At 36.0% G+C, this 136,532-nt stretch overlaps 14 protein-coding genes and 1 pseudogene across 20 annotated transcripts; 3 read left to right on the top strand and 12 right to left on the bottom strand.

Annotated features, from left to right (window-relative positions):
• Window positions 1–15,951: 15,951 nt before the first annotated feature.
• LOC132167119 (putative pentatricopeptide repeat-containing protein At3g49142) lies at window positions 15,952–19,404 on the bottom strand. Its single transcript, XM_059578017.2, is given in 3 exon segments — window positions 15,952–16,360; window positions 16,749–19,179; window positions 19,181–19,404. Coding segments are annotated over 2 exon segments (2,118 nt in total). The 5' UTR covers window positions 19,295–19,404; the 3' UTR covers window positions 15,952–16,360; window positions 16,749–17,175.
• Window positions 19,405–19,920: 516 nt separating this feature from the next.
• LOC132167118 (LIM domain protein) lies at window positions 19,921–24,323 on the bottom strand. Its single transcript, XM_059578016.2, has 3 exons — window positions 21,714–24,323; window positions 21,403–21,594; window positions 19,921–20,792 (listed from the first exon to the last, which is right to left on the bottom strand). The coding sequence occupies exons 1-3, from the start codon at window positions 24,041–24,043 to the stop codon at window positions 20,219–20,221; spliced, it is 3,096 nt and encodes a 1,031-aa protein (XP_059433999.2). The 5' UTR covers window positions 24,044–24,323; the 3' UTR covers window positions 19,921–20,218.
• A 2,377-nt stretch (window positions 24,324–26,700) lies between these two features.
• On the top strand, window positions 26,701–29,932 carry LOC132167121 (tRNA dimethylallyltransferase). Its single transcript, XM_059578020.2, has 2 exons — window positions 26,701–27,252; window positions 29,668–29,932. The coding sequence occupies exons 1-2, from the start codon at window positions 26,840–26,842 to the stop codon at window positions 29,771–29,773; spliced, it is 519 nt and encodes a 172-aa protein (XP_059434003.1). The 5' UTR covers window positions 26,701–26,839; the 3' UTR covers window positions 29,774–29,932.
• Window positions 29,933–30,000: 68 nt separating this feature from the next.
• On the bottom strand, window positions 30,001–36,038 carry LOC132167117 (ABC transporter C family member 10). Its single transcript, XM_059578015.2, has 12 exons — window positions 35,957–36,038; window positions 34,401–35,809; window positions 33,904–34,224; window positions 33,710–33,796; window positions 33,003–33,590; window positions 32,750–32,914; window positions 32,180–32,474; window positions 31,885–32,099; window positions 31,500–31,805; window positions 31,279–31,342; window positions 30,973–31,212; window positions 30,001–30,471 (listed from the first exon to the last, which is right to left on the bottom strand). The coding sequence occupies exons 2-12, from the start codon at window positions 35,781–35,783 to the stop codon at window positions 30,359–30,361; spliced, it is 3,777 nt and encodes a 1,258-aa protein (XP_059433998.2). The 5' UTR covers window positions 35,784–35,809; window positions 35,957–36,038; the 3' UTR covers window positions 30,001–30,358.
• A 4,408-nt stretch (window positions 36,039–40,446) lies between these two features.
• On the bottom strand, window positions 40,447–46,142 carry LOC132167116 (ABC transporter C family member 10). Its single transcript, XM_059578014.2, has 12 exons — window positions 46,055–46,142; window positions 44,489–45,897; window positions 44,047–44,367; window positions 43,878–43,964; window positions 43,201–43,788; window positions 42,946–43,110; window positions 42,437–42,731; window positions 42,142–42,356; window positions 41,757–42,062; window positions 41,547–41,610; window positions 41,241–41,480; window positions 40,447–40,749 (listed from the first exon to the last, which is right to left on the bottom strand). Exons 2-12 carry the CDS (start codon window positions 45,869–45,871, stop codon window positions 40,637–40,639), a joined length of 3,777 nt encoding a protein of 1,258 aa, XP_059433997.2. The 5' UTR covers window positions 45,872–45,897; window positions 46,055–46,142; the 3' UTR covers window positions 40,447–40,636.
• Window positions 46,143–51,214: 5,072 nt separating this feature from the next.
• LOC148587817 (ABC transporter C family member 10 pseudogene) lies at window positions 51,215–52,558 on the bottom strand (annotated as a pseudogene).
• A 4,406-nt stretch (window positions 52,559–56,964) lies between these two features.
• Window positions 56,965–64,884, bottom strand: LOC148587816 (ABC transporter C family member 10-like). The gene is made up of 12 exons (XM_088513026.1): window positions 64,575–64,884; window positions 61,935–64,019; window positions 61,386–61,706; window positions 61,217–61,303; window positions 60,232–60,819; window positions 59,980–60,144; window positions 59,071–59,365; window positions 58,681–58,895; window positions 58,296–58,601; window positions 58,070–58,133; window positions 57,716–57,955; window positions 56,965–57,485 (listed from the first exon to the last, which is right to left on the bottom strand). Exons 2-12 carry the CDS (start codon window positions 63,990–63,992, stop codon window positions 57,373–57,375), a joined length of 4,452 nt encoding a protein of 1,483 aa, XP_088369152.1. The 5' UTR covers window positions 63,993–64,019; window positions 64,575–64,884; the 3' UTR covers window positions 56,965–57,372.
• Window positions 64,885–71,252: 6,368 nt separating this feature from the next.
• On the bottom strand, window positions 71,253–79,005 carry LOC132192203 (ABC transporter C family member 10-like). Its single transcript, XM_088513192.1, has 12 exons — window positions 78,721–79,005; window positions 76,073–78,163; window positions 75,524–75,844; window positions 75,355–75,441; window positions 74,357–74,944; window positions 74,105–74,269; window positions 73,182–73,476; window positions 72,788–73,002; window positions 72,402–72,707; window positions 72,180–72,243; window positions 71,826–72,065; window positions 71,253–71,584 (listed from the first exon to the last, which is right to left on the bottom strand). The coding sequence occupies exons 2-12, from the start codon at window positions 78,134–78,136 to the stop codon at window positions 71,472–71,474; spliced, it is 4,458 nt and encodes a 1,485-aa protein (XP_088369318.1). The 5' UTR covers window positions 78,137–78,163; window positions 78,721–79,005; the 3' UTR covers window positions 71,253–71,471.
• Window positions 79,006–86,253: 7,248 nt separating this feature from the next.
• LOC148587815 (uncharacterized) lies at window positions 86,254–86,805 on the bottom strand. Its single transcript, XM_088512846.1, has one exon. The coding sequence runs from the start codon at window positions 86,803–86,805 to the stop codon at window positions 86,254–86,256; it is 552 nt and encodes a 183-aa protein (XP_088368972.1).
• A 5,593-nt stretch (window positions 86,806–92,398) lies between these two features.
• LOC132166929 (Galactosyltransferase family protein) lies at window positions 92,399–98,029 on the top strand. Of its 4 annotated transcripts, none has more exons than XM_059577789.2 (11): window positions 92,399–92,879; window positions 93,030–93,093; window positions 93,597–93,646; window positions 93,794–93,987; window positions 95,300–95,363; window positions 95,470–95,542; window positions 96,004–96,127; window positions 96,651–96,738; window positions 96,848–96,898; window positions 97,647–97,698; window positions 97,785–97,806. In XM_059577789.2, exons 1-10 carry the CDS (start codon window positions 92,767–92,769, stop codon window positions 97,648–97,650), a joined length of 825 nt encoding a protein of 274 aa, XP_059433772.1. In that variant the 5' UTR covers window positions 92,399–92,766; the 3' UTR covers window positions 97,651–97,698; window positions 97,785–97,806. The 4 variants fall into 4 exon arrangements, with proteins under 4 accessions (XP_059433772.1, XP_059433770.1, XP_059433769.1 ...); XM_059577787.2 differs by having other exon boundaries at window positions 92,401–92,879; window positions 93,603–93,646; window positions 97,627–97,698; window positions 97,785–98,029; XM_059577786.2 differs by having other exon boundaries at window positions 92,401–92,879; window positions 97,627–97,698; window positions 97,785–98,029.
• Window positions 98,030–98,854: 825 nt separating this feature from the next.
• LOC132190536 (Ubiquitin-associated/translation elongation factor EF1B protein) lies at window positions 98,855–101,296 on the bottom strand. Its single transcript, XM_059605559.2, has 5 exons — window positions 100,988–101,296; window positions 100,846–100,898; window positions 100,096–100,266; window positions 99,696–99,797; window positions 98,855–99,191 (listed from the first exon to the last, which is right to left on the bottom strand). Exons 1-5 carry the CDS (start codon window positions 101,223–101,225, stop codon window positions 99,057–99,059), a joined length of 699 nt encoding a protein of 232 aa, XP_059461542.2. The 5' UTR covers window positions 101,226–101,296; the 3' UTR covers window positions 98,855–99,056.
• Window positions 101,297–102,238: 942 nt separating this feature from the next.
• Window positions 102,239–107,193, bottom strand: LOC132168002 (hAT transposon superfamily). 2 transcript variants are annotated; one of them, XM_059579059.2, is made up of 4 exons: window positions 107,025–107,193; window positions 105,571–105,609; window positions 103,618–105,249; window positions 102,239–102,727 (listed from the first exon to the last, which is right to left on the bottom strand). In XM_059579059.2, coding segments are annotated over exons 2-4 (2,040 nt in total). In that variant the 5' UTR covers window positions 105,572–105,609; window positions 107,025–107,193; the 3' UTR covers window positions 102,239–102,320. The 2 variants fall into 2 exon arrangements, with proteins under 2 accessions (XP_059435042.1, XP_088368983.1); XM_088512857.1 differs by lacking the exons at window positions 105,571–105,609; window positions 107,025–107,193 and having other exon boundaries at window positions 103,618–105,262.
• A 5,803-nt stretch (window positions 107,194–112,996) lies between these two features.
• LOC132167716 (Leucine-rich repeat protein kinase family protein) lies at window positions 112,997–116,417 on the top strand. 3 transcript variants are annotated; one of them, XM_059578729.2, is made up of 3 exons: window positions 112,997–113,409; window positions 113,757–115,064; window positions 115,458–116,417. In XM_059578729.2, the coding sequence occupies exons 2-3, from the start codon at window positions 113,840–113,842 to the stop codon at window positions 116,144–116,146; spliced, it is 1,914 nt and encodes a 637-aa protein (XP_059434712.2). In that variant the 5' UTR covers window positions 112,997–113,409; window positions 113,757–113,839; the 3' UTR covers window positions 116,147–116,417. The 3 variants fall into 3 exon arrangements, with proteins under 3 accessions (XP_059434712.2, XP_059434714.2, XP_059434713.2); XM_059578731.2 differs by lacking the exon at window positions 112,997–113,409 and adding an exon at window positions 113,531–113,576; XM_059578730.2 differs by lacking the exon at window positions 112,997–113,409 and having other exon boundaries at window positions 113,660–115,064.
• Window positions 116,418–117,106: 689 nt separating this feature from the next.
• LOC132184759 (myosin heavy chain-like protein) lies at window positions 117,107–121,029 on the bottom strand. Its single transcript, XM_059598504.2, has 4 exons — window positions 120,686–121,029; window positions 118,723–119,041; window positions 117,573–117,631; window positions 117,107–117,436 (listed from the first exon to the last, which is right to left on the bottom strand). The coding sequence occupies exons 1-4, from the start codon at window positions 120,927–120,929 to the stop codon at window positions 117,405–117,407; spliced, it is 654 nt and encodes a 217-aa protein (XP_059454487.2). The 5' UTR covers window positions 120,930–121,029; the 3' UTR covers window positions 117,107–117,404.
• Window positions 121,030–122,483: 1,454 nt separating this feature from the next.
• On the bottom strand, window positions 122,484–130,157 carry LOC132162286 (pre-mRNA-splicing factor ATP-dependent RNA helicase DEAH10). The gene is made up of 13 exons (XM_059572541.2): window positions 129,898–130,157; window positions 129,729–129,775; window positions 129,555–129,635; window positions 129,250–129,466; window positions 128,375–128,780; window positions 127,595–127,798; window positions 126,857–127,017; window positions 126,178–126,363; window positions 125,007–125,238; window positions 124,301–124,500; window positions 124,005–124,139; window positions 123,568–123,773; window positions 122,484–123,136 (listed from the first exon to the last, which is right to left on the bottom strand). The coding sequence occupies exons 1-12, from the start codon at window positions 130,002–130,004 to the stop codon at window positions 123,590–123,592; spliced, it is 2,160 nt and encodes a 719-aa protein (XP_059428524.2). The 5' UTR covers window positions 130,005–130,157; the 3' UTR covers window positions 122,484–123,136; window positions 123,568–123,589.
• Window positions 130,158–136,532: the final 6,375 nt, after the last annotated feature.

Below are 136,532 nucleotides of genomic sequence, written 5' to 3'. Positions count from 1 at the left end.
ACCCAGTTTAGAATGCCTTGAACTCCTTTATTCGAGACTTCCCAACCAACGCCGGAAGTCCCAGGTAGGTATCATATCTTTGGGTCGCCGGAATAGCAGCAATTGCGAGAACAGCTTCCTTGTCTGCAACCGTCATATTTCGGCTAAAGAAAATTGCAGTTTTGGTAGCATTCAACTTTTGGCTGGAAGCTCGTTCATAGAGCTTCAAGACACTAGTCAAACGATGCCAGTGTGCAACATCAGCTCTGCAAAACAATAAACTATCATCAGCGAAAAAAAGGTGATTCAAGCGAGGGCCCGTCTTAGAGGTAGGAACACCCCTCAACGGTCCTTCACGATCCCCTTGAGACAGCAGGCCACTAAGTGCTTCCGCACAGAGGATAAAAAGGTATGGCGAGATGGGATCTCCTTGACGTATACCCCGTGTGGGAATAATTGGTCCCACAGGGGTTCCATTAACCAACACTGAAAAATGATCCGTACAAACGCACATCATGATAAGATTAATCCATCTATTTGCAAACCCCATTCTCCTCATAACTGCCTCCAAAAAAGACCATTCCACCCGGTCGTAAGCTTTGCTCATATCCAACTTGACAGCCATGAAACCTTTCTTCCCATACATCCTAGATTGCATGGTATGAAGAGTTTCGTAAACTGCCAAAATATTGTCTGTAATAAGACGCCCTGGAATAAAGGCGCTTTGGTATGGTGAAATGATAGCAGGCAACACTTCTTTTAGCCTGTTTGCCAACACCTTAGAAATCAACTTATAAAGGACATTACACAGGCTAATAAGACGATAATCCGATACAGACAGAGGGTTATTGGATTTAGGTATCAGTGCTATATACGTAGAATTTAATTCTTTATTCATCACTCCAGAATTTAGAGAAAAAAAGTACAGCATTGCAAACCTCTGGTCCAAGCAAATTCCAATTTTTTTGGAAAAAACAAGCATTAAAACCATTCGGTCCCGGGGCCTTCATAGGGGCCATTTGATGGAGAGCAGTGCTGACCTCCTCTTCCGTAAATGGTCGCAGCAGCCTCATATTCATATCGTCCGTGATTCGTCGGTCGATGGCCCTTAAACATTCCTCCATGCAATCCGGTCTTCCTTGATCTAATATTCTTGAATGCTTTCACCAGTACTCGCTCTAGATCTACTTGAATCATTTCTTGCTTACCTCTAGTACTGTTTCTCATCGTAAATATATATGTGATAATGGGTACATTTTTAAGATAGTTTTTGAGTTCTTTAGTACTCAAGTTACAAGTACACCAACCAATCCACCTAAACAAGACATTAACAAAAAGTACAGCAAAATATTGGAAGTGGTGAAATGCCAATCTTGAAAAAAAGACTTCATATGTGGGTGGTTACTAGCTAGCTAGAACAGATGAAAATCAAATAAATCATGTTTTCTTCATGTTGGAGAAGTATACAGATCTATTTTTTAACTGATGATCATGATCAACTCTTGTAAGGCTCGGAATTTGTAGTTGAGAAATTATTAAAGGAATGGTGATTTTAAATATAATGCTGAAACAATAGAAATAAAAGGGAATTTTACTAATAATCTCCTTTGTGCTGGATGTCTCTAAGCCCATAATTTGTTCACTAAATAAGATAACATATGCATTAAAAGTTGTCACATTTTCTTCACGAATTGACAAATTAAGTTTTGAAACTACACGTACGTACATATAATGCACGTCCATTTTAAAAATATTATTAAACCTATTTTATTATTATTATTACTTTTGGCTGCAAATTAATGGTGGAATATTTTGTATATATCCACAATGTGATCTAGTCCATTCATGACTATATACCTTGCTGCCAAGTTAAGACACTTGGGAGTAACCAATCCTAAGCTTAACTTTATGCCCTCTTACTTTTATGCTTTCCAATATTTAATCCAATCTATGTCCAAAGGGCAGGGTTCCATCTTACTAATTTTGCAAAAGACGCTTACTTAGATTAGCTAGAATATGTTCCATACATTGAACTTAATCAATTTCCTTGCAATCTTGACATCGATTTGGTCAGCTGGCAAGATTACAAAATATATGCATCTTTGCCAAGATCTTACTAGCGATTATAGATCTATTTATATAATTTAGTACTATATATATATATATATATATATATATATATATATATATATATAAAGGTGTAACAATTTCATCATGTTAATGTTTCATTAACCATACGTATATACGCGTAACAGGGTGCATCTTAAGTACTATTTGACTAAGAGATTCAATGAGCTATATATATAGCATCCTATGGTTCACGTGTTATGGCGAGGGAAGAGTCAATAATCCTCCACCATGCTCGTACGGAGGTTTATTTTTTTTATTTTTTTGTTTTTTTTTTAGGGAAAGTCAATCTGATTTCATTAATAATGGTCAAGAGCATAAAAGCTCTTACAATCACAGAACATACAGCTCTGCATGATCATAGCCAAAGCTAAAAGCTTACATGTTAAAAAATCGAAAACATAATAGATCTTACAATGAAAAACCAATCTATGATATCAAACATTCGCTATCCCAGCCCGATCTTCAGATTATAGAATAGATCTACTAACGCATACTCCTTCCGGGAGCACAGGAAGCCATTTTCCAGGTATGAGCAAAATACTCACCCAAACCATTCCTCTCTTGACCCGAAAGCCAGAAGCATTATTCACGTCATCAGCCCAACGGCTAGGACCATAAAATAAAAACAACAATAACAACAAACAAACAACAATTAGCTGATGAAAACGATCAGATCTAAGTTTGAAGAGACTAGATCTGAATCTAAAGCAACCCGCCAGGAACAGAAACCAGTGGAGCCTACAGAAAAGACGCCTAGCACTGCTACCATGAAAGAGGGGGGGGAAGATCTAGATCTAGATCATCCATCCTCTTGAAGTTCTTCTTAGTGTTGTTTAGATGAAAAGAGAGAGAGAAATTCTAGATGCTTCATTTTGTTTTTAGAGAGAGAGGTCGCATGTACGGAGGTATTAAAAATTGAATATAAACAATAAAAGGGATTGCGATTAAGCTGGTGGTAGTGGGATTCCTAAATACTTACTGACCATGATTAATATTATTGTCCCATATCATATGCCTAGTATAATGCTCTTTCCTTATGATTAGTCCTTTGTAATATTGAGGGGTGTACAGTTAAATGACTATGACAATTAGCAATTAATACGTTATTAGTCGTCCTTCTATATATAGGGGGTATGCTTCAGCTCTCTAAACATGGGGATCGGAAGAAAGTTCAAACAAGTGATTTCCTGGGAAGTAGACATGGCGTGGTATTGGTTTGGCTCATCTTCTAATATTGTTACATCAAAAGCTCTAAGACGAGTCGAACCAATATCACTCTTGTATGCTTCTTTGCTTTTATGTATGTATAGCTTTTCTTTCCTGGATTGAAGCCATCATCGATCAACAGCTAGCTAGCTATGCTTGATTCAAGATTCTTTTCTTGTAAAATGCAAGTAATTAATCTCTACCCTATTTTTTTTTCATCTTGTTCTTATATAATTATTGTGGTTGATTTAAACTTTGCCAATGCTTGATTTTAGTAAATGTAGAGCACTGTGCACAAAATGATCAATAGCGGAATTTTGAAACCTTCTATAATCAATCTTGTAGCTAGTGTATCCACGAGAGAAAGTAAATTAAATGGCTTTCTTTAGGCCCTTTTTTATGACAAGTATTTTCACTCAAAAGTTAGAGTTCAAGAAGGGTACCATATTAAAGTGTATATATATATATGAAATTACATTCATATTATTACTAATCCCTCAAAAGTTGGTTTCATAGTGATGTGTTAACTTCCCATGAAATTTATTATTTTGAGAAATTTTGGTACATATATATAGCATTTCTCTAATTCTAATGCAAAAGAATCGACAGATGTTGAGTTGTAAGATACTGAATTAATGCCTCTTTAATTAATATCTTAACTTTTGTTAGGAGTGTCAGAATCTTGTATGAGACCCCAATCTAAAGCTTTTTTTGGCATGATCATCCAACTATGCTAAGTGAGCTTCATTTTTGAGCTCAAAATTCACTATTTTTCTCTTCAAATTAGCGTTTTAAGTTATTTTTGTCATTCAGGAAATATTTCAGTTTACGTTTTAATAGGGACTTTATTACTGGATTTTTCCTTTTTTTTTTTTTTTTTTTTTTTGCATAATCTTTATTTTGATTCTCATTTTGATTTTATTTAATAATTAGAGTTTTTCTGTTTTTGGACAAAATTGGTTTTCCTCATCTAGATTTATTCATGCCTGTCTTGTGGGCTTAGTTCAGTACGTCAAATTTGAATAAGATTTTAGTATTAATTTTAGAGTTATTCTTAATTAATTTGTTCCTTTGGCAGCTAAGTTTTTTTTTTTTTTTTTCTTGCAATCCTATTCAAAACCTTTCTCTTCCTAAATTACCTTACAACCTTCTATCCACAATTTTCTGTTTACTTAATTTCCCACGTTGTTAGAACAATCCTAGTCCATTTGATGTCAAATTTTTGCTTAACTTCCAGAATGATCAGAGAGCACGCTACTTAGCTATATCAGCACTAGTACTCGATCTCCTTATCAATTTCATTTTTCTCCAAAACAAAAGTAGCTCCCAACACATCCTAGCTAGTTTGTTGCAATCGATCACTTTCTTCATCTAATTTACCAAACTGGATAGATCATTGTTGTCGAACATATATTCTTTTATTTTAAGTTAGTTCATGATTTGTGAAGCTAATTTTAGATTATGTTTGATTCCTACACGTACACTTACAATCCTGTTCCGACAGATCCATGCCGAATTTTTTGTGATTTCTACTTTTCACTTGACTGATCTTGTCTATTATATAACCCCATTGAAGATGTGTTCCCTAGCACGTACTTAACCTGTTTTGTACAGCAAGCTAGCCAAACAAGAAAACTGTGCTTAATTATAAGCACAAGCTTTGAAACCATATCAGCTTCCACCAAGGCACCAAAGCACAGTTGGAAGTGTACCCCTTATGGCATTCCATGTGGAAAATATCAGAATGAATTTTCAAAAGGAGATTCTGAGGTTATACATAGTGTTCTTGTGCCAAGCTGGGAATATCTGCTAACTTGCTCTGACTTTGAACAAGATCTTCTGACCTAGCTAGCTGGTGCCATCTCCATGTACCCTGATCAGGACTAACACTGGATACTTTGGCTTGAATGGAGCAATTTCTGCATCATAGACAACCCTATGCCCATAATGAAGATAAAGAGGACCATAATCATGCCAAAAATGGAATTGAATCAGAAGTTAGAGCTGAAACTGACGGTCAAATTTTCTACTTTTCATGCTCAGTCGACCCATTTCTCGGTCATGTTTAACCACCATATGGATAGGGAAAGAAGAGGAGGTAAAAGAATTACACACAAAAGTAGCGGCACGACTTATCGCTTCCATCCTTTGATGTACTTGACCATCCTATTAAAATGGCCATATCTAGTAATTTCGATATTGATTAATGAAGACAATCTTGGTGATGTTGGAAAGTTTGTTCAAAAGGGATACAATCATATCTCATGAATATTTTTCAATTCAAATAATGTTTACTAGGTTAATTAAACTACCCATCAATAGAAAAGTGAAAAATTTGTTTCAGATAACTCGGTCGACCAAACTGATCATGAGGACCGAGTTGTGACACGGACGGTAATTTTGTAATTCGTTTCTTTTAGAGTTGTAATCCTATTTCTATTTAAGCTTAACAAGGATGGCTTAATTAGCAGCCAGTTTTATGTTTATTCTCAGATTTTCAATAAGAAACACTCTACAAGTGATTTTTCTTTTTCTTCTTCTTCGTTTTTTTTTCCCTGCAATTTCTTGAATTTTATTAATCTTATAGAAGAGATATATGAGTTGCGTGCTTGTTAATTCAGCAACCCACTATGCTACGTACGCTGCATCACATACCTTCTGGCTCTTCTGTACAAGTTAAAAGTTAAAACCAGTTGTATCATACGAATTAATGAATAATTATTTGATATTCAAGCCAGCCTCAACACTCAATGGTGGAGAAATGTTACAAATTCCCCAATTCTAATCTCGAGTCTGTTTCAGAGAGATTATACTTACAGTTCACCAAGAACTTTTTTTTTTTCAAATATATTTTCTGGGCATTAAGAATAATTTGTGGGTGATCACAAAATCAATCACAAATCATCTCAGGGTATGCAAGAGATTAAATGTCCACCAAAAGTGCAAGTCATAGATCCAAAGACGTCTTTCCCCTATATGCAAATATATTGTTTGATTTATTATTATGAGGTTCTAATATGAAAAATCCCCATTGAACCCAAAAAAACACTTAGAGGAGAGTAAAAAGGTATTTTCAACAATTATACCAATTTAAAAATTAAAGCAACCACACAAAAAATCACCAAATATAATAAAAGTAATAAATCAATCAACCCAATAATTTGCTCTACTAAAGTTCTTTTTAATAGAGATTAATACATAACACGTGAAATATTTAATTGAAATGAAGGTAAATTGACAGAGACATGGTTTGAATTTATAACATCTGCTTTGATACAATGTTAATTAATCATCATTTATCATAAAAGCTTAAGGTGATAGGAAAAAATGAATTTAATCAAGACTTTAATACTCTCGCTCACGTGTGTATTCAAACTCTCTTTTTATAGGTTATACATAACGCGTAGCATATTTTAATTAAATGAGGGTGATGAATTAACGAAATCAGAGTTCAAACTCGGGACCTCTAGTCTAATTAATACCATAAAGAAAAACATAAAAATGTTTAATGAAGACTATGTGTAGGAATTACATATCGGATAATTTGAATTCTGAGCTCAACAATGAAGACTATATATATATACGTACGTCATGTCATGAGTATAAATGTTAGAATTTTTTTTTTTTTTTACCAAAAAAACGAAAAAATAAAATAAAATGTAGAAGTTATATAATATTTTATATATGTAAGTTGACGTGGTTGTTGAGTTATTATACCCGCCAATACATATTGATTCCGCTCCACCACCACTATATATATTAACAACCAGTCCTTACTTAAATTTATTCTTCCCTCTTTATGCTTCTTTAATCTAAATTAAAATGCACAAAAACTTCACTAATCATGTTTGCAAGTAATTAGAATATGATCTGTACATTGAATTGTCTGCATATTTGCGAAGAACTTGCTAGAAATTAAGCGAAAGATCTCAACTTAGATTTGGTCAATCAGTAAGATTTGAAAATATATGCATCTTTACGAAGATCTACTGGCATTTTATAAAGATCTTCTATATAATCTAATGTTTGAATAAATCGAAGATATTTCAAATCCATATAAATTATAAAATGATGTAATTATTACGAGAACTTTAGGCTTGATGATTCATTAATCATAGAAGGTGCGCCTGTTTGACTTCAGAAGTGAATAACCATATATTTCTGACGTGCATTTTTACGACATTCGTGATGCGACATGCTTTTGATACCATGACGAAAGAATTAATCCCCCATTATGCTAATTTTTTTATAAAAAATATTGAGAGGGACTGCTATAGTGGGATTCCCAACTGTTGGCCATGATAAATCTCCCATAAAAATGCTTTATTAGTAGATGCTGTTCCCTTATAATTATTAGTCCTTTTAAATGAGAATTGCCATGAACAGTTAAACGACCATGACACAAAACCGTTATTTGTCCTATTTATAAGGGGTAGGCTCGAACTCTTTCAGCATGGGGATCGAGAAATTAAACTCACATAATTAGTAATTTCCAGAGAAGTAGACATGGCGTGATGTTGGTCCGGCTCATCTTCTAGCTACCATGGGAGCTTAGAGACGAGATGAGCCGGGACCAATATCACTCTTGTATGCTTCTTTGCATGCATAGATTTTCCTTATTTTCTCCTTTCTCTTTATTTTGAATCTATAGAAGCCTCATCAGCACATATCCTCAAAGCCTCTCTCGTAAATTTCTCTCCATATACTACTTTATATATGTTATATATATATAGTCATTTTGCTTTTATGTGGTTTTTTAAATGGTTTCAAAGAAATGTAGACTGAAAGATGATATAGCAAGAAAATTAACCTACTATCATCATTTTGAAGGAAGAAAAGAAGCAGAAATAATGTTTAGCGTTAGGCTTTTATTTTTTCAAAGTTATTTTTTTCCTCAAATTAAAAACGGCTAGCCTTCTATCAAAATTAACCTACTATCAGCTTACGCTGAGCATAATTAATGCTTAACATTCACAATTAACTAGCTAATTCATTTGTAAATCATACTACAAAATATGTTGGAAATCAACCCTAGCTCCCAGCTATAAAATTCAGACATTTGGGTCACTTTTATACAGTAATTAAGCTCTGTTGTTTTCCCCTAGCCAACATATATATTTATTCTGTCATTTTCCCCCTGCATTTTGTAAGCGATAATGATCATTTGCAACTAAATAGGATGGCAAGAATATGAAGATAACCACACGTAATAAATCAAGAACATCAGAAATAGATAAGAAACTAATTAAACAAAAGGTTAAAGTTTAAGTTATTCATTTGTCATACCAATTTATATGCCTTATTCAATTTCAGAGAGATCTTCGAGGCCTACAACAGTGGTTGTTAGCATCATGTAGCTGATAGAATCTCATCTTTTCTGATTCTCACATAACTGCTATATAGTTTTTCTGAGTGCCCATGCAGGGTGCGTAAAGGGTTGCAAGCTTCCATATATAGTGGATGGTCGAGCGCTTTGTTTATTCTGTACATAGTGCAATATTGAGGCTTGTTTATTGTCCCTCCATGGCTTGCATGTTTATTGACTGAAGAAGAAGAAAGATGCAAAAGCAGTAACAGGAGTTCTTTTGTATAAATCAAAAACCAAATATATATTATGGATAATTTGTGAGCCTCCAATTAATAACATGCCATAAATTATATTGCTCTCACAGTGCATGTGGAATAATATTTATTTATATATTTTTATGAATAAGAAAGATTATATAGAACAGAAAAAGAAAAAAACAAACAAACAAACAAACGCCAAATGTCAGAGAGAATTGTCCTTCATCCTGCTAGCCACACCATGCCAAAAATCACTCCAATAAGAATGAGACCAAGGTAATTTACATTTGTCAACCAGAGAACGCCAAATTCCTTTAGAGAAAATAAAAGAGAATATAATGAGAAAATAATCCAAGATTTCATTGCCACTTTTAGAAAAGGGGCAGGTAAGACTAAGCTAGAAAACGCAAACAGTTAAGTTTCTAGTTTAGTGTTAAAGCACATGGTTTGGGTTGTAATATTTTAGGGTTTGGAACTTTGGTTTAGGTTTAAGTCGGTATAAAATAGGGTTCAAGAAATTAAGCTGAAATTGAATATTTGAAGACTTCGTTCGAATGAGATGATGCAATCCCTTGAAATCCTAGAGCTTGTTTGAATGAAATAGTTGCAGAGTGCTTTAATCCTAAACTGACTTGACTTCAAAACTTTTGTTTTCTTCCCACGTATATAAGCATGATAACTTACGATTTTCAAAAGACCCTTAGGTTATATTATATTGTTCTTGGAGAGTTCTCTAAACACTCTATTGAACTCAAAAGTTTTAATTCCTCACCTTGATTATCATCATTCAAACCACATAAAAACTTTTAGTTACCAAAATTCTGCCCCAAATTGGGAACATGAATAGTCTACATAGAGTAGATAATTTATAAAATGAGCTAATTAATGAGTGTTAGTCTCACATTGGTTCCTTACTTTATGAGATTGAGCTTTATAAATGATTTCAAGAAATCTTCAAATTTACTAGTTTTTTTTTTTTTTTTTTTTGAATAATAGCGCACATATGCTTAGCGTTTTTCTAGGCTCGTTACAGCAAAGATTTGTTTGTGAAGTTAATTGTTGTAAAAAAAGTCCAAAAATTCTTGAGCGACTTCGATGAAAGGTGCATGAAATAGTTGTTACGAATTGAGTATTGGGTTACGTACAAAGGTTTTGTAAGTTGACTGTTTGTAAGATAAATCTTATATGATAGATGTCATTGGGATAGGGTGCCCTACCTATATTATTGTCTTACATACTTTTGAAGTGTGCCTTCTTCATAAGGTTTTAATTTTGTCACCAAATCATCGTGTTGATTTTATTTAATGCTTTGTTTGAGTATATATGGCCGTGATTTTAACGGCAGTGTTTGGCTTAATAATTGTGTTGTTTGGTAACCTAAATTGTTATAACTACTTAATTAGGGCCTAAAGCGATCGAAGCCAATCTATCAAGGTTGGAAATTGCTTTTTGGACCATGCATATTTATGCTATAGTAGGCTAGTAGCATACAGCATTAGTTCTAGTAATTTGGACACCATTCATATCAATTCTTATGAGGACTTTTTATGTTACTTGTTATATAGAAGATAAATGTAGGGAAACCAAATTGCAATTATCCAAGGCAAACAAATTAACTTCATGCAATTCAATTCTCGTCGGCTGGTGAATAAAGAATAAGTTCGATCAGAGAGAAAAGAAAGAACAACTAGTGGTACTGATTAATTAAGCATCAGAGAGGGAGAGAGAGCCAATCAGCCAAAGCATCTGTCTTAAACAAAGGGGAAAAAAAGATTATTTGATTGCTTTAATGCTTTTGTGATTTCCCAACAAATTTTTTTTTTTTTTTTTTTTTTTGTGATTTCCCCCATCCACAGCGACAGCGTCTCGTGGGGTACTCCATGGGCTGTCCCCTGCAACCCACCCAATCCACCTTTCAGGAGAAACCCCACCCCGCAACGTACATCCGCCGCCCACGATAGAAGTAATTTAAATTAATTAATCCAAATTAAGCATACTACATCAGCTAGCTAACACGAAGCTCTAACCACTAAGCTTTGCGTAAGTGGATAAAACCGCCCTCCATGAGAGAGAGACAGAGATGCGATTGAAAAGGCTTTGATAAATAGTTCTTGAGAAGTAGCCTTGGCCTTATTAGTCTGGCACATGGGAGAAGACCTGGACCTTACGACAAAGATATTTGCAAATTGACTGTTGGAGTTGAAAGGGAGAGAGAGATGACACTGGCCCTGGCTAATTAATTGGATCAAATTAATTAAGCAGTAAATTAACATGGTATTTCTCTTCTTAAATAAATAATTCTTAAAAGCTAGCCACACTTCAATTGAAGATTAATTAATGGCATTGCTCGTAATTAATTATAATGGAACAGAAATTAAGCTTATAGTATAGTACTGTCAATCGATATCTCAAATAGTATATATATAGCATTACTCTTTCTCTTATATTCCCAATCATATAGCTTCAGAGGTGGACACTCTCCTCAACTAGATGGATTTTTCCTCTATATTTGTTTTTTAATATTTTTATTTCTTTTTCCTCTCTCTCTCTCTCTCTTTCTCTCAAGATCATATTTAATCCAAGTTGGGCTTGACAAAATATTAATCCAATGAAAAATCAGTGAGTTATGTGACATTAAAAAGAATAACACTAGGTGTACTATAATTACTTGAATCTAAACTATATATATATATAATGTATCAAAATCCAAAAAGGTGCCTTTGATAGTAATTGATTTGTTACTCGCGTGTCATAAGATCATTTTGTAATTTAATTTATAGTAACAGTTTTTTATAAAAGCATCCTTATCATGTAAATTAAGGCGTGGATTATAAGTCAACTTTCTATATAGAAACTTACAATGATACCGTGACCTAAAAGCAGACATGGAGTGGGAGCTTTGACCTCAGCTCCCAAATATGGGTCCGTGGCTCTGAAATTATATATAAAAATAAATAATAAAAAAGGATAGGATATTGAATTTAAATTGCAACAAATATGGACTCAGGAAAAAAAAAAGAAGAAGAAGAAGATTAATGCTAAATACAACCCTTTCTATGATGATCAGATGTTAATTTATAAATGTTTATTCATGTGAAGAAACAACAAGCTTTATTACACTTTATTTTCCAAAATTTTAAATTGGCCTGCGTGCATGGCATGTTTAATTATCACATAATCTTGCAATCCCTTAAAATGACTAATTTTATTCTCAACGATCTGTGTTTTCTCTTTAACTATGCTTTCCAAATATGTCTAATCCAAATTAAAATTAATGCCTTAAATGGGAGGACCTTTAGCTTTTCTAGCTAAGCAAATCTCCAAATATATTGGCTTTTCAAAGTATTTGGAATATGTACGTCAATGGGGGAGCTTTAGTTACGTTTTCAAGCAATTAATTAGAATATATTCAACGATAGGATGGCCATCAAGTTATAATACTTTAAGGCTGCTATAAACAATTTTAGAGATTCTATTGGACGATTTACTGAAGAAAAAAAAAATATTTTTCTTTTGGCTATAATTGAATCCTAATTAACATCTATGGTGGGTTGAAACTTGAAACCCACACCTTTTTAGAAGATAAAGTATCACTATAGTCTATGAATTCAATAATTACTATATATCACAAATAAAGAAATAATAATACTATCGAATAGATTTAAAATAGCCCCCTCCCCCAGTATATGGGACAAGAGAGAAATTTCAGAATCATTTCCCACCCCAGATAGTATTAATCATCCATATAGCTGGTGCATCGTCATGTTTGCCTTGAAGATTCAATAACTACTATATATATATATATATATATATATAAGTACTATATCACGTGCATTTCTGAGAAATTTGGTGATGTTGGCATACTATTAATTCATACTAGTTAGTTTTCGTGTAATGACAAGAAAATAATTATTCCTCCTGCATTATGCAGCTTTTTACAAAAAGGTTTGATAGTGGGATATATGCCTAAATCTTGATCGTGATAAATCTCCCACCATTAATTAACAACAGGCCGGATCGGTCCAGAAAAACCCTTTTCAGCCTATATATGTAGGAAGGAAGCTCCATCATTCCCAGCATAGGGAGGTGAGACATCAGAAAAGCTCTAAGAAGACAATATTCCTCATGGGGAAGTAGACAAGGCGTGATATTGGTACGGCTCATCTTCTGCCTTCACACCAAAAGCTTTGAGACGAGCCGAACCAATATCACTCTTGTATGCTTCTTTCCAAATTGCATATATAGTTTCATAGCCTTTTGAATGCGTGTGGAATAGAAGCCATGCATGGTCAGAGGTAGTATGATATCAGAAAAGCCTTCTTTCTTTAGACTCTTGTTTCCAGAAAAAACATGCTGTCGTAGGTGTAACGCTTGACTAATGTTTCTTCATATTTCATGCTTTAATTTACTAGTTATGGCATACTTTGATTAATCATTTTAACTGCATTACCAACTCTCCTATCCAATCCATTTATATACCCATCAAAACGATGATCGGTTGTTTTGTGATGATCCTAATTTGTATATTGCAGTCATTTTAGAATCAAAATATGTCAGTTGTTGTGAGCTTATTTTGCACTCCTATAAGGTAAAGGTTTCCTTTTGAGATATAAACAATATTAGACATCTTATCTTTTGCTTTGGCACAATTTCCAACTTCCATCACTAAATCCATTTCGGATCCCTTGTATGAGACACAACCATCGATCTCTTGTCCTGAAAGAACTTGTGCTTCCAAGAAAAATAAAGCAGAAACCAAGAGTAATCAATCCTATGATTCTTAAAAATAAAATTTTGTTCTGAAAACAAAAACATTAACCAACAACCTAAAATACAAAACGATATTTTTCATATTTATGTCATTGTCAGAACATCCCGAGTCCTGACCAAAAACAAAAACACAACCCTAAATTAAAACACATTATCAAACATATATATAGAAATATAAGAGGGAGTTTATGAGATCCAATTCTGATCATGTGTAGGAGTCATTATTGGTCAACACCCAACAAGTGATTAAAGGGGATAAAAGTCATGTTGGTTTAGCCTTATTTTGATTATGATTATGATATATATATATATAGTGATGTCTACCTTGATTCAGGTATAAATTTGAAGGCATTCTGTCACTGCTTACGCTAAGCTTGCTTTGGTGTTTATCACAAGGCACCATGTGTAGATTAAAGTTCTCCTTTGTCTCCTACCTTACACCTAAACATTATGGTATTTGTCGTTTAAATATCCTTAAAAAAAATCCTGTAAATCAATTGTTTCTTTAGATTTTTTTGCTGACAGATTCCTTCGCATACTACATTAATTAGTTAAGGCACCCATGTGTGATTTGTCGATTAAAGTTCTCATTTGTCTCCTAGCTTACACCTAAACATAAATGGTATTTGTCGTTTAGATATCTTAAAAAAAAAAAAAAAAAATTCCTTTTAACTTGAGCCGGCCCTAGGTATAGTAGGAGAAAACCTAGAGAGAAAAAACACCTTTCCCTTCCCTCCTACTCCCCTCCCCCATCTCCTTTTTTTTTTTTTTTTTTTTTTTTTTTTTTTTCAGTTTATGTTTTTGGTTTTTCCAACCAGTTGCTCCGGCTATTCCTTTACTTATGCTGCACTGCCTCAGTCCCCCCTCAACCATGTCGTGTCGCTCTTCGCCTCCCCGGAATCTGTTAGGCTTTAAATCTAATTTTTCAAATCTAGATGTAGTTTCCTCAATTGGTTTCGCTTAACCACGCGATGACCCACTGTGCTCCCCGACTCCTCAGCGCAAAATAGCTCCATCTCACCCACCACGTGCCGGCCAGTGCGCTACAACTCCCTCACCCCGACTGTTGTAGCTATCTGCTGGCTTTTTTTATTATGTTGTTGTTTTTTTTTTTGTTTTTTTTAATAAGGGTTTAACTTCTTTTTAAATCTACTTTCATAAATGATCTTTGGGGTGAAAGTTTTTATCTTTGCCTTTGGTCGATGATGATTAGTTTCTGTGAAGGTTTTACTCCCATATCTGAAAAAATAAAAGTAAGAAATATGGATTACCTATGTATTAGATTGAGTCTGCATGTAGCACATATGTTCTATAATTGAAGTTTGGACATGGGTTAACGAATATTGAATTCATAGATAAGACTTATTGTAAGTTTTTTATGTTTATTTCTATAATGTTGTAACCTCATATGATTAGCTATAATTTATCACATGTAAAAACTTTATCTTTTTTTCAAAAAATGGATATGAAAGATTCCCCTAAAAAAATTTCCAATAAATCATCTCTATATATATAGATTTTTTTGCGGACAGATTCGTTCACATACTACTTTAGTTAAGGCTGGCATTGACAGCCAGAATGGTTTTGTTGGTAGCCTGAATTATTTGCCGTTTCTGTAAACGATCCGACACTCCAGAGCATTAGGCGAAGTTCAAATCCCGACACACACAGCAAAAGGTTCGTTGCTTCGTCAAATGGAGTATAACTGGCAAAAAAAAAAAAAATCTGTAAACAATCCGACACTCCAGAGCACAGGTGAAGTTCAAATCCCAAGACACACATCAAAAGGTTCGTTGCTTCGTTGGCCAAATCACCCTTTTTAACCACATGAGGTGGTTTAACCATCCTAACGTACAGCCACTTAATTAGCAACTTCTTTTGATTTTTTTTTTTGTTAATTAGCCATCACGATTTGAACTATTTACTTAAAGAATGATTTAAATAAAATGTACTGCAGCGGTGCAATACCCACCAAATCTCAATCCTCTTGCATCATCACATACGAAACATATTAACTCTCTAGCTCGAATGATGATGGAATGATGCTACAAGTTTCTTTTGTGTCCCTCTAAAAATAATATAGCTTTTAAAATTATTATTGAGCTTGTGATCGATCATTATTGGATTTTGATCAAATGATATTTTTAAGAGCCACATCATTTTTGGAGGGCCACAAAAGTGACGTGAGAAGGACTTCTAAAATTACTCATAATGACCTCTACAATTACCCCAGAGCCAATGCACCGGATCCCATTAGAATTCTTGCAATTCAACATGTATGGATGAAAGTAGTGTTTAGGATGGAATCAGCAAGCAAAATAGTTGGAAATCTAGGATGCAGAATTATAATCATTTTCTTGGCTACAAAAATAATAAAGATCTGAATTCAAATGCTCTTTTCTCACATTTTATCATCCATCATTATTTAACTGTAAAATCCTTAGGACCTTAGGAGAAATGCTTCTTTGTATTCTGGCATCTATCTTGCATACATGTTCGTTGAGTTGACATGCTCTATCTACCCTTAATTAAATTTGATAGTCAAGGTCAGGTGCAAGAGATGGGGTTTCCATAAGGCAGTCAACTGGACTGAATTTCAACGAAGAAGAGAAAAGCCAGCAGTTTTCTACGCAACCAGCAGAAGAATCTTCGGCCGCATGTATTCTCTAGTCTTCATGAGCTCCAGTTTTCCATGATACACATCTCTTGACTGAAGAAAAGAAAGAGCAAAAGATTGATAAGTAAGAAGTGTAGAATTCCAAAATGGATAGAATAATATTCATCGTTCAGAAAGTTGGCCTGCTTCACACTTTGGTGGACAATTTGTGGCAAACAAAACCATGAAAGACAATATTATGGTGCAAACACTCGCATGGTTTACGCAGTAGCTTTTGATTTACAAAGTAGAATTTGAACCATCAACCATGCTTGATATGCTCTGAAACTTTAGATGGATATCAATGAGAGGATTTGTGAGAATCAAATAGGAAAATTTGCTTATAATGATAGAAAACATCAACTAAACAAACTCAAGTAATAGAAAATTTGTACCAATGGAGAACAGAGTATCAGATCTGTAAAACCCGGAAAAAGCTTACATGTTACCATAACTCTGATTTCTGACCAATTTTTGGTATTTGACTTGGAGTTGTACCCAATTGCAGTCATGCACGTCTCACGCAAAGTTTATGAATTCTACTTCTGCCATCGTCAGAAACTGCCCCTGAGAAATTAGAATCACTCAGACCGCAATATACAGATTCACTTGATCATATATCCAGATAGGAAATAAAAATATGGGAAATATGGATGCCAGGACTTAGACAGTGCAGGTTTCTGGCAGTAGATCATTACATGGGTGAGGATTGGTGATCATGTAAAGGTCAAGAATAACAGCTGCAGCCAGCCAAAATCATCCACGATCTCATGATCTAAAGACTTTTCAGTTTCAGAATCACTGTTATCGACAAAAGGCCTAAAGAAGCTCCAAGCAACAGTGCAAGTGACAAGTACTCCAATGAAGGTTCACCAATAATCACCACATGAGCAAATACCATTCTTGAAATGGTGAAAACGATTAGTATCCCTGACAATTATCTCACGTTCAACTATCTTGGAGATGAGCTTGGCTGCAATATGGCAATCCCCACAAACACGGAGATTCTTGGTAATTCTAATTTGCATCCCAGGCTCGGTGTTCAGTATGGCAAAGACAATAGCCAACTTCTCACTATGAACTGCCAGATGACACTCCTTATCCTCCTCCTCCACATCATGTAGAGCAGAATCAGTCTCGGGAACATAACCTAATTCTTTCATCTTCCCCACTAATACATCTAACTCTTCATATATCTCCTCGGACTGGGGATGTGATTGGTCACCAGCAAGAAAGGTGTGAATCTGATGATTGAGCTCAACGTTGCTGATGCCAGGCATTTTCTTAATTCCTCTACTCTTCATTATTGATCGGATAGTTGTTACGTCTTGCCATCTACCAGCCTTCGCATATATATTGGATAACAAGACATAATAACCCGACTGCTCAGGATTCAGTTCAAAAAGGTGATCAGCAGCTAAAAGCCCAACATTCATGTTTGAGTACACCCGACAGGCACTCAGGAGAGCCCCCCAAACTCTCTCGTTAGGCGCCACTGGCATCTGCTTAATGAAATGGTAGGCCTCATCTACTTGTCCAGAACGTCCTAACAGATCTACCATGCAAGCAAAGTGTTCAATCCTTGGAATTATCCTATACTCCTCAGTCATCAATTTAAAGTAATATCGACCCTCCTCCAACAGTCCTGCATGGCTGCAAGCCGAGATAACTGAAACAAAGGCAATAGAATCCGGACACAGACCTGAGTCTTGCATTTTTGCAAAAAGTGCCACAGCATCACGACCCTGCCCATTAAGACCATATGCAGAGATCACTGAGGTCCATGATACAACATCCCGGAACTTCATTCTGTCAAATACTTCTCTTGCATCTCGTAAGCTTCCACACTTAGCATACATGTCAACCAAGGCATTCTCCAATAACAAATTTGGTCGAAGTTTCTTCCTCTCAACATATTCATGCATCTGTCTACCTAGAGACAGAGCTGAAAGATCCCCACAAGCAGGAAGAACACTAGCAATCGTGACTGCATCGGGTTCTATCCCACATTCTTCCATCTGTAAATATAAATTGACCGCTTCACCAGGCATTGAATTATTAACATACACTGCCACCATCACATTCCATGAAACCACACTCTTTTTTGCCAACTTCATGAACATGTCCTTAACATATGAAACATTATTAGATGTTGTGTTAGTTACAGCTGGCAAAAGGCTAGCCATTGTACCAGCATCTGGTTTTAGCCTCAACACCTCCATTTCTTTACAAACCTCTAATGCCTCGTCAAACCGTGCATTTTGTGAGTACCCAGCAACCATAGAATTCCAGGAAACCACATCTCTGCTTGGCATCTCATCAAGAACTCGCCGAGCCTCCACTAAACAACCACATTTCCCATACATTGCAACAAGACCATTGCCGATAAACAAATTCAAAGCCAACCCGACTTTTACAACAGCACCATGAATTTGCAAGCCAACCCTCAAATCATCCAACCCAGAACATGCTTTCAACACACAAGGGTATGTATAATTATCAGGCTCAAATCCATGGTTAGCCATGGTTTTGTAAACAAGAAGAGCATTGCAGTACAAATGGTTGTTTACATAACTTCTTATCATGACATTAAAGAAAACAACGTTCTTGTCAGGAATTTCATCAAATACTTGGCGTGTGAGACTGGGTTCCCCGTAAGCCGCGTAAGCCCTCATGAGTTTGATGCCAAGCGAAGGGTTTGAGCGGAGACGTTGATCAACAATGATCCTGGAATGGAGTTTCTTCAGGGTTTTGATATCTGGGCATTGGTCCAATATGTTACCGCACAACTCCTCCGTGAGAGCTGTGCTTTTCTGGGTTGACGAGACTAGGTTTTGCAGTTGTCTGGCAATTGAAAAATGGCGGGAAAAAGGATTGATGGACTTCATGAATGGTTGGGTATTTTGAGAAAATGAGGTTCGTGGACAGGGAAGCTGGTTTTACAGATTTGGATTCACATGTATGATAAATGGCGTATCCAAGGTCCATCGTCCTCAATGGATGTTATTATCCTCTAGGCCGTCCTCCTAAGCCTACTACTATCAGTCCCAACAGTTCAATGGGTTGGACTTCTCATCAAATGATGGATGCACCAGTCGCCAGACTCTGAATGTCAACATTGTCAAATGGTATTAACCTAAAAATTAGGGTTCGGATGCTTAACAAAACACTTTTCAACCAAAAAAACAAAAAGCGCCATATAAAATTTTTGATAAATGAAGTTTTTAAACAAAATAAGAATAAAAAAATAGAGGTTATAAGATTGAGTAATGCTAAGAACCATATTTTTATCTTCTTAAATTCTCGTAAAGTTGATGTGACTTTTAAAATATCAAAAGATCAAAATTCAAGTATGATTCATCTAAAATTTAATAATGATTTTAAAAGTCACACCAACTTTAAGAAAATTTTAAAAGAATAAAAAGCGGGTACCTCACATTACTCTATAGGAGTATAGCTTTTAACCCATTTCACCACAAAAAAAATTATTGTTAATGGGACTATAGTGTTTAATTTGTTAAACGACTTGCTTAGGTTCGTCAAATCTCACAAAGTAAAATAAATAAATAAATAAAATAAGTGTTATACTACTACATACACGTACAAAAAAGGAATGGAACAGTATTCATTTTTTGTGTTATTTTTAGTATACAAGGGTTTGAAATACATGGAACTGAGCAAATGAAAAATTAGCTCGGTGATACAGCATATCGATGTTAAAGTAACTAGAAAAGAACATGTGAAATTAATTTACAATCAACGGCAAAATACAACTCTGTTGATCTCAACCACTTTACCACTTTTGGTTGCAATTTCAAGTGGGCTTGCCGAGTTAAATCTGCAAATACTTGGTAGCTAGCTGCTATTAAGTCTTTTAGTATTTTCACACAATTTCTGTGTGAAAACCACACATCAGTCATCCTGAAACAAAGCCTTAGATACAGAACCGCCTGATTGACTTCCAGAGTCTTGGTAGTCTTCATCATCAATGCTGCTCACTCGTGAGCATGAACGTTTGATCCCTGTCATAGGAGTCTCACATACCATGTCATAGCTTACCCTTCGGCGTTGCTTCCTTTTTGACAGCTTCCGGAGAGGATCCGACTTTTGTTTCATCAACTTTGGCTGCTTTGGGGCCCAAACTTTCTGCAAATCAGGCATCCAACTGGTGAAAGATGCAAATCTCCGAGCCCTCTCTCTCCTCTTCTGAGCCTCCATTACTTTGTGAGCATGCTCCTCTTGTTTAATCCCCTGGGGGCTTCCATTCTCATTTTGCAGCAGCTGAAGGGACTCTGCCTCAGTTGACACCGGTTCATTCGTTCCATAATTTTCACCAATCTCATCTCTATCTGATTTTTCTCTCCAGGATTGATTGCTATCCTCGCTGTTGAATGAAGGATTAGCAGATTTATCCTCGTCAGCAAAGAGCAACAAATCCATTTTTGTGTAGATCCTATGAACAACGTCTCCCAGGGTGAGACAGTACCTGAAATTTTGGCATTCAAATAGTACTTTATCCCTCTGCTTTTACTTTCATCTTCAAGTAATAATCAAATGTTTGCACTTGTAATTTTAAATAGAAACAATTCATGATAGTAAAGGTAAAAGTCAATAACTAGTATCTACGCTCCATCCATTTCAAAGATCATATTAATAATATAAAAAGCTTGTTATGAAAAATATAAGTGTATGCTATATTCAATAAAACAAGAAATACATGATAGTATAAGTGGGCCTATAATCTGCAAAGCAGCACCCTGTAATAACAATACAAGCCAGACTCACTCTATTTGGAATTCGTAAACCATTTCTTCTTTTCTATTTCTTCCTTTTGGTCAATCTTTTTTTAGAAAAAAAAAAAAAAAAAAAGTGGGACAGATGGTATTAGAACATGTTCCTAGAAAGAACAATAATATCCTACACAAAGGTGGAAGAGCAGGCACCAGAAATATGCATTTGGTATAGCTCCAAACAATAAATTGGCATTGCTTGTTCTAGGCTCCACAAAGAACCTATGTTTTTCTATAAAGCACTATACTATAGAATGTCAAAATCATTCTGAAACAGTTGATTTATCGATTTGTAGACACATGTACCTCCTTTTTATAGTCTTTCCTACATAATTTTCAAGGCTCCAATCACCAAAAAAGCCTCCCTCCAGATGGCACTGAATGGTATCTAAAAGCAAGCAAATTTGTTTCACAAACTTTTGTTTCAGAGACTCTCCAATACTTGCTCCAACCTCTGATCGCAGTATCTCCATCCGAAACAATATCTGCATTTCATATCTTGAACTTATTAAGGAAAAAAATGTTAAAACAATAGGAGCCAGATTGTTCACCTTAATAGATCAATAATGTGGTGATGCAGAATCAGCGAAAAAAAAAAAAGAAAAAAAAAAGGATACTCTCTAACTATATCCTTTGAAGCAAATCCAGTACATCCTGGATCAGATGCCTGAAAGGCTGGAACATTATTTTTGTGCTTTGCAACCAACTCCTTGGGCTCCCTGAGTAAAAGTTTTGTTAGTTCAGGAACTATGCTACCCCAAGCATCATCAGATTTTACCTCAAGAGTTTGGCTCTCTGAAGGGGATTCGGTTTCACACTTTTGATATAACCAATATATGGATGAGTTCACAAGCCGCTCTGCCAAATCCCCCAAGTCTACTCCTTCAGATTCAAGCCCTTGTTGGATCTTATTGGAAAGATTACTGAAAAAAGCTTCAGAAGTTTCTGACTGAAAGTCAAGAGCAGCTTCATCCTGTATCCTAGTCAAAAACTTTTCTCCAGCTGAGGCAGATGAAGAGACTGGCTGTTCACTTCCTTGATGAAATTTAGTCAACCTATCTTCCATTTCTTTTTGGATATCCTGACATGGCTTGGACGTTTCCTGTAAAATTAGACTACAACAAGAAGATTTCTTAATCTGCTTCATCCAACATTTTAGAAATTTCAACTTCTTTGAGTTATAACATTCCCTGGCAAAGTAAACATCTCCCAAGTCTTGCACAGAGTGTTCAAATGCAGTCTTGCAGAAGGCACTCCATGTGAGGCCTTGAAGCATATTTAATTTCTTCTTATTCTTTTTCCTGTTACCATCTCCTAGTGTTACAAACTTATTGGATGGTGAAGGCCCAGCCAGAGAATCTATGAACCCATTGGAGCAATTCAAATCTACATTGGCTTTGCAAATCTCATTGTCCATCTTCGTACCAAATTGAGCCATATTTGCTCCACCAAAATCGCTTGGCATGTTTGGACGGTAAACTCCATCTTCTATAATACATAGGAGAGCTGAAGAAACTGTAAAAGGCTTGAGAATTCCCATATGTGAATCACCATTGCCATTCGAAACAGAAATCAATGCCCAGTAGCCTTCCCTATAAAGAAAACTCAAGAGAATCTGCCAAATGGGTCTAGATTTTCTCCGCACAGCCTCACACAATTCCATGGCTAGCATGTCAAGAACCCTATCTGCAAAAAAATCACCAGAACTTTCTTTCTGGTCTTTCTTAGAGTCTCCCAAAGATTCACACACGAGAATTGGATCACCTAAATGACCCACAAATTTTCCACACTCACTGTACCTCTGAACAGCCTTAATATGCAGCTTTACTGCCCCATCACCAAAGAGTCCCAAAAACAAGTTCTTCTGTTCACGACCACTTGCTTGTGAATTCATGAGATCTGGAGGATACAGAAAATTATCACATCTATTTCTCGATGACATCTTCAAATCGACCATTTCAAGATCACAGCACTTGCATTCCAACGTCTTTGCACTTACATCTAATATCTCAAGACTCAACTGAGCGTGAAGTTTCCTACAACTATCATTAAAATTGAAAAAATTGGATGAAATTGCAATCTTTGGATAAATCAACCCAAAGGGAACAAGAGCAGAACCAAGAACAATCGAATCGGTCGAGCAAAACCCCCAACCCAAACTCCTAATCCCACTCACAAAAAAGGACCCTGATTTCAATCCAGAACCATCAACCTCACCCTTACAACCATCACCTTCCAATTCATACCTAACATCCACCCAACTAAACCCAATATCCCTGTTAACAAACGCAACGTTCACGTTCTCAAAACAACCATGAAACTTTTCACAAAACAAACCCACATCTTTCAAACACGCGTCCTCAATTCCCACATTCAAGAACTCGGACAAACCCTTGATAGACCTACAAACCGGCGAAAATAAAACAACCAAATTCGACCCAACAACCACAGAACCATTCTCATTACAATTCAAAAGCGTACCCGTTATGGACTCGTCGACCACCGGGTCCCACGCGTAGTCGTGCACGAGCTGGCGCATCGACGCGGCAAGGCACGAAGCCTGGGGCGGCGACAATGGCAAAGGGTCGAAAACCTGGTGGGCATGAAAAAAATCGAGCATCTTGGACAGAGAAAGGAGGGTCGTAGAACAGTCATTGAAGGAGAGCGAGAGGGAAGAGCTGGGAACAAAAGAGTGTAGTTTGGAGGAGGAGAGGAGGGGTGAGAGAGAGGAGAGGAAGGGTTTGAAGGCGAAGAGGGAGGTAGAGAGAGGAGGGAAAGAGAGGAGGGTCTTGGCGGAGGCTATGAGGGAGATGAGAAATGGGGTTGGGTCTGAGAGGTGGAGGAGTGGGTTTAGGTCTATGAGGAGGACTATGCGCTGGGTTTTGGAGTAGTCTGTGATCAGATCGTTTCGATTGGGATTCGGATCTGGGTCTGGGTCCGGTGCCATTGAAGAGAAACAGAGAGAGACTGTGTGGTTAACTTGCGCCGGCGGGAGACAGTGCGGTAACACGCGCCGGGAGAGAAGAACCAAGAGAGTTTGGGAGGCAGTCTGGAGCTGAAATAGGTGGATTTGCAGAGGCTGTAAAGTGCTAACGTGCGCCGTGAGAAATAGTGGGAGGAGAAGATGGGAGAGAAAGCAAAACGGTGACGTTTCTGGAGCTGAGAAGCAAATTGGATGAGAGACACAGATCTTTAGGCGGGAAAGTAAAGTTGGCGGAAACCGACAACATTTTTTTCATTTTGATTTTTAAGACTTGAGTGAAGCTTTTCCATCCTAATTACCTTTCTTATATAATCATTAAGTTACTGGTTGAAATTGTATTTGAGAAATAAGATTTTTAAGTTAAAAATAACTTTTGAGTAAAAGTTTCATTTTAAAATTTTTGCTAAAAATATATTTTGATCATTTTTAAGTTTTTTGGACTCTTAAAAATGCTTTTAATTTTTTTACCAAACAAATACAACTTTTTTCAAACAAACTTTTCTAATATTAAAAACACTTTTAAACGTCTCAAATACAATCTCAACCAAATCCTAAAACCCCGTAAGTTAGATATTAGCAAATCGGTCACCTTTCTTCATGTCATCTTCCCATTTTTTTTTATTCTTTTTCTTTTTTTTCAGTACAAATAAAAAAGGTCAAAGTCCGACTCCCACAAAACAAACCTATGTCTATAAAAAAATTCTGATAAAATACTTTTTTGTGTGTAATAATTAAAATTCTGTTTTTTTTCTTAATAAATAGGGTTAAATATTTTATTAGTACTTAAGTTTGCTCTTTTTTTTTTTTTTCTCACCTAAGGTTCAAATCCGGTCATAAACGGCATAAGAAGATTTTCCCACCCGAAGTTCTTTTTTTTCCTTTTCTTCTTTTTTTTTTTCTTTTTTGGTTTTATTTTTTTTAATTATTTTTAATTTTTAAGACACGTGGCACTTCTATGTGATAACACATATAAGTTAACTACCATTTATGATAAGATTTAAACTCCAAGTACAAACAAATAAAAATGTGCAAATCCAGATACTAATAAATATTTAACTGAGTACTGTTAGGAATTGTACTAATAAAAATGTGCAAATCCTCTGAGTACATAAGTAACTCAGAGGATTTTTATCATCTTAAAATCCTCCTAAAACTAATATAGTTTTTAAATCACCATTAAATTTTAAATGAATCATATTTGAATTTTGATCCAATGATAATTTTGAAAGCCACATCAACTTTAAGAGGATAAAAATATGGTATCTAACATTACTCTATTTAACACTAATAAATAATAATCAGTTATTTTTGCCCTTTTTGCAATTGGGCTACACCCCAAACCCTACCCATTAAATTATTGCTCGCTTGAACTTAGGATGTGAGGCTCCCTTGCTTTCTATAGAGAGGACATGCCCATTACATCAGCTGGTTATATAATTCAACCATTGAATCAATTAACAAAAGAATATAATGATTCATTGGTTGATTATGAAATAGCAATCCCACTTAGCTCCTTATTAAGAATGGTAATTCGTGTTCTTATGTAAGGTTTGAACCATGTTGAGATAGGAATATAAAATAATGGTCAATCTTAATCCGACTTATTTTATTAAACATATTAAACCCTTCAATCTTAATTCTCTAATTTTGTGTTGAGTTCCTATCAAATTTGTAAGTCATGTAAAAAATTATCAGCCCTAAATGTCGCATGTCAAGTTTGAATAATACTAAAACATGATTATAAAACTATATAGATCAACTATAATCTAACTAATTTAATTAAATAAATCAGACCTCTTAACTCTAATTTACTAATTTTATATTGAGTTAATAAATCGTGTTAAAAATTGACACACAACTCCTTAAGTTAGTTATCTCAAGCATCTCTCCCCCCCCCCCCCCCCCCAAAAAAAAAAAAAAAAGACTTTTCCCGGCCGACATGTTATCCAAGAGTCTTTAGATTGTTTGAAAATCTGTAAGTTTTCCTTCATTTTAGTTTTCTCCATAAACAAACACAGACAAATGAAATGACAAAAATTATGAAAAATTTCACTTACTCTCTCTAAATTGTCACCAATTTTACAATGTCTTCTATAAAGTTTAAAACCTTTCAATTTAGTATATTGAACTCTTAATGTTTTTTCAATGTCCTCCATCTGTTAGGATTTTTCATTAAATTCAAACAAAATTTTCAAATACCCCCATTATATATATATATATATATATATAGCAAAGATTGACGCATGCATGGATATTTTTGTAAATACTGTTAAATTCTGACTAACGCCTAAATATTTACAATATTTTCTTTTCTTTTTTAAAACAAATCAGGATATTTTTAAAAATGTTAACAGAATGATAAGATTACAAACAATTGAAAGATAAATATACTAAATTGAGAGAAATTAAATTTTAAGGAGGACAGGACAATTTTCTCCAAATTTTTTTTTTATCAGGCTCCTCTTTTCGTAAGTGTAAATCGGGGGTCCCACCCAACTCCTTAGTCATCACCGTTGAATATCTGCGAACACACTAGTTGAGGTCTGAATGGTCACAGCCCAAAATCTCCCCCAAACTCAAAGAGTGAAGTAGATAATGAAATTCAGCGCAGTTCACTTGAAAGTTCAAAACTTCCCATTTCAGATTTCTGGCTGCTCTCCCTGTCAATAAAATTTCCACACTTTCTCACTTCCCCAACTCACATAAAAAAATACGAAACAGAAAAATAAAAAAATAATAATAATAAATCAGAAAATAAATATGTCCACCATATCTGCCTCCAGATTCTTCAGCATTAGCACCAGCGAACTACTCTATTCTACTGCGACACATCAGAATCGCTCCAAAGTGTCCACCTTTTACCCTACCCTTTTCCCGAAACTCCCTCCCCGGCCCCACCTCCTCACCCAATCTTCAAGAAAGACATTGACTTTGGTTTCCTCAAAGTCATCTGAGGAGGCAGAGGAGCTCTCTTCAGTAGGCCCAGAGGACGAGTGGCTGAAGAAGCTTCCGGACAAGAAGAAGCCCCTTTACTCTCACAGCCTGCCCTGTATTGAGGCCTGGTTGAGGAGCTTGGGGTTTTACCAGAGCAAAGATGACCGGGCCGTTTGGCTTGTGGAGAAGCCGGAGTGGCACGCCCAGCTCTCGCTAGATGTCACTGACCTCTATATAAGGTTGGTTATTCGTTTTGTTGCATTGATTTTGTGATTCCTAACATGGGTTTTCTCTGCTTTTGTTGGATAGTGTTGGGTTGTGCATTTATGTGTTTCTATGCGTGCTTGCCTATGTTATGTACTGTCTATGTATCTGAAATTTATCAGTTTATATATGATTTTGGCAATGTGGGGTTCTGTAATTTTGGTTGGTTGATTGATTTCATGTGGTGTGGGTTTCAAGGTTTAAGAAAGAAAGTTGGGTTTTCTGAAGGATGCTAATTAGATATTAAAATGAGTTTGTAACTGGAGTAAAGATTAAGCTATTTAGTTTTTTAAATCCTCTTAATATTGCGTTATTGCTACTAAGGCATGCATGTATCGTTTAGGAATAATGATACATACTCATCTTTTTTCCCACTTCAATATCACTAGGCTCATGTGGCAATGCTCATCGGCCTTTGAATTAGTCTTTATTAAAAAAAGAAAAAATCTAAGGGTTATGGGCGCCGCCACATCAGCTCAATGGTGTTGGAGTGGGATGAGAGATGAGTGTTTAGAATTACTCATTGTTTACAAGACCAAAGGAACCCCTAATTCGTATGTGATGATTGAGATTTGCTCTGGCTTTCGTTTTTTTTAACTGCTCTTGAAATGATATGAATATTATCTAATTTTTCTTTTTCCAAATCTAAGTGCACTGAAGTTGGAAGCTTTTCGGACACAGGCATGGTCTATTTATTCCGTTTTATAATTTGATGATGACTAGTTCTAGAGTTTGAAATGGTTTATAGGAAGGAGGTACCTGGAGATTTGGAGTGAATCGGCTGATATCCTATCATTTGTTAATTAGCAGGTATAGGTTTATCTCTAATTGAAGCATTGAATATTAGGATTTTCTTTGTGTGTTGGGTGGGAGTGAAAGGGAGGGCACAGAACCATAAGAACCACAGAATTTATTTAGTTAAACGAGGTTGCGATGTGCTGTTTCTCTAGTCATGTAACTCCTATGTGTAGCACGTCAAATTTTGAGATGACCAAAATCACCAACAAGCTGCCTCTAGTTCTAGCCACTTAACCATTTTATGTGTATTGATTTTAAAACCAAGTCAACCAAGTTAGATTAGACAACGACGATGTCTATGTAAGATAGGAAAGACCACTCGATCTCTTGCAATAAAATTGTACTTGCCATTAGATTTGTTGTCTGTTGAAAACTAAGTTAAGACAAGGGACAATGTCTGGGTGTAGCTAATTAATTATACTAGGCACAATGTAAGATTGGAAAAAATTGTATTAATGTTTAAATGGCATTGGAGTTTGGTTGAAACCTCTTGCAGAACTGCACTCGTTACTAAGTGCAATTATCATTCAAAATTCTGTTGGCTTAGTGGCATGGAAGTATCCACTTGACCCTGTAAGTATTTACTCTGTCCAGCTACTAGGCATCATGCTGTTTGATGCCTACTGTGGCTTGGCCTATGCCATGTGGCTTATTAGATTCAATGCATGACTACCAACTTTGAATCTTTTCTAGCTAAATATTTAGTTTGGATATGATGGGAAGCATCATATGCTTGCTTGGTTGCAGATACTTTTTTATATTTTCTGAAGTAATATAGCTAGTAGAGCTGTCCTGTTATTGCTACTGCTAGACAATCTTACTTTGGCTGCATAAAGATGATTAGTCCCATGTCTATAAAAATAAGATTGTTGACAGTCATCCGGTAATTTTGCCCTCCAATCCTCTTCTAATGGGCCTGTGAATTAGCTAATAAAGTCATGGCTTCATTTGATGGTTTGTCCTTAAATGCAGTGGAAATGTAGGAATTACAAGTCATCGCTAATTATATTTACTTTTGGGATGGATAACAACTAAAGTGATCTTCTGAGAACTGTTGCCGGCAAAATACCTGTCAAGGAAATGGGAACAATTTTGGTGGTAGTACTGCCCACTTTTGACAAAGGTTCTGGGGAGAGACAAGTGGGAATGTAATGAGAATGAGGAGCGCAGAAAGTTTGTTTTCTTATTTCATTTAAATTTAAGAGAAAAGGGGGTTGACTGAAATCTAAGATCTCACTTGCATTGCATTTATGGTTGGCTGGCAGATATTGTCCAGAAATCTCAGCATGCATCAGTTCTTGGATTGGGTTGAGCCTGCCCTCTCACTCTGTGTATGTGTGTGTGTTTTGGGGAGGGGGGAGGTCGGGGTTCTGGTTTGGACCCTTTTTGGTTCAGTAACATGCATCAGTTCTTCAACCCTATTGTCAAGCCCTAGTATATATATTGAGAGGCTAAAAAATGTGTAACCGTATCATGCTCTTCCACTATCTAAGGATTATGAGAGAAAAATAGGAGTAAACTTGGAAAAGTAATTTACTTTTTGATTTGATTATTATCACTGTTCTGGACCTTGAGAATTGCATTTGATGCAGATATCTAAAGAGTGGACCTGGGAATCTTGAAAAGGATGTTGAGAGGAGATTTAGTTATGCATTGAGCAGAGAGGATATTGAGAATGCCGTGCTTGGAGGACCTTAACTTCAATATTGATTAATCTTGCCATCATATTGTTTATCTGCTTAATTTATTGAGTAAGTTCCCTCTGAGAGTTGATAGTTCTCAATTTTCTATTTTCTCATCGCTGGATGTCACATGAAACTGCTGAATTATTTAATAAAATTACTGTTTAATTGGGAACATGGCCATTATCGGTCTCTGAGACTTGGCTAGAAGGTGGATGCCACCACAATGCATCAACACCTATCGTCTTTGTGGCTCCTCCAAAATTTATGGACGTCCCTGCAGTGGGAAAACCCATAAACTCCACAAAGATGCGTTGAATGCACCTGTTCAAATCAAAATGGTGGAGAATCCTGTTCATAACAGTGGAGCTCTTTTATGTTTCTAATAGATATAGTTAATTATAACTGTTGCCTTCTTTAGAAAGAGGGAGCATGGCATTTCAATACAACTAGATACATTACACAACCTAAAACATGGCCTGTCAATGCTTTTCTTTTTCTTTAGAGCCCCACTGAAGTTTTTTTCCCCCTGCTTCCCACTAAAAACTTTTTTTTCTTCCCATTTTTTTTAAAAAGTCTGCATAAGAAGTTATTGTTAGGTTCAATGGGGTTCTGTAGACTCAGAACGGGACCAGTATTCCTTCACAAGCTGCCCAAACAGCGAATCTTCTCTCTTCATCAAGTTCATAGGTGTATCATACTCCATTACTTTTCCTGAAACAGAAATGAAATCGTTTCCTTCAAAATTCAAACAAAAATATTTTAATATAAAGTCATTTGCTAAAAAATCTATTTCACTTTCCATAATTCTGTTTGGATTTTAATTTGTTTGAATGTACATTAAGCTCAGATATTTCATAGTGTTGATTGACCTCTAGAGTTTAAGTAATTCAGTGGACTTATAAAAAAAAAAAAAAAGTAATTCAGTGGTAGATTACAATTCCCTTTGAGGAACAAGTGTTGATCATCTAGAAGGATTGCCTTTGCATTTTGATTATAAATGTTGTGAGGTCAACTATAGCAAAGGATTAGGTAGAAAAATAGAGGTGTCGGTTCTGTAGTTGTGGATGAAAGAATTTCAGATAGGAGACTACCTAACATCACTACTAAAGGAAGTTATCCTTTAGTAATGGAAGTTTTCCTTAGACAATGGTTCAAGGAACATGCTCAAATATAGGGAGTTAGATGAAAGGTTAAATTAATTTATTAACTCACCATCTCTAATAGCAAGAACCATGGTGCAATCCATCACGGTTGGTATCCTGTGCGCTACTATGATTACAGTACAATCTGCAAATTCAGTCCGAATAGTTTTCTGCAGAATCATATCAGTTGCATTATCAATGGATGCAGTTGCTTCATCGAGCACCAATATCCGACTTCTCCTCAAAAGCACACGCCCTAGACAGAAAAGTTGCCGCTGCCCTACGCTCCAATTCGATCCATCTTCCACAACTGAATAACATGTTCATAGTTATTAAAGATAATTTTAAACTCAGCAAATACTGCAAATTACCTTACCTAAGGCTTCTAGGCCCTTTCCTTTATCTTGAAGAGCCTCTTGCAGCTGACACTTTTCAATAACCTTCAAACGGAAACTAATATCAATTCATGCATATTTGCAACCATGCAACCATGCAGAATTAGATAAGAAAAAACAAATTCTACTTCATTGTACGTGTTTTGTTATAGTGGAAGATCCAATTGGTACTTTCAGATAAGGAAAAGATTCTAAGTCATACCTCCCAGATTTCTTGGTCAGAATATTGAGACAAGGGATCCAAATTGTATCTCACAGTACCATTAAAAAGAGTAGGATCTTGAGGAATTATTCCGAGACGTGACCTAAGATCATGAAGTCCAATTTGAGAGATGTCAATGCCATCAACTATAATCTTCCCTGCAGCTGGCTCCACCAGACGAAAAAGAGCACTTATGAGGGTAGTCTTCCCACTGCCAGTTCGGCCAACAATACCAATCTTGTGCCCTCCTTCAAAAGTGCAATTTATCCCGCAAAGAACGAGAGGTGCATTGGGCCTATATCTGACCTGTTCTCATATCAACTTTCTCAGTATGCTAAACTTTTGTTTTTATAGTTTTACCATTAAAGCAATCAATAATACCCACCTGCAAATCTTGTATCTCCACTTTACCCACAGCCGGCCAATACGTTGTTGGGCGGCTCCCTTCTATTACTTGAGGGGCTTCACTGGGAATATGCATGTATTGATATAGCCTTTCTACAGAAATGATGTCATTTGCTATACTGCAATGCTTTTGAATTGCACGGACAAGGTTATTGCTTAAGGAAAGACCATAAGAAAGTGACATCCCCATGAGTCCTGTCAGTAGTTCGATGTCAGTGTAAACTACTAAATGACTACAGTGGTCATGGTTCCAAGAACAACATTCCAATACTCACCAAAGCTAAAAGTTCGGGGAGGAAGCAAAACCATGCAAAGTGCTGCAGAGGCAAGAACAACTGCACTTATCATTTCTATCCATTGGGTCAACCACTCATTTGCTGAAAAGTTGTGAAAAGAAGGACTAGCATTGGTGTCAGTGAGGTCAAGATTTTTTGCAAAGAACTTGTCTTCCTTCTCAAAAGCCCTTATTGTCATGGCTCCCGCTAAAGACTCAGCTAGATGACTTGCTACTAAGGACTTGGTTGTGCCATTTATCCTCATCAGTTCTTTTGCAGAGGCGAAGTAGTATCTCTGGCGAGAGATAAATGTCAGTTTCCAAGAAGTTCACAAGTTCTACATTATTACTCTTGATTTTAGCAATATGACTTTGCTGATTTGACTTAAAAGAGTTTAAACTGGTACTGATGGAAAGCAATTCCAAAGTCCAAATTTTGTCCATCATATGAGTATCATGCAGCCAAGGATGATGGTTACAAATTGCCTACAATGTTGTTGATTTATATGGCATAAAAAAGAGAAGTGCTACCAGAGAATGTTATTCAAGGAAGGACCTCTTGCTGTATTACCTGCAAGCTAATTGCGAGATAAATCATTGGTACACAGACAAATAAGACCTGCCAGGTGACAACGGCTAGTACTACAAGAGCAGAACAAACATTTATGGTAGATGAAACTGAAAACATAAGGCTGAGCGGGACATCGAGATCCATGATACTCAGATCAGAAGATATCTGCACATAGTGACAGAAAGCACATAAAAACATTAGTTTTAGGCATTATACGATAGGGACATTAACATTTCATGTTTGCCGCGCTTACCCTGCTAAGTATCCTTCCCAAAGGTGTGGAGTCGTAGAAAGACATGGGTGCGTGGAAAAGGGAGTCTAATAGCTTTGAAAACAAAGATTTTGAAGATCTAAGACCCATAGCAAGTGTACAAAGACATCTGAATATTAAAAACAGTACTGAGGCCAGTCCAATCAGCAAATAGACCAAGACCAATCGCGATGTGCTAACATGGGCCTTATCAACTTTACGAGCCATCCAACTGTTCTGTAATATCAGACCAATCGCAAATAGAAGGTGAGAGATACTGGCCATGGTGAAGTACAAGAACCCTTTGCTCTGATTCAGATATTGCATGTAAGGCTTGAAGCCCGTGTCTCCTATTTCTCTCTCTTCTTGCTGAATCAATTGATCACTTTTACATGCTTTGAGTTTCTTCTCTACGTATGCCTTTCTAATCTCTCTGGATGATGTTCCATGTCTATGGGCAGAACTAACGGCTGCAAGCCTTTCAGAGCCGGCCGTCTCTTTGTGTGCGTTAACAAGGTCCTGAAATTCCTTGCTTGAGGCCAATAACCGATGGTAAGGACCTTCCTGTAGGATTTCCCCATCTGACATGAACTGTGGATAAAATAAAACTCACATCCATTCATTATGATGAACTCATAAAAGTAATATCAACAATAAATTACAAAAAAAAACCAAAAAACAAAAAAACAAAAAAAACAGAGTATACTAACCAAAACAGAATCGAAAGCAGGCAGGAAATCAACTTGATGGGTCACGAGTAAGACTGTCTTCCCAGAAAGCGCTCCCAAAACATATTCCTGTTAACGGTTTTAGTAAGCTTACGCTTGGAAGTCAGTAATTGAACTTCAAATAAACAGTAAACAAATACTGAAGACATGGAAGGTGTTGGGAAAAATGCGATTACATTGAATAAGCTCATAGCAGTATGTGCATCCAAAGCACTGAATGGATCATCTAAGAGAAATATATCAGCATTTTGATAGAGAGCCCGAGCAAGTTGAACGCGTTGCTTCTGACCACCACTCAAGTTGATTCCTCTCTCTCCTATTTCAGTGAGATCACCAAAAGGAAGCAACTCAAGGTCCTTCACCAACGAACACCTCTCCAATGTTTCTCTGTATCTTTCACTATCCATGACAGACCCAAATAAAATATTCTCCTGTATTGTCCCATTCTGAATCCATGCTGTTTGAGAAACATAGGAAATCTTCCCACATACTTTAATCTGTATATTCAATAAATGGAACCATTCTACTTAGTTAGAATACTTAACCTTTTCCAATGTAAGATGGGGATAGGAAGTGTTGGAATACATGGGATAAGAGACAATTCTCACAATGTTGGGATGTATTTTGTAACTAGAAAAAGAAGTGAAAGAGCAGTAGCAAGTTAGCAACTTACAGTTCCCTGAATCTTTGGAACTTCTCCAAGAATTGCTGCTAGAAGGGTTGATTTGCCTGAGCCAACTTCTCCACATATGGCCACCTTTTCTCCAGGTCTAACCTCCAAATTTATGTTTCTCAGAGTGGGCTCTGATGAATTCTCTTCCCAGGAGAATTTTGCCGACTTGATAAAAATGGAGTGATTCACACTCTCCATGTTGCAATCGTGCTGGACATGTGCACTCTGCAGCTCTGGTGCCTCAAGGAATTGTAAAATGCGTGCAAATGCAATCTTTGCTTGAACGAACACCCCCAATACATCAGGAATATGTGAAATTGAATCCTGAACGAGGCGAAAAGTTGCTACAAAGGTGAAAACATTATTTGCATGTAGAGGAACTCTGAGGAAATAACACGCTCCAAAAGTAGCAGAAGAGACCAAAACAGGAGTTGACCAAAAGAGAATACTGTGATATGCTCTCTCTGACTGCACTGCAGATAGCCTTTTGTGTTCTAACTTCCTTAAATTTTCTATAACATTCTTGAAATGAGTTTCCCAAGCATACAGTTTTAAAACCTTCATGTTGACCAGAGCCTCAGAACTTGCCTTCAGTCTCTCATCTTGCGCCACCATTAGCTTAGACTGAAACTTATGCTGTATCTTTCCAATTGGAATATTGCAAAGCACGGTGAGAATTATCACTACCAGTGCTGCAATTGTTGCTAGCCCCACTGCATGGACAAGAATTGCTAAAGCAAGACATAGCTGGAGGCCTGTCGTCCAACTCTCATGGAACCAAAATGGAAGTTCTCCAATTCTATAAGCATCTACAGTTACATAGTTCATTATCTCACCAGCTGAGTGCTTCAACCTAGCTGAATTGGTTAATCTCAGTTGCTTTTTATAAATGGCTGCAATTAGCAATGATCTCACTTTCAGGCCAATAAGCCTGCTTCGGAAGAACCATTGCCTCTGTGATATGGATTCTATGCTCTTTATAAATAAAAATGATATTGCCAGCAAGTGTCCTTCGTACTTGAAACTTTTTTTCCCCTCACCAACCAATATGAAGGAGTTCAGAAGTAAGGGGCCGGCAGACGCTGTAAGAATCTTTAACAAAGCAAAACACCCAGTTAAGATGATTTCTTTCCAATGGCACAAGATTATTGCCTTCAAAATTGATGGTTTTGCTCTTTTTTGCTTATTCAATTGTTCCAAGAACAGCATATAACAATTTTCTGCTCGATCTGCCTCGCGCAACTTGGGCATATCTTCATCCTCAAGAGTTTTCTTCCTGCCTTTTTTCATCAACGGATTTAACCACCAAAACGACATTCTGCTGAGGAATCTAGCTTTGGCAAATGGAGTAACAAGTCCAACAGAATCTCTTTCAACCTTCATCTTTCAGTTCTCTTGCTCTTCAAACTCTGTAATGCATACAAGAACGGAATTGTGTATATATATTAGAAACTTGTCAACCAAATATTTACTCTACACAAAATATATACTGTGAACAAGAAGTCTCAAGTGATTAGATGCATGCAAAAAATTTATGTTTATGACTGTGGACATACCTCAATAGGCCTAAGAACAGCTTTGGCGCAAAAGTTCCAAGTGAGAGAACCCAATTCAGCTTCAAATTCTACTGCTTCTAAATTTAAGCATTATACCATCTTTCTTCAACCTTGTTTTCTATCATAATTTAAAGGAGCTGAACTCAACCGTCTCACTAATAATGGTAATGTTGACAATGACACTGATAATGAATCGTGCACGGGACTAAGTTTTGATTTGTGTTAAAATGGAAGGCCACTAAATGAAAACAACTTTTAGCAAAATAAATGGTGTGAGAAGTCTCACTTACTAGTTTGTTGAAGAAAAAGGTCCTGGAGGACCACCAACATTAATAACGATGTTGAGAATCTTGAGATAATGTAGGCCGTAATGGAAACGTATCGTGGCCTGTTTTGGTGTTTGTTTGAGGAGCCTTAAAAGTGCATTTAACACTCAAAAAATCTGTTTGAAAAAAAAAAAAAAAAAAAAAAAACCTGTTTGATAAGAAAAATTAAAAGCGCTTTTAAGGGTCCAAAAAGCCCAAAAAATGGCTAAAATGCACTTTTAACAAAAGTTTAAAAATGAAACTTTTGCCAAAAAGTATTTTTTGACTTAAAAGCTCTATTTTTTAAACACAATCTCAAACATGCTTTTAGCCTCATAGACTCAAGTAATCAATTATCAGGATATTCTCTGTTATGGATATTCTCAAATAACAGAAAAAGCGATTTAAAATCAAATCACAGTAATTTGAAGTGCGATTTTAATGAATTGTGATTTAAAAATGCAGGCAAGGGAGTGCTGACCACAATGATTCAGGTTTTATCTATTGGGGATTCTCTACCCGACCTATCAAGTTGAGTTTTTGAGTTGATTTTAAGTCGGAATTCCACTATAAAATATCTTGTTCTTTGATGAAACAAAGGATAGTGGCCCGGTGGCATCAGATTTCCCAACATAAAAATATTTAACTCTTGAATAGATTTAAAGGTTGGTGATGTTGCATTGATGAATAGATTCTTAACTAGGTAGTTTCATAATCATTGAGCAATAAGCATTGAGATCAAAATAGACATGAACGATATAAAAATGGAATTACTGTTTGGGAAGGTGGAGAATTACAGAACGGAATGCTAGAACTTTGAAGTGGGATGCTGTCATGGCTCACGTCACCTTCTTTCTATCTCAATTCAGACATGAGAATCATGAGATCGAGTAGATACCACATATAATGTTCTGCAAGTACTTTTGTTTTTGAGAAATGAAGTGCCTCTGTCGTATATATCTTCTATTAGATGTTGGTGTTTTTTTTTTTTTTTTTTTTGTGTAAATTATTAGATGCCACTAGAGGGGAGAGGGGGATTCGAATTAATGACTTCCGCTTCATTAGGCGTGGTTTCAGCTGATTGAACTACCTCTCGGGGACAATATTCTAATCTAATCTAATATCTAATATCCAATCTACTATCATATATAATTGGGGAGTTTTAAACAGGAGGGCGACAAATGGCATACTTAAATAATTGTGACATGTGTCCCTTAAGTTAAAAACAATCAAAAATTACGTTTAATGCACCATGTTTCACACTTTCACTCGAACACTGCTTCCCCTTCCATTAAACATGGTAAAATTACCGTCTTTAATTACAGTTTAAAACATCACATACTACAAAAAACGAAAATAAAATTATCTTCGTCAACAAGGTTCTCTTATCTTTCTTTTTCTTTTTGTTCTTCTTGAGAAAAGAAAAAAAAAAAGGTTCAATTTAATTTGTACAATTTTTTCCTATCCAAACTTTTTCAGTTTGTTTTGATTTCAATATTTTTTTCAAATTAAAAAAAAAAAAATGTACAAACACATACTAACAAGAAAATCATATTTGCAATTGCAATTCATTTAACTAAAAATATTTACACAAACTATTTGAAAACAATATCCCTGAAAGTATAGTAATATTTGTCTTGATTTTTATTTATTCAAATTATCCTAATTTATCATGTTTGTAAATATAGAATTAATACTGAAACTATTGCTTTTTATTTCTGTAGGAAATAATTTACAATACGTCTTTCTTCTTCTTCTTGAATTTTTATTTAATACCTTTATTTTGTTTTATAGCATTAATTGCTTAATGTTGTTAGTGTACGTTTTTCTCAATAAATTCCCTTGCTATATAAATATTACAATTAATAAATTGAATTGTTATATAATTATATTCTTTAGTTGAAATATGATTCAAAACAATGTCACTTAAACTATTGTTATATTTATCTTAACTTTTTTTCAAAAAAAAAAAAAATTCCTATCTATCATGTTTGTAATGGCTAGAAATTGTCTTATTCATAGTGGTGCTTATCCGGACCCACAAGTTTGTCATAAAGCCATTTTTTGGCTCTATTCAAAAGGCATGGGCTGATTCTCAAAGCACTCCTCTCCAGTGGTCCCCTCCTCCTCATGGGTCGTTTAAAGTGAATTTTGACGTTGCTGTTCGTCCTAACTTCAATGTGGCTTCTGCAGTTTTGAGTAGTCATAATGGTTGGATTTTGGCTGCCCACACCCAGTAATTACCTCCCTCTAAAGCTTTTTTTGGTGAGGCCTCTGCCACCTTGCTTGTTGTCCCCTTTATTGTTGTGAAAGGCGACTTCCTCCTTATTATCTTGGCCATCAACCAATGTCACATCTTCTTGGATTGGCCTTGTGCTCTTGTGATTGTCGACTGTCGCAAGCAGCTCTCATTTTTCAATTCTTGGACCACTTCAAAGGTCTCTAGATGTGCCAACACCCGGGCACACTCGATTGTAAAATAGGTCGCTTCCCACTTAGAGTTTAGAAGCATTCTCGATAGCTCTCATTTCCTTTCGGCTTTAAGAATTAGGAGTGGCTAAGACCCTCTCTTGTAATTTGTTTTTGTGTTTTTTTGTTTGTCTTCTTTTCCTTTTCCCGAAGTTGAATAAAATAAATAAATAAAAAAAGGAAGTGATTTAATTTCTTTTATTTCTTTTCATTATCGTTCTTACTTTTTATTGAATTAGTATCCTCTCAATTTCATTTAAACCAGAAAATATTTTCAGTTAGTTATAGATGATGGGTATTTTTGTCATCTCAAAGAGTAAAAGACAAAAATACTCATCCATTATAACTAACTAAATATTATCCGGTTCATTTGAATTGCATATGAGCTAGTTCCATTCGAATTATTATTTAGTTCCTTTAATTTTTTTCTAGCATTAATTTCTAACAATTAATGCAATTTTAGGCAGACTCATCAATTTAAACGGATCATATGGTAATGGCCTGGTATTACAATTATCCTTGCCGTTCTTACTTGCATTCACCGGCCAGTTCCCTATCTGTGCGATTTGCTCGTTGATCGACGGAGACAAGGACTAGATATCCTTTGCTTTATCTATCCCACTCTAAAAGTAAAAGATATGGACCTGATCGAGATGATGACAATGGTGCCAATGACCCTGCAAGTGGTGTTGCATAACATCAGCTGTTTCCTTCAATCTTCATCCATCAATGTTCTGCATGTGGGTTTATGGGGAAGAGGGAAGAACTTGTAGATTCCTTCCAAGGCTCATCTGCTCGGTCGAAAAGATGGAGTCTATAGGAGTAACCATGCACCACCAAAAGCAGTGGCTTTCTTCCATTATCATTCTCTTTTTTCCTTTTTCTTTTTGATCGTTTGTGTCGATGATTGTAAGCTTTTGTCGATGATTGTAACTTGTAAGCTTTTGATTATAGAAAACCTTTTCAGCATTCTTTTTCTGAAGATAGAAACAGACCTCTTAGGTCTCATCCACAAAAAGATGATAGGAACTCAATGGTTTCAACTTTCTATGGATTCAAAATTAAAAAATAAAATAAAATAAATTGAGAGTTTGGAGGAGATCAAATCACTTTGGAAGGATCAATGCTATGGGCCTAATATTAGTATTGTATTTTATAGGCGTTTAATAGGTGCTTAGTTGTCATCCACTATGTTATTTACTTATCTTTTTTCTTCTTATGTATATCTTTTGATGTACCTTGTTCCGGTGGGTAATGCTAGAATGACTTTAGTATTTTTTTTTATTTTTTAAATATGATGTGACTCTTAAAATTATTGATAGATCCAAATTTAATGATTATTTCAATTCAATACTAATGCTAAATTAAGTAAGAGAGTTATTGCAGTTTATCTTGAATTTCAAAACTAACTTAGGAAAAGGATAGATAAATGCCACCATAATGGTTCAACATATATGCATAGCTGGCTCTTCAAACGTTTTTCACGAGTCATCATGGTTGAATAAACCTATCTGCATCAGGTTGATGGTGAATGCAGTTCATAGAAGTGGAGCAGCTGTTTTGAGTTTCTCATGGTTCATTGCATTCTCAATATGAACCACTCATATCAAGATTGGAGACATCTAAAAATCAAAATGGTCGAGAATGTTTTGTTCATAATAGTGGGGTTCTTCTAAGTTTCTAGTAGATATAGTTAATTATAACTGTTGCCTTCTATAGAAAGAAGGAGCATAGCATTTCAGTACAACTAGATACATTAATTACACAACCTAGAACGTGGCCTCTCAATGCTTTTCTTTTTCTTTAGAGCTCCACTGAAGTTTTTTCCCCTGCTTTCCCACTTAAAACCTTTGTTTTTTTCTTCCCGTTTTGTTAAAAAAGTTAGCATAAGAAATTATTGTTAGCTTCAATGGGGTTTTGTAGACTCAGAACGGGACCAGTATTCCTTCACAAGCTGCCCGAACAGCGAATCTTCTCTCTTCATCAAGTTCCTAGGTGCATCATACTCCATTACTTTTCCTGAAACAGAAATGAAATCATTTCCTTCAAGATTCGGAGAAAAATATTTTAATATAAAGTTATTTGCTTAAAACATCTGTTTTCACTTTCCATAATTCTGTTTGGCTTTTAATTTGTTTGAATGTACATTAAGCTCAGATATTCATAGTGCTGTTTAACCACTAGAGTTGAAGAAATTCAGTGGTAGATTACAATTCCCTTTGAGGAATAAGTGTTCATTCTCTAGCAGGATTGCCTTTGCATTTTGATTATAAATATTGTGATGTCAACTCTAGCAAAGGATTACATAGAAAAGTCAAAGTCTCGGTTCTGAAATTGTCGATGAAGATTTTCAGATGAGACTACCTAACATTGAAGTTATCCTTAGACAGACAAGGGCTACCAAGCATAACTTAGTTATGGAAGTTATCCTTAGACAAAGGTTCAAGGCACGTGCACAAAGATATGGAGTGTTAATTAGATGAGAGGTAAAAGTAATTGATGTGACTCACCATCGCTAATGGCGAGAACCATGTTGCAATCCATCACGGTTGGTATCCTGTGTGCCACTATGATTACAGTACAATCTGCAAATTCAGTCCGAATAGTTTTCTGCAGAATCATATCAGTTGCATTATCAATTGATGCAGTTGCTTCATCGAGCACCAATATCCGACTTTTCCTCAGAAGTACTCGCCCTAAACAGAAAAGTTGTCGCTGCCCCACGCTCCAATTTGATCCATCTTCCACAACTGAATAACAGGTTCATAGTTATTAAAGATAATTTTAAACTCAGCAAATACTGCAAATTACCTTACCTAAGGCTTCTAGGCCCTTTCCTTTATCTTGAAGAGTCTCTTGCAGCTGACACTTTTCAATAACCTTCAAACGGAAACTAATATCAATTCGTGCATATTTGCAACCATGCAGAATTAGATAAGAAAGAAAAAATTTTACTTCTTCGTACATGTTTTGTTATAGTGGAAGGTCCAATGGGTACTTTCAGTGGAAAAGATTCTAAGTATTACCTCCCAGATTTCTTGGTCAGAATATTGAGACAAGGGATCCAAATTGTATCGCACATTCCCATTAAAAAGAGTAGGATCTTGAGGAATTATTCCGAGACGTGACCTAAGATCATGAAGTCCAATTTGAGAGATGTCAATGCCATCAACTATAATCTTCCCTGCAGCTGGCTCCACCAGACGAAAAAGAGCACTTATGAGGGTAGTTTTCCCACTGCCAGTTCGGCCAACAATACCAATCTTGTGCCCTCCTTCAAAAGTGCAATTTATCCCGCAAAGAACGAGAGGTGCATTGGGCCTATATCTGACCTGTTCTCAGATCAACTTTCTCAGTATGCTAAACTTTTGTTTTTATAGTTTTACCATTAAAGCAATCAATAATACCCACCTGCAAATCTTGTATCTCCACTTTACCCACAGCCGGCCAATATGTCATTGGGCGGCTCCCTTCTATTACTTGAGGGGCTTCACTGGGAATATGCATGTATTGATATAGCCTTTCTACAGAAATGATGTCATTTGCTATACTGCAATGCATTTGAATTGCACGGACAAGGTTATTGCTTAAGGAAAGACCATAAGAAAGTGACATCCCCATAAGTCCTGTCAGTAGTTCGATGTCAGTGTAAACTACTAAATGACTGCAATGGTCATAGTTCCAAGAACAACATTCCAATACTCACCAAAGCTAAAAGTTCGGGGAGGAAGCAAAACCATGCAAAGTGCTGCAGAGGCAAGAACAACTGCACTTATCATTTCTATCCATTGGGTCAACCACTCATTTGCTGAAAAGTTGTGGAAAGAAGGACTAGCATTGGTGTCAATGAGGTCAAGATTTTTTGCAAAGAACTTGTCTTCCTTCTCAAAAGCCCTTATTGTCATGGCTCCCGCTAAAGACTCAGCTAGATGACTTGCTACTAAGGACTTGGTTGTGCCATTTATCCTCATTAGTTCTTTTGCAGAGGCGAAGTAGTATCTCTAGAGAAAGATAAATGTCAGTTTCCAAAAAGTTCACAAGTTGTACATTATTATTCTTGATTTTAGCAATATGACTTTGCTGATTTGACTTAAAGAGTTTAAACTGATACTGATGCAAAGCAATTCTAAAAACAATGTTGTTTATTATTATGGCATATGAAAGAGAAGTGCTACCAGGGAATGTTATTCAAGAAAGGGCCTCTTGCTGTATTACCTCCAAGCTAATTGCGAGATAAATCATTGGAACACAGACAAACAAGACCTGCCAAGTGACAACGGCTAGTACTACAAGAGCAGAACAAACATTTATGGTAGATGCAACTGAAAAGGTAAGGCTGAGCGGGACATCAAGATCCATGATACTCAGATCAGAAGATATCTGCACATATAGTGACAGAAAGCACATAGAAACATTAGTTTTAGGCAATAAACAATATGGACATTAACATTTCATGTTTGCCACGCTTACCCTACTAAGTATCCTTCCCAAAGGTGTGGAGTCGTAGAAAGACATTGGTGCGTGGAAAAGGGAGTCTAATAGCTTTAAAAACAAAGACTTTGAAGATTTAAGACCCATAGCAAGTGTACAAAGACATCTGAATATGAAAAACAGTATTGAGGCCAATCCAATCAGCAAATAGACCAAGACCAATCGTGATGTGCTAACATGGGGATTATCAACTTTAGCAGCCATCCAACTGTTCTGTAATATCAGACCAATCGCAAATATAAGGTGAGAGATACTGGCCATGGTGAAGTACAAGAACCCTTTGCTCTGATTCAGATATTGCATGTAAGGTTTGAAGCCCATGTCTCCTATTTCTCTCTCTTCTTGCTTAATCAATTGATCACTTTTACCTGCTTTGAGTTCCTTCTCTACATATGTCTTCCTAATCTCTCTGGATGTTGTTCCATGTCTTTGGGCAGAACTAACGGCTGCAAGCCTTTCAGAGCCGGCCGTTTCTTTGTGTGCGTTAACAAGGTTCTGAAATTCCTTGCTTGAGGCCAATAACCGATGGTAAGGGCCTTCTTGTTGGATTTCCCCATCTGACATGAACTGTGGAGAAAATAAAACTCATAAAAGTAATATCAACAAGAAATTACATAAAAAATTTATAAAAAAAAAAAAAAACAGAGTATACTAACCAAAACAGAATCGAAAGCAGGCAGGAAATCAACTTGATGGGTCACGAGTAAGACTGTCTTCCCAGAAAGCGCTCCCAAAACATATTCCTGTCATGGAAGTCAGTAATTGAACTCCACATAAACAGTAAACATACTGACGACATGGAAGGTGTTGGGAAAATGGGATTACATTGAATAAGGTCATAGCAGTATGTGCATCCAAAGCACTGAATGGATCATCTAAGAGAAATATATCAGCATTTTGATAGAGAGCACGAGCAAGTTGAACGCGTTGCTTCTGACCACCACTCAAGTTGATTCCTCTCTCCCCTATTTCAGTGAGATCACCAAAAGGAAGCAACTCAATGTCCTTAACCAACGAACACCTCTCCAATGTTTCTCTGTATCTTTCACTATCCATGCCAGACCCAAATAAAATATTCTCCTGAATTGTCCCGTTCTGAATCCAGGCTGTTTGAGAAACATAGGAAATCTTCCCACATACTTTAATCTGTATATTCAATAAATGGAAGTGTTGGAATACATGGGATAAGAGACAATTCTCACAATGTTGGGATGTATTTTGTAACTAGAAAAATAAGTAAAAGAGCAGTAGCAAGTTAGCAACTTACAGTTCCCTGAATCTTTGGAACTTCTCCAAGAATTGCTGCTAGAAGGGTTGATTTGCCTGAGCCAACTTCTCCACATATGGCCACCTTTTCTCCAGGTCTAACCTCCAAATTTATGTTTCTCAGAGTGGGCTCTGATGAATTCTCTTCCCAGGAGAATTTTGCCGACTTGATAAAAATGGAGTGATTCACACTCTCCATGTTGCAATCGTGCTGGACATGTGCACTCTGCAGCTCTGGTGCTTCAAGGAATTGTAAAATACGTGCAAAAGCAATCTTTGCTTGAATGAACACCCCCAATACATCAGGAATATGTGAAATTGAATCCTGAACGAGGCGAAAAGTTGCTACAAAGGTGAACACATTATTTGCATGCAGAGGAACTCTGAGGAAATAACATGCTCCAAAAGTAGCAGAAGAGACCAAAACAGGAGTTGACCAAAAGAGGATGCAGTGATATGCTCTCTCTGACTGCACTGCAGATAACCTTTTGTGTTCTACGTTCCTTAAATTTTCTATAACATTCTTGAAATGGGTTTCCCAAGCATACAGTTTTAAAACCTTCATGTTGACCAGAGCCTCAGAACTTGCCTTCAGTCTCTCATCTTGCGCCACCATTAGCTTAGACTGAAACTTATGCTGTATCTTTCCAATTGGAATATTGCAAAGCACGGTGAGAATTATCACTACCAGTGCTGCAATTGTTGCTAGCCCCACTGCATGGACAAGAATTGCTAATGCAAGACATAGCTGGAGGCCTGTCGTCCAACTCTCATGGAACCAAAATGGAAGTTCTCCAATTCTATAAGCATCTACAGTTACATAGTTCATTATCTCACCAGCTGAGTGCTTCAACCTAGCAGAATTGGTTAATCTCAGTTGCTTTTTATAAATGGCTGCAATTAGCAATGATCTCACTTTCAGGCCAATAAGCCTGCTTCGAAAGAACCACTGCCTTTGTGATATGGATTCTATGCTCTTTAGAACTAAAAATGATATTGCCAGCAAGTGTCCTTCGTACTCGAAACTTTTTTTCCCCTCACCAACCAATATGAAGGAGTTCAGAAGTAAGGGGCCGGCAGACGCTGTAAGAATCTTTAACAAAGCAAAACACCCAGTTAAGATGATTTCTTTCCAATGGCACAAGATTATTGCCTTTAGAATTGATGGTTTTGGTCTTTTCTGCCTATTCAATTGTTCCAAGAACAGCATATAACAATTTTCTGCTCGATCTGCCTCGCGCAACTTGGGTATATCTTCATCCTCAAAAGTTTTCTTCCTGCCTTTTTTCATCAGCGGATTTAACCACCAAAACGACATTCTACTGAGGAATCCAGCTTTGGCAAATGGAGTAACAAGGCCAACAGAATCTCTTTCAACCTTCATCTTTCAGTTCTCTTGCTCTTCAAACTCTGTATTGCATACAAGAACGGAATTGTATATATATATATATATATATTAGAAACTTGTCAACCAAATATTTACTCTACACAAAATATATGCTGTGAACAAGAAGTCTCAAGTGATTCGATGCATGCAAAAAATTTAAGTTTATGACTGTAGACATACCTCAATAGGCCTAAGAGCAGCTTTAGTGCAAAAGTTCCAAGTGAGAGAACCCAATTCAGCATCAAATTCTACTGCTTCTAAATTTAAGCATTATACCATCTTTCTTCAACCTTGTTTTCTATCATAATTTAAAGGAGCTGAACTCAACCGTCTCACTAATAATGGTAATGTTGACAATGACACTGATAATGAATCGTGCACGGGATTAAGTTTTGATTTGTGTTAAAATGGAAGGTCACTAAATGAAAACAGCGTTTAATTAGCAAAATAATTGGTGTGAGAAGTCTCACTTAGTAGTTTGTTGAAGAAAAAGGTCCTGGAGGAGTGAGGACAAACAACATTAATAAAGTCTTATGACATGTTTGAGCGTCTGTTTGAGGGGTTCAAAAATACATTTAACACTCAAAAAATTCGTTTAAAAAAAAAAAGAGTACCCGTTTGGTAAGAAAAATTGAAAGACTTTTAAGGGTCAAAAAATTGTCAAAACGCACTTTTGACTGAACCTTAAAAATAAAGTTTTTGCAAAAAAAAACATTTATTGACTTAAAAGCTCTATTTTTCAAACACAATTTCAAACATGCTCTTCGTCTCATAGACTCAAATAATGAATTATCACGATATTCTCAAATAAAAGAAAAAGCGATTTAAAATCAAATCGCCGTAATTTAAAGTGCATTTTTAATGAATTGTGATTTAAACATGCGGGTAAGGGAGTGCAATTTTAAAAATACATAATTTTAAAGACTAAACTGTGATTTACCAAATGCTTAACTAGGCTTTTATATCTCAAACAAATCATAAAAGAAAGATGAAACATACCTACATAATTGTTTTTGGTGTGCGGACCACGATGATTCAGGTTTTATCTGTTGGGGCTTTTCTATACGACCTATCAAGTTGAGTTTTGGATTTTGCATGCTTTAACCTGACAGAGTTGATTTTAAGTCGGAATTCCACTATAAAATATCTTGTTCTTTCATAAAACGAAGGATAGTGGCTCGGTGGCATCAGATTTCCCAACATAAAAATATTTAACTCTTGAATAGATTAAAAGGTTGGTGGTGTTGCATTGATGAGTAGACTCTCAACTAGGTAGTTTCATAATCATTGAGCAATGGGCATTGTGATCAAAATAGATATTAATGATGTAAAAAGGGAATTACTGTTTGGGACGATGGAGAATTACAGAACGGAATGTTAGAACTTTGAATTGGGATGCTGTCATCAGTCATCGCTAAACGTCACCTTCCTTCTACCTCAATTCAGACATGAAAGTAGATACTATATATAATGTTCTGCAAGTACTCTTGTTTTTGAGAAATGAAGTGCCTCTGTCGTATATATCTTCTATTAGATGTCGTTTTATTTTTTTTATTTTTTATTTTTGTAAATTATTAGGTGTCGTTTTTGGTTACCTGCATTCAACAGTCTTGAACACATATATGATGTCTTCACTATGCATGTAGCGTATCGTATCTAATCTAATCTAATATCTAATCTACTATATATATATATATATATATATATATATATAGTAGATTACAATAAATTTCCTTGCTATATAAATATTACAACTAATAAATTGAATTGTTATATAATTATATTATTTAGTTGAAATATGATTTAAAACAATGCCACTTAAACTATTGTTATATTTATCTTAACTTTTTTTCAAAAAAATAAAAAGGTGATAAATGCAAAATTGGTCCCTGGTTGGCCTAATTTACAAATTACTTTCTGTGGTTTAAAAAATAATTTATAGGTTCTTAGGATAGGCTAAAATAACATTTTATTCCCTAGACTCATTTTCCTTTAAATAACTTAACAGAAACCGTTTTATTGCAACCTCACACCTAATAAAAATAAGATGCGTGTTCTTTTTTTATTTATGCTTTTAAAAAATGACAAATAAACTTTTTCACGTCATTTTGAGGCTCCAGCACACACTTAACGTCAAATTAAATAAACATAATCCCTCTATATCCCCTTGTGTCGCCGCCGTCGTCTTCATCTTCCCCACTGATTATTGTGTCCGTCTCCAAGTGAGCTGTTGGGTTTCGTAGCATCATGGGTTCTCTTTTTGATTGCATTTGAACAGCACCACCCTCACTCTTCATGTAAACAGCATCCACTATGATCTAATGTCAAAATTTCTCAAGTTGCTCGGAATCATCGAGCTCTTATAACATTTAAAATCCTGCATTTTAAATGCACTACTCCGAAAATGAAGATGCCCGAAAATCTCAGAATAACTCACAAATCGAAGATACCCAAAATCTTAAAAGCGAAAGTAAAAAAGCTCCAAAGCAAGGTGGCTTACCATCATGACGTTTCTAGCGATTCTCTGGCGGTGATTTCAGTCGTGTTACAAAACCCAACAGTTCACCTGGAGATGGATGCAAGAATTGATGGGGAAGATGAAGACGACGGCATGGACAATGAATCCGTGAGGAAGATGAAGACGACAACGACGGCACATGGGGATATAAAGGGAATAGGTTTATTTAATTTGACGTGGAGTGTGTGCTGAAGCTTCAAAATGACGTGAAACAACTTATTTGTCATTTTTTAAAAGCATAAATAAAAAAGAACACGTATCTTATTTTTATTGGATGTGAGGTGGCAATGAAACGATTTCTTTTAAATCATTTAACAGAAAAATGAGTTCAGAGAGTAAAATGTTATTTTGGCCTACTCTAGGGACCTACAAATTATTTTTTTAATCCACAATGAGTGATTTGTAAATTAGGCCAACCACAAGGACCAATTTTACATTATCCCAAAAAAAAAGAAAAAAAAAATCCTACCTATTATGTTTGTAATTAAATGCAAATGATTTCTTTTATTTCTTTTCATTATCCTTCTTAAAATTGAATTAGGATGCTTTCCATTTTATTTGAACTGGAGAATATTCAGCTAGTTATAGAATAGGAGTATTTTTGTACCCTCAAAGAGTGAAAAGACAAAAATACACATCTAATATAATTAACTGAATATTATCCGGTTCATTTGAATTAGAGAATATCCTGTTCCATTTGAATTATTATTTAGTTCCTTTAATTTTTTTCTAGCATTAATTTCTAACATTTAATGCAATTTTAGGCAGACTCATCAATTTAATATCCTAATGGAATAGGATCCTCTCTAGTCCACAATGGACTGAAAAATATTTAGTTTATGGCTGAATTTTTTTTTAGAAAAACAATATTTCAGATTAAAAAAATATAAAAAATAAATTAATAAAAAAAATAAGAGGTGGCTGGCCACCCCATCTTGGCCATAGGTGGTGGCCGAACCACCCCATTTTAGCTGAGGGTGGCTCTCAAGCCACCCCAATGGCCGGCCAGGGGTGGTCGAACCACCCCATGGCCCTATGGGGTGGTCGGCCACCCCCATTGCCACCCTTTATTTTTTTCTATATATATTTTTTAATATAAAATAATATTTTATTATTATTTTTTTGTTAGTGAGATAGGTGTCTCATTTGTGACTCTAAGATTTCTAAGAAGAAATCTTAACTATGAACTGAATATTCTCCGGTCCATTTTAGACCAAAGAGGGTCCGGTTCCGGTAAGGCCCTGGTATTACAATTATCCTTGCCGTTCTTACTTGCATTCCCCTGCCAGTTCCCTATCTGGTGCGATTTGCTCGTTGATCGACGGAGACAAGGACTAGATATCCTTTGCTTTATCTATCCCACTCTAAAAGTAAAAGATATGGACCTGATCGAGATGATGACAATGGTGCCAATGACCCTGCAAGTGGTGTTGCATAACATCAGCTGTTTCCTTCAATCTTCATCCATCAATGTTCTGCATGTGGGTTTATGGGGGAGGAGGAAGAACTTGTAGATTCCTTCCAAGGCTCATCTGCTCGGTCAAAGACTCAAAAAGATGGAGTCTATAGGAGTAACCATGCACCACCAAAAGCAGTGGCTTTCTTCCATTATCTTTCTCTTTTTTCCTTTTTCTTTTTGATCGTTTGTGTCGATCGATGATTGTAAGCTTTTGTCGATGATTGTAACTTGTAAGCTTTTGATTATGTAAAACCTCTCAGTATTCTTTTTCTGAAGATAGAAACAGACCTCTTAGGTCTCATCCACAAAAAGATGATAGGAACTCAATGGTTTCTACTTTCTTGGATTCAAAATTAAAAAATAAAATAAAATAAATTGAGAGTTTGGAGGAGATCAACATCAAATTGATCACTTTGGAAGGATCAATGCTATGGGCCTACTATTAGTATTGTATTTTATAGGTGTTTAATAGGTGCTTATCTCAATTCAATACTGATGCTAAATTAAGTAAGAGAGTAATTGCCGTTTATCTTGAATTTCAAAACTAACTTAGGAAAAGGACAGATAAATGCCACCATAATGGTTCAACATATATGCATAGCTGGCTCTTCAAACTTTTTTCATGAGTCATCATGGGTGAATAAACCTATCTACATCAGGTTGATGGTGAATGATGTTCATAGAAGTGGAGCAGCTGTTTTGAGTTTCTCGTGGTTCATTGCATTCTCAATATGAACCACTCATATCAATATTGGAGATATCTAAAAATCAAAATGGTAGAGAATGTTTTGTTCATAATAGTGGAGTTCTTCTAAGTTTCTAATAGATATAGTTAATTATAACTGTTGCCTTCTATAGAAAGAAGGAGCATAGCATTTCAGTACAACTAGATACATTAATTACACAACCTAGAACATGGCCTCTCAATGCTTTTCTTTTTCTTTAGAGCTCCACTGAAGTTTTTTCCCCTGCTTTCCCACTTAAAACCTTTGTTTTTTTATTCCCGTTTTGTTAAAAAAGTTAGCATAAGAAATTATTGTTAGCTTCAATAGGGTTCTGTAGACTAAGAACGGGACCAGTATTCCTTCACAAGCTGCCCAAACAGCGAATCTTCTCTCTTCATCAAGTTCCTAGGTGCATCATACTCCATTACTTTTCCTGAAACAGAAATGAAATCATTTCCTTCAAGATTCGGACAAAAATATTTTAATATAAAGTTATTTGCTTAAAACATCTGTTTTCACTTTCCATAATTCTGTTTGGCTTTTAATTTGTTTGAATGTTCATAGTGCTGATTAACCTCTAGAGTTGAAGAAATCCAGTGGTAGATTACAATTCCCTTTGAGGAATGAGTGTTCATTCTCTAGAAGGATTGCCTTTGCATTTTGATTATAAATGCAAATTTAGCCACCTTTTCTCCAGGTCTAACTTCCAAATTTATGTTTCTCAGAGTGGGCTCTGATGAATTCTCTTCCCAGGAGAATTTTGCCGACTTAATAAAAATGGAGTGATTCACACTTTCCATGTTGCAATTGGTTTGGACATCAGCACTCTGCAGCTCTGGTGCCTCAAGGAATTGTAAAATACGTGCAAATGCAATCTTCGCTTGAATGAACACCGCCAATACATCAGGAATAGATGCAATTGGATCCTGAACGAGGCGAAAAGTTGCTACAAAGCTGAAAACGTTATTTGCATGTAGAGGAACTCTGAGGAAATAACATGCTCCAAAAGTAGCAGAAGAGACCAAAACAGGAGTTGACCAATGGAGAATGCTGTGATATGCTTTCTCTGACTGCACTGCAGATAACCATTTGTGCTCAATCTTCCTTAAATTTTCTATAACATTCTTGAAATGGGTTTCCCAAGCATACAGCTTTAAAACCTTCATGTTGACTATGGCCTCAGAACTAGCCTTCAGTCTCTCATCTTGCACCACCATTAGCTTAGACTGAAACTTATGCTGTATCTTTCCAATTGGAATATTGCAAAGCACGGTGAGAATTATCACTACCAGCGCAATTGATGCTAGCCCCACTGCATGGACAAGAATTGCTAATGCAATACATAGTTGAAGGGATGTCGTCCAAATCTGATGGAACCAAAATGGAAATTCTCCAATTCGATAAGCATCTACAGTGACATGGTTCATTATCTCACCACCTGAGTGCTTCAACCTAGTAGAATTGGATAATCTCAGTTGCTTTTTATAAATGGCTGCAATTAGCAATGATCTCACTTTCAGGCCAAGAAGCCTGCTTCGAAAGAACCACTGCCTTTGTGAGATGGATTCTATGCTCTTGAGAAAGAAAAATGATATTGCCAACAAATGTCCTTCGTACTTGAAACTGTTTTTCCCCTCACTAACCAATATGAAGGAGTTCAAAAGTAGGGGCCCAGCAGACATTGTAAGAACCTTTAACAAAGCAAAGCACCCAGTTAAGATGATTTCTTTCCAATGGCACAAGATTATCGCCTTTAGAATTGATGGTTTTGCTCTTTTCTGCTTATTCAATTGTTCCAAGAACAGCATATAACAATTTTCTGCTTGATCTGCCTCGTGCAACTTGGGTAGATCTTCATCCTCAAGAGTTTTCTTCCTGCCTTTTTTCATCAACGGATTTAACCCCCAAAACGACATTCTACTGAGGAATCCAACTTTGGCAAATGGAGTAACATGGCCAACAGAATCACTTTCAACCTTCATCTTTCAGTTCTCTTGCTCTTCAAACTCTGTATTGCATACAAGAACGGAATTTTATGTATATTAGAAACTTGTCAACCAAATATTTATTCCACCCAACTGACAACCTGTAAAGTTTTCTGACAAGAAGGGGGAATTTTCATTGACAGTAAACAGTAATATGTTCACCACTATTTAGTTGTTAAGAATATTACTTGTTATTTACTTCTTTAGGTATTATTAGTCTACTAGGTTTACCTTTTCTTATTCTACTAGGTTTACTTTTCCTTAACCTATTAAGTTACTTGCCTCTTTATAAATAGAGGTCTCTGTATTCATTATTATTAAATAAGACTCAATACAATGTAGTCCATTGTGTGCTTTCGCTCTCTCTCTCTTCTCTCTCTTTCTTCCGCTTCTAATATATTATCAAATATATTTAACATGGTATCAGAGCCACCTTTCTGTGACCTCCAATAAAAGTCTTTAACGTTTTCCGGCGCATCCATCCCTCTGTCTCTCACGGTTCTCTATCTTCTCCTTGAAGTTTTCAGCAAATCACTATACCGCTTGAAAGCCCGGAAGCCAACCGTCACAGACCCGCCTCACTCAGTCCCATCGGAGCCCTCACGCGCCGCCCAAAGGTTCGGCCATTCCGCCACTACCGTTCTGCCACCGGCCGCCACGGTGGTCCGATTGCTTCTCTCAGGCCACCGATCGATAGATCTGCTCCTCGTGACTCCAGAACTACAACCAAAATCCAAATCCAGTATTCCACACGCTCTCACGCGCCACTTATATATTTGCGCGTGAGATCCACGCGCCTCCAACGGCCACGTCAGCCCTAAGTGCAATGTCAGCAGAGACATGTTAGCCTTGAGTGCCACGTCATCAGCCACTGCAATGTCAACACATCAGCCACGTCAGCACCTTGAAAGGGTTGACTTTTCTATCGTTGACCATTGACTTTGACTTTGACCACTGAAAAAGTTGACCAGGTATTTTCTACTCAATTTTTTGTCCTGATTTCAAATTTGTGGTCTATTTTTGCTTTTGGCATCTCTATATGGCAGAAAACAAGATTATTCTCCAAATTTAGGCGTTTGTTTTATGTGGTTTAACTTGGTTCATGCTTGTTCAATTCGGTTCCATAGCCTTTTCTTTGGCGCAGTTCAATCCGGTTCATTCTTCTTGCGGTAGTCACTCTCAGGTCAGACCAATCTTTCCTTAGGTCCATGGGTTTTCGGGCCAAAGAAGCCCCTTTCAATCGGCCCACTTATGCTTTGTCAAATGCCGCCATCACCGGTCACTGCAGCCTCTCCTAGGCCATTGATCCATTACTAGTGAGAATTTTTTTTTGTCAAACCTTTTAACGGTCCAAGGGTTTCAGGCATGATTAGCCTCTTCAACCGGCCATTTTTCTCCTTACTTAGCTCAGCCGACCAAGCAAGACGGTCTACTAGTTAGATGGGTCAGACTTTAGTTCAGCCGATAAGGCGAGACAGTCCAAGGGTTTCAGGCATGATTAGCCTCTTCAACCGACCCTGCTTATCTCAGCCGACCAGGCGAGACGATCTACTAGTTAGATGGGTCAGACTTTCGTTCAGCCGACAAGGCGAGACAGTCCAAGGGTTACGGGCCAAACAAGCCCCTTTTAACCGGCCTTGCTTTTCTCAACCGACTAGGCAAGCTTCTTCATTACTAGTATATGGTTTTCAAGTCCAATTACAACCAAGTGAACCAAGCTCCAGCTTAAATGCATTGCTCAAATTCAGGCAGAATCCACCGGTCTCTAACAACTTTTATTACGTTACTTCGGCAATTGTTTCGGCACAAGCAGCTTTTTCGGCGAATTCCTTTTTCTTTCCATTTTCGTTTATCCAAACTCAAGTTTACACATTGAGTTTGAGGGGGGATGTTAAGAATATTACTTGTTATTTACTTATTTAGGTATTATTAGTCTACTAGGTTTACCTTTTCTTATTCTACTAGGTTTACTTTTCCTTAACCTATTAGGTTACTTGCCTCTCTATAAATAGAGGTCTCTGTATTCATTATTATTAAATAAGACTCAATACAATGTAGTTCATTGTGTGCTTTCGCTCTCTCTCTCTTCTCTCTCTTTCTTCCGCTTCTAATATATTATCAAATATATTTAACAATAGTGATGTGGTTCGTGATTTACAAGGCAAAGCAATGAGACAAGCAAAACAATTCTTATTGTGGGTTTGTCAATTAAGAAGATTTGCTAGTCAAGTATTTCCCATAGGTGAGCTCCTCTGTTGAATGTTTCCTTGATGAGACAAATTCCATTTAGTATGATGGTTGAATAGGACAAATCTTTCCTCGAGTGAATATTCTAAATTATCTCTCATTTCCATTCCTGCGTGATTCACAGCAAGGCTCCTTCCCTTCTTTGTTTGTCCAACAGCTAGCTGCAAGGTTATTGACCGCTGGAAGATGATCTTCATTTAGCAACGGCACTATTCACGTTAACACAAGCAACCCCTACCCCCCCTCCCCTATTAGGTTCGTGAAGTTACCTTCTTAAGAGGTTACATTAATGTACTGCCCGTATGGAGTGACTTGCACAATCTACTTACAGCTAATAGTATACTGGTCCCAGCTAAAAAGAAGAAGAAGAAGAAAAAGAAAATGCAATTGCATATAAATTAAGGATGATGCCAAATACAGAGTCAGAGCTGCTAAACAAAATTGACAGACTCAAATGAGAACTGAACATGCACTCTTCTAGTTTTGTATAGTAATCTGTCAGACGTTTCTGTTGAAACGCCTACAGTGAAGCTCTAAAGACTAAAGCATATCTTCTTGCTTTTGAACGAGAAATCCCAAGTGATTCCATGCATGCAAAAAAAATTTAAAGTTTATAATGAATATGGACATACCTCAATAGGCCTAAGAACAGGTTCTTTCTCCTTCACTTAGCCAGTAGATTATACAAAAAGCTTTGGTGCATTAAGTTCAACTGCTTCTAAATTTCTATCAAATATATATAGAAGATGTGATGGTAATGATGAATGAATCGTACATGGGATTAAGTTCTGATTTGTGTTCCACATGGACCACTAATTGAAAAGCAACGTTTTGAAGAGTGTAAATGTTTGTGATGTGAGCATCATGATGATACAGGTTTGTGTAACTGTGTATATGTTGGGGCTTCTCTAACTTGACACTCCCAGTGAGTTGATTTTAACTAGGAGTTCCACTATAAAATATTATGTTCTTTCTTGAAACAAAGGTTAGTGCCTCGGTGGTGTCAGATTTACCTCTAGAAAAGATTTTATTCTTGAAATGATTTAAGGGTTGGTGGTGTTGCTATTTAAAAATAAAAAAAATAAAAAAAAAACAAAGGCACCAATGGTTGAAAAATAAAAATGGAAATAACGTTTGGGAAGGTGGAGAATTACAGATCAACGGAATGTTATGGCTCACGTCACCTTCCTTCTACCTCAATTCATGCCTGAGAAGAGTAGTACTTGTGTTTTGAGAAATGAAGAACCTTTGTCGTATATATTGATGTCATTTTTGGTTACCTGCATATTCAACAATCTTGAGTACATATATGCTGCCTTCACCATGCATATATTATATATATACAAAGTTTATGCAGGGGCGGAACTACCCCTAGCTTTGGGGCCTTTTAAAATTTTTTAAAATTTTTATGAGATGAACCCTCTTAAATTAAATTTTATTTTCAAAATTTTTACTTTTTTAATTTTTTATCTTTTTTTTTACGAGCAAGGACGGTTCAACCACTAGGCCAATTAGACGGTCGCTTAAGCCCCTAATATAATAAGGCGTTACATAACATTAAACATGATGTTATATTATGGCATACCGAATAAAAATCTTTAAACGGTGACCATAATGCGCAAAGGGGAAAAGGCTTTCACTGTAATTGATCGATGAGCATTGGCACCCAATTTCGCATTTGTAATCTAAAGAACCTCCCTTGCCATGGAGGGAATACGATCTACTTCTTTGATCCCAAATCCACGATCCCTTTCCTTTGCAAATAACCACATGTTGGCGGCTGCCTTTCCTGGGCGTCCGCCAAATTCCTTTTGCTATAGACTATAGTGCTCATGGATAATTTCTTTGTTTCCAGATATTATACAGTGCTGCACTTGGAACATAGTTTGCATAAGATTGCTTTTAATCGTCTGCCTTACAACTCTCTTACAGCCCACCTTAATCCTTATAACATCCTCCCAATCAGTAATAAATCGCCTTATTTTAAAGCTTATGAATCTGGATAAAACAATATCAACCATTCAGTTCTATTGTTATTACTCGATGTGGGGTTCCATCACATGTAAAACTCCAACAATCACAATCCACTTACCTGTTTTTTTTTTTTTTTCATCAACATTGTGGTTGCCCCCAATGCATACAAAGTAAAATGAAGCTGATGCTAAATTCAGTAGTGGAGTTATTGCTGTTTTATCTTGAATTTCAACACAAACTTAGGAAAAGGACAAATGCCACCATAATGGTTCAACATAATTACATAGCTGGCTAGCTCTTCAAACTTTCTGCATGAATCATGGGTGAATAAACCTATCTACAGCAAGTTGGTAGTGGATGCAGCTCATAGAATTGAAGCTTTTTTGAGTTTCTCATATGGCGGGGTGAGACTTGAATATAGCTAGATACATTACACAAGCTAGGATGTGGCATTGCAGCCTCTTCTCCTCAATATCTACCCCCAGTGATACTGCACTATCACATCCTACTTCTTACATGAACTATTTTTTTGTTATTTGTTGTTGCTACCAGGCCTGAGAAAAAAGGCTCGATAAAAATTATTTTCAGATTCAAAGTGATTCTGCAGACTGAAGATGAGACCAATATTCCTTGACAAGCTGCCCAAACAGTGATCCTTCTCTCTTCATTAACTTCATTGGCTCATCATACTCCACTAGTTTTCCTGAAATTGAATGGAAAGACTAACATTAGAAAAATAATATTTAACTTGAAAATTATTTGGTTCACAAATCTCCATCAGCTTTTCCATTCTTATATATGCCCTTTTGCTTACTTAAAAGGACATTAACTTCAGCTCTTTCCATGTAAGATACAGTTGACAAACACCATCAAGAAAAAATTATTCAAATCTGTTCATCACTGTTGAGGGTTAAAGTAATTAATGCAACTCACCATCACTAATAGCAAGAACCATTCCGCAATCCATCACTGTTGGTATCCTGTGGGCCACCGTAATCACAGTACAATCAGCAAATTCTGTCCGAATTGTTTTCTGCAGAATCATATCTGTTGCATTATCAATTGATGCAGTTGCTTCATCAAGCACTAATATCCGACTTCTCCTCAAAAGCGCACGCCCCAAACAGAACAACTGTCGTTGTCCCTGGCTCCAATTTGATCCATCTTCCACAACTGAAAAACAAGTTGTTATTATTATTTTTTATTTTGTAAGACAGGTTGTTTGTTGCCATTGGTGATCAGAACCAAAGTAGGTGCTGCCAACATACTAAAATAGCAAAGCCTCACCTAAGGAGTCTAAGCCCTGTTCTTTCTCCTTGACAACCTCTTGAAGCTGACACTTCTCAAGAACCTTCAAAGTGGAAACTACCACTTATTAAATATTTGCAAGCCATGAAATAAATAAACAAACAAAACAAAATAATTTTTGTATAGAAGAAAGTTCAACCAAAACAGACCTAACGACTACTACCAGTACTGAGCAACCACAGATGGGGAAAAAATGGAGAATTACCTCCCATATTTCCTTGTCAGAATGTTGAGACAAGGGATCTAAATTGAATCTCACAGTACCAGCAAAGAGAGTGGGATCTTGAGGTATTATTCCAAAACGAGACCGCAGATCATGAAGTCCAATCATGCAAATGTCAATGCCATCTACTACAATCCTCCCTCCTACTGGCTCCACTAGACGAAAAAGAGCACCTATGAGAGTAGACTTCCCACTGCCGGTTCTGCCAACAATACCTATTTTTTGCCCTCCTTCAAATGTGCAACTGATCCCACGAAGAACGAGGGGTGCATCGGGTCTATATCTGATCTGTTTTTACATTACTACTCTCAGACTCTGAGCATAATAACCTTCTTTAATTAAGGATTAAAAGCAAAAGAATATTTACCTGCAAATCAAGTATCTCCACTTTACCCAAAGATGGCCAATTGGTTGGAGGCCGGTTCCCTTCTATTACTTCAGGGGCCTCACTAGGTATATGCATATATTGATCTAGCCTTTCTACAGAAATAATGTAATTTGCTAGAGTGCACTGGTTTTGAATTGAAAAGACAAGGGACATGTTTAGTGAAAGACCATAAGAAAGTGCCATTCCAATAAATCCTGCAATGAAAGAAGTAATTTTCATTAAAAAAAAAAAAAAAAAAATCTTAATACAGATATTTTATGGCTTGGTATAAGTCTGTGTATTTCCAAAACCATATCATGTAAATTGAAGCATTCACAAAAGAACTGTAAATTAATAGAAGATAGCAACTAGAGGAAAACTATTACTCACCAGAGCCAAAAGTTCCAGGAGGAAGCAAAACCATGCACAGTGCTGCAGAGGCAAGAACAGTTGCACTAAGTATTTCCAATCTTTGGATCAACCACTCATTTGCTGAAAAACTATGGAAAAAAGGACTAGCATTTGTGTCAACTAGAACAAGATTTTTTGCAAAAAACCGCTCTTCCTCTTCAAATGCTCTTATAGTCATGGCTCCTGCTACAGACTCAGCTAGATGATTTGCTACCAAGGACTTGGTTGTGCCATTGATTCGCATCAACTCTTTTGCAGTTGAAAAATAATATCCCTGTAGATAAGGAATGCCATTATCATTAAATTCACTATCATACAAAAGAGAATTAAAATAAATATTTCTCCACCAAAAAAAGACGCTTCTGTTTCAGTAGCAGGAGAAGAAAGCTATGACTAGGATACAATTGACATTATCAGATGAACATTATCCTCTTGCCCGTTTGCTTGTTGAAATAGGGGTACGTTTAGCTATTGAATTGGTTTTCTGAGTGATGCATATATCTATTCATCCATTGCACAAAAAAGAGAGGCCAATACAAACAGGCTAGAACAAAAGAAAGGATTTTTCAGTAACATAAAAAATGGTTAAAAAGATCGAAATATTACATAACAAAGAATATCTACATATTATTCCATATAATCCTAAATCACAGATATTTCAATGCCCAGCACCCCCACAAAACACACGAAATTCAACAATTTTCCCCAGTCTTCCTCATTCTAATTGGAATCCTGAGTTTCTCATATTACTTTGATCTTTTGATTTCAACTTTGAACTGTTCCTAATTCAAAGCAACTGAAAACATTCAACTTAAGCTTGCATTGAGTCAAATGCAGGGAAATTTCTCCAGTGAGCATTCCAAATGAATGACATGTGTATGGTGTTACCTGCAAGCGAATTGCCAGATAAACCATTGGTATGGAGACAAAAAGGACTTGCCAGGTAACAACAGCCAGTACTCCAAGATTGGAATAAGCATTAGTGGTAGCCCCAACAGCGAAGATAAAGCTGAAAGGGACATCAAGATCGACGATACTCAGATCAGATGAGACCTGTACAAGAACAAAACAGTACAATGCCATGTTAGTTTCAGTATTCCCTGTCAATCTCTGAACACATTTTCTGTTTGAGATGCATACCCGACTAAGTATTCTTCCAAGAGGTGTGGAGTCATAAAAAGACATGGGTGCACGAAAAAGGGAGTTCAGTAGCTGTGAAAATAAAGATTTTGATGATTGAAGACCCAAAGCAACTGAAGCAAGTGATCGACAGAGCAAAACTAGTGTTGCGGAAAATGCAATCAGTAAGTAAACCACGATCAACCGCAATGTGCTAACATTGGGATTTTCTACATTAGCAGCCATCCAGGAGTTCTGTGATATTTGACTAGCCACGAATATAAGGTGACTGAGACTGGCTATTGAAAAGTACAAGAACCCCTTGTTCTGATTTAGATATTTTAGATAAGGTTTAAACCCCATGTCCCCTATTTCTCTCTCTTCTTGCTTAATCAATTGGTCACCTTTAGATCCTTTTTTATGCTTCTCTACATAAGTCTTCCTGATATCTCTAGCAGATGTTCCACGTCCCTGGACAGCAGTAGCATCCGCAGGCCTATCAGAACCAGCAGTCTTTTTATGTGCATTGACAAGGTCCTGAAATTCTATGCTTGAAGCCAGTAAGTGATGATAAGGAGCTGCTTGTAGGATTTCCCCATCTGTCATCAACTGTCAACAGTATAAAACTTAGAATGATTGTATTGAGTTGACAGGTTTTGATCTGCAAACATTGATAAAGAAAAAGAAAGAAAAAAGTGAAATCCAATAAGCTACCCACGCTCAGTGCTCAAGTTTTCTCATTGGTGCAAACTTAATGACATAAATAACTAAAGAGTTCAACCCAATTGTAGTGTATGGATTGCTACACTCCAGAAAGTTAATCTAACATTGGGAAAATGAATTGCCCACATGCTACGTTGGATGTGTTTGGGCAGAAAGATGTGACCAGAAGACTACTACCCCCCATCCAATTCATAAGCTTGAAGTCATAGAATTATCAGAAAGAATGCAAAGGAAATAAATGAAGATTGTTAAGGAAAGTTCCCAAACCAAAAAGTATACTGACCAAAATAGAATGAAACGCAGGCAGGAAATCAACTTGATGGGTCACAAGTAAAACTGTCTTCCCTGAAAGTGCTTCCATGATGTATTCCTGCCAAGGTGTAAGTTAGCTTTAATTAAAGCTAGTTATTGAACAGAGAAGACATTGTGTGGTGTTAGAAAAATGTGATTACACTGAATAAGCTTGTAGCAGTATGTGCATCAACAGCACTGAATGGATCATCCAAGAGATATATATCAGCATCCTGATAAAGAGCACGAGCAAGTTGAATTCGCTGCTTTTGCCCGCCACTCAGATTAACTCCTCTCTCCCCTATCTCAGTGAGATCACCATATGGAAGCAACTCAAGGTCCTTCACCAGTGAACACCTCTCAAGTGTTTCTCTATACTTTTGACTGTCCATATTAGACCCAAACAAAATGTTCTCCTGTATTGTCCCCGTCTGGATCCACGCTGACTGAGAAACATAGGCAATCTTCCCATAAACTTGAATCTGCAAATTCAAAAAATGTAACCAGATTAATCATGGATGGTAGTCGTTGACATTTTGTAATGCATGACAGGATTGCATCCAAAAACATATGTATGCTAAATTGCATATAGTGTTTAACTCTAATAGAATAGTAGCAATGCAGGGAAACTAGGATAAGAGACAACTCTGCAAAGGTTGAAATATATCCAGTAACCATAAAAAGGAAGGGAAATAGCAGTAGGAACTTACAGTTCCCTGAATATTTGGAACTTCACCCAGAATTGCTGCTAGAAGGGTTGATTTTCCTGAGCCAACTTCTCCACATATAGCCACCTTTTCTCCAGGTCTAACCTCTAGATTTATGTTTCGAAGTGTGGGCTTTGATGAATTCTCTTCCCAAGAGAAATTGGCAGACTGGATAGAAATCGCAACATTTACACTCTCCACCTTGGTCTTCCTTCGGACATTGGCACTCTGCAGCTCCGGCGCCTCCAGAAATTTTAAGATACGTTCAAGTGCAACTTTTGCTTGAATAACCACCCCAATAACATCAGGGATCGATCTGACAGGATCCTGAACTAGGCGTAACGTTGCTACGAAAGTGAAAACGTTATTTGCATGTAGAGGAATTTTGAGGAAATAACATGCTCCAAAGGTTGCAGCAGAGACCAAAACAGGGGATGTCCAAAAGAGAAAGCCATTATATGCTTTTCGCGACTGCACTGCTGATAACCATTTGTACTCCACCTTCCTTAAATTTTCAATTACAGTCTTGAAATGGTTTTCCCATGCATATAATTTCAACACCTTCATGTTGATTAAAGCCTCAGAACTAGCCCTCAGTCTCTCATCCTGTGCAACCATAAGCTTACTTTGAAACTTATGCTGTAACTTGGCAAGTGGAGCATTGCAAAGCACCGTGAGGACTACCACCACCAGTGCTGCAAATGTTGCTAGCCCCACTGCACGATATAGAATTACTAATGCAATACAGAGCTGGAGACTTGTAGTCCAAGTTTGGTGGAACCAAAATGGGAACTCGCCAATCCTATAAGCATCCACAGTAACATAGTTCATTATCTCCCCTCCTGAATGCGTCAACTTTGCAGCATTGGATAATCTCAGTTGTTTCTTGTAAATGGCAGCTGTGAGCAAAGACCTCACTTTCAAACCAATAAGTCTGCTTCGGAAGTACCACTGCCTTTGTGACACGGATTCTATGCTCTTTGAAATGAAAAGTGTTATGGCAAGTACATATCCTTCATATTTGAAACTTTCTTTTCCCTCAGCAACCAAAATGAATGCATTTAAAAGTAGAGGGCCAGCGGACAGAGTGAGTATCTTCAGCAAAGCAAAGAATCCAGACATAAGGATCTCTTTCCAATGGCAAACAATTATTGTCCTCAGGATTGATGGTTGGGAAGACGGCTCTGCTTGTTTCTGTTTGTTCAGTTGCTCCAAGAACAACAAATAGCAACTTTCTGCCCGATCTGCCTCACGCAACTTGGGTATATCTTCATCCTCAAGAGTTCTCTCCCTTCCCCTTTTCATCAATGGATTCAACCACCAAAATGAAATTCTACTGAAGAATCCAGCTTTGGCGAACGGAGTGACAGGACCAACAGAATCACTTTTACTGACGTCATTGGCTTCACCATTTAAAGGTGTATAAAGGCTACTTTCATCCACGCCCTCATCACTTGCTTGGTATTTATACCCTTTAAAAGTACAGAACATCAACAGTATAGCTCCTGGAAAAGACAGCATATCTAATGCTACCTTAATTGATACTTCTTTGCTTAAAATGGCACTGAACAGAGATAAAGCACAGACAATTCCAGCAAACAAAAAGGAAATAATGGTCAGTAGCCGCAATGGTGACCTTGGAAGCTTATTTCCCTTAAGGCTCACGGTTAAACTGATCAACAACCATGTAAACCCCTGAACCAATACCAGTAACCACCAATTAAGAGGTAAAGCAGTCTTGGTTTTCCTCAACTTCTCCTCTAAATTCCAAATGCCCAAGCACAAGTACACAAATCCAAGACAGCCATTGACAATTGCAGAAACTATATGCAAATTTGAAAAGCCTAGCAATCGAGCTCGAATGTGAATTGTTTTCGATGAGGACTTCCGAATCATATTGAATATGAGCACCGCCAAAAGCAAGATATCGAAGCAAATGATTAATATGTGATTAATACATGACGAGGGATGACTCAAAAACTCAAAAGTAGAGCTACACGGCTTTCCATCAGTGTCTGCACAACCAGACTCCCCACAGAATATTGTCCACAAGTCCTCCATAATCCTTGTCTCTTTGCTCTTCAACCCCTGAATTGCAAACAAGAACATAATTATACACATGCCAAGAACCTTTTTGTATCAATTCTTTAAAGCAGCCAACCAACAGCATACAGGAAGCAAACTACAACGAATTTTTGGGGGGAAAAAACAAAGGAAAAGAAGAAAACAATAACGTGCAGCACCATGAAGCTAATGATAAGAGGAAGCGCCCCCATCAAAGAAATTGCAAGTTCATGGCCAAGATAACATACCGAGCCTCCTTATTACAATGAGAACCAAAATTCTGATAGTTTAAAAGGGTAGCAGACTATGCAGTTAAACTCCAATGCAGCTGTCTGCTTGTGAAAATGAGTTGCATAGTGATAACATGTATCGAAGGTAATTTATTCTCAGAATTTCGTGATCTTGAAGTGCACACCCCAATTGGCATAACAACATAGAGCCACAATTAAGTTCGAGTGCATAAAAAAGCAGAAAAATTATCTTCCCCAGATATAAAAATGAAAAATCAGAGAAGTTTAAGGAATCAAAGCTATTAGCAGAGTTGAAATATGATTAATGCTTGTGAAAGAGAGAACACACCTTAATTGGACTAAGAACAAGAGCTTTTTTTCTCTCCTAGCCAGTAATTCAAACAGAGCTTCGGTGCAAATACTCCTACAAAAGAACCCAATTCAACATTGTCATAGCAAGTTGTGATGCTCAAAGATCAACCAAAACCAGACCTTTTTAATCATTCAAACTCTCCACGAGGGAGAGAATGGAAAACGAGTACACACAGTCGAACATTAAAAAACAAACAAACAAAATTCCCACGTCAGACCCAATGAGAGCCACATGGGCGTTAAAAAAATAATCCATCGAACAATGATTTAAAAAAGACCGATCAAGGAGAAGCATTCAAATTGAATTAAACAACTGAACCATCGTACTTATCCCACTCGCTGCCAAAAAAAGAAAAAAAAAAAAGAAAACTGAACCATCATATGATAGGACACACTTTAAGAAAATCATTTTATTGAAAAAGAAATTAAACCAGCCAAGGATCACACGCAAACCGAAGTCACCGCCGGCCGGTACCTTAACTTCTATCCCTTCACGGCTTCACACACCCAAATGAGTCAAATGTGGGAATTTTATATATATATACCGTGCTTCAATCATGTAATCAATTTAAGAGGTTTGGAACTACCTGTGTGAGAGAGAGAAACGAATGACTGATGATGATAGAAGAATGGGGTCACCGTCGGTTGGAGTCCTATGTCGTCATGGCTCACGTCTCTCGTTACATGGAAATACGTGGATCATCGTCGCCTCTCTTTCTCTGTCGTCAAGCTAATTTTTAGGAATTTTGTTTGATCAGTATTTTGGTCAATATAATTTACTTATTTTCTCTAGTTGATTGATATCTCTTGTGAATCATTACGGTGGATTTCATGTGCGTTTTTACTTTTTAATTATCCGCTGAGAGCGACCGTCTCACACTCAATAGCCACACGTCCATATATCCCCATGCCATGCATATATATATGCCCAATTAATTCTTATTATATAAACAAAATTAATAATTAAATCACGACTTCTGAATAAAAATACAGTAACTAGCCTTACTAATTAATTTACGCGTGAAACGCTAGTCATCTTGCGGGTAGCCAAATACAAATCAGCACAAGTAGTCACGATCTTTTCGTTCTTTTCTATTTTCTCAACTATGATTGTTTAAGCATGTGAGACATGGACATCTATGGTTGGTAAACCTCAATTTAATTATCATAAATGTGCTAATTTCACACTAATCCACCTACCAAATTAACTATTGCTTTATAATGCAATCGCACATTGGAAAAATGTCACAAGGTTTAGAATAGTATAAAATTTACAGGAGAAATAAGGCTGTACGTGAGTGTTATTTTTTTTCTTTGTTTTTTATTTTAAATATATTTTATTTTTTCAAAGCGGAATACCTCCTCGGCTCTTTGGGAGTATATATATTACATTTGGTGAGTTACAATACTCCTATATAACTGTTTATTAATTTTTGCAACCAAATTTCAATGTAAATGCTCTAAAGCCGCTACAAACCAGCCACATGGTGCATTTTCTAGAGCGATCACGTCAATTGAATCACTTGAGGACCAAAATTGTAATTTTATTTTTGATGAATAATTTTGTTCCTTAAAAATAACTAATCGGTTCTTCTCTATTTTAAAATAGAGTTAATTCGTTTGCAATTAGTAAAGGGTCAACCGTCACCCAATGGGCCATCTGACTCGATCTTAGTTTGACTGTTCCTGATAGGGTGAGTCTTAAGCTTACTAAAATTACCCTTTCCACATGTGCAAGATCAGCCACAAATAATGCACATCCACTCAAGGAAACAAACAAGCAAATCAGTGCACGTAAATGGGTAATCCTACAGCCAAAAAAATGATCCTCCGACCACGATTGCTGTGTCTTTGACCGGTTGGAACCCGTATCTCTCAAGGGCAACAGCGTACGTGGACTATTCCCATTACCATCACCACTTGCATCATCTTAAAAAACTTCCATAATTGCCGACCCCTTGTCCGTGTGGTTATATTATAATTAATATTGTGACCACCAGTGAAAGTGACAAGCAATGATATATGAATATAATATGATTAGAGTTTTTTTAGAATCGTCTCAAATATGATGTGGTATTTAAAATTATTAACAAATTAAAATTTAATAATGATCATCGATCTTAAATTCAATCATAATTTTAAATATTACATCACATTTATAATGACTTTAAAAAGACTACAATCCTACTGATATCATTACTCGAAGTTACATTCTCAACATTTTAAAAAAAATAAATTAAAGAGATCCCAATTATGTAAGAAAGTTAGGCGATCAAAACTTTAATTAATACTTAAAACAAGAAAAGAACTTTAATTAATTTGTGTCGTAATGGGCTAAATTAGTAAATTGACTAACTTTTGTGGTCACAATTTTATCACGTGGAAACTATGTAATATTGAAATCATTTTGTACGGTCCATAATGAATTCTCTACATCGAAGGCGCTGCAAGAATCAGCAAGACCATGCATGCATTTTCCCATTCCTTGCTGGCAATTTTTACATCGTCACCCCGGGCCCATAACTTTAAATTTTTTTTTAATTGCAGTCAATTCTAGAAAAAATACATTGTTATATTAGCAAGAACAAAAGGTTAATGATATTTTATACAATCCTAGAAGTCGTCTCCCGGCCCTTCTTTTCAAGAAATAGTTTTGAGAGGAGGAGGGAGCATATCCCTTTTCCCTTCTGCTCCTCGCCCCTACCCTCTTCCTCCTCCCCCCCCCCTTTTTTTAAATGTTTGTAGGTGTCTTTCGATCAGATTAGTAATTTTGGCATCTTCGCTATGCGTTCATTCACCTTCTACAATATTGTGTCGTTTATCTCTTTCTCAATTGTTGCTGCTTGTTGGTTATTTGTTTGTATTTTTTATTTTGAATAAAATATTTCTTTTCTCTTGATCTGCCCTCATGAGTGAAGATGAATAATTAGGTGTGAGAGGTTATTTCTCACGGCCTGGATAGTTCGGTGTAAGGGTTATCTCTCACGACTAGTTTTAATAAATTTTGTTATAAAATTTAGCTACCCATATCTTAGATCTAGTCTGTTCGAAACAGATCTGTCATTTGACTGCATGTATCTCTACATGAGTTAGCAGAAGATTGAAGTCATAGGTAGCACTTGATTGTAATAATTTTTGTTTGTATCTATAACTTTATAACCTCATAGGCTATGATTTTATAGGGTTTTATATTTTGTGTTGTAAGAGCTTTTTGCTCTGTAATGTAATGTTCGTCATTTGATTAAATTTTCAGATTTTCGTTAAAATAAAATAAAACAACAACAACAACAAAAGGTTAATGAGTGCCCTTACAAAATTGACTAAATTAATCCCCCGCCATGCACACAAAACATAAGATAAGACGTATTACTCAGCAAAATAAGAATCGAATAATTACATAGATTTGGAGTGTGAGACACTGTTGTTTTCCCCATTTAATTGGAATACATCCCATCCGAACATATACTAAAATAATTAAAGATGGATTTGGCTTTAAGTGCGGTAAAATAAACTGTAGCAGTTTAAATTTAATTTTAAGTTTTTTACGGGAAAAAAAAAGTACGTGATAATAAATTTAAACCATTAAAAAATGACAGCATACGAATTGTAGTTAAATACTAGAGATTTGCACAGTTTAGATGCATGAACTAGCAGCTACCAAGGTATAGTTTATGCCTTTATGGAGTATATATGTGAGAAGTTTAATTATTCCCATACCACAGGAAAACTTCTCAAACCCTTCATTTACTAACATATTATACGGCAATCGGCATCATTCATCAGAAAAGCAGAGAGACCAAACCCAGAAATTAATGGTGGTTCAACGGTAGGATAGACGATTACAAGAACGAAGACAATTATGGTTTGGTTTAATGAGTGCAGCTGCTTTTTTCGGTACATGATCCTGGCTTTACCAAAATTATTTATTATGATAGCATATATCTCTTTAGTTTAAACTTTATATAAGCCCATGTGTTGTCTCTGGCCAACGTTCCGGGTACGGGGGATCAATCATTACTGGTCTGATCAGTTCCCAGGAAAAAGTTTGTGTTCTTTGTTTTTTTTCTCTTTCTTTCTTTTTCATATGCCTTTGTTTAACGTGATTAAAAATAATAATTAAATCAAAAATATGTTCAATGTAATAAAAAGAATTTATGTAGTTTTAAAAATGGTTTACGAAATTTAAAAACAAAATTTATTTTTTGAGTTTGAATTTTTTTTCTATCAAACCACCAAACTGCGGAGTTCGTAGCTGGACACTGAAAATTTTTTTTAATAACAAACATTTTACGTCAAAACTACCATAGCCTTAACTTCGTTGGAGTGTTTCGTATAATTTCATTGCCTAATGGACCATTTGACTCTACTTTTTCAGAGTTTCTTTTGTTGTTATTTTTATTATTGTAATCGGAAAGGTTAATATGATTTTACTCTTTTGTAGGAAGGAAAAAGAAGCCTTTAATAATCTTCTTTTGACAGTTGCTAATTAATTATAATTTTATAAGACAGTCTGGCTTTCCACATGCAGTACTGCAAGATCAGCCAGAAGCTCCATGAAATAAAGGCTCCACTCACCGACCGTGATAACGATTGAAGCAAACAAACAAAAATTGTTCACTTTAAATAGTTAAATGGGTACTCAGGCCCCCTGGGGTAAAGCCGAAAAGCGATCCCCCGACGGGCCCGACCGATATCACGCAGTTTTGGAGGGTTGGAAGCCATAGCTCTCAAGGACAGACAACAACGTTCGTGGGTCACCATCCATCGAATGCCATCACCACTTGCGTCATCATGAAAAAACTTGCCTAGATGCTCAAAGTCCAGCTGTGTGAACTAGAACGATCAGCAAAGTGCAAGTAACAACAAAAGCATCAAAACGTTGGGAAAATAGACCAGACAAACTTTAATTATTTTGTTTTGAAGCGGTTGGCCAAATTGACTTTATGTGGTCTTCATTTTTTCACGTGTAAACCAATAACGACGTATATTTAAAACATTTTGGACGGTCTATAATGAATCCTAAGCCCATGCAGCATTTTCCCATTCTCTCCTCGAAGATATATAGTGGCCGCCCTTGGCTCCTGCCCACCCTCAACAAAGGGAGCATGGCTAGCGGCCGGCCACCCGGACACATTACTCTGCCAAATAGTAAATAAGCATTGAATATTAATAATTACATATTGCAGGGTTCTGAAAAATATCTCAGATCTTTATTATCCAGATCATCCACCTCCCACCTGTTGGAACGATTTGGGTTGTGCGTGATCACTTTATAGGCCAATCTTTGGGTCCCCAACACGTGAAGCAATTTACTTTTGGGTTAAAAAAAAAGTAATAATAATAATAATTGTTGATATATATAATTATATATTATATAACATTATTCAATATGCATTAGAGTATACTAGAAGCTACACTGTTATCTCATCGATATCCTATTCTATTGATGGAGTAGTGTCGATCAACACTTTAATTTGTGTTTAACAAGAACTTATTTGCATTGCCACATTCAAAAATTAAAATGATAATAAGATAAAAGTATAATTCTTAGCATTATTTTATGTGTGAACGCAAGTGTGATGGCCACAGGCCACTCACTGAGCTTATTATATAGCACAACATTTTTCATAGCTAGTCCAAAAGGATGGGCTTTGGGCTTTGGGCAAAATTGGCTTTATTGCTTAAGAAGCTACAATACGGCCCGGAGGATCATGGCCCGGCTCAGTTTGGACCCATCCAACTTAAACTGAATTTATTTATTTATTAATAACCCAAAATGTTGCTCGCCTGCGCCAAATGGATTATGTGGCTAAATGCTCTCTGTTAAGCCTAATGGGCTAGAGTCTACTGGGACAGAGACTTTTTTTGGGTGAGCAAACGTTTGGATTTGGTTAAAGTGGCATAGCAGGCTAGCCGTTGCAATTTGTAGGACGGGGACATTGGGGATGCAAATAGAACTTTAAACCCATAAGGTGTCACCCATTGCGGATGCAAATAGAACCTTAAACCCACAAGTTTTCACACTAAATCCATGGGGGTGGCCCCTTGGTGCCCAAGGGGGTGGCCAAATGCTCCAAATTTTTATTTTTTTTCCTTTCTTTCTTTTTTTTTTTTGAAAAAAATATATTTTTTTAGTTTTTTTTTTAAATAAAAAAATAAAAAATTTAATTAGATGGCCACATCATCACTGATGACATGACCACTTATGCCATGTGTCAAATTTTAATTGGTCCACGTGTCAATGACGTGAACTCCGTTAAGTCAACTAACGGTCAATGAGTGGAAAAACCAATTTGATCTGTTATTAAAACTATAGGTACGTTCTGTAATAAAAATCAAATCTTAGGGAAAATAAATAAATAAAGAAAGAAGTGAAACCTTAAGGTGGTTTTAGTATTTAACCCTTTTTTTCTTTTTTTTTTGTCAACATTGTGGTTGCCCCAATGCATACAAAGTAAAATGAAGCTGATGCTAAATTCAGTAAGGGAGTTATTGCTGTTTTATCTTGAATTTCAACACAAACTTAGGAAAAGGACAAATGCCACCACAATGGTTCAACATAATTGCATAGCTGGCTAGCTCTTCAAACTTTCTGCATGAATCATGGGTGAATAAACCTATCTACAGCAAATTGGTAGTGGATGCAGCTCATAGAATTGAAGCTTTTTTGAATTTCACATATGGAGGGGTGAGACTTGAATATAGCTAGATACATTACACAAGCTAGGATGTGGCATTGCAGCCTCTTCTCCTCAATATCTACCCCCAGTGATGCTGCACTATCACATCCTACTTCTTACATGAACTATTTTTTTGTTATTTGTTGTTGCTACCAGGCCTGAGAAAAAAGGCTCGATAAAAACTATTTTCAGATTCAAAGTGATTCTGCAGACTGAAGATGAGACCAGTATTCCTTGACAAGCTGCCCAAACAGTGATCCTTCTCTCTTCATTAACTTCATTGGCTCATCATACTCCACTAGTTTTCCTGAAATTGAATGGAAAGACTAACATTAGAAAAATAATATTTAACTTGAAAATTAATTGGTTCACAAATCTCCATCAGCTTTTCCATTCTTATATATGCCCTTTTGCTTACTTGAAAGGACATTAACTTCAGCTCTTTCCATGCAAGATATATTATACATACAGTTGACAAACACCATCAAGAAAAAATTATTCAAATCTGTTCATCACTGTTGAGGGTTAAAGTAATTAATGCAACTCACCATCACTAATAGCAAGAACCATTCCGCAATCCATCACTGTTGGTATCCTGTGGGCCACCGTAATCACAGTACAATCAGCAAATTCTGTCCGAATTGTTTTCTGCAGAATCATATCTGTTGCATTATCAATTGATGCAGTTGCTTCATCAAGCACTAATATCCGACTTCTCCTCAAAAGCGCACGCCCCAAACAAAACAATTGCCGTTGCCCCTGGCTCCAATTTGATCCATCTTCCACAACTGAAAAACAAGTTGTTATTATTATTTTTTATTTTGTAAGACAGGTTGTTTGTAGTCATTGGTGATCAGAACCAAAGTAGGTGCTGCCAACATACTAAAATAGCAAAGCCTCACCTAAGGAGTCTAAGCCCTGTTCTTTCTCCTTGACAACCTCTTGAAGCTGACACTTCTCAAGAACCTTCAAAGTGGAAACTATCACTTATTAAATATTTGCAACCCATGAAATAAACAAAGAAAACAAAAAAAAATTCGTATAGAAGAAAGTTCAACCAAAATACACATAATGACTACTACCGGTATTGAGCAACCACAGATGGGGGGAAAATGGAGAATTACCTCCCATATTTCCTCGTCAGAATGTTTAGACAAGGGATCTAAATTGAATCTCACAGTACCAGCAAAGAGAGTGGGATCTTGAGGTATTATTCCAAAACGTGACCGCAGATCATGAAGTCCAATCATGCAAATGTCAACGCCATCTACTACAATCTTCCCTCCTACTGGCTCCACTAGACGGAAAAGAGCACCTATGAGAGTAGTCTTCCCACTGCCGGTTCTGCCAACAATACCTATTTTTTGCCCTCCTTCAAATGTGCAACTGATCCCACGAAGAACGAGAGGTGCATCGGGTCTATATCTGATCTGTTTTTACATTACAACTCTCAGACTCTGAGCATAATAACCTTCTTTAATTTAAGGATTAAAAGCAAAAGAATATTTACCTGCAAATCAAGTATCTCCACTTTTCCCAAAGATGGCCAATTGGTTGGAGGCCGGTTCCCTTCTATTACTTCAGGGGCCTCACTAGGTATATGCATATATTGATCTAACCTTTCTACAGAAATAATGTAATTTGCTAGAGTGCACTGGTTTTGAATTGAAATGACAAGGGACATGTTTAGTGAAAGACCATAAGAAAGTGCCATTCCAATAAATCCTGCAACGAAAGAAGTAATTTTCATTAAAAAATAAAAAATAAAAAATCTTAATACAGATATTTTATGGCTTGGTATGAGTCTTACGTGTATTTCCAAAACCATATCATGTAAATTGAAGCATTCAAAAAAGAACTGTAAATTAATAGAAGATAGCAACTAAAGGAAAACTATTACTCACCAGAGCCAAAAGTTCCGGGAGGAAGCAAAACCATGCAAAGTGCTGCGTTGGCAAGAACAGTTGCACTAAGTATTTCCAATCTTTGGATCAACCACTCATTTGCTGAAAAAATATGGAAAAAAGGACTAGCATTTGTGTCAACGAGAACAAGATTTTTTGCAAAAAACGCCTCTTCCTCTTCAAAGGCTCTTATAGTCATGGCTCCTGCTACAGACTCAGCTAGATGATTTGCTACCAAGGACTTGGTTGTGCCATTGATTCGCATCAACTCTTTTGCAGTTGAAAAATAATATCCCTGTAAATAAGGAATGCCATTATCATTAAATTCACTATCATACAAAAGAGAATTAAAATAAATATTTCCCCACCAAAAAAAGACGCTTGTGTTTTAGTAGCAGGAGAAGAAAGCTATGACTAGGATACAATTGACATTATCATATGAACATAATCCTCTTGCCCGATTCTTTCTTGAAATAGGGGTAAGTTCAGCTATTGAATTGGTTTTCTGAGTGATGCATATATCTATTCATCCATTGCACAAAAAAGAGAAAGGCCAATACAAACAGGCTAGAAGAAAATAAAGGATTTTTCAGTAACATAAAAAATGGTTATAAAGATCGAAATATTACATAACTCAGAATGATCTACATATTATTCCATCTAATCCTAAATCACAGATATTTCAATGCCCAGCACCCCCACAAAACACACAAACACACGAAATTCAACAATTTGCCCCTAGAGTCTTCCTCATTTTAATTGGAATCCTGAGTTTCTCATATTACTTTGATCTTTTGATTTCAACTTTGAACTGTTCCTAATTCAAAGCAACTGAAAACATTCAACTTAAGCTTGCATTGTGTCAAATGCAGGGAAATTTCTCCAGTGAGCATTCCAAATGAATGACAAGTGTATGGTGTTACCTGTAAGCGAATTGCCAGATAAACCATTGGTATGGAGACAAAAAGGACTTGCCAGGTAACAACAGCCAGTACTCCAAGATTGGAATAAGCATTAGTGGTAGCCACAACAGCAACGATAAAGCTGAAAGGGACATCAAGATCGACGGTACTCAGATCAGATGAGACCTGTACAAGAACAAAACAGTACAATGCCATGTTAGTTTCAGTATTCCCTGTCAATCTCTGAACACATTTTCTGTTTGAGATGCATACCCGACTAAGTATTCTTCCGAGAGGTGTGGAGTCATAAAAAGACATGGGTGCACGAAAAAGGGAGTTCAGTAGCTGTGAAAATAAAGATTTTGATGATTGAAGACCCAAAGCAACTGAAGCAAGTGATCGACAGAGCAAAACTAGTGTTGCGGAAAATGCAATCAGTAAGTAAACCACAATCAACCGCAATGTGCTAACATTGGGATTTTCAACATTAGCAGCCATCCAGGAGTTCTGTGATATTTGACTAGCCACGAATATAAGGTGACTGAGACTGGCTATTGAAAAGTACAAGAACCCCTTGTTCTGATTTAGATATTTTAGATAAGGTTTAAACCCCATGTCCCCTATTTCTCTCTCTTCTTGCTTAATCAATTGGTCACCTTTAGATCCTTTTTTATGCTTCTCTACATAAGTCTTCCTGATATCTCTAGCAGATGTTCCACGTCCCTGGGCAGCAGTAGCATCCGCAGGCCTATCAGAACCAGCAGTCTTTTTATGTGCATTGACAAGGTCCTGAAATTCTATGCTTGAAGCCAGTAAGTGATGATAAGGAGCTGCTCGTAGGATTTCCCCATCTGACATCAACTGTCAACAGTATTCAACAAACTTAGAATGATTGTATTGAGTTGACAGGTTTTGATTTGCAAACATTGATAAAGAAAAAGAAAGAAAAAAGTGAAATCCAATAAGCTACCCACGCTCAGTGCTCAAGTTTTCTCATTGGTGCAAACTTAAATGACATAAATAACTAAAGAGTTGGAGTCAACCCAATTGTAGTGTATGGATTGCTACACTCCAGAAAGTTAATCTCACATTGGGAAAATGAATTGCCCACATGCTAGGTTGGATGTGTTTGGGCAGAAAGATGTGGTGACCAGAAGACTACTATCCCCCATCCAATTCAAAAGTTTGAAGTCATAGAATTATCAGAAAGAATGCAAAGGAAATAAATGAAGATTGTTAAGGTAAGTTCCCAAACGAAAAAGTATACTGACCAAAATAGAATGAAACGCAGGCAGGAAATCAACTTGATGGGTCACAAGTAAGACTGTCTTCCCTGAAAGTGCTTCCATGATGTATTCCTGCCAAGGTGCAAGTTAGCTTTCACTAAAGCTAGTTATTGAACAGAGAAGACATTGCGTGGTGTTAGAAAAATGTGATTACATTGAATAAGCTTGTAGCAGTATGTGCATCAACAGCACTGAATGGATCATCCAAGAGATATATATCAGCATCCTGATAAAGAGCACGAGCAAGTTGAATTCGCTGCTTTTGCCCGCCACTCAGATTAACTCCTCTCTCCCCTATCTCAGTGAGATCACCATATGGAAGCAACTCAAGGTCCTTCACCAGTGAACACCTCTCAAGTGTTTCTCTATACTTTTGACTGTCCATATTAGACCCAAACAAAATGTTCTCCTGTATTGTCCCCGTCTGGATCCACGCTGATTGAGAAACATAGGCAATCTTCCCATAAACTTGAATCTGCAAATTCAAAAAATGTAACCAGATTAATCATGGATGGTAGTCGTTGACATTTTGTAATGCATGACAGGATTGCATCCAAAAACATATGTATGCTAAATTGCATATAGTGTTTAACTCTAATAGAATAGTAGCAATGCAGGGAAACTAGGATAAGAGACAACTCTGCAAAGGTTGAAATATATCCAGTAACCATAAAAAGGAAGGGTAATAGCAGTAGGAACTTACAGTTCCCTGAATATTTGGAACTTCACCCAGAATTGCTGCTAGAAGGGTTGATTTTCCTGAGCCAACTTCTCCACATATGGCCACCTTTTCTCCAGGTCTAACGTCTAGATTTATGTTTCGAAGTGTGGGCTTTGATGAATTCTCTTCCCAAGAGAAATTGGCATACTCGATAGAAATCGAAACATTTACACTCTCACTCTCCACGTTGGTCTTCCTTCGGACATTGGCACTCTGCAGCTCCGGCGCCTCAAGAAATTTTAAGATACGTTCAAGTGCAACTTTTGCTTGAATAACCACCCCAATAACATCAGGGATCGATCTGACAGGATCCTGAACTAGGCGTAACGTTGCTACGAAAGTGAAAACGTTATTTGCATGTAGAGGAATTTTGAGGAAATAACATGCTCCAAAGGTTGCAGCAGAGACCAAAACAGGGGATGTCCAAAAGAGAAAGCCATCATATGCTTTTCGCGACTGCACTGCTGATAACCATTTGTACTCCACCTTCCTTAAATTTTCAATCACAGTCTTGGAATGGTTTTCCCATGCATATAATTTCAACACCTTCATGTTGATTAAAGCCTCAGAACTAGCCCTCAGTCTCTCATCCTGTGCAACCATAAGCTTACTTTGAAACTTATGCTGTAACTTGGCAAGTGGAGCATTGCAAAGCACCGTGAGGACTAGCACCACCAGTGCTGCAAATGTTGCTAACCCCACTGCACGATATAGAATTACTAATACAATACAGAGCTGGAGACTTGTAGTCCAAGTTTGGTGGAACCAAAATGGTAACTCGCCAATCCTATAAGCATCCACAGTAACATAGTTCATTATCTCCCCTCCTGAATGCGTCAACTTTGCAGCATTGGATAATCTCAGTTGTTTCTTGTAAATGGCAGCTGTGAGCAAAGACCTCACTTTCAAACCAATAAGTCTGCTTCGGAAGTACCACTGCCTTTGTGACACGGATTCTATGCTCTTCGAAACGAAAAGTGTTATGGCCAGTACATATCCTTCATATTTGAAACTTTCTTTTCCCTCAGCAACCAAAATGAATGCATTTAAAAGTAGAGGGCCAGCGGACAGAGTGAGTGTCTTCAGCAAAGCAAAGAATCCAGACATAAGGATCTCTTTCCAGTGGCAAGCAATTATTGTCCTCAGGATTGATGGTTGGGAAGACGGCTCTGCTTGTTTCTGTTTGTTCAATTGCTCCAAGAATAGCAAATAGCAACTTTCTGCCCGATCTGCCTCGCGCAACTTGGGTATATCTTCATCCTCAAGAGTTCTCTCCCTTCGCCTTCTCATCAATGGATTCAACCACCAAAATGAAATTCTACTGAAGAATCCAGCTTTGGCGAACGGAGTGACAGGACCAACGGAATCACTTTTACTGACGTCATTGGCTTCCCCATTTAAAGGTGTATAAAGGCTACTTTCATCAACGCCCTCATCACTTGCTTGGTATTTATACCCTTTAAAAGTACAGAACATCAACAGTATAGCTCCTGGAAAAGACAGCACATCTAATGCTACCTTAATTGATACTTTTTTGCTTAAAATGGCACTGAACAGAGATAAAGCACAGACAATTCCAGCAAACAAAAAGGAAATAATGGTCAGTAGCCGCAATGGTGACCTTGGAAGTTTATTTCCCTTAAGGCTCACGGTTAAACTGATCAACAACCATGTAAACCCCTGAACCAATACCAGTAACCACCAATTACGAGGTAAAGCAGTCTTGGTTTTCCTCAACTTCTCCTCTAAATTCCAAATGCCCAAGCACAAGTACACAAATCCAAGACAGCCATTGACAATTGCAGAAACTATATGCGAATTTGAAAAGCCTAGAAATCGAGCTCGAATGTGAACTGTTTTCGATGAGGACTTCCAAATCATATTGAATATGAGCACCACCAAAAGCAAGATATCGAAGCAAATGATTAATATGTGATTAATACATGACGAGGGATGACTCAAAAACTCAAAATTAGAGCTACACGGCTTTCCATCAGTGTCTGCACAACCAGACTCCCCACAGAATATAGTCCACAAGTCCTCCATAATCCTTGTCTCTTTGCTCTTCAACCCCTGAATTGCAAACAAGAATATAATTTATACACATGCCAAGAACCTTTTTGTATCAATTCTTTAAAGCAGCCAACCAACAGTATACAGGAAACAAACTACAACGAATTTTTGGGGGGAAAAAACAAAGGAAAAGAAGAAAACACTAACGTGCAGCACCATGAAGCTAATGATAAGAGGAAGTGCCCCCATCAAAGAAATTGCAAGTGCAAGGCCAAGATAACATACCGAGCCTCCTTATTACAATGAGAACCTAAATTCTAATAAGTTTAAAAGAGTAGCAGACTATGCAGTTAAACTCCAATGCAGCTGTCTGCTTGTGAAAATGAGTTGCATAGTGGTAACATGTATCGAAGGCAATTTATTCTCAGAATTTCGTGATCTTGAAGGACACACCCCAATTGGCATAACAACATGCAGCCAAAATTAAGTTCGAGCGCATAAAAAAGCTGAAAAATCATCTTCCCCAGATATAAAAATGAAAAATCAGAGAAGTTTAAGGAATCAAAGCTATTAGCAGAGTTGAAATATGATTAATGCTTGTGAAAGAGAGAACACACCTTAATTGGACTAAGAACAAGAGCTTTTTTTCTCTCTTAGCCAGTAATTCAAACATAGCTTCGGTGCAAATACTCCTACAAAAGAACCCAATTCAACATTGTCATAGCAAGTTGTGATGCTCAAAGATCAACCAAAACCAGACCTTTTTAATCATTCAAACTCTCCACGAGGGAGAGAATGGAAGGCAATTACACACAGTAGAACATTAAAAAAACAAACAAAATTCCCACGTCAGACCCAATGAGAGACACATGGGCGTTCAAAAAATAATGCATCGAAAAATGATTTAAAAAAGACCAATCAAGGTGAAGCATTCATGAATTAAACAACTGAACCATCGTACTTATCCCACTCGCCGCCCAAAAAATAAAAGAAACTGAGCCATCATATGATAGGACTGTTGTAAAATCAAACGAAATGACAAGGGAGGATAAAAAGGTTGCAATATATAAAATTAGTTTTTCAGAAATTATGTATGATTCTTCTTTATTATTGTGTATATTACATACAACTCAATACTCCATTTTATAGGTATAGAATCATAATGGGAGGTTAAGGAATATAAAAAGGGAAATATGAAACAATAGGGTACATCAATGTATTATATGGATGTTATAGGAATTCTAAAAGATGATATGAATGTGTAGATTTTCAAAAGATGGAACTAAATGGTCATCCACCAAATGCATGAATACATTCATAACACCTTTCCTTTGATGACCATACACTAAGAATATGTCTCGTTAAAACCTTGCCAAGGAAAACCCAGTGAAAAAAAACCTATGGCGAAGGAAAAAAAAAGTATAATATTCTTGTGTACCTTTGTATGCTTTAGGATTGTCTTATTAAAACCTTGCAAAGGAAAACCCAATAGGAAAAACCTTAGCGATGGAAAAAGAGTACAATCAGCATAATCATTTTACAACCCCTCATTAGTATGAAGAGCTTAAATTGTTTATGATGAAAGATCCTTGAATTGGCGTATTCCAATGTTATTCATCAACTTCTTAAATATTGCAGTTGGTAATGTTTTGGTAAATAAATCTGACGAATTGTCACTTGATCTTATCTGTTTAACATCAATATCACCACTCTTTTGGAGCTCATGTGTATAAAAGAATTTCGGTGAAATGTGTTTAGTTTTATCACCTTTGATATATCCTCCTCTGATCTGTGTGATACAAGCAGCATTATCTTCATATAATATTGTCGGGCTATCTTTGATTGTGAATAAACCGCACTTTTCTCGAATGTGTTGAATTACTGATCTTAGCCATATGCATTCCCGACTTGCTTCATGAATTGCAATAATCTCTGAGTGATTTGAAGAAGTAGCAACAAGTGTTTGCTTGACAGATCTCCATGAAATAGCAGTACTCCCACATGCAAATAGATATCCTGTTGAGGTCTTGCAATATGAACATATACAGCACAACCAAAAATACGAAAATGAAAAATATTTGGTAGTTGACCAAATGCAAGTTGCAAAAGGGAATATTTTTGGTAAGCTGTTGGTCTGATTCGAACTAATGATACAGCATGTAATATTGCATGTCCCCAAGCAGAAACATGTAATTTTGTTTCCATAAGCAAAGGTCGAGCAATTAATTGAAGTCGTTTAATAAACAATTCAGCTAAACCATTTTGAGTATGAGTATGAGCAACAGGATGTTCAATATTAATTTCAATTGACATGCAATAGTCATAAAATGCTTGAGATGTAAATTCACCAGCTTTATCCATCCGAATAGATTGAATTAGATAATCAGGAAATTGTGCTCGTAATCTAATTATTTGAGCAATAAGTCTAACAAATACAACATTACGAGTAGAAAGCAAGCAAACATGTGACCACCTAGATGATGCATCTATTAAAACCATAAAATATCTAAATGGCCCACATGGAGGGTGAATCGGCCAACATATATCCCATTGAATTCATTGTAAAAATGATGGAGATTCAACAATTACCTTAGAAGGGAATGGTTTGATAACAAGTTTACCTTGAGAGCATGCAGCACAAAGATAATAACTTAGTAAAAGAATCTTCTGGTTCTTTAAGGGATGCCCATGAGAGTTTTCAATTATTTGACGCATCATAATTGTTCCCAGATATCCAAGACGATCATGCCAAAGTATAAACATATTTGGATTAGAGCACTTCTGGTGCATCACAACATGTGATTCAATTGTTCTTATTATTGTATAATACAACCCGGAAAAGAAAGCAGGCAGTTTTTTTCAATATGAGCTTTTGGCCCGCAATTGTTGAAGTAATATAAAGATATTCATCACTGCCTTCATTAGTGGTTTCAACATGATAACCATTTAGACGAATATCTTTAAAACTGATTAAATTTCTTATAGATTTAGAATAATACAAAGTATCATCAATACAAAATTTTGTTCTTTTTGGCAATATGATATTCGCTCTTTCAGAGCCTTTGATTAGGTTTAATAAACCTGATATTGTATTGACACTAGCTTTGTTTAATATCAAGTATTGAAAATATTTCTTATCTCTAACAAGTGTGTATATTATACAACTGTCTGCTAGACACAAATACCAATCATCTTGGAATTAATTATTCCATCAATATGACCCATGCATCCATATATAAACAAAATATATATTAAATTTCATTAATAAAAAAGAAAATAACAAACTACAATTAAATTTGACAATGTAAACATATTGTGATTAAAACACAATGAAAACATATTAGTTGTTGTAGACATATTCATTATCAATCAAAAGATCAGTTTTTGTGTTAGAGTTTACAAAGAAATCAAAAACATCAAGATAAATGTTACCCTTTCCATTTAGAGTATCAAGAAAAATTGGAGAATCTTCAAGATTTCTGTGATTAGCAAAATTCATTTCAATCCCATTTTCTTTTATGGAGGATTGATATAGGTCTACCAGATGTTTAGGTGTACGACATGTACATGACCAATGTCTTTTAATATCACACATGTAACATTTATCTTCATAATTCTTTGTAGGTTTATTCTGTAAACCTTTGTTTTCTTTTTGTTTCGCTTCAATGTGGTTCCACTTCTGGTGGTATGGAGCATTTCTTTTGTAAGAATTATGAGTACGTTCCCCTTGACCTCCATATATACTTTTTTTTTCTACCACATCTACGTCCACAACCATGGTTTTCTTTATTACCATGAAATGAGGTTTCATTTGCTTTAAGAAATGGTGTAGAACCCGTTGGACGAGATTGATGATTTTTCATTAATAGCTCGTTATTTTGCTCAGCCACTAGAAAATAAGATATCAGTTCATAATATCTTGTGAAATTATGCTCACGATATTGTTGTTGCAGGAGCACATTCGAGGCACGAAATGTGGTATATGTTTTTTCTAACATATTCATATCAGTGACTTTTACTCTACATAATTTTAATTGTGAGCTGATTTTAAAGAGTTCAGAGTTATAGTCACTGACACTCTTGAAATCTTGCAACCTCAGGTACATCTAATCATAACGAGCTTTTGGGAGGATAACTGTCTTCTGGTGTTCGTATCTCTCCCTTAAATTATTCCACAAGGTTTAGGGATCCTTTACCGAAAGATACTCAACTTTTATATGCTTCAGACATATAAAATTATAAGACATCATATTCATAGCATTAGTATGATAACATTCTAGTTCATATAAATCTCACATGAATCATAATATGCAAATGTTATAATATGACTTTTAAAACACTAAAAATTTCTAAGCATATATTAAAATGTTAATTAACAAAATAGATAATAAGATTATTATATGTTAAAGAAACTTATAATGAATTGAGAATACCTCACAGATAGCTTTTGATGTTGAAAATCAAAAGAACACAACAATTGACTAGAGCTTCATGCTAATAATGTGTTGTAAAATCAAAGAAAATAACAAGACAAAACAAAAAGATTGAAATATGTAAACCTAGTTCTTTAGAAACTATGTATGATTCTTCTCTATTATTGTGTATATTACATATAATTCAATACTTCATTTTATAGGCATGAAATCATAATGGGAGGTTAAAGAATATGAAAAGGGGAATATAAAACAAGATGGTACATCAATATATTACATAAATGTTATAAAAAATTTAAAAGATGACATGAATGTCTAAAATTTTAAAAGATAGAACTAAATGGTAATCCACCAAATTCATGAATATATTCATGGCACATTTATTAAGAAAATCATTTTATTGAAAAAGAACTTAAACCAGCCAAGCATCACACGCAAACCGAAGTCACCGCCGGCCGGTACCGTAACGTCTATGCCTTCACGGCTTCACACACCCAAATGAGTCAAATGTGGGAATTTTATATATATATATATATACGTACCATACTTCAATCATGTAATCAATTTAAGAGGTTTGGAACTACCTTTGTGAGAGAGAGAAACGAATGACTGATGATGATAGAAGAATGGGGTCGGTTGGAGTCCTATGTCGTCATGGCTCACGTCTCTCTTTACATGGAAATACGTGGATCGTCGTCGCCTCTCTTTCTCTTTCGTCAAGCTAATTTTTAGGAAGGAATTTTGTTTGGTCAATATAATTTTACTTATTTTCTCTAGTTGATTGATATCTCTTGTGAATCATTACGGTGGATTTCATGTGCGTTTTTACTTTTTAATTATTCGCTGAGAGCGACCGTCTCACACTGAATAGCCACTCGTCCATATATCCCCATGCCATGCATATATATATATATATATATATATATATATATATATATATGCCCAATTAATTCTTATTATTTAAAAAAAAAATTAATAATTAAATCACGACTTCTGAATAAAAATACAGTAACTAGCCTTACTAATTAATTTACGCGTGAAACGCTAGTCATCTTGTGGGTAGCCAAATATAAATCGGCACAAGTAGTCACGATCTTTTCGTTCTTTTTTATTTTCTCAACTATGATTGTTTAAGCATGTGAGACATGGACATCTATGGTTGATAAACCTCAATTTAATTATCATAAATGTGCTAATTTCACACTAATCCACCTACCAAATTAACTATTGCTTTATAATGCAATCGCACATTGGAAAAATGTCACAAGGTTTAGAATGGTATAAAATTTACAGGAGAAATAAGGCTGTACGTGAGTGTTATTTTTTTTTTCTTTGTTTTTTATTTTAAATATTTTTTTTTTCAAAGCACTTATAACTATATATATGAATACCTCTTCGGCTCTTCGGGAGTATATATATTACATTTGGTGAGTTACAATACTCCTATATAATTGTTTATTAATTTTTGTAATCAAATTTCAATGTAAATGCTCTAAAGCCGCTACAAACCAACTATATCGGGTATTTTCTAGAGTGATCACGCCAATTACTAAGGAATGGGACTCCTTTCAGGTGTCACTTGAGGACCAAAATTGTAATTTCATTTTTTATGAACAATTTTACTTCTCAATAGTAATCAACCGATTCCTCTCCATTTCAAAATAGAGAGAATTCGTTTGCAATTAGTAGAGAGTCAGCGTCACCCAATGGGCCATCTAACCCGATCTTAGTTTGACTGTTCCTGGTAAGATGAGTCTTAAGCTTACTAAATTTACCCTTTCCACATGTTGTGCAAGATCAGCCACAAATAATGCACATCCACTCAAGGAAACAAACGAGCAAACGAAACATCCGTAAATGGGTAATCCTACAACCAAAAAATTGATCCTCCGACCACGATTGCTGTGTCTTTAACCAGTTGAAACCCGTATCTCTCAAGGACAACAGTGTGGGCCACTCCCACTACCATCACCACTTGCATCATCTTAAAAAACTTCAAATAATTGCCGGCCCCGTGTCCGTGTGCTTATATTATAATATTGTGACCACCTGTGAAAGTTACAAGCAATCATATATATGAAAGTTACAAGTAATGATATATGAATATAAGTAGATTGGAGTTTTTTTTCGAATCATCTCGATGTGGCATTTAAAATTATTAATAAATCAAAATTTAATAATGATCATCGATTTTAAATTCAATTGTGATTTTAAATGTCATATCACATTTAAAATGATTCTAAGAGGACTCAAATCCTATTTATATCATTATTAGAAAGTTACATTCTCAAGATTTTTTAATAAAAAATTAAAGAGATCCCAATTATATAAGAAAGTTAGGCGATCATAACTTTAATTAATACTTAAACAAAGAAAAGAACTTTAATTCATTTGTGTCGTAATGGACAAGCGGTTGGCTAAATTAGTAAATTGACTAACTTTTATGGTCACAATTTTATCACGTGGAAACTATCTAATATTGAAATCATTTTGTATGGTCCATAATGAATTCATACATGCATTTTCCTGTTCCTTGCTGGCAATTTTTACATCGTCACCCCCGGGCCCATAACTTTAATTTATTTATTTTTTTAATTGCAGAAGAATACATTGTTATATTAGCAAGAACAAAAGGTTAATGATATTTTACCTAACCTTAGAAGTTGTCTTTCGGCCCTTTTCTTCAAAAAATAGTCTTGAAAAGAGGAGAGCAGATCCTTTTTCCCTTATACTCCCCATTCCTACCCTCCCCCTCTCATCTTTTGGTTTTATTTATTTATTTTCTTTATGTTGGTAAGTATTGTCCGACCAGATCAAAAATTTCAGCTTCTTCGCTATGCATCTATTCACCTTCCACCGTATTGTGTCATTCATCTTTTCCCCGACTGCTACTTCTTGTTGATTGTTTGCTTGTGTCTTTTGTTTTGAATAAGATTTTTCTTCTCTCTTAATCAGCCATCGTGAGCGAAAATGAATAATTAAAAATTAAGTGTGAGAAGTTATTTCTCACAGCTTGAATAGTTCGGTGTGACGGTTATCTCTCACAACTAGTTTAAATAAATTTTGTTAGGAAATTTGGCTACCCATATCTTAGATCTAATATACTTTAAATAGATCTGCTCTTTAACTATATTTCTACATGAGTTAGCAGAAGATTGAAGTCATAGATAGCACTTGATTGTAATAATTTTTTTTTGTATTTATGACTTTGTAATCTCATAGGCTATGATTTTGTAAGGTTTTATGCTTTGTGCTATAAGGACTTTTTGCTATACTCTATAATGCTCGTGATTTGATTAAATTTTCAGATTTTCGTTAAAAAAAATAAAAAAGGGTTAATGAGTGCCTTTACAAAATTGACTAAATTAATCCCCCTGGCACACAAAACATAAGATAAGACGTATTACTCAGCCAAATAAGAATTGAATAATTACATAGATTTGGATTGTGAGACACTGTTGTTTTCCCCATTTAATTGGAATACATCCCATCCGAACATATACTAAAACAATTAAAGATGGATTTGTCTTTAAGTGCGATAAAATAAACTGTAGCAGTTTAAATATAATTTTAACCTTTTTACGAGAAAAAGAAAAAGTGAAAATAAATTTAAACCATTAAAAAATTACAGCATACGAATTGTAGTTTTTTTTTTTTTTGAATCAAAAAGGAATTCAATTTATTCTCAATAGTGGAAAAATCAAGAGCTGTTAAGCTCTATACATCAAGAGCACATTGCTCTAGTGTAACAACATCCAAAATGGAGTTTGGTGTATCTTCCAGCCAAATACTCTCACACACCTCCCTTGTTGCGGCCTTAGCTAACCCATGAGCAGTCTCATTTGCCGCTCTTTTTACATGTCGAATTTTCCACGATCTGAAGGTCTTCCGTACTTCCAAAATATCACCAACAATCTGTCCGTATTTGCACCATGTAGGTCCCGTGTTGGTGACGGCATCAACCACTTGCTTGGAATCCCCTTCTAAAATGACATCGAAGAATCCACTGTCTCTACTAAATTCCATTGCTGCTAAGGCCCCCATTGCTTCGCCCACAACTGGTTCCTGAATAGAGGTCAAAGTTTTGCTCAATACTGCCAGAACCCGTCCTCTATCGTCTCTTATTATTACTCCAATTCCCATTCGATTTTGTTTTGAGTCTATTGCAATGTCCCAGTTGGTCTTCACTTTGCCAATCGGGGGTGCCTTCCATTTCTCCTCCACCATTGGACCCACGATGTTAGCACTCCTCCGCCCAGTGTCTTGCATCGATTGGAATAGCTTAAGACTCTCGGTCGCCTTGTTAACAACCGTTTTTGAAGTTTAATTATTCCCATACCACAAGAAAACTTCTCAAGCCCTCTGTTTACTAACATATTATGCGACAATCGGCATCACTCATCAGAAAAGCAGAGAGACCAAACCCAGAAAATGGTGGTTCAACGGTAGGATAGACGATGACAAGAACGAAGACAATTATGGTTTGGTTTAACGAGTGCAGCTGCTTTTTTGGGTACATGATCATGGCGTTACCAAAATTATTTATTATGATTGCATATATCTCTTTAGTTTAAACTTTATATAAGCCCATGTGTTGTCTCTGGAGGGGTTGTTAAGTGAGTGAAGCGTCTCGCGAGCAAGTTTGGGCTCAGCTCATATAAGCTCAGTTCATGCTCGACTCGAATATTAAATGAAGCGTTTCGTGAACACGAATCCTGGCTCGAATATTCATGAAGTTACCTCGACTTGACTCGACTAAGCTCGTGAGCAGCTCGTATAAGGCTCGAATTGGTAGTTATTCATATAATTCCTCATATTAATATTATATATATATATTTTTCTAATAGCATAATTTTATTATAAAATGATGCATATTCTTTCTTTTCGAAACCAAGTGCCTTGTTGTATTGACTCGAGCTCCATACCTCGCTAGCCAGACTAAGCAAATGCTCATATGCAAGCTGGCTTCTTGAGCTGTTTAAGAGTACTTGAAATTTAAATTTATAATAAAAAAATAAATTAATAAATTAAATTAAATATAAGAGCTAGCTCGTGAATTGGCTCGGTTCGGCTCGATTTTTTTGGCTCGTTCTTAAGCTTGGCTCGAGCTCAAACTCGAGTAAAATTTAAACAAGCTGAGCTCAAACAAGAAAAACTCGTTTACATCCCTAGGACTCTCTGACCAATGTTCCGGGTACGGGGGGATCAATCATTAATGTGTCCTTTTCTTTTTTATATGCATGTGTTTAAACGTAATTAAAAATAATAGTTAAATTAAAAATATGTTCAGTGTAATAAAAAAAAAAATTGTAATAGTTTTAGAAATAATCCACGAAATTTAAAAACAAAATTCATTTTTTAAGTTTGAATTTTCCTTTCTCAAACCACCAAATTGCGGAGTTTGCTAGCTGGACACTGAAAAATGAAAATATTTTTTAATAACAAACATTTTACGTCAAAACTACCATAGCCTTAACTTCGTTAGAGTGTTTCGTATAATTCCATTGCCTAATGGACCATTTGACTCTACTTTTCAGAGTTTTTTTTTTTGTTATTATTATTATTTTAATCGAAAAAGTTAATATGATTTTACTCTTTTGTAGGAAGGAAAAAGAAGCCTTTAATAATCTTCTTTTTACAGTTGCTAATTAATTATAGGGTTAAATACTCTATATCTCTCTAAGGTTTCTCAATTTTTTTTTTTTGTAGTTTCATTTTTATCACAGGAAGTCCCTGTGGTTTTGATAAGTGATCAAGTTAGTCCATTCATTAGTTGATCATTAGTTGACTGTTAGGATTGACACGTGGACCAATCAGAAGTCGACATATGACACATTTAATTTTTTTAAAAAAATTAAAAAAAAATGTACGTTTTTTTTTTAAAAAAAAAATTAAAAAAAAAAAAGAAAAAAAAAGAAACGGAAAAAAATTGGGGGTGGCTAATGGCCAAGAGCCACCCCCAATATTTTTTCCGTTTCTTTTTTTTTTTTTTTAAAAAAAAGATACATTTTTTTTAATTTAAAAAAATACATTTTTTTATAAAAATTTTAAAAAATTAAATATGTGTCACGTGTTGATGTCTAATTAGTCCACGTGTCAGTCGTAATGGTTAACTAACGGATTAACTAATTTGATTACTTATCAAAACCACAAAAATTTCCTGTGATAAAAATAAAATCACAAGATAAAAAAAAATAAAATTAAAAAATCTTAGGAAAGTACAAAGTATTTAACCCTTAATTATAAGGCACTCTGGCTTTCCACATGTTTCTGCAAGATCAGCCAGAAGCTCCATGAAATAATTAATGCACCGACCGTGATAACGATTGAAGCAAACAAATAAAAATTGTGCACTTAAATGGGTCCCCAGGCCCCCAGGGGTAAAGCCGAAAAGCGATTCCCTTACGTGCCCGACCGATATCACGCAGTTTTGGAGGGTTGGAAGCCATAGCTCCCAAGGACAGACAACAACGTCCGTGGGTCACCATCCATCGAATGCCATCACCACTTGCGTCATCATGAAAAAACTTGCCTAGATGCTCAAAGTCCAGCTGTGTGAACTAGAACGATCAGCAAGTGCAAGCAACAACAAAAGCATCAAAACGTTGGGAAAATAGACGAGAGAAACTTTAATTATTTTGTTTTGTAGCGGTCGGCTAAATTGACTTTATGTGGTCCTCATTTTTTCACGTGTAAACCAATAACGACGTATATTTAAAACATTTTGGACGGTCTATAATGAATCCTAAGCCCATGCAGCATTTTTCCCATTCTAGCCTCGAAGATAGTGGCCGCCCTTGGCTCCTGCCCACCCTCAACAAAGGGAGCATGGCTAGCTGCCGGCCACCACCTGGACACATTACTCTGCCAAATAATAAATAAGCATTGAATATTAATAATTACATATTGCAGGATTCTGCAATATCTCAGATCTTTATTATCCAGATCATCCACCACCCACCTGTTGAGACGAGTTGGGTTGTGCTTGATCACTTTAGTCTTTATAGGTCAATCTTTGGGTCCCCAACACGTGAAGCACTTTACTTTTGGGTACCCCACCTCAGAATATATAATATTATAATGTGTTCAGTAATGTTTTGTTGACGTAGCATCGTCACATCAACAACTATCGTTAAAAGAAAAATTAAAAAAAAAAGGTTCTCAACACGTGAAGCAATTTACTTTTGGGTTAAAAAAAATAATAATAATTGAGCAGGTAAAATGAATAATCGGGTAGACTCGACTACGACTCATTAAGACATCCGACTCGATTATCATAGACACGAATATGACTTGTTTAGCTAAACGGGTTAGCGGGTCTGACACGACTATAACACGAAAAATATTCTGATAACCCGACACGACTCGCTTAACTCGTTTAAAATTACCAGGTCATATCGGGTAAATACGATCCAACATGACCTGACACGACCCCTGTCTAAATAGGTCACACGACCCAACCCGTTAAAAAAACCCTTGATGAAAAATGGAAAAAATAATGTAATGTTAATAATAAATTAATAATATACCAAATTACCAATGCCATTGGTTTCTAATGAGAGTGAGAGTGAGAGTGAGAGTGAGAGAGAGAGAGCCGAGAGAGCCGAGAGGGAGAGAGTGGCGCTAGGGGATCTGCTGCCTGGTGGTGCCTGCGAAGTTGCGATAGAGGGAGAGAGAGCCGAGAGGGGGATTGGAAGAGAGAGGCGCTCTGGGGGGGCAATGCCTGGCTGCCTGCGATTTTGCGAAGCTGCAAGGGAGAGGGAGGCGCCGGGGCCTGGGGGGGCTATTGCCTGGTGCCTGCGAAGCTGTAGAGGGAGAGAGAGAGAGACAGCCAAGAGGGAGAGCGAGGCTCGGGGGGGGGGGGGGGGGGTGCTGTAGCTCTGAGTAGTCATGTTTAGCCTTTAGGAATTAGGACATTTTGATTTTAGGGTTTCACTTATTCAGTTATTCTTACCGGGTTAGGTTACTTATGCTGGGGGGGTTTATTTTTTATTATTTAAATAAGTTAACGGGTCTTGCGGGTCACCCGAGACCTGTCTGACCCGTTAACTTAAACGTGTTTGGCGGGTCGACTCGTGGACCCGCTAGACACGAATTTAGACGGGTCTTAATTGGGTAGACCCGAACCCGATAAGCCCAAACCCAATATATGCTAACTTCGTATCGGGTTCGCAGGTCGTGTCAATATTGTCGGCCCTACCTTAACAATACCATGTCAATATAGTAAAATAATAGTGTGATATGTATATCATATAACATTATTCTATATGCATTAGAGTATGCTAGAAGACTTATGAAAAAAAAAAAAAAAAAGTATGCTAGAAGCTACACTGTTATCTTACCGATATCTTATTCTATTGAAGTAGTAGTGTCGATCAACGCTTTAATTTTTGTTTAACAAAAACTTATTTGCATTACCACATTCAAAAATTAAAATGATAATAAGATAAAAGTATAATTCTTAACATTATTCCATGTGTTAACGCAAGTGTGGTGGCCACAGGCCGCTCATTAAGAATTATCATAGCACAACATTTTTTATTTTGTCCCCAAGAGGTAGTTCAATTGGTTAGGACCACGGTTAATAAAATGGAAGTTATTAGTTCAAATATTCTTTTTTCTTCTTGTGCAGGCATGTCAAAAAACAAAAAGAACAAAAATTTCATTGCTAGTCCAAAAGGATGGGCTTTGGGCAAAATTGGCTTTTTTGCTTAAGAAGCTACAATACGGCCTGGAGGATCATGGCCCGGCTCAGTTTGGACCCATCCAACTTAAACTGAATTTATTTATTAATAACCCAAAATGTTGATCGCCTGCGCCAAATGGATTATCTTGCTAAATGCTCTCTGTTAAGCCCAATGGGCTGGAGTCTACTGGGACAGAGACTCTTCTGGGTGAGCAAATGTTTCGATTTGGTTTAAGTGGGTTGGTGTAAACCGACTAGCATGGGCCAAGTCATTTGAGCTCAAAATGGAGACAAACAAAAATTAAAATAAATTATTCGTGTACCCTAAAATCTCCTCTTATATTTTTCTTTTAAATATAACTTAATTAGAAGGCCATTCATTAGAAAAATATATATATATACTTAAAAGCATTTTACTCTTTTTTCTACAATATATAAAAATTTATAACTGATTCATGTTTTATTGAAATAAAGAGTAATATTACAATTTTATCTCATATCTATCTTATAATGTTGATGTGATAGTTCGGGTCAATATTTGATTTTTTTTTTTTTTTTTTTAACGAGTAATGTTAGAAATGACATTTTTATCCCATAATGTCAAATAGTTGTTCCAACCAACCCTTGGATCAATCATTGTTAAAAAAAAAAAAAAAAAAAAAAAAAAAAATTCAATAGTTGATTCAGACTGCTACATTATCGTTGTGGGATAATTGTGTATTAAAAATATGGTATATAATATTACTCTTTTTTTAACTAAGATTGCACTAAGGGTTGGTTGAACTGTCACGTCAACATTGTAAGATAGAAATGTAGTTTATAACATTAATTACTCTAAAATAAATACTCTTCCTAAAATATTTTTAAATAAACCAAAAAAAGATGGATTCAAATTTGAAAAAATAAAACAAAAAATATTGGTGTCAAATTTGAGAAATATTGTGAAAAGTAAATTGATTAAATTTGGTTTAAATTTTTTAAATTTCACTCTAGAACAGCCAGAAAAAAAAAATAAAATAAAAAGCACATAGTAACTATCAAAAAAGAAAGAAAGATTTTTTTAAAAAAAATTAAAAACAATAATAGGATGAAAATCCCTGAAAATCTCCGCTCAAATTGAATGCAGAAAATGAGAAAGGAGGGTTCGAAACTCAAAAAAAAAAAAAAAAAAAAAAGAGGAGGGTTGGAGGTGAACGGCCCACCTGCCGGGCGCACACGGGCCCGCAGGAACTCCGATCCAAAACAATGAGGTGCCGAAAGGTTCGTTACTTCCGTCACTGGCAACTGAAACCCAAACACACCAACCCACTTATCCTCGGACACAGACAGCTCATCCCTCTGTCTCTGTTTTTATAATTTTGAGTAATTCTATTATTTTAGTATCTGAATGTAAATTGCCTTCCATAAACTGCTGGATCTGCTTCGCACCATAACGGCAAGTCCACTTTAACCCATCTGAAACGGATTCAAAATCTGCTACATAATCATCGCCCAGTGTAAGGATCAGACTACAGCAATCAGAATTCCACCAACCGTACAGAAAAATGCAGAGTAAGGGATCGAATACCCGGCTTTCGGGCATGGCTTCTCGGTCCCGAATCCCCACTCTCTTGCTCTTCATGTTTGCCGCCTTCTCTTCCATATACGTCGCTGGCCGGTTAGCTCTCTTTAAACATCGCTTATTCTTTTTTAGCGTTCTCTCTTCCTATTGGATTTACATCTGTTACTGCTTATTCGTTATGTTTTGAGCCAATTTCATAAGAATTTAAAGTTTAATTTTATTTATTTTTTATGGGGTGGTGTGTAGGCTATGGCAGGACTCGGAAAACCGAGTGTATTTGATAAAAGAGCTTGATCGGATAACTGGGCAGGTGGGTAGTCCTTGTTATACTTGAAGTTTTGTTCCTTGTGGTTGTTTTTCATTTCTTTCTCGTTTGGGTATGAAATGCCAACAAGTTTGAAGCCTTGAGTTGCGCGACTTAAAGTGATTCTTACAATTTGTTGGATTAGTTAAATGCATTTTCTATTATTATAAGTCTGAAACATCTATCGTCAGTTCATACAGTGTGGGCTAATTCAATTTTGTTAGCTTGTTGCATCATTTAGCCTTGGAGCGATGTGTTCAGTAATCTGGGATGGAAGGATTAGTATCATGATCAGGATCTCCCATCTCTTAACATTTTCAATTAGTGTTTGATACATGGGTCACAATGAGGTTGCTAGACAATCAAAATGTTCATGGTGAGATTCAAGGCCTCGCCCCTCATTTGACACATGTATATCACGCATATATTCCTGCACAAATATTTGATTCTCTTGGAAGTAATCAAGTTAACTGGTTATTTATTTTATTTTATTTTTTTTTCTATTTTAGGGGCAGTCTGCCATATCTGTGGATGATACATTGAAAATCATAGCCTGCAGGTGAGCTTGTATTCATATGCCACTTGCTTTAGTTTATCGTTCTCAGACTATAGTTGATGATTCTTTGCTATCATTGACTCAGTCGAGGATTTCTATCATTATTTTAAATCTTCACCTTGGGCTGATGTAGTATATTTTGCTTGTTAGGGAACAGCATAAGAAGTTAGCAGCCCTTGAGATGGAGTTGGCTGCAGCTAGACAGGAGGGTTTTGATTCAAAGCACTCAACAGAGACTACTGGGACTAATTCTAAGAAAAGGCCTCTAATAGTAATAGGAATACTGACAGGGTTTGGCCGCAAAAATAATAGAGATGCAATTCGTAAGGCATGGATGGGAACTGGTATATTACTTTGTTTTCTGTGGAATTAATTTTTTTTTGTGTTGGTCAAGTATCATTCCTTTGGTTTATCTCAGAGATGTGTTTCATATCATCCTATATATTAAGCAAGATGTTTGCCCACATATCCAAAACTCCAAACTCATCAGCGCATAATGTCAACAGATGGATGTAGAACTAGAACCCTAAATGTATATGAAGGCCTGAAATTACAATTACAATGAATATTTTTGTGGAAATGCTGTGGTATTTAAGAACTTTGGCATCAGAATTTCCCATAGTACCCATTGCCTTGTGCACTATTGAAGGACTAAACTAGAAGCATGTTGCCAAACAATTAAAACTTCAGGCAGAGTTTTGGTAGTCATTCAAGTCCGATCTACAGAAAACAAAGGTTTCAGGATGTTAATTGCATAATAGAGCAGTACTTTATCTGAAGTTAATAGATGACACAATAGGAGCCTAGGAAGGAACATCAAGGAGACTAAATTACAGAATAGCTATAATCACATAAATAACGTTAACAAAGATAACTTCAGCCGACTAATTGGTGGATGTGATCAGAAAACCTGTGGGATTGATGTAGTGATTTAGTTAGACATATGCTCTTGCAGCTTATAAAGTTGCAGCTATTGGATTCTGTACATCATACCCTTTGATTGGCCTTGGTTGCACATCTTATTACATAATGGATTTGTAGTTGACACTGTCCCCGTAGATGCATAAAATGTCTTGATTGGTAAGTCATAGTGGCAATAGGTTTTTACAAATATCATTCTTAAAATATTAGATAGAATTTATACACCTTTCCTGACTGCTAAAAGTTTAAGAAGATAGATTAATTTAAAGGCAGTGTCTGAGTAAATTTGTTCTTTGACAAATTCAGAAGCAGAACTATCAGAGGATTCTATACAACAAACATAATTGCTCGATTGACATTGCACACATCAGCACTATAAATCCGATTTCTCTTCGTATATCAAATACTTGCAAACTATTAAGTTCACTTCACAAGATGTTCATTCATGGAAATTGATGATATACTTGCTTGTCAACTTGTGTAGCACTGTCGCTTGCATGTATAATCTGTTGCAGTCAGTCCGAGTTACATTTATGTGGTGTATAAAGTTTCTGTTTCTGGAATATTTTTTTCTTTTCCTAAATCATTTTCCTTCAAGTAAGACTTATCAAAAATACTTATCAAAAAAAAAGTAAGACTTATCAAAAATAAAAAATAAAACTAATTCAAGTAAGAACTTATCTCTTTACATTTAGAACCTTTGGAGGTTTTGAACTAATTTCCTCGTCTCTGCAGGTGCGGCTTTGAAAAGAATGGAGCACAAGAAGGGCATAGTTGTACGATTTGTCATTGGAAGAAGGTTTTCTTCTTTTGTTGTTATCTTTATTTATTCTATTATGTTCCACGCCAAAGAAATATAAGATAGTGGCTAGAGCTCTTTATTCTGATGATATTTTCTCTTGCAGTGCAAATCGTGGGGACAGTTTGGACAGGAGCATTGACAGTGAAAATAGACAGAATGATGACTTTGTTATTCTTGTATGTCATTGAATTAATTGTAATTACTTCTCCAATATTTTAAAATGCCTTATTTTTAATGGTTTCCTCTTCTTTTTTTTTTTTTCTTTTTTTTTTTGTAGAAATAAATTTATTGGATTCAGTTACCTAGGTGTATTATTTTTGGCCATGATCGTCGAAGATAAGGCATTTTTCTTTCCTATTATTAATGCTTAATCCCGCAAAGTACATTTTTAGGTCAAACAATGGATAGAAAATAGAAAATTAGAGTATATGATCAATAAACAACACGATTCTAAAGAAACTAGAAAATCATGATTACACAATAGTTGAAGCTCCTAGATATTTAAAATTATATTTTGGTCGCAACTTGAATGATCTGCTCATCCTCTCTTCTTTTGTAGAAGGAACCAAGAGTAGGAAACAAGGTCCAAACAACATAACCTCATTTACCTGATTATTTTTGCCCTTACTGTTGACAGGATAACCATGTGGAGGCAGTTGAGGAGCTTCCAAAGAAGGCCAAGTTGTTCTTTGTTCATGCTGCAGATAAATGGGATGCTGATTTTTACGCTAAAGTCAATGATGATGTTTATGTGAATATTGGTTAGTACTATCTTTGATTAAGTGGATTATTGGGTATTCTAATTTCTCATTGTAGAGAATCTCATCTAGAAAGTTGTGGCACTCTTTCACTATGTCTATTGTTAACGAGTACCTTTTGTCATGGCCTTTTCCAAGAACAAGTATGCAGTATGCACTAACTCAATTCAATAAGCAACTGAACAAAACCTCACCACTTGGACCCAGAGATATATTTTTAACATTTCAATAATATATACAGTCAACAATTTACTTGACCTCTTGTGTTTACTGGTTGATCATTTATTTGTTGAAATATTATGTTTAGATAAATATTCTTCACCTTTAATGTGTGGCATCCTGCTAGTGTTTACTCTTCTCAGAAGACAGATAGGAAACTTTGGTCCTCCTAAGAACTGTTCGTGTTGCAGATTTTCTATATTTAAGGTTTTTCACTATTATATTGTGAAAAGAGCCTTTTTCAGAGTGATAAAATTTTCACTCTATGTCAGTATCTCTTAATGGCTTATCATTTTTTTCTGCACAGATGCTTTGGGCACTACACTTGCCGCTCATTTTGACAAACCTCGTCTTTATATTGGATGCATGAAATCAGGCGAAGTGTTTTCTGAAAAGTAAGTTTGGCCTTAAAATCCTAGGATAAAGCGCTTAGAAGAAGCGATTTGAATAAGAATTTTAAGATCCTACGCGATTCTCATACTTGTAATTACTGGACTTTTTCAGGAGCCATAAATGGTATGAACCAGATTGGTGGAAATTTGGCGATAAAAAATCGTGAGTCATACTGCAACCTATTTCATCTTTTTATTCAAATATAAGTGGAAGCTTTACTGCATTTCATGATTCTAATATTAATGAGTTATGTAAATTTCACTTAGTTGTTTGAAAGGTACAATTCGGTCGAATTTCTGCCAATGTAGTTACTTGCAGATATTCCTAGAAGATATTTTGCAATGCCACACACTATTTAGCTCGACTAAGCATGCATTATGTGCCTAAACTTGCACTTTTGGACAGTTATTTCTCATTAAACAAGACTACTTTGTAACCTAACTATGTCTTCTTCCTTTATCAACTATAGGATTATGCCAGATGAATGCATAATGAAGTTGAGGCCTCGGTGCCCAGCTAGTAAAGCAAGTTCTATATTCTAAATTTGAGTCCATAAAGCACCCTTGGTTTCTGTAGTTCGCCTTTCTTGCCAAATAGATTGTTTGATAGTCATATATTAATCATGTGAATATGCCTAATCTAAGGGCATGATCTACAACTATTCATTTAAGAATGATAAAAGTAAAATTATTCATTACTGCCTCCTTCCCGAAGCAGTGTCATGCTTAACAAAGTCAACAACTTTAACTTTCTGAAGGAGAGAAAGGAAATATTCAAAAATTTAGGGAAAAGTTATCAGTGTGATCACTGCAGGAGTGTTCTCTCGCCTTTTTTTTTTTTTTGCCACATGTTTGCATCTTGAAACTCAAATAAGTTTATTGCATCAACAGATACTTTCGCCATGCTTCAGGTGAGTTATATGTCATATCGCGGGCTTTGGCTAAATTTATATCAATAAATAGGTCAGTTCCTTTCTTTTTCGTTGTATTGGTTTCCTCACTATTTCTTGATGAATCAAGGACTAAATGAAGGTTTTTTGAGTATGCAGATCTATTCTTCGTACCTATGCCCATGATGATGTCAGTGTTGGATCCTGGTTTATTGGGCTCGATGTCAAACATGTCAATGAAGGAAAGTTTTGCTGCTCATCTTGGTCAGCAGGAGCTATATGTGCAGGTGTTTGATTTGATTTACTTGAAAGACTGTTAAATGAAAATATGAACGAGATGCAGATGGATTGTTTTGGAGGTGGTTTTAATGCATCTCAAAGATGTCTGCACTCTTTGAAAAAATTGACAAAAAAGAAACATTTCTCTTTAAAATCTGTTTCTTGGCCATCAAATGAACAATTGAAGATATTCGGTGTTAAATCTGATACAATCTGGAGGTAGAAGAGATGGGAATGTTGGCACACAATGGTTATTGGAGAGGCAACCCAAAGCAATTGCAGAGAATAATGCAAAATTTTCTGTTTACAATGTACCATACTGTCTTCTAGCTCCCTTTGTATTTTTAGGTTATTCTTTCATTCATGGGAAAATATATATATATATATTGAAAGGAGTGATTCTTGTCCACGTTGGAACTTGTAACATGAAGTTCTCATACAGAGATTTCAGCTAAATTTTTTGAAGCAATATGCTGATTTTTTTCTTTTTTTTTTTTAATTAATCAAAATATTATTCAAAGCGTAAGGTGCCAATGTATACAAGAGAAATCACCTAAGTAGTAAGGCGTCCACATGCAATATTTGTTCCGGGTATAGCCTATTTTTGGAGGAATGAGTACGATGTTTTTGTGAGGAAGTGTGATTCAGGTGACTCAGACAAAGGACAATGATCGTTGTCCATGGGAAGAAACAGGGAAGTGGGAAAAAAATCTCCTGCTACAAGAGAATTGCTACACGTACAAAGGAATTTTACAAACAACCCTTACTAACTGATATGGCAAAAGAAAAAGACAAAAAACTTGCCATTTTCTTACCTCGAAATGCTCCACGAAATGCCATTTCTTTGTCTTTTTCCTTTGCCACATCAGTTAGTAAGGGTTGTTTGTAAAATTCCTTTGTAAGTGTAGCAATTCTCATTAGACAAACGCATGTTCAGTTTATTTGCAAAATATATAAAGGAATTCTATTGCATGATAAGATTAGATACAATATATAACCTACTAACAGGAAGGACATAAAATGCACCACATCGTGCAAAACACCATGATGTTCTAAAGCCAGTGTTGAGAGTTCAAAACAAATACACGACTGTTCGTATGAATCACCACTCTAATATTCACTAGTACAAACGGCAACACATTCCCCAAATTCTCATGATGGACTGTTAAGGAAATGAGCAAGTGCCTTGTCTGTGTCGTTGTCATACATGACTAAGGCTTCGGCAACATTGTTCGATGAAAATCCCATTTCTCTTAGAAGCGTGTAGGCATTGACAAATTCTCGAACCTAAAAAGAGAAATGGAAACATTATTTCAGGTAATCTACTGCAAAAGTCAAATTTTAATGCCAAGCTGCAGCAGATCACCAAGTATAAGAGCAAGAAATGATGAGAAGGTCCACCAAACTAGTATATACAAAATTTCATGAGCCAAAGATATTTCTGCAGGCATGGTGGAATGCTGACAAATTAATAGCACTTGGGAGATTGCCTTTGTCCAACTGGGATCCTAGCATGCCATAAAACTATGACTATGATCTTTCAATGAAATAACTGGATGATAGGAATTAAGTTACTTTCAGTGGAATGAGAACCCAATGCGAAACAAAAAAAAAAAAGAATATTGATAGATAACTTTTCTTCATTTTCTTTCTTTGCCTCTCCATTTTGAACTTGATTGGGAACCTCATGAGTCATGACCATGGACTTAAAGCACCTTATGAAGATACAAACTCCAGAGGCCATAGAAGTTATATGGTTGGACTTAATATCAAGAAAGGTTCAAGAGATACCTTGGTTGGATTGTCCCCATAATTCGCAACCGCAAGAGGAACAGCTTCTCGGCTGAGTCCTGAAGAAATATATTTGCTCACCACAGGATCTGCAACAGGACCCTGGAATTTATGGGACAATCACTTTATACCTCAAGAGTCGAAAGCTAATGTCATTTACAAATCTAAAGAGTAAAGACATTGTATTTGTTTAATAAACCTCAAGAACAATTTAGTAATAAGGGGTATGCACATGAATCGCCAATTAAATATATGGGAAACAACTAACCACAAAATTGCTCCTTCACAAAAAATTATTGCATTATTAGACATTCAGGTAAAGTGACTATAAAATGCTCATCCCACAAACTAATATAGTATAAAAAGAAACTTGGAAAACCTCTGTGGAAAATGAGCCTACCGATGGAGATGGAGATGCCGACCCCATAGCTCTAGATGGAAGGTTTTCCAACCCAAGCCTGCTCCAATTTGGGATGTCCTTCTCTGCTTCAGCCAAAATTTTTCTCTCAACTTCAAAGTCGAATTGGAAATTGCTTCGGGGAATATCTCCTACTTGTGGTGACAATTGAGGCTACAAGATAAGCAAGTAATGTCTCAGGCCAATGTAATTTTCCTTTTTCTTTCCTTTTCCCCCTTTTAACTAGAAACACCCAAAGTAACTAAAGCAAAGTAAATATTGCAAGCACTTGCTGTGCATTGTAGTCCATTATGGCCACACGATTAGAAGCCCAAAAAACAAACCACGACAGAGAACCAGATACCCACTATCAATTGCCAATCCCAAACTAAATAAGCAAGCTATACATTTTCAAAAATGACTAACAATCATGCATCAAATTCATAGGATTCCAAGTCCACCAAAAACATTGAGAAGAACCTAAAAGCACTCCCCCGCCAAGTAATATCTAGTATTAATTAATTGACCAATCACAGTAATAAAAAAATAAAAAAAATATGTATATATAAATTAAATTAAATTAAAATAAAAAAGTAGCAAAAATTAGGATTAGAAGCTAAAAACATCACTATCAGCACATGTGCGCACAAGATCGCAGTCACTAAGAAAATTTGTTAAGGATTTAGATTTCGATGATCCATTCGTGCAACAAATTCAGCTATAAACAACGAACATGTAGTAGCAAGATCTTACCGGAGGAGTGATCCGATACTGCGGCTTTATCGTAACCCTAATTCCCAATCCTGCTGCAAAAAATAAAACAAAACAAAACAAACTCAAACAAAATCAAATCAAATCAAATCAAAATACAGAGTAGATGAAGAATTAGACGCACAAGAAGGGGACGGGGTGATAGTGGAGGTGTGGTGGTGGTGGTAGGGAGAGGGAGCGGGGCGACTTGGTGCGGAAGGAGACATGGTGGGGCCGGGTTGACCCACCCGAGGATAGAGCGACGGTCCGTACATCGGGTGGCTGGACGGCGCCGATGATGATGATGATGATGTGACTGCCCGGTACATCGGGAATTGTACGTCGTATGATTGACCGGACCTCGTTCTGAAATCGTAGTCCATCCACAAGAGCGAGGAAATAAGTTTTCTTCTTCAAAGAAAAGAAAGCGTAGCGAGGGAGAAAGAGGAGTAATGGAAGGAAGGACACGTGTATCTAAGTGTTAACCTCAAAAACGCGGTTTGTACCGACGTTTTTATTATTGGCACTTAGCAGTCTAATTACGATTTTCTCTTATAATTTTCATTCAAAATCAATATAATAGAAAAGCGTGTACAAAATATAAGATTATAATTATATAAATAATCTTCTTTTTAAAAATTTAATCCAACGTATAATTGAGGAGCATGAATAAAAAATACAAAAAAATAAAAAAATAAATACATATAATATTTTGCTTTTTGACCATATATTTCAATCAAGTAGATTGGTCTATATATATTGTATTTGTTATACGTGCAAATACAATAGAGTAGTTCTTTGGATCGCCACAATGATCGAGTATGTTTTAATATTGTTCGAATTTAAAGTTTGGAATAAATTTGTGTCCGGTCGGTAATGGTTTCAACATGTGCTAAAGTCCTCATAGAATACTTGTGTTCCAATAATATTAATGTTATATACTACATAAATATCTCGTTATATTGACATGACAATGGTTAGTAGCCATTAGATATTTTATGAGAGATGCTATATATTATACCTCTATTTCACTGGACATCTGCCCTTCTATTAACCTTGATTTTAAAAAATAAATAAATAAACTGATTAAAGGGCTATTACACTCTACCACGTCAGCATAGTGAAATATTTATGAAGATTGCTGTGATTTGTGTCAACCTCCTACTATTGACATGCAAAAAAAGCTGTTTTATGAGGTTTGATGAATAGTTGTAGCAGAAAACCTGATCAAACATTTGTTTATCAAAAAGATTTTTTGTTTCTTTTTGGGATGAAAAAGAAAATCAGCGTTATGCTTTTCAAAGAAATAAAGGGAACTTTGAAAAAGCAAAACGTTGTTGTCATTGAGCAACTACGGATCAACTATTCATCAACTAAATAAAGAGGAAGTCCCAACTGTCAAAGAACAGATACAATGCATTTCTAGAAATTTGGAAAGGAGACAATAGATACAACATGAGCAATTGAGAGTCACACAATTACAAACCAAATATGTGGTCACTTCCGCCAAATATGGCAGCATTGAACTGTCTCGTATTCAAGTCACTCCCATCCAAAGCAGTACCAAATCGATCAAGCCACTGAGTAGGACTTGGGCTATCACTCTCCTCTACCCACTCTGAGGTCATATCAATGTCATCAAATTGAATAGGATCAGCTTCCAAGGACTTTGTTCTCATTTGTCTAGCCAACTTTAGATTGTAATTTATATATACAAGGTCATTCAACGTTTCTTTATCGATCTTGTTCCGCTTCTCCGAGTGGATTTGCTGAAATGTGTTCCAGTGCCTCTCGAAAGTGAAACTGCTGCAAACTTGACTAAGTATTCTAATGGCAACTCGTTGCAACACCGGTGCTGAGTCGCCATATTGTTCCCACCAAAGCCCTACAATGAATTGGCAGCAAGTTTCAAACAAACATAAAAGCAGGGAGTTTGCCTATTAGAATGCCCTATCTGTATTTAGCAGCAAGTCTGCCAATTCAACAAATAATAAGTATAGACAGACACATTATTGCAGATGGCAAATTCAACAAACCATGGAAAAATTTGTGTCAACTTTTTTTTAAAAATAATTTTTGTAAATAATAAATCAATAAAAGGCATCGCACAGAACACCCTCTTGTAATTCTTATATGATAATTGCAAACAATGACCAGTAACCTTGATGCATAGATCATTGTTGATAGCAATTTGGATGTCTTATTTTTCAGAGTAATGATGGATACACACCAAAAGAACAAAGAAGAAGTAGCAGGGTCTTTGGCTGCGAATATGCAAATGTCTGTATCCAGACATTTTAAGATTGAGTAACCTTCTCTTTTTCCTCTTATAGAACCAAAATTAAACTCTGATATTTTTAGAATTTAGCTACTCTAAATCTGGTGAATAATCCTACTTTTATTTTTATTTTAATAAGTAAGACACCCCTAAGACTCTTATCAATCTGAATTCTCAATCCAGTTCAGTTTTGTGCCTGAAATGAACAAACTAGCTCTTAAAGCCTCCAACTTGGGACTTTGAAATCCTGGTCTTTATTTAGGATATCACCTAAAATAGGCTATTTCTGCAGCTAAGGGGATCACTTCAACCATAGTGATAAAATGCCCTATAATGGGCAACATGTTGTTGCAGTGTATTTTAAGGAAGCAATCTGCCCCTCACATCAGCCTTAACTCTGATATGATGCAAGATGCAGTTTACAAAACATTCTATGGTACAAAACTTGCTCTTTGATGCACATAGACATGTTTTATAGTGAAAATTTCTGTACTTACCAGGTGAAACTGTATCTCTTGCTTCCTTTGCTAAGTTACAAGCAAACATCCCTCTCACCTTGGTAAAAGTACATATTTGATTGGTGATGTCACGTCTCATATCAGGCAGAGGAAGTAATATCTCCAGAACTTTGTAAAGATCTTCTTTCATTGACGGAACGAATTTCATTTCAGGATTGTACTGGATACTAGGGTTCAAAAATGCTGCTGCTGCATGTAGAGGTGAATGGAGCTGGTTCCGCCACTTTCTATCTACTATATCTAAAAATGTCTTGCACTTATTCTCATCCATTATATAGTATGTCCTTATCGATTCCTTGGCCCTGGTCATAAGTTCATAAATAGAACCCACAGCCGGTTTTCCTCCAGATACTTCCCTCAACACTTTCAGAAATGGCTCAGAGATGGCCACACTCTCTTCCACTGCTCTCCAGAAATCATTATCCTCAACAAAGGTAATACAAGTTATGCTTTGTGGTTTATTTGTATAAGAGGAGTTTGTCGAATACTCAGGGCTATTGAACATAAGCTTCAGTCTAGACCTTTGCTTCAACAACGACTGCAGTGAGAGGAAATTGGATATGGACTTTGTGATACCAGTCTTAATGAGTTCCTGCCCCCCAGTAAACTGTTTCATCAAATCAAGCATCGAGGCATTATTGTATATGAACTTTGTTATGGTTTGTGCTTGTAAGATACATCTGTTCACCCAATCTACCTTCGAAAATTCCTCCAAGATTAAATTCAAACATTGAGAGGCACAGGGAGACACGAAAATGGTTTTATAGTTCTGCAGGATATGGTTTGCAATGCCAGTATAATTAAAACTACTATCCATGATAATTTGCACAACATTTTCTAGGCCAAAATCTTGAATAACAGAATCAAATAAATCAGCAAGGCATTTTGTGTTCTTGAAGTATGAAGATGCATCCACAGATTTATGGAAAAAGGTCCTGGAAGGTGACGAAACTAGAAAGTTAATCAGAGCTCTTGATTTATTGTCAGTCCACGTGTCTGCAATGATAGTACAACCCGTGGTAGACCACTCTTTTTCAACATCTTTTGATTGTAGGCTCACTTCAGACTTGATCCTTTCCAACCATGCAGTCTTCAACATCTCTGCTGATGGACCTGTAAATCCAGGACCACACTTTGCTATTGCCTCAATCATAAGCTGATATGATGAAGAACGAGCAACACTGAAGTCCAGCTTATTCTCAAAAAAAAATAGAGCAATACTTTTCTCTGCATTTTCTTGATTGTTCAAAGTGGGAGGAGCCATTGGTGTTACAGAAGGGAAAACTTTCGAAATTGGAGATGATGCATCGAGAAGGATAGGAGCTTTAACTGAAGAGATATTGCCAGTAGATCTGGCTTCTGTTAGCTTATTCTTTGTAACACAGGAATTTTCTTTTGTGTCCTCCTTTTGTGTTATTATAGCTCTTACCCTATCAGTAACATCATCTCTTACTTTGGTACATGGATTTACACCTTTACTTGGAAGTCGAGATAGATGATGCTTCAATCTACTGATGCCACCATTAAGAATTCTTTGGCAAAATTTGCACATTACCTTATTTCCTTCCAATTTCTCAGCATACTCCCAACAAACATCTTTTTCTCGAACCACTGCCAGCATATAATGTATATTAGTTCACATATACGTTAGTAATTTCTGTTTTCCCGACATCTCCCATCAAAACAAACCAATCATGGCAGGTTGACACAATTAACCTCATTCAAGATGCTACACTCTTAATGTGGGGAAAACAAATAATACACAAATATGTAAGGACACAATCTAATCAAGCAATTGATGGTGTTATTGGTATAAGACCATAATAAGTCATAAATTTCCAAATGTTGAAGCAATCTATTGCATGGGACTGTAAATCCTGCATGCACCAACTTCTAAACACAAATATTACATCATAGAAAACTTGGACTTACTGAGGATATAGAAGTTGTTCAGGTATCCTGTATGTTGACCTACACACGGAGCAAACCAGAGTTAACCCAAGTATCTGAATAAGCGTGTATATAACACATGAACTAGTTAAACTTTTAAACAACTCCAAGAGCTCAAGAATAGGATGAAGCCAAGGTTTCAAGCATCTCTATAGGATAATTACTTAAAACAAGAATACTGATGAAATAGCAATAACAGTAAAATATGATATGTGTGCGTGTGAGAGAGAGTGCCTTTTTGAAGATGATAATTAGATAAACAAATGGTGAAAGATACAAGCACGTCCAGCAAGCATTATGTGACTGAGCATTTAAGCAGAACAGAAAACTCATAATTAAATTCTAAGCAACTAAAAAGAATGGTTGACACAGCTTTCTGCATCGCGATGTAGCAAAGGAAAACTATAAGCAATCATCAAAGTAAAGATTGATACCACATCTTGAATGAAAGACTGATAAGAGTTGAAATATGAAAAAAACAATATTGGCACATCCTGAATGGCTGAGAACCACCAATAAATGAAACTAATGAAATTCTTAAAACGTAAATTTTAAATGGTCAGATAACGTGGGCAGTTTACTTCTATGTACATATTTATATAGCTCAAATAATCTACCCTACTAACTTGCCAGAAACAGAATTATTAAGAAGTTCAGCAAGATCCAATTAAGGGGAACCAGGCAAAAAAAAAAAAAAAAAAAAAAAAAAAAGCTCAAATAATTTGTCAAAGTCTCATCCAATTGGCCAACTTCCACCATGAATGCAGAACATTCCACTAGTTTGTTTCAAATTCGATTGTTTTGCTTAAGCCTGAATTTCAAGCACACTTCGGTTTCTTTCTTTTGCTATAATCCATAACAGCGAATTCCTGCATGAATTTCAGCCCGCAGATAAATCTTATGGCTTCCTACATTCTCATCCCAACTTCAGAAAATTTCGATATAAAATATTTCAATCGTTTTCTCTGTAGATAAATGCACAATTCAAGTTTATAAACAGTGAAAAAGATACACATATCCATACAAATAATTCTGGTTTTCATCTCTCTCTCCCTCTCTCTCTAACTCTCTCTCATGTAACTTCCACATTGTCTTCTACAATAATCCCGATCTCTGTTTACACTCAAAGTCAACAATTTTCTTTTCCTCGGTTTCATTTTTCCCCGGAAGCACTTCCCGTCGAAACAAACAGAGGCTCTTGCTGAACCTGTTTGCAATGTTACAAAAAGAAAGTTCCAAGTTTTCCCACACTTTCCTCCACTTCCTCAGCAACCAAGCAAAAACTTAAACCTATTTGGCTCGAAACGTTTCAAATTATACCAAGCACAAAGAAGTATTCGAAACATATAAAAGCAAGTGAAATTGTTTATTTCGGAAAATTTATAAGGAAATAAATTTGATAAAGAGAAATAGCGAGAAGTTTTAGGAGAGCTTACAGATAGAGAGAGAGAGAGAGAGAGATTGGGTCTTCTCGACGGAGAGATAATCGGAGGTTGCTGAAGATTCTGGGTCTTTTTAATTTATCGCGATATTTAGAGGGTTTGGGGTTTTTCGGTTGTTGGCTTTTTTCCTTCCTCTTTATCCTCTCTTTTCTCGTCGTCTTAGTTTTTTCATTTCTGCTTTAACCTTTTCATTTGTTTTCTGGCGATATATCGCGGACAGCTTGTGAATACAGCCACTTAGGTGTGGACACGTTGATAAAGATATGTAAGGTGAAGAGTCTGAGCTGCGACGTCGTTTAGGCATGTGTGGGAAAAGTGAAAAAACTAGGCACTGGAAGCTACTCTTGTATATCAGAGCCAGGTTTCGATCCTGGGACCTGTGGGTTATGGGCCCACCACGCTTCCGCTGCGCCACTCTGATTAGTTGATGTTCATTCCTCCCAATTTTATATAACAAAAACGGTTCTTTAGTTGGGCCTTTTGTTCGGTACAGGCCCGTTGTTTAGGGCCATACACTTACCAAGAACTGATATTCTGCAACAAGCTAATAAAGGGTTAAAAACGATATTCTTGACCCAGTAGTGAAGGATTATTTTGAGGAAACAAATAAACTATGATTTATTTTATTTATGAGTAGCTATTCATGTTGGTATGTCAGATTTGAATCATGTCAAAAGCATAAGTATAAAACTATATAATTCAACCATAATTCAACCCGTTTAAAGATTCATCAACTATAATTTGTTAAGTTCATGACGAATTTGTGTTCAATTTGCAAGTCGTGTAAAAAAATATCGACCCCAGTTTTAAGTAAACAACTGTTGTCATTTTGGTGCTCTGGTCACTGTTGGGAGAAGAGATTCTTCTTGTGATCACTGTTTGGGTGGCTGAATATCAAAATTCTCCCGTCAATGAGTATGACTTCTTCAAAACCAGCTGAGACAGAAGCCCAACTCTGATCAATACAAAAATAATGTGATTACGAGTGGAAATAAACAAGAAGCCCCCACTTTCCGCAATGTCTGTAGTTTTTTAATCCGTTCAAATTTGCTTGCTAAATGTCAGCTTTTACTATAACAACGTGTTGAAGTATGGCTCATAAACATAAGGAAAATACTCTTTGTTGCGTGCAGTTTTGATCCAACTAAGAATGTCCTTTTGCATGTGGATGAAATTTTTTTATTCAGCATTTGGTCGTTACCAGGAAACCACAACACTTCTCCCCAACCCTTCTCTTTGTTACTTGATTACATTGACCTTAATAGTTTGCATATTAACTAATAGAATAATTGACAGGCGGCCAAGGTAGCAATTTAATTCATTCAAAATACGTGCGCGAAGAAGAAAAAGTCTAGCATAAGAGTTTGTTGGAACAGGCCGATAGTCGGTATAACCAAGATTGATAATCTAGGAAAGTATAAAATAGTGTCGAAAAGTCTCATTTCTTACCTGGTGTTTGCTGCCTTTTATAGCTTACTTGCCGTAATTGCCCGCCATGTAACGTATGTTCATTAGAGGCTTTTATGTTGTTTCATTTCCTAGTCACCCGATTCCTGCAAACGATCACATCATGCTAGGATTACAGAGACTAATGCCGATGTGTTGAAAGAAGGGATTCGGTGCGATGCTTTGTGGCTATCCTCGATTCAATTGATCAATAGGGCAAGTATCAGGCTATTAAGCCTCATATTAACATTGAGTGTTGTTAGGACTATTACAACTTTTATTACAAATTGATAAGGCAATTTATAATTTGCGAAATGATTAAATAAATAAAAAATTGAATTGTCAATTTAATTAATTAACAGCTGACTTATCAACTATACGATCTTAGTTATCTCACCAATAAATGATTATTCATCAATCTGTAAAAAAGATTATAATAAAAATTGTAATACTCCAAATATTTTTTTATATTACCATTACGTATGTCCACGCATGCTACTCTATTTAGATTGTTTAAAATCGTATTGGCATGTACATGACGAATAAGTTGAAAATGTGGATAAGTAAAAGAAGCGTATTATATTGGTAATGGGAATATAATAGGACATATATCATATGTTATAACATAATTTGGTCACCCTTATGGTGGTCCATGATCAAGCACCACATTCACAATAATCTAAGCCTTTATTATGAGCTAATATGTTAAAGCGTTGTGGTTGGTGAATGTAGAGGAGTCAAAAAGAATGTGCAAACAAGATTGCCATCATAATTTCATCAAAAAGGCATTAACAACTTCACTGAAAATTTAGAAACAATATATTTTTTTATTTTTTTTTACATATATAAGACCAAAAAAATAAAAAAAAAATAAAAAATCATAATCATATGGAAAGGAGCAGTTGATAAAGGTGGTGATAAACCTGCTCCTCAACCCACTAATGGCTCTTATATCCAATGATTGTTGACATGCTAGCTATATTATACTTTTTTGTTTGGTATAATACAATTTGAGATCTGGCTTGGGTGCATTTGGAATTGGACCGTCGTGATTGAACTGATCATATACTCAAATAAGTGATTGAACGGTCCAAAACTTATTCAAATAGGTGAATCTCATATTAGTTTTCTTTCCTTCCTAAAGCTTTTGTTAATGCCAAAATCTGGATCATTGCTCTTCTTGGGAAAGTAATTAAGGTTTCAAAACAAGCCAATCTGGGGCACAAAATGGGCAGCAGCCCATTACTGCTTCGGGTTATATATATCCATGTAACTCTCTTTTGTATTCTCTCCTTCTCTTGTTTGTTTTGGTCATAAATAAATTTTTTTTAAAATGTGGTGTTCAAAAGTCAAACTTGGCCATTTCATCACAGGCTACGATTTCCCATGCAACCGTCCGGGCCTTTTAATGCCAGCATCTTCTCAGAATCAACTAAATTAACTAATATTGAATGGAGGCATTTTACTTTTAGCCAACAACAATAAATTAATTGGATAGCTGGCCTCATCATCCGGCATATAATTGTTCCTATTATTTCCGAATCTCATTTACATATTATTATTAAAATAATAACATGCATGTTATAGTGTAAATAACGGTTAAGATTAAATCTTTCAATTTTTTTTCACTTTCTATTGTCAATGGGTCAAACAAGAGGATTAGGGAAGAGGTATATATATATATATATATATAAAGAGAAAGTTGGTACCTCTTGTATTGGATCTTATATTTGAGATGTTTTTGGTTTCTTTTACATATCATTCTAACCCCACAGTATGGGGTGTACCGTGTACATAAACCTCGTATTCAACATTTTGGGTCTAAAAGGTTGTATGCATACTAATTGAAACATATATATTTTTTTTTTGGATGATGGACCCTCTGAGGAAAGGTTACACAAATTGAAATATAACTCTTTTAATCTTTTTTATTATTATTATTATTTATTTTTTTATGACGGGACCCTTTGAAGAAAGGTTATTTTGTGTACCTACTTCTTAAGGGCAATTTTGCTAAGAGCTTGACCCAAATAATTGTTTACATAACTACATTTAAAAGGATTCGAACTTTAGACCTAAATAAAAATGCCACCAAATCTAAGACATTTACCACTTGAATTAACCCTTAACTCTTGTAATTCTTCGTGTTTGATCAATACCCAATCTCACAATGTTAGTATAGTTTTTTTTTTTTTTTTTTTCAAATAAAATTGCATTAGAAAAAGGCCAAACTTTACATACGTACAGTGCCATAATTAACACTATCACAAAGACTGGGATGAATAGTAGTTTAACATGATATCAAAGCTAAATATTTTTGGATCAAACCTTGACTCTATCAATTCACAATTCCATTTAAATTAAATATTTCACGTATTAGACATCATCTATTAAAAGAGAGTTTAAGTCCACACGTGAAGGAGAGTGTTAAACTAATGATTAAGTAATTAAATTTACCTCTTCCTATAAGTTTAAGCTTTTGAGATAAATGATAGTTTAACAAAGACTACCTTCTCAAGAATTTGAGAAAAATTAAGTGCATGCTTAGTATATTGAATGAATATTTTGGAAATACAAGAATTAGAATGGAATGATCATAATTTCTTTAAAAAAAAAAATCCTCTAAATTATCTGTTTTTTATGAGAATAAAAAAAAAAAAAACAAAGTCAATGGACTGATGGTAATGGTAGCCGCAAATATTGAAATGATTTTCTCAAATTAAATTGATCAACATTCAACTGCCCTACTCATAAAAAAAAAAAAAAAAAAAACATTCAACTGCCCAGTCCCTAAGCTAACCTACCCATAAGAACGGTGGTGACAAGGATGGGCGGTTATGATTGATCGTAGAACACACGTGTGCTGTATATCACAAGGCCCACAATACTTGTCGTTGTCAAACAAAAACACCGTAGGGTAGCGTGTAATAACTTCGCTCGTGGTGTTTGGTTCATCGCTGTCACTTCACCTTCGTGACCCTCACCATTGATTGGCTGAACAACTATTTATTTTTTAACTTTCGGTGGCATTCAAATTCCATGAGATAGATAGAGAGTTGAAAGTCAATGGTCCATTTTTAAGTGGTAAAATAAAAATGTACAAATTCCAAAAAGTTGGTCACCCACTTAACAAAATTGCCCCCATTACTAATCAACTTATTCCCAATGAAACCTACTGATGAGATGCTTTGACTGAGTGGATGAAAGGATGGTAACCTAAACTAGAAAAGGACAGGTATTTGGACTTGTTACACATAAATTCATCGCCAGAACCCACGGGTCAGAGGCCCATGAGTCTAAGAAAGCCCAATACATCCAAATGGGCTCACCAAATACGCCCAATGCAAAGCAGTAGATACGACGTTGTCCCCTACACTCTCGGACGACCAAAGTCCAGATATAGGATCACAGTGAACCTCCCGCACTTAACGTCCAGATACATCTATTATATTAGGGACAAGACTCGGCCACATAGATAGCTCGCGCATAACAGGATCACCAGGATGGTTACGATCCTATTCTTAAAAACGCATCGCAGATACAGGCCGTCCTTTGATCAACGTATGTAACGGTCTCCTACCGGTCATAAAAAAAGGGAATACAAATATTAACTCTTTCGGCCGTTACGCCCAAATCCCGGATCCTCCGCCTGGCCATCATAACCACCTCCGCATGCTCAATTATAAAAGACCTCACTCCAAAGGTATGAGGGACCATGAATACACATACTGACTTAAGCATCGGAGGAGGAACCGCCGGCTAACACCCGACGCATCCTCTTAACGCGTGCTTTGATTTTGCAGATTTACTAAAAGGCTTACAGAAAGGTGAACCACGAAAGGCATAGCTCGGAGACTTGGATTCCCTTGAATTCATTGTGCCGGAAATTGCTTCAACAGGATTAATGTTAAATTTTGGCAATTTAGAAAAATACTTGGCAATTTATAAATTCATGTTTTATGAAAATTAGAATCACATAAATCAATTATAAAATAATTGTGAAAAGTAGTATTACTATTTTTCATTTGCCAATCTTCCTCAACGCGCTATTACGCAGGACACACCGTGGTTCTATTGGGACTTGATGAAAAGTGTTTGGTCTCCGAAACCAAAGAGAATAATTAAAACCACACTTCTTTCACGCGAATACATTTTTCAGTTTATAACACATTTAAGTCTTTTAACATCTAAAAAATACACGATTTTTTTAATTAGCATGTGAAAAATACTTTTTTTTTTTATAATAAAACTAGGTTTCTCACATCTCACTTGTTTAACTTTTTTTTTTTTTTTTTTAAAGCATTTTATTTTATTTAATTGGTTAAGTTATGAGCCTCACAATAAATACTATTGTATCAGTTACAAGGTACTAGAACTTTAGGGCCTGTCACATAGAACTGTAGGAATAAAAACAAAAAAACAGCATTTAGAAAATAGAAACAGAGTAAATTTTCTTTTAAGAAGAAGAATTAGAGCCATTAATGGCAAAGGTCTCAAGCGAACTAACAGGGTCAGCGACCTTCTAATCTTTCTTTATTACTCGCCTTTGTCTCCTTCACATGCAGCCTCCCGATCGTACGCTACATAGAATATAATAATATCCTGAAAAACAGTAACCGCTCTGGCTTCTCAATGATTATCTAATGGTTTCTTATTTTCATTGCATGTGATGCTGCTTCTTTAACAAGCAAATTCCAGCTCATCCGTCATCAATACCATCATCATTGCAAGGTCCCAGTATGGATTTTTCTCTGCTTACTGTTTCTGTAAGCTCAAGAATGCAGCTTGCTGGCTATTCAATGCTTCAGGATTAATACTTGGCAGTTTTCTTTTTTGGGGAGAGAGCCGAGCCTGTGGGTATTTGGTAGGAGGAGGAGGAGGACAATCTGCTGCTGTCTGTGTATCTTTAGCAAGTTTGGTCTGATCTGGGCAGGTAATAAGTTTTTGTTTGGATTCTTTTCCTGTGTCACGAGAAAATGACAGAACAAGAGAAAATTTTGTGTCTTTATTATCTATTTTGTTGTTTGTGACAAAAATGAAAAATTGAAACCAGCCTGAAACAGAGAGGCGTGTTGGGCTCAGTGGAGTCTCTTTTCTCAGGTTGTAATCAATGAAATGTCAAATATTTTGAAACAAAATTTTGACAAAATAGAGTATGAACGGAATCTTATTAAAATCAATCTTTTAAAACAAAATTTCCAAGAAATATATTATCTTATTCGCAAATTCTACATGTTTGTCTTTCAGATTCTGATTCATCTTCTTTCAAAATTCATGTAGGTGTGAGCAAGTTTTGCAGACGGTTTCAGTTTAACGGCAAATTTGCTTGATCGCCACTTGGTTCTGTAGCCCTGACTGAGAAAATGAGCAGGGAAATGGATCTTTTGTTCATTTTCTTGGCAATTTCCTTAATTTTCTCGCACACTGCTGCCGACCCAGTTGAAGATAAGCAAGCATTGCTTAATTTCCTTCAAAATATCTCGCATCCGCACTCTCTCAACTGGAATCAAAGCTCTTCTTTATGCACAAACTGGACAGGAGTGTTCTGTAACAGTGATCACTCCAGAGTCACTGAACTCCGATTGCCCGGAGTTGGCTTAAGTGGCCCAATCCCGCCAAACACTCTCAGCCGCCTGTCGGCAATTCAGGTTATAAGCCTCAGATCGAACGCTATAACAGGTCCTTTCCCTTCTGATTTCTCCAAGCTCTTAAACTTGACTGCCCTTAATCTTCAACACAACAAGTTCTCCGGCTCATTGCCTTTGAATTTCTCAGTTTGGAATAATCTTTCGATCATTGATTTATCAAACAATCGCTTTAATGGGAGTATCCCTTCTTCAATATCAAATTTGACCCACCTCATAGCTTTGAATCTTGCAAACAACTCACTTTCGGGTGAAATTCCTGATCTCAATATTCCTAGTTTGCAGCAGATAAGTTTAGCCAATAATAATCTGACTGGGAATCTGCCAAAATCCCTTCAGAGATTTCCAAGTTCTGCGTTTTCTGGTAACAATCTTACACTGGAAAATGCTCTTCCTCCAGCTTTTCCAGTGCAACCACCTAATGTTCAACCATCAAATAAAAAAACCACAAAACTTAGTGAAGCCGCAATATTGGGAATAGTAATCTGCGGCTGTGTTCTGCTGTTTGTGGTTATTGCTGTTTTTATGATGCTTTGCTGCTCAAATGGAGGTGGAAAGGGCGGTCCAGTGAAGCCAAAAAAGAAAGATGTCTCTTTCAAGAAAGAGGTTTCTATGAAAGATAAGAATGAGAAGCTTGTCTTCTATGAGGGTAATAATCTTGCGTTTAATTTGGAAGACTTGTTGAGGGCATCTGCTGAGGTGCTTGGGAAGGGAACATTTGGGACAACATATAAGGCTGCTCTGGAGGATGCAAGTACTGTGGTGGTGAAGAGGCTTAAAGAAGTGAGCGTGGGGAAACGAGAGTTTGAGCAGCATATGGAGGTGCTTGGGAATATTAAGCATGAAAATGTAGTTGCTTTAAGGGCATATTACTATTCCAAGGATGAGAAGCTTACGGTGTCTGATTACTATGATCAAGGGAGTGTGTCTGCTTTGTTACATGGTATGTTACCTTCACTTTCTGGCTGCTTTTTGCTGAATTCTCTTGATTAAAGTAGGATGTCATATGAAAACTACAAAAATTCTGCAGCTTAGCATTATGCGAAGCCTTGTATAAATTTTTTCACATTCAGATTCAAATTTTGTCAAGTACCTTTGCAGCTTCGAAGTCCTTGCAAACATTAATGTTGGATGAAATTTCAGTTCAAATTTGCAGTTGAGGAATCCACATAAAAGATATTTGTTTGCTAATGTTTTGGCATGATGACCAGTAATGGAATTGCATAAAACTTATCCTAGTCTCCTTAAGCATTCATGAGTAAATTTCATTCCATAGCAAATCATGTGTTTACTTCATTTGGTTGCAAAGATGTTTGATGCATCTCCAATATTGCAGGTAAAAGAGGGGAGGATGGCCGGACTGCATTAGACTGGGAGACTCGACTAAGAATTGCAATTGGTGCAGCAAGAGGCATTGCTCATATCCACACACAACCTGGTGGGATCAAACTTGTCCATGGAAATATAAAAGCTGCTAACATTTTCCTCAACTCCCAAGGATATGGTTCTGTATCTGATGTTGGTTTAGCAGCGTTGATGAGCCCAATACCGGCACCGATGAGGGCTGCAGGATACCGAGCCCCAGAAGTAACAGACAGCAGGAAAGCATCCCCTGCATCTGATGTCTACAGCTTTGGTGTCTTGTTGCTTGAGCTTCTCACAGGAAGGTCACCTGTGCTTGCCACAGGTGGTCATGAGGTTGTTCACTTGGTGAGGTGGGTGAATTCTGTGGTTAGGGAGGAGTGGACAGCCGAAGTGTTTGACGTTGAACTTTTGAGATTTCCTAATATAGAGGAGGAAATGGTAGAGATGTTACAAATAGGGTTGACTTGTGTTGCAAGAATGCCAGAGGACAGGCCAAAAATGGCAGAAGTAGTGAAATTGGTGCAAGAAGTTCGTCGAGTGAATACCGGAAGTCGACCATCAGGTGAGATTAGGTCAGAAGTCTCAACCCCAACAACACCTGTTATTGCAGCTGAGCTAGCATCCTCCTCTGCTATAGCATCCTCCTCGGTTACTCTCTGAGATTTTTTTTGTCCGAGTTATCTATATAGTTTTCTTTGTTTCTTTAAATTTCAGATTCAGGATTAATTGAGATTGAATTTGGGCAAATGCCTTCCATTATTGCAGTTGTTTGGTTTCTTATATTCTGTAACAAACTTGGTGCTAAGATTAGTTTAGCCACCTTATTCAGCCAAACTCAAAGCTCGACTTGTTTCTTTGGCTATTGTATTATTTGGTTAGGACACTGGTATTCATGCATGTGGAGCTCATTGCTCCACAGCGGTAACCAATATATTTCCTCCGTGAATGTGTGTGTTTGGGTGAGTATATATGCTTGAGTTCCACCTCGAGACTTGTCTTATTGCCTCAAAAGCTACCAATTCAATTGGATTCAATGTATAACTTTTTCGTAAATCTCATAAGGCTTCTCAGAGGACATTCATTTTAAGGCTTATAATTTATCCTTCTCCAACTCAGATGTGCAAATACAGGAAGTCAAAACTCTTCTTTAAATCTTAGAAAACTGTAACAACTACGAGAAATCGTAGGAGAAAAAGTATCTCAAGAATATTTTTTTTATATTGAAATAGTTGCAAACTAGCTCAAGTAAACTATCGCAAATTAGAATTAATTAATTAATTAATTATTATTATTTTTCATAAAATGCAAACCCTTGAAATCAACTTTCTAGCAACATCAAACTTGCCTTCATTTAATATTGAAATTAAGAGGTATAACAATTTTGCTGTAGCTAATTCATACAAATTAATCTAATAAAATAGCATGTGTACTTTCATATGTAAGAGGCACATTTTTTTAATAGCATGAATATAAATAAGAAAGCATGTGCTTCGTTATAAGAACATGTTGCTTTATTAAATTAGTTTCTGTCTAATTCTTGTCTGATTATAATGGGCTGACTGCCGTGGTTTCTTCAAAATGCTGACCAGAAAGGAAAAGACATAATTAAAGAGACATACAACACAATCCACGTCTGTAGTTGCAGACATTTTTACCAACTAATTTCAGAATTCTATATAATGACATATACATCCTTCTGAAAGTTTTGTTTTGTTTTTAAAAAAAGCACAGGAATGTCTTTGTATAAGAACTACACATAAGATACTTGAATTCAGAAGCAGGAAATATTTCTCAATGGGGCTAGACTTAACTCTGGGCACAACCTCGACATGCCATGCTAAAGAATAACTCATCTTTACAATACAGCCAATCCCTGTAAAGTCTACAAACATGTGATGGCATAAGCATGACGTGCCACTCATTTTCTCACGATTCTTGTTTTAACACCCCCTGAAATAGACATATAAAAGGGCTTCAGGAACACTTAAAACAAGCATAACCCAAAAACAAAGATGTACATATTGTCTAGCAGGAGTAACAATTTTATCAGTGACAAAATTCTTTCTTTTGAGATAGTAACACAGACCTTCTACTTCCTCAAATTGCACTTCCTTCACCAAATCAGCAGCTGCATGATACTCAAACCTACCAGAGGCATATAGAACATGCACTAGTATTAGCATTTTTTCTGAACAAAGTTCTATTGTAACTCTACCAGGAAAATTAACTTATAGGAAGAAAAAAAAAAGGACTTCACACACAAAACTACTGTTTTTTTTTTTTTTTTTAAATAAAAAAAAAAAAAAAAAAGGGTAAGCTAAAAACCTCAGTAATAAATAATCTCCAGGACAACAATTTTAAGCCAGGAAATTATCCTCAAGTAAAAAGTACAGAAACTCATAAGAAAACAGTGCTCTTTCAAAAAAATGGATGACTGAACAATAACATTGCAGGTATTGCATAATTCCTATATATTCTATGACCAAACTACTCTTTACCAAAGAACCAATATGTTATTGTACATAAAATAAGACCTCGCCATAATCCCCATTTTAAAAAAAAAAAAAATTGGAAAAATAAACTTTTTTATTAGTAAATGACGCAGGTAAGCAATAGGTTTGAAGCCCAAGACCTCATCCTCCATCCTGCTCTTATTGAAGGAGGAGGCACCATTTGAGCAAGAGCTCATTGGCTTCATAAAGTAAAAACTGATCTTCCCATCCTACAGCATCTAATAAAAGCAATGTAGAAGATATTTGTACGCAGCATTCAGGAAATATGATTAGCCCCATAGGGGAATCTTTTGATTCTCTCCCAAGTTGTTAGACCATAGGCACGCCAATGTCTAAGTTAACAAAAAAATACAAATTTAAAAAGCAAAGACGATTATCTTTCCCGCATGTAATACTGACACATGGGGCTTGTGTGTGTAACTAATATGACAGTCTACAGAAAAGTGGAATGTTGCATTCAGATGGATTAGCTGGAAAGGGGTTTCCTGGACCTGTGGTCACAAGATATAATAATCTGAACCAGAGAGTGTTTGATAGATTTGCTCAAAATTCTTAAACTCAAATGAAGAAAACCCCAAATACATAGCAAAATCAGGCCTCAAATGCTTGATCCAAGCATTCTGAAGACTGTAGAACACTCCATGCACATAAAGAATGATGATATCATATAAAAACAAAACAAAGCTTAAATCAGCTACAGAAAGAGTGTTGGCATTTTTTTACCTATTCGAGAAAACCACCTCAAGTTCACTGTTAGATGCATCCTTAATAGCTTCAACTAAGACAGTAACAATTTCAGTCTTGCGAGTACTAGCCATGAGTAAATCATACTCTCTAGGAATTATTATTGCAAAGAAATTATCACTTAGTTCACTCAAACACATCTTCTCCACGGCTGCCAGGCCAATCCTCCGTTTAAGTGCATTAGTCTCCGGGTCAAGAATGTAAATGGCAACGTCAGTAATTAATACAATACGTCGTTTCATCTTCCCTGAACCAGTGAACTTCAAAATTTTATCAGCAAACAGAACGTGCCTGTCACCTGAAGAGATTAAAAAACGGGACTGGCAAAGTCAGTAATAATGTTCCTTTTTAGCGCTTTTTTTTGGGTGGGGTGGGGGATGAGGGTTTTGAAGCAGAGATGGCAAAATACAATTAGACATGTTCAAGCACATCACATGTTTCTGAAACACACATTGAACCCATGTACTCTACTTATCTATCCCCTCCCCCAACCTATCAAAACAAAAAGATCAGGTGCTATCGTTGGTTGGGAATAACAAGAAATTCTAAGACACATTTTGGCATAGAAAATAATGACACTCCTCAATCCCATTACTAATTTCTATTGATTTTCTCTTTATTTTTTTAAAGAACACTATGCAAGAGCAAGATATAATGACTACCCTAGATAAGTAATCAAAACAATAGGTTGTCAAAGATCAGAATAGAAAAACAAACCTAAGGCATCTACACATTTATTTCTTTCTTTGATGAACTTCTACAACTTGATCATGTGGCGTTCTTTTAGGCTAAAAGTTGGCAATATCTAAACACATTTTACCTCTCCCCATAAGTACGTTGACAGATGGACCAAAGTACTTATCCACAAGAATAAATTGAATAAAGTCAATAAACATTTCCAGTATATTAATGAAGAGTAATTCTAAACACTTAACTTTTACCTCTTAGACTTTTTCATTTTTAATAAAGGCTGATTCAAAGGCAAATGAGCACCGTCACATCAGCCTAGTGAGATGGGAGTAGGATGAGAGTGGAGTATGTAACATTACTCATTAATGAAGGATCTCGTATTACAGATTTGAGAATCACCAAAAATAACACCAAATGAAACTAGTAAGAACCCTTTCTCACTCCAATTTTCATTACCCCCAATCAAATTAACTTTATGCTAACCACATCTACCAGACTTTAAACTTAAATATTTGATTAAAGCAAACACTTGGATCAAACCAATATGTGAAAAGTTGAAACTTATAAGTTTAAGGGTTGTTCTTTGCTCAACACAACAGAAGAACACACATGTGGATGGCACAAATGAAGCGTGCAATATACCATGATCATCAAAATAGCATCACTTAGATGGCATTCCAGTCGCTTTATATAACCCAAAAATGGCAGGCAAGCGGTATAACGAAAACTAGAGTCATTTCAATGTTATTAGAAACAAAATACGCTCATCCTCCACATGATAAATAAACCCAATATCACGAAATTATTCGATAACTAAAAAAACCCTCTCTCCACAAACTACTACTCAGATGAGAAAATGCATGTTTCTCTAGGAAACCTATTTTACATTTTTGCGAACTAAAAACAATCCAAAGCAATAGAACAATTCATAGAAGTATTCTGAATCCAAATTTCCCAAATTGATTTAATAAAAACAAAAATATTCAGTCACCAACTCCGAGATTCCACCCAAGCATACAATTCTTGAATCTGGCAATACCAAATCATCGTGTAGAAAGAATCTATTCACCAACCAAAATTTCCCACCGTTGATTTACCAGGTTCAAACTATGCCTCTGTCAAATTCGCACTCAAAAGTCGCATAAATTCTTGTCATTTCAGGTCTCAACCCATTAGAATACGAAATAAAACAAGAAAATCAAAAACAAAGCAAAACAAGCATTGCATATATGTGAATGCATGGAAAGCAGACCTTGTTTCTGCAAAAGCTTGATCGAGAAGGGGTGGGAGGCCACGTCGATGTAGTCGCCCTTATAGTCTCTGTGGAGCGAGGCTTTTCTGCGGACCTTCACGCCCATGAACGGCTCTTGATCGTCCGTCACATTGCTATTGGATGGTCTTAATCGCATTCCGTTTTCATCTTCTTCGACGCCGTCGTATTTGGGCTGCTGTGATTGGTCGATTTGGACCCGCCTCTGCGGCCTGATCCGCTCCATTTCTCTCGGGCTCGGCGGAGGCGAGTCTGACTCGGTATGAGCCCAGTCAGTTTTGGAGCGCAGAGAAAGAGAGGAAGGGAGGCCAAGGCTAAAGTGGTTCGGTGCGCACTATGTGGGGGAAGTGGGTGGGTCCGTTTTCTTTAGTCGGATTCTCCACCGGTCGATCACGTTAGCTTAGCCACGTCAATTATTTGACGTGCAATTATTGCAAGGTCTGGAGGAAATCACAGCCGTTGGTATTGTAGAATTCCCTACTCATCAATTATTATAAAACAACTTTTGCTTAGCCCCGACGTAATTCTAATTAAAAAGAGTAGTTATTATTCATCTGGACAGATTCCGGTCATTTAAATCCATTCAATTTTCTCCATTTTTTTTTTTTTATAACATACAATTAGCATGATAGAAAATGGAGAAAATGTTTTCATGGTGACGATGTGCTTCAAAAAATAATGGAAAAAATATAAAAAAGCCTCTCAAACTATCAGTCGTTTGCAATATAGTTTTTCAATATTCAAAAGGTATTAAAGTAGCCCCAAAACTACTAAAATGTATCAAAAATGCTACTCATTTTTTTATATTCTTATAATACCCCTTCTTTTAACAAATAAAATAATAAAATAATTGTAAAAAAACAAAAAACCAAACAATTTTTTTAAAATACAAAAAAAAAAAACCAATTGGCTAATAAATACAAAAAAAAAAAAAAAAAAAAAAAAAGTTTTTGGAATAAATAAATAATTTAGGCTAAAGGCAGTGACTAATTTAAGCCAACTACAGTAACTATTCATGTCATATTAAAGTAAAATCAAAAGTATGGTTTTTGAGATTTTTTTTTTTTAAAAAAAAAACAATTTAATCTCTGGAGTCAAATTCTGTTAAAAATTTGTTTTTATTCGCCCATTGATTTTATTTTAAGACGACATGAAACAATTTATAATTTAGGCCAACTACAGTGACTAATTATTTATTTATTCCAAAAAGCTTTTTTTTTTTTTTTGGTATTTATTCGCCCATTAGTTTTTTTTGTATTTTTCACTAATTTTTGGGGTTTTTTTATTTTTTTTTTATTTTTATTTTTACAATTATTTTATTATTTTATTTGTTAAAAGAATATGAGTATTATAGGAATATAAAAAAATAAGTGGCTTTTTTGATACATTTTAATAGTTTGGGAAGCTACTTTAGTAACTTTTGAACATTAGGAGGCTATATTGCAAATAACCGATAGTTTAAGAGGCTTTTTTATATTTTTCCCAAAAATAATCATACCCTTTACTTTTCCATATCCGAAAGGAAGTAGAGCAGTTCATGTATGCATATCGAATCATTCAAATAGTCAGTTATATCATTTATGCTTCCTGTGGGTATTTAATGTAGGAATTATATGTCACCTTCACACTTCCAATGCCAGTGGCCATGGCCAATTGAGGGAAATAGAAAAGAAAATCAGCTGTCAATCATAGGCACACAATTTGTTCCAGCATCCTTATCTCAGCATTCAAGGGTTAGAAACTTCCTTTACTTTCGGCTATTTTGATTTTAAGATCTTATTTTTAAATTTGATGTTTAGATTCATTCTACATTTCAAAACCTCTATTGAGATTTTAGAAAAAATAGCTAACAAAAAAAGTGTGAAATACTATTATAAACGAAAAGAAAAATTATTATATAATTAAGATACATCACCAGCACTCAACAACAATTTCTCTCTTCCTAAAACAGAAAATGAAATCTGAAACTCATTCCTAGTCTCTTGCAAAGCTTTTTGACTGATGACTCGGTTACTCACCAATGCTCAAGGCTGCACAACCCCCATTTAGATGAGCAGTAAGTTGTGTAATTAACTGAAACATGTACACGTCCCTAAGAAGGTAAAAGGGACTCAAGAAAGCTGCAACTTATTCAGTCTGCTGATATATGCCAATAAGCAACAGCCATGCTTGTTTTCACATATTATGATACAGACATAGGTGTTAGACAGTGCCTCCGGCCACCTTCTAAAAAAGTTGTTCAATGTGATAGTTGTGGCACATGAGCAGCCAGAAATCCCTGTCCGGACAAGATTGAAAGCCAGTGCCAAACCGGACAACGAACCATCATATTCTAGCTTCCAGGAAGATTCCCATCAAAAAATAGCCACTCCTCTCAACAATTAAACAACAAATATCACGCTACAGAATGTCAAGTCTCTATTCTCTTTTCCCCTGTTGCAGTAGAGAAACCAAAACATTAAACCGCTGCATCCAACATGATTTAAAAGTCAAGGATTGGCATCAAGTCATGTTTTGCGTTTTAACCAAGGTGATTCGTGAGTAACTCTTAAGAATTTAGGTATTATATCTAGATTATAATTCCTATTATTGTTAAAAAAAAAAAAGGTAATGACTTGATTAGTACAGTAAATCTCCGACCAAGTTACTCTCCTGACATCGGAAAGCTAATATGGTAAGCAACTTCCCATGCCTGCACCGGTTTGAAAAAAGTAGCTTTGAGTTGGGACCCGAGCAGGTACAACATGGTCAGAAGTTTGTGGATTATATTCATGATAAATTAAGCATGCCAAGAGTGAACAACATAAAATTAATGAGCCCAACCCACAAACTGTTAAATGAACAGAGAGAATTCGTGATCTTACCAGTTAGTATTGACACCAAGATTTAATTTTGCATGCAATAATATTGAGGAGCCAGCTCAGCTAACCACAAGTAATCGATTTTAGTTATGTTGCGGATATACTTGTGATTTGTTTGGACTAGTTCGTTGAAAACTATGCACTCTGGTTTTGCCTGGAATAACACAGAAGAAGGGTGGATCTGCACCACCTGACCACTTGCCAAAGCCCTGTCATTTAATCAGGTAAGCATGAGAAGTCTAATTGAGAATGGAGCATTATAAACTAACCAAAAATACAAACATGTGACAAGTGAAAGTCGAATATATTGACTAGCCATCAAACAACAGGAACATCTTCAAATGTGATGTAGACCTCATTAAAAGGCATAAAGAGAAGTGGAACTATAAGATCTGCCAGATGCATTTCAACATCATTCGTGTCAAGTTTACACTTAATACCTGTATGTTCCCTCAGGCTGCTTCAAAGCTGCATTGAGGAAAAATGAAGCAGCAAGACATCTGCAGAACTGAAGCATGTCATCTCCACAAGAAGCAAGACGAAGACCCATTTGTTCAACATTCCCCCGAATTTGACTGCAATAAAGCACCTAATATACTTAAGGATGGAGATCTGGGGTAAACTAAAATGGATCAGATATTAATGATCTTCTGAATGGTGAAACCATTTTGGTACATTTCTGGGAACAAAACCTAAAAAATACACATAACTCTGACAAGGATAAAAGACAGCCAACCTGTGGACGTCACGAGCGTGCCTCAAGGAACGACTATTGATAAAATTTTCCTTGCACCACTTTCTCAGAATTTTTTCATTTTTCTCTTTACTAAGACCCACTGTTCTCTTCTCCAAGAACTCATTAGATGCGCGATATACATTAACCAACGTGAGCTGGTCTCCCTCCGGACATGAAAAGCATTTCATTGCAGTTCTTGCCTGACCAATACCAGAAAAACATGGCAGAAAAAATTACTACATGCCCATATGCCTGACAACAATAAAGCAACAAGGCTAAGGAGCTGCAGTAGTCCTCTCTATATTGAGATAATATACACCGAAATGGGTGATAACAAATCAATATAAAAAAATTCCACAAATTATTTAAGCTATGAACAACTCATTCCATAATTACTGCCTAAACTAAAATTCCCATCACTCATTGAAGCATTAATCTCCCACTAAACAGATCTACATGATATTAGTACTGTGTCCTTCAAGACCCTTTGCTAATAATCATTATATCTAATAGCAAACCAAACAGAACCATCTAACATATGGATTAAATTCTTGCTCATTACCACTTGCTTGTATTACTTATCATGTGACTAATTAAAAATAGTATTAAGTATTCATTCAGTCACAGTCATATCATTGCCCAACTATAAGATCAATGAAAATATTATCACGAGCACATTAGAAGTAGCAATTTCCATGCAATATACCTCTTCTAATTTTTCACGAGGGGCATAAAAAATAGATTCCACTGAGAGCATCGCAACAGTTATCAACATTTCTTCCAAGCAGTTGAACTGACTAGCCAGGATAAGAGCTCTTGAATAAATAGGGTCTAGGGGGAGCTGAGCCATTTGATGGCCAACAGGATCTGAAAGTTTACATTCATCTGTTAAAGCACCTAGTAAGAACAACTGCTCCAATGATTTGACAATAGATGCCCTGTCCGAACATGCAAAAAAAAAAAAAATCATGTACCAATAGACATCTTTGAAAGATAATAAAGCAAAAGTTTAGTAACAATAGAACAAATTAATAGATGCAATTAAAACACCTAGATGCCTTCTAGGAAACAATACAGGTCCCATGAGAAAGCACCATACAGAAGACTACCAAAGCATATCACAAAAACCACAATCTGGTTTGAAAAACAAATCCAACCATTAAAGATGTTCACTTGATAATGATGATTCCAATAATCACCAGCTATAATGGATCCGCAACTGCTGGAATTGACCCAATTATAATAGATAAACAGGCAGATTTACGCTTCTGAACCAACCAAACGATCTAACATTTTCAACCAATTTTTACTTCCTAAAATTTATGATACATTTTCCAAATGAATTAATAGGCTGGCCTCATGGTTTTTCTTCAATGGAGCTAACGGAGAGAGTAATGCTACACATACTCCCACTTCTATACACTTATTTCTCTACACCCATAGGTGGCTTTTAAAACCACCGTTAAATTTGGGATGGATTTTTATAAGATTTTAATCTAATGGTGATTTTAAAAGCTACCAATGGGTGTAGAAAAGTGGGTGTACAAAAGTGGGAGTATGTGTAGCAAAAATCAGACCGAGAAGATCCATGTGGCCAATTATAGTCCAAGTCAAGCCTTACTCCTAGGGTCAAGTCATAATATTACACAAAAATGGTGCACCCACATATGCAAAAGGTAAAGAAAAATGATGAACCATCTGCCTGCGAGTGTTTCAAATTTCTAGTTTTCATGACTTTTTTTTTAAATCTTTTTCTTTCTTTTCTGGATAGATATTTCTCTTGTATACTTCCTGTGTACCCTTTGCGTTTTTAATGAAGTCCATTTACTTAACAAAAGAAGAAGACGAAGAATGATGAACCATCTACAAATATTTACCTTGAAGGTTTCTCCATGAAGTCAAACCCAAGAATATCATTGACACCCAAAGCCTTGAGCTGCAAAATGACATTAGCAAGGTTGCACCGCTTGATCTCAGGCTTTGTTGAATCCTCAAGTTTCTCAAATTCACTCTCTGGGTAGAGACGAAAGCACTTTCCAGGTCCTTCACGCCCTGCACGTCCACTGCAGTAGGAAATCAGTAGTCATCCTGGATTATTCCTTTGTGGACATCCTTCTGAGTATCCAGGGATATACCAATCTAATGGTGGATCATAACATAAAAAACAGGAGGAAACACATATGCATGCATGGAGATGAAGATGATTAATATGGGGTAGGGTGCACATGGTTGGTATCCAAATTCAAACTATTAGTGCAAGTCACAAACTTTTTGGCAAACAAGACCTCATATGAATTGAAAAGGAAGTCCAACTATGGTGACAGGTTGCGTTAATTAACAAGACTTTTTAAGTAAAACGCCAAATTGGCAGTGACAGGTGTCGGTAACTAACAAGCAATATCTCTTATTAAGTGAAAAGGGACACTTAACCAGTGGAGAAGGATGTTGTTAACTTTAATAAATATGCACGCAAGAGACCATCATACAAACTCAATATATTCAGATTTGTATATAATTATTCACTTAGAACCACCAAGCATGATCAAATATGCCTACCTCCTCTGAAGAGCTTGTGCTTTAGATGTTGGGACGATGATCAAAGATTCCATCCCTTTGACCGGATCATAGGAGCGTGCTTTTACAAATCCAGGATCTATAACATACCTGATTCCAGGTATTGTCACTGATGTCTCAGCAATATTTGTTGCTAATATTACCTAAAAAACCAGTCATGGACAGAGAATGAAAGAATAATTACTAATTTTTCCTGGTAATTTAAAGTTTTACCCAAAATAAACAGCCATCATGAACAGAATGACAATTTAGGAATAAAATAACTAACACTGAAGTAAAACTACAAGATAATCCCTACATTTCAAGTATAGTAAGGAATTTTGTACATGGAACTATAACAAAGAGCTCAAAGCGTCTTTTCTTTTTGATAAGTAGGAGCTAAAAGCATCTTGAAATATATTATAGCATCATGAGGGATGAAGCAGGCTGTCTAACCAACCAGTGCTGTCATTTTCACCTTCACTTATGTGGGTTCTACAAATCTAATGGTTGATTTAAAATATATATATATATATATGGAGAAGGATGGGAGAACGACAAAAGTAGATACTCTAGCATTTCTCTATCTAAAAATATGATCACATTTCCCAAAATCAGATAAACTTGATCAAGTCATAGATCTTACAAATCAATGAGCATTAAATTAAACATATACTTCATCAATCATCTACACATATGCATGATACACTAAATAAAAGCTCACATGCAACATAACTCTACCTTACGGAAACCGGCTGGAGCAGGTGCAAACACTCGCATTTGTTTTTCTGACGGAAGAGCTGAAAATATGGGAGCAGTTAACAGCTTTCGACTGCCTTCAGGTAACTGTTGAAGTCGCTCTTTGACAAGTCTTTCAACCGATTCAATCTCTTCTTGCCCAGTCAAAAATACAAGTATATCACCAGGTCTCTCCTCCAGATGAATCTAACAAGATAAAAACAACAAACACTTTTCTGATGCCATATAGGAACTCTATCGATGAATCATCTTAGAAAGATTGGATACTTTCAGAGTCAGCTGAATTCATGTCAAGATAGGAAAAAGATTGGATTTCACCAATTGTATTAGGATAATATTAGACATCCCAACACTTTTTCCCAAATTCTTTTTCCCAAATGATCTGGTCCATTCAATAAATAAATAGATTTATATTTTCCTTTTTCTTAAATGAATATGGGGTCCAGATCATTTGGGAAAGGGAATTAGCAGCCCTCATTGTCTTAATACAAATTTTGTAGGTAGAACTTAACTTTACATGATAGATTCACACCAAATACATGCATGGATAGTAAATACATCCAAATTATCTAATTTAACTAGATAATTATGTGTATATAATTATGATATTGAACACTAATGCTTAAGATAATGTTAAAAAAAAAAAATTGTCAAGATCAAATAAAACTCAAATCATCAAAGAAACTCGGTGGAAAAATTAGAGCAGCTTGCATGCAGAAGTTGGTCAAATCGAAACACAAAAGAAGAGAGCTATTTAACAACCTGTAATATGGTAATTAAGGTTGCATCTACATAATCTGGCTCAGCATGATGAGTGTAAAATATATCTACTGGAAACTGTCGCCCTTGGATGTGAACAGCTCTTGCACCACCAAAGTACTCGGAGAAACCACGCGCATCCAAGCTGGCAGACATGATGATTAACTTCAACGGAGGGAATTTTCTGCCTTGGCATTGCTTGAGAAAAATACCATTGTCTTTATCTGACAGAGTGCCATTATTTTCCTTCTTTTTTTCAATATTAAGGCGGTCATTGAAAGATTTTGACCTTGCTTTTTGTACATTTTTAAGCAAGCCCAGCAACACATCAGTGTGGACAGTCCTCTCATGAGCTTCGTCAACAATGATGACTGAATACCTAGAGAGATATGGATCCAATAATGCTTCCCTGTAAGTGCATCGAAACTCTTATCAGTTCACACACAGGAGCAAAGCTCATAAAAAGGGTCTCCTAGACAAACCCTACTGTGACTAAACATTGAATTTAATATTTTGAACCTTCTTAAGGTCTCCTAGATAAACCCTATCATTTAGGCTAGGGATAAATTATAGTAATAAATAATTTCAAAACTTTCGCCAGCATATATTTTATGATCTGCTATTACTTATTGAAAGCTATCCCCTTTGTCAAATATAACACATAATCCACATCTCCAGAAGCATCCAGGTCCTGACAATACTACAAAACTAATATCCACACTGATTTTCAAAAGGGCCACACCAGCCAACAGCAATATATTTATTGAAAAAAAAAAAAAGTATCAAATATGCTATCACATAGTTTAAAAGTTTAACAACGAAACAAACAGTATGATGCACAATGACATACTGCAAACGAAGTGGCGCATACTTTCTACCTCAGTAGCAATCCATCTGTCATGTATTTGATCCTCGTTGAGCCAGACGTCACATCCTCAAATCTAATGGAGTACCCAACCCTTTGGCCCAACTCCACACCACATTCCTCAGCAACCCGTTTTGCGACAGTGACAGCCGCAACACGCCTAGGTTGAGTAATCCCAATAGTCTTCCCATCCCGACAAAATCCCGCATTAAATAGAAACTGTGGCAACTCTACAGAAAAAATTACACTGAAAACATTAATAGAAAAACTCATCCCCATAAAACGTAATACATATGCAAAAGAATATGATAAACATACGGGTAGTTTTTCCACTTCCAGTTTCACCAACAATAATCAGAGTATCATTGTTTCGGACCTCACCCGCTAGCCGTTTCTCAACTAAGAAAAGAAAACACCACTAATAAGCAAATTTCTGATAACAGACACAAACTAAAACAGCAAAAAAGAAACCAACAACTGTGAAACCAATACCGGAAGCGATCGGAAGAGACTTTCTATGCTCCGCAGTCTTTTGCTTCCTGCATTACAGTCAAAATCGCATAATTTTTCTACGTTTAACCCATAATTTTTCTCAGCCACCAAACAGAAACCACGCAAATATATATAAATGTGTGTTTTGGAATAAGGTTGGATTTTTGACCTGGAAAAGGCGGGGTCGACCTTGCGGTCGTCGATAGTGAACTTGGCGCTAAGTTTGTGGCGGTTGTCGGTGGAGTTTTTGAGTCCTCCTTGAGCCATTGAGGGCATCGCAATCTTAAAACCCTTGTATTCTTCAAAAAAGCCTCAAATTGACGAATTAAGGTTCACCGGTTTCTAGCAGGAGTCATGGTTTGTGTAAGTAACGGTGGATGCCGGAAAGGTCGAGTCGGATTGCGGCATGTCAATTTGCTGTAATTTTGCTCATCAAGAATCGACCTACTTCTTTGGGTCATGCCCGTTGGATTCATCTTGGGTTGAGTCCACGGGCTTCTGTTTTTAATCCTTTTGGGCCTCAACTATGTGTTTGCTTTGCTCTTTGAAACTTCGAGAGAATACATATAGTTAAGAGAAATGTTAGGAGTCAAACAAGTGAACTTATCAAAAATTTTAAATTTACATGGCAAGACTATGAGTGGCAGACAAAAAAGAGAGAATTGCATTTTTTTTAATTTAAAAACCATTGTCACGTCAGTTTCAAAAAAATTTTGAATTCATTTGTTTGATTTTCTACCACTTCTCTATAGTTAATGGTTGGTGTTGTATTCTTTTGGAAATTATTACACTAAAACCCATTTTTTCTATACTTATTAGACAAAGGTGTAAGTATTAAAATATATAATTAAATGCTAATTGATAATAAAATTAACAGCGGAATGAATAATTATATAAATACCTCTAGCCATGCTTTGCTCAAGCCAATTGAAGAACAGCTTCACAAAACTAAATCTGAAAAAACTAAAAATATTATTGAGAGGTTCTTCTGACCTATGCCTACCAGTGAGTGCCAATTGATGGAATACACATGCCTTATTTATAGGTAGGTCAGGGGACCCTCAATTAGAGCTGTTACCTTAATTATTCCTCCCATCAAGGAATAAAAATCAAATCAATACAGTTAATTGATTCCACAAAATAAAATCTTTAATGAAATCAAATACTTGTTCCACAAGAATTAAATCAGTGATTTAATTCAGAATATTTGATTGAAATCAAATACTTGTTCCACAAGAATTAAATCAGTAATTTAATTCAGAATATTTGATTTACACAATAAGCTTTAATTGGAATAAATTATTGAACACCGTAATTTTATTATTACAATAATATATGTGACATAAAGGGACATATTTTAATGGAATTTCTTACATTCTCCCACTTGGCCCTTATGACACATAAATTCTTTATGGTGTTCAATTCTATGACATGGCCAATACTTTATTTATTCCAACCATTCATGGAATCCTCCCACTCATTCAAGGAATACTACACACGAATCATGGCGGTAAAGCTTTTATATAATAAGCCGTCCCTTCCATGTATCACAATGTCTAATACCTCCCTAAATGGGTACTTTATGGATAATGTACTTTATGAATGAACTTCCTATAAGTCATTCGGGTCCAACTTTAATTTTATCCCCACGGATAAGAATGATATATATGCGCACAAAAATCTTTATAACATAACATTTATGTCTATAGACCAATTAAAGAGAAACTAAGCACAAATGAATTAATGAATCTCATATATTCCACATGACTTTATACTTTCTTTACCGGTAAATCTTTAGTCATGGGATCCACAATCATCAATTCAATACTTACATGCTCAATAGACACTTATTGTCACTTAATGTTCTCTTTCATAGTAATACTTTATGTCGATATACATACTTCTGCTTCTACGCAGTTTATTCTTAGAAAAGATAACTGCAGTAGAATTAACTCAGAAGATCTTTATGGGTCTAACTATAAAATCGACAATCTTGAGACCTTTAACAAAAATGTCTCAACCATAATGCCTATGTAATTAATTCACAGCATGTAATGACTTTTGCTTTCATGGTAGATGTAGCAACTGTAGTTTGCTTACTGCATCTTCAGTACATATATACTGAATTTGATTATCTACTATTTACACATTTAGCAAAAATCAAACCTGAATAAACACCACCAAATGGTAAGTGTATCTGTAGTTCTTGGTTCATTGCATATTCCACAATACTATATTGACCCAATAGTCCAACTGCTATTTCAATGTCAGGTCTAATGTAGACCTGTGCATACATATGGAATATTTTTCATTTGCCATTGTTCCAATACATTTGGGACATTATCCCCTTTAATAATAGGTGCTACTGAAGATTCGTAGTTCTTCATTCTGAATCTCTCCCAAAAAACTTTAGTGAGATGAACTTTATGTAGCAAACCTAAATTAATGCTTGCAAGCAAAATATTATCTATATACAGGACTAAAAGAAATGTAACTTTACTCCCACTGACTTTAAGGTATATTCAATGATTAACAAGGTTCTCAATAAACCCATGTAAGGTAACAACCTTGTATTATACACCACTAGTGAGAGGCCTATCTTAGTCTATCAATAGATATCCTTAATTTGCAAGCTTTCTGACTGTTATTAATAAAACCCCTTAAGTTGTCTTATGTACACCTCCTCCTTAAGATCCTTATTCAGGAAAATTGTTTTTCACATCCTTTTGATATATCTCTAAAACAAAATGAGCTACTCATACCATGATAATCAATGCCTTCCTTTTGAGTAAGATCATTGGCTACAAGTCTAACTTTATATCATTCAACATTATCCGGAAGCATCCTTTTAGGTTTTATAAACCCATTTGCAGCCTATGGCTACAACTCCCTTTGGTAAGTCAACAAGATTGCAGACTTGAATTTTAGCCAAAGATTTCATCTCCTCCTTCATGGCATTGAAACACAATGTGAAGTTATCTCCACCCAAAAAGATGTGAAAACAAATTTTGGATCGTCCTTAGGTCCGACATAAAAATCAGACTCTTAGAAGTATACAACATAATCACTAGAGATTGTTGGTCGCCTTATTTTAGAAAATCTTCTTAATCCTACTTCATTTACTTTTGACAAAGTCTGAGTAGGTTCATTCTGAACTTGTTCCTTATGAGTTGACTGTTTCTGAAACCGATTGTGCTTGAAGATAATCAATTTGATTTTTCTTAAGCACAATCAAACACCCTTCATGTGAAGGGGCTTCAGTCAACTCTTGTGCTTCATCTAATTTAATCCCTTAAGGATAAGCACTCCCATTAAGTTCAGCGTTCTCTAGAAATTTTTAATATTAGACTCAACAATTCTAGGACTAAATGAAGAACAGTAAAGCCTAAACCCCTTGGAGTTTACTATATAACCTATAAAATTCCGCTAGTTGTCCTTGAAGCTAATTACCTTAGGTGTGGATTATAAATCCTCACTATAGCAAGACAACCCCATATGTGTAAACAATTTTGAACTTGGTTCCATTCATTCCTTAATTTAGGTGTCTTATGTACAACTATGAATGGAATCGAGTTAAATGTATACACAGCGGTTTTCAAGGCTTCACTCCATTAGGAGAATAGAACATTACCTTTCATGTCCCATTTTCGTGTACCTACCATAATACTATCTGCCTCTATCAGATCTTACGATCTTGATTTTATTTTGTTTTTGTTTCTCTACTTCTACCTTATAGGTACTGGAAGTATTAATGCCCAAACCTTATGATTTAGAAGATAGAGATACATAAACCTTATATGGTTATTACCGGAAGAGATAGGATATCTCTAACCATTGAGGCAAAAAGTATGGAAAATGTTACACTTGTACATGATCTCAAGAATTTAAAAAATCCTTTTGTTGGCACCTTTATTGGTATAGTTGGTCTGCTTTTCCTTAATGCAATCCACATAAATACCAAAGGTAATAAATTTCAAGAGTCATAAAAACTCTATCATTTATCGACCTTTTATTCTTTATAGAGATATATTCCAATCTCCAATGCCATAACATAGAGGATTTTCTCATTCATATGACTCTGCTTTATGTCAACATTTATATGCAAGGATTAACTTTTCAAAAATTGGGATCTAAATCAATTTTAAATAGACCATTAATTTAATATTCCACCCAAAAGTTTTTAACAATATTCAAATTTGATTTAACAAACTAAAATAGAAATTAAATTTCTAAAAGAATTGTGGAATATATAAAAACATTATTAAGGTCAAAATGACATAACTTAATTTTTAAAATTAATCTATAGATCCCAACAACCTCCAATTGTAAACAAATATTATTTAGAAAACCCTGCATTATGTTGACAACGTGGACCGCTAAACCAAATTCAATCCACATAGTCCTTAGGAGAGTCAATAAAAGAGATTCATGACACACTAGGTGTATGAGATTACCTTTATTTCAAGTCATTTATGATACTTTATGCAATCATTCTTTATATGTCCATAATTTTCCTTAGTGTGAGAGAAACAAGTATCTTAATTGCCATAACACTTTGTTGGCACCTTGTTCTCATTTATCAATTATTGGACATGATTGCCTATAAAGGTCTTTCCCTTAACATGAGTAACTTTCTGAATTCTCATGTCTTAATCTCTCATCTTCTTGAACACACATGATCAGAAGTTCCTTAATTGATCAGTTATCCTTATGTGTGCCACAAGATATTTGAAAAAATATCATATTTAGATGAGAGAATAAAATTGACCATAATGACTCAAAAAATCAACATTTAAAGACTTTATAATGAGCTGTTATGTCCTTCATTTCCATAATGTGCTCAAGCACATTTTGAAACTGTAAAAGGTTTTACTTTAAAGCTTTTCTATTAGGGTGCAGGCCAAAGCCTTATTGGAACTCACTAAATGTTCCTCAATGACCTTTCTTTGGCCCTAAAACACTAAGGAATAAAACCTTAATGCTTTCCTTGATATGAGATTTCATGAACGTTGAAACTTAAGCGATTTAAATCACTACAATCGTTCATGTTTAATAATCTCATGTGGCGTACTTGATTCCGTGGGAGAAGGTGATTTGTCCACACGAAACGCCAATTCAGTCTCCAACACCCCAAAGTGAAAAGCACATTTTTCTTTTCAGTCAGGAAAAATTACCACTAGGAATTATTGGAACATAAAATACTAATAATTGAAGCAGTAGGAATACATCCAGTAACCAAGGAAAAATTATATATACTTTAATGCTATGAAATAACCTTATTTAAATTAACCAATGTTAATTTAATAGTAAATTTCAACCTACCTGTGGGCAAAGGTGCATCACGCATGAAATTTACTCTTTATTAATAAGACTAATAAATTTAGTATTAATAAATAAAATTTTCCGTACCTGTGGGCCTAAGAGAAATTTTATTTTTAATGTTAAATTTATTATCTTATTCTAATTAACTCATAAAAATAAAAACGTCCCTGTGGGGATTGGCAAATTAAATTTATGAATTAATTACAACATGATGTTAATTTTCCGTATGAAGTTCACATATATGATCTTGATGCAATTATCATCATAAAAATCGGGATGCTGTGGCTCTTCCAAAAATTATTATGATAATCACGACTTCATTAACATCATTAACTATATAGATGCCAAAAAATAAAATTTCCAAGAATAAAAGACAAAACCATCATGTTAGTGGGTAAACAGTATTTTTCCAAAGTACAACCGGATAGTGTCCCAGGTAAGCGGGGGGGCGCACAACGGCACACTTAAGTCCCATGACTTGCCTTGCCAGAGCTTTCCGATTGCAATTTTGGATAGTACCATAAACATTCACCAATACATGAGATTTAGTTAATTATTCTCAGGTCCAGGCATCAAACAATTTATATTTAAACAATTAATAAATGTATCCTTAAGTTCATGCATTAAAGAAATAATAATTTAATACTGAACAATTTAAAAGATAAGATAAATATAAATGCAATATTAAAGCATAATAAACTGAATAGCCTAATGGTCTTAAAGTGACCTTAGCTCTTTATTCCTTAAGAGCCCAAGTTCGAAACCCAATGAGCCCCTTTTGTTTTGTTTTTTTTTTTTTTTTTAAACTGAATGGGTTATCGGGTTGGGCTTCCTTATTGGGTCAGCCTTTGGTTTCTGTATTGGGTTGGCCCAATCGGGTTAGCCCACTTAATAAACCTTTTTTTTTTTTTTTTTTTAAAACTGAATTGGGTTTGGGTAAAGTAAAGCCCATACCCAATGGCCCAAAACCACTAGACCCGGTTTCCTTATGGGTTTGAAAACCCTACCCGGCATCCTTAAGTCCTAACCCGGGAACCCTAGCCCTTGCGCCGCCGCCGCCGCTCTTCCGTATGCGCCGACCACGCAGGGCCGCCGTCCAAAATGGTCATCTGAGATCGGCAACCACCAGAGTGGGCCGTCTCATCCAACCAACGAGCAACTAGTAGGAGCTGCCGCCGTTATCCTTTCACAGGCGGGCCGCGCCGCTTGCTCTATGCGGCAGCCGTGGAAGTCCACCGCACAGTGGCCCCAGACGACCAAAATCGCCATCACCGTTAATCCTTATGGGCGGTCCGTGATGGACCGCTCCTCACTGTACGCGGCAAAACACCACTGACGGCAGAGGGAATTGGTGGCTCCGTTACCCACAGGCAGCCCGTAAGGGATTGCCGCTGCATTGAGCCACGGCGATCCTCATCGGGCCGCCAGTGCTCACCTTATGCGGCCAACGCCGCTTCTATGGGGAGCCGGCAAGCTCTGGTT

Source organism: Corylus avellana, chromosome 2 (genome assembly GCF_965113065.1).
Source record: "Corylus avellana chromosome 2, dhCorAvel1.hap1.2, whole genome shotgun sequence".
Lineage (NCBI taxonomy): Eukaryota > Viridiplantae > Streptophyta > Magnoliopsida > Fagales > Betulaceae > Corylus > Corylus avellana.
Note: the sequence above shows the minus strand (reverse complement) of the source record. Positions and strands in the feature narration are given on the sequence as shown.

Bases quoted from the DNA above. Each gene is read 5' to 3' on its own strand.
- LOC132166929 (XM_059577786.2), top strand. From the start codon at position 92,767: ATGCAGAGTAAGGGATCGAATACCCGGCTTTCGGGCATGGCTTCTCGG. The intron at 93,094-93,596 runs GTGGGTAGTCCT...TTTCTATTTTAG, and splicing joins TTGATCGGATAACTGGGCAG to GGGCAGTCTGCCATATCTGT. The intron at 93,988-95,299 runs GTATATTACTTT...TCGTCTCTGCAG, and splicing joins TAAGGCATGGATGGGAACTG to GTGCGGCTTTGAAAAGAATG.
- LOC132167117 (XM_059578015.2), bottom strand. From the start codon at position 35,783: ATGAAGGTTGAAAGAGATTCTGTTGGACTTGTTACTCCATTTGCCAAA. The intron at 33,591-33,709 runs GTTAGTATACTC...TTTTATCCACAG, and splicing joins CTGCTTTCGATTCTGTTTTG to TTCATGTCAGATGGGGAAAT. The intron at 32,100-32,179 runs GTGAGTATTGGA...AACTACTGACAG, and splicing joins TCCCCGAACTTTTAGCTTTG to GACTCATGGGGATGTCACTT.
- LOC132168002 (XM_088512857.1), bottom strand. From the start codon at position 105,259: ATGCTGGCAGTGGTTCGAGAAAAAGATGTTTGTTGGGAGTATGCTGAG. The intron at 102,728-103,617 runs GTAAGTACAGAA...AATTCATTGTAG, and splicing joins AAGAGATACAGTTTCACCTG to GGCTTTGGTGGGAACAATAT.
- LOC148587815 (XM_088512846.1), bottom strand. From the start codon at position 86,805: ATGCAAGACACTGGGCGGAGGAGTGCTAACATCGTGGGTCCAATGGTG.
- LOC132167118 (XM_059578016.2), bottom strand. From the start codon at position 24,043: ATGGCACCGGACCCAGACCCAGATCCGAATCCCAATCGAAACGATCTG. The intron at 21,595-21,713 runs GTATCCTTTTTT...AATAAGTTCAAG, and splicing joins TCAAAGGATATAGTTAGAGA to ATATGAAATGCAGATATTGT. The intron at 20,793-21,402 runs GTACATGTGTCT...CCAAAATTTCAG, and splicing joins GGAAAGACTATAAAAAGGAG to GTACTGTCTCACCCTGGGAG.
- LOC132184759 (XM_059598504.2), bottom strand. From the start codon at position 120,929: ATGGAGCGGATCAGGCCGCAGAGGCGGGTCCAAATCGACCAATCACAG. The intron at 119,042-120,685 runs GTCTGCTTTCCA...TAATCTCTTCAG, and splicing joins CAAGCTTTTGCAGAAACAAG to GTGACAGGCACGTTCTGTTT. The intron at 117,437-117,572 runs GTCTGTGTTACT...TGTCTATTTCAG, and splicing joins GCAATTTGAGGAAGTAGAAG to GGGGTGTTAAAACAAGAATC.
- LOC132192203 (XM_088513192.1), bottom strand. From the start codon at position 78,136: ATGGAGGACTTGTGGACTATATTCTGTGGGGAGTCTGGTTGTGCAGAC. The intron at 73,477-74,104 runs GTAACACCATAC...CCTTATTTACAG, and splicing joins ATCTGGCAATTCGCTTACAG to GGATATTATTTTTCAACTGC. The intron at 72,244-72,401 runs GTAATTCTCCAT...TCCACTTTGAAG, and splicing joins CTGACGAGGAAATATGGGAG to GTTCTTGAGAAGTGTCAGCT.
- LOC132190536 (XM_059605559.2), bottom strand. From the start codon at position 101,225: ATGGACTACGATTTCAGAACGAGGTCCGGTCAATCATACGACGTACAA. The intron at 100,899-100,987 runs GTGCGTCTAATT...TATTTTTTGCAG, and splicing joins TATCACCCCGTCCCCTTCTT to CAGGATTGGGAATTAGGGTT. The intron at 99,192-99,695 runs GTATCTCTTGAA...TTCTCTTTTTAG, and splicing joins ATGGGGACAATCCAACCAAG to GTTCGAGAATTTGTCAATGC.
- LOC132167716 (XM_059578729.2), top strand. From the start codon at position 113,840: ATGAGCAGGGAAATGGATCTTTTGTTCATTTTCTTGGCAATTTCCTTA. The intron at 115,065-115,457 runs GTATGTTACCTT...CCAATATTGCAG, and splicing joins TGTGTCTGCTTTGTTACATG to GTAAAAGAGGGGAGGATGGC.
- LOC132167116 (XM_059578014.2), bottom strand. From the start codon at position 45,871: ATGAAGGTTGAAAGAGATTCTGTTGGCCTTGTTACTCCATTTGCCAAA. The intron at 42,732-42,945 runs GTAATACAGCAA...ATCTTTCTCTAG, and splicing joins ATCTCGCAATTAGCTTGGAG to AGATACTACTTCGCCTCTGC. The intron at 42,063-42,141 runs GTGGGTATTATT...ATCTGAGAACAG, and splicing joins TGGAGATACAAGATTTGCAG to GTCAGATATAGGCCCAATGC.
- LOC132162286 (XM_059572541.2), bottom strand. From the start codon at position 130,004: ATGCCCTCAATGGCTCAAGGAGGACTCAAAAACTCCACCGACAACCGC. The intron at 128,781-129,249 runs GTAGAAAGTATG...ATGCACTTACAG, and splicing joins ACAGATGGATTGCTACTGAG to GGAAGCATTATTGGATCCAT. The intron at 123,774-124,004 runs GTATTAAGTGTA...ATTAAATGACAG, and splicing joins CAGCCTGAGGGAACATACAG to GGCTTTGGCAAGTGGTCAGG.
- LOC148587816 (XM_088513026.1), bottom strand. From the start codon at position 63,992: ATGGAGGACTTGTGGACAATATTCTGTGGGGAGTCTGGTTGTGCAGAC. The intron at 61,707-61,934 runs GTAAGTTCCTAC...TTGAATTTGCAG, and splicing joins TTCCAAATATTCAGGGAACT to ATTCAAGTTTATGGGAAGAT. The intron at 60,820-61,216 runs GTCAGTATACTT...TACTGTTGACAG, and splicing joins CTGCGTTTCATTCTATTTTG to TTGATGACAGATGGGGAAAT.
- LOC132167121 (XM_059578020.2), top strand. From the start codon at position 26,840: ATGTCCACCATATCTGCCTCCAGATTCTTCAGCATTAGCACCAGCGAA. The intron at 27,253-29,667 runs GTTGGTTATTCG...CATTTGATGCAG, and splicing joins GTCACTGACCTCTATATAAG to ATATCTAAAGAGTGGACCTG.